Here is a 144,179-nt window from a genome sequence, read left to right as displayed (position 1 = left end):
CGCGACAACGCTAATTTCATATGTTTGTTTCGTCAAGATCACACCAACCTCAAGCACGCGTACGATGACTACGTAGGCGGAGACATGAACTACAATCAATTTTCGGAAGGCTGCTCTTCTTGCTGGAACGGTGACGATTTCGGATTCGCGACGATCGACATGACGAGGAAACCCAACGACGGAAAATACAGAAACAAAATCAACGACTTTCTGAACGTTGCAACGTTGTGAGAAACGACGTATATAAATAAACGTTTGAGCTAGGTAAAAGCAATCCATTTCTTTGTGACGACCTTGCGTGAAAAAGTTGCGAATTTCATTTTGATTTTCCAGGATGGCGTCGTCGAACACAACGACTGAATTTTCACGACAATCGTCGAGTGGTTTTATTTCCGAGGCAAACGTTGCAATGTCCAGACAAGTTACCTTTTGAGATGCATTTACCTGGCTACCAGTACTGCGGACCGGGTACCAAACTCGAGAAAAAATTGGAGAGAGGGGACAAGGGTGTGAATCCGTTGGACGCCGCATGCAAAAATCACGGCATCGCTTACAACACCACGCAGACGGATCTGGATGCACGTCACGAAGCAGACAGAAAGTTAGAGCACGCAGCTTTCGAAAGGTTCGTGAGCAGAGACGCATCGCTGGGTGAACGGGTCGCCGCACTGGGTACCACCATCGCCATGAACACGAAACAAAAATTGGGGTAGGGTATATAAATAACATAGAGTGAAAAATAATAATAATAACAACATGTCTCGTATAACTGATTTGCCGCCCGAGCTACTATGTAAAATATTTAAACATGCAGTAAACGAAGATTGTGAGGATGTAGGGAAACTTGTAATCATAGCAAGAACGACGCCGGAATTTCGCATCCCTTGTGAAATGGTTCTCAAGGACCATCTTCGGGAGATCAGCGGCCTGAGGTGCGGTGATCCCAACATTCTGCTTTCGGCTGCAGGGGAAAAATTGAACAAGAGGTTGGACGAACTGGACGAGGCGATGCAGGGAAGAAGACGGTACACAGTAGATTGGTACAAGTCTGAGCAGAAGAAAAATATCATTACGCACATCATCGCGTTTTCCGAAGCACGGACTTTCTTCCTCTGTTAAAAAAATAATAATATATATACGTGTCAAAAAAAAAACAACAACTTGAAGTTGGCAATAGAAATATTTTTTTCCACACTTAGAGCACATTTGGTCGCACATATTTGCTTTCCCGGCACACAAGTACGACAGTGCTTTTGAAAATGTTTACTTGACACAGCAGTTTGGCACGTAGGGCAATTTTTTTTTCAGAACGCATAATGCAGAGATTTTTTGGGGGTATGTTATTTAATACCTAATACTGTGCAATGCAAAATATAATTGTTCACTTTTTTTTTAACTATTTTCTATGACCTTACTTGGGTTTTTTTTTTTCGCCAAATTATATGCTTCTAGTCTCCTATACAATACAATATACGTACAATATTGTCAACAGTATCATATTTGAGCAGGTCGCTTGTCACCTAAACACTACAGCTCACAGGTCGGCAAAATCTGACATGAAAGCAGATAATACGCCTAAGTTTTATTTATATATAATTTTCATGGGCGTACAATATTGTCAACAGTATCATAATTGAGCAGGTCGCTTGTCACCTAAACACTACAGCTCACAGGTTGGCAAAATCTAACATGAAAGCAGATAATACGCTTAAGTCTTTTTTATATATAATTTTCACGGGCGTACAATATTGTCAACAGTATCATAATTGAGCAGGTCGCTTGTCACCTAAACACTACAGCTCACAGGTTGGGAAAATCTGACATGAAAGCAGATAATACGCTTAAGTCTTATTTATATATAATTTTCACGGACGTACAATATTGTCAACAGTATCATATTTGAGCAGGTCGTTTGTCACCTTGTAACGAGTGCACTCACGGTCCCCGAAATGACGTGTCAATCATACCCCGGCACGGGGCCAAACGTCGTTATGTGTACGGGAAACCGGTCGTGACTCACGGTCCAGTTATCAAGTTCGGTACTGAGACGGTCGTTTATTGTCATACTATTGCGAGGCGGAGATTAATACCTTGAAAAGTTACACTGTTTTGTTTACCTTTGATATGTAGATTCGAACATTCATAACACACTAATAGCATAATATCCGGTACCTGAAAAACGTCAAATAACAACACTGACGAACGGTAAAAAAGTGAATATATATTGTAAGAACACAAAAATATTGCAATCAACAACTGTTTACAAAGCCTCCTCACTCTCACAACATTCACTCTATCTCTCTTTCACACACCTGAGGTATTTTTACATGTGAAGTATGGATACAAATCATGGATCTCATTAACATATCATTCCTTTTAATTTTTAAACCTTTATGTGAATTTAGGGCATTTGTCTGCCAGCTCCTGTGCTCTTTTAAATTAACTTAAGTGCCAGCCCTCGGAAAGCGGTTAACTAAGACAATTTGGTCGGCGTGGTTAAATCTTTCGTTCGAATGAACGTTTGCACCCAGTCGTAAGGACGACATTATACAAGTTTCTCGGACGGGGGTATTACACACAAGCCTCTCTCGTCCAATGAGAACAACTACTCAATTACATAGTGATGTAAAAAACTTAATTGGCTCCAGCTGCCGGAATACACTAATCAATCGTCGGCGCGAGCAAAAATTACCTTAAAAAACCACTATGCAACAAATAATACTATTTCACGCACACGACCTTGCAATAAAAACAACTACGCTTTCCATAATTAAAAAAAAACTCATCAGTCAACTATTGACGAATTAAATGGCGCGACGGGGCGGTCGGTTACACAAAAAATGGAGCACACTTTGACAATTTATACTAAATATTAAAGAAATAAAATAGAGCTTCTAACCCTGAATACAGACAATTAAATTAGAACATCTGAACATGAAATTACCCTTTTTTTTTTTAACAATACCAAAACAATTTTTAGACGCGGAAGTTAGGTTTGGGTTTTCCTGAGTAACTTTGCAAATAAGTGAGACGTCGGCGTTAACTGTACGGTGTTGATACTAACGGCGCACGTTTACATGTACATGAGACCCTCTGAAGTATACTGTACCAGACTCTGCTACATGGCGTGGTCCTTCATCTCTCCTGGACACGGGACTTGCACACGGTTCCTTTGTGGCGAAATTGTCCTCCGAGGTCGATCGCGACGAAGAATAATTGCGACGATATGGTGTACTTGCACCTCCTCAGAACTTCGGGCGTTCCTCTTGCCACTAGCGTCGGGTGTACGTGGTCACGCGTCGGTTCAGAATCTCTCTGGTGGCGGACTTCGATTCGGCGTCGTTCTGGAAGCGTCGTTCTGGAGTCGTCCTTCAATCTCTCCCTCTGGCTTCGATCGCCGTCGTTCTGGAGTCGTCCTTCGGGCTTTGGGCAGTGTTTGGCTTTGATGTCGTCTTTGGCGTTGGCTGACTGGCTTCATCGGAAGATGGCGATGCATCGTTGCGGGCGTCAGGGAAGTCGACAGACTCCCTTCTCAATTTCCTTTAGCCGCCCATGATTATGTAGTTAACGCTTGGCAAAAAAAACAAATCACCGCGTAATCTTCACCAAAATAAGGCGCACACTGGTAACCCTCTATCTGCGATTCGCTCACGGTACGTAAGGAAACAAAGTCCACGGACACAAAACAATGATCACGTGAGAGTGTAGCGCGGAGATGCTCTCTCTGTGAAATCCGGGTAAAAACTGTGTCTGGAATCATAGTACTGCCTATATATAAGAGATTCAAATTCTTCCGTTGAACGGGACGCTCTAGTGGCTTGGCTTCTGTTTCAGAGGGATGGAAATGACCCCTCTCCATTGTCTTGAAACGCGGTCAAGTGCGCGTCGTCGATCCTTGCCGGCTTGAGCTCCAGCTGATCTCTCTGGTCATCCGTGAACATGGGTTCGAACGCCTGCTGCGACTCAGGCCTGGTAGCGACGAAAATAATCTTTCCTTATCTTCGCGTTGGTGCAAATATGCCATGTTCTAAGCGGCGGCTGTCACTCAAGAAAAACCCGTCCCCAGCTTCCGACGTCTGGCTCGGATACAAGTTTATTCACAAAATAAGATCAAACCTCACACTTTCATGTTTGTGCATAAAATGAATCAATAAACAAAAAATAATTTATATCGAACTGCGTTTCACATACTAACACTCCTTCTGTCTATTGAAAGCGAATGTTGCGTGCATGCGGAAATAACACAGAAAAAAAAAAAGCGGATGGAAGCAATTTAAAATCAGTGGAGCAAGGTTAGTATTACGAGAGCGTAAAAACATGTGCTTTCATTCAACTTCGAAAAATAAGAATAAATGTGTGCATACAGAACACATATGCTTTCTTTTCACAGTTGTAAAATCATATAAATTGTACATGAAGTAAGTTACGGGAAGGCTCTCTCTTTTATGTCTGTGTATATGTTGTACAATTAAGTACAAGTTGTTGTACAATTATTTTTCCCAATTATCCAATTGGAGTTGGAGGCATAACACTGGTACTATTTGTAATCACAGTGCTTACTCATGTATTTTGTTTAATATTTTATTTCAAATTCACTGTCAGAAACTAGTGTTGCCAGTTCCTGGATGTAGGTTTACCTACTCTGTTGGTTGTCACTGTCAAGCTTCCAGTATTCGTACAGCATAAAAAGCTATAACCCCCCTCTCAAAATATATACATTGTATACGCCAAGATGATCAATAGCCTACCAACACATCATGAAAAAACATGCCAAGAGAACCCAATGGGTTTATAAATCAGTGCTGCCAACTCCTATTTGTAGGTTAGCTTAACCTGTGAAAAATCATATAGTGGAATTTTCTTCGGATGGGTTGGTAAAACCCAAGCCTCAAACAAAACATCCAATAGAGTTGCTAAATATAAAAAGGGGACAATAGGCCCCCCTCATAAAAGGCTACAGTAAAAACCCACAGTGTTGCCAACACTAGGCCCCCAACAGTATTGCCAGACATAAAAAATACATGGACCCCTCAGACCCTTTGATGAAAATTTACAGTGAAAAACCCAGTAGGTTAACAACACTGTCAAAAAATCTACGGTAGTGTTGCCAGATGTAAACAGAGGGCAATAGACCCCCTACATTTCAGTCATATCATTTTGCGAGTTCGAAAATTCTCAAGTTAATGCATCGCATCGCATCATTGTTACCTATGCTGTTAACTGGCGTCACTAAAAAAACAGAAAGTATAACTTCCGTCGTCCCAAAGCCTACGGCAGATGGCAATCTGTGACGCACGCGATGACTATCAGAGCTATGAAATAAATAACCAGAAAATTCATTGTATTTTTTCTCTGCCACCAAGCATACGTATTTGTTGAATTTGTGTCATTGTGTCAACGTTGATAGTATATGCAGAGAGAGGGAACGAAATTGTCGTTTTTCTAGATATCCACAGGCAAAAGTGTAATATTTTTTTCAAATACAATATGACAGTTGCTTTTCGATACCGAAAAACTAAATACAATAAGTATATATATATATATTTACAATATTAATATTTATTTAACAATATCTACCTACGAATTTGCCTCGAACGAAAACATGTCATAGAAAAACATTTTTCCAGCCGTAAATTCAAAAATTTTGGCCCCCGCGCGCGCGCGCGCGTGTGTGTGTGTGTGTGTGTGTGTGTGTGGCACATCGTTCCCCCCGAGAGAGAAAAAGGTTTACAAAGGTCGCGATATACAAACATTGCCGGAGTTGGAAAATTACGATATGGCGCATTCGCTCATTACTGTTCCCAGCTATAAGTTTTTCTCTCTCTCTAGCCCTTGCCAACTAAAAAAAAGGTGTAGGTAGGAGTTGGTAACACTGCGAGAAAATAGAAATCATGCCTTACAAGAAAAAAAACCATTAAGGCGATTTTTACTTGATGACATTGAACCCGTGCAGTGTTCCCACCCACCCATCTCTCTCTCTTTTACGGCAGTGCCGGCTCTCCCTGTTTAGTATATGTAGGTTGGTAAAAATTGCTTTATGCACTGTAAGGCAAGCCTCAAGCAAAATTGCCAGCTCCTTGCTTTAGGCTAGGTTAGACCAAGGGAAAAAAAAAAGCTGTAGGTGGGCTGTCGGTTGTTTAACTCTTCCCTCTCTCTCTCCTCTCTCTTTTTTTGTAAAAGATTATGGCAAAAATACCAGTAGGTTGGCAACCTTGCTTTATGCACTGTAAGGCAAGTCTTAAGTAAGGTTGCCAGCTCCTTGCTTTAGGCTAGGTTAGACCTGGGAGCTTATTATTGAAACTCGTTACGGTAGCTAGCTGACGAGTTGGTGGCTGAAGTCGGTTGCAAGACAAACGACATCGAATATACCGTATTATTGAAACTCACTCGTTCGCTGGCTCTCGAGTCGTTCCGTTCGCTAGCACTCGGCAGCTCATACCCAACCGAGATCAGTCGTTCGGTCGAGTCGTTTGCCATAATTGTCGAAGATGGATGTATATTTATGTTTGCTTTTGGTACTTTAGACAAGGATAATGTGAGATGCAAGAGAATACTTACATTCCGGGCCATCTTAGGGTGAGTATGTTACGATTTGTATTATTATTATTATAAATTTGCACATTAAAATAACAGTAATCAGCGATGTAAATATGCCGTTGTTAGTCAATGCATTTTTTTCGATTTCTTAAGGAAATATTGGTTTCCGCGTACGCGTGCTTGACTTTGTTGAAGACATATTTGTCAATGTATATTGTATTGCAGTAGTACAAGGTGTAAATAAAAATATATTTAAAAAAATACAATAGGTTTTTCCAATGTTCTTCTAAGTTGCCTTCATGACACGGTGCTATATCCACGGAAAATATTACCTTTGCCCTTTTCTTGTGTAAAAAATAATATAAAAGCACTTTAATGCTCATGGGGTAAGGCGTTAATATATGATTGTCTCATCATATATATGTCATAAGTTCGCAGTTATTGTCGCGATTGATCCATATGATAGAAAAGTGGCGCAACAAAAATTAAATTGAAAATACAGAAGCACCTGAATTATGTTTAACTACAAGAACACGTTTCGTATTATATGTATAGAGGAATGTATAGAGAAATTTTGAAATAATGGAATGGATATAAAATGCAAATGTATACACACTTACTACTGAGTACTGATAATGTAGAACTAAATTCGAACATTTTTAGCATGTTTAGTGATGTTTATATTTCCATTTCCCAGGCCAGAGTCAGGAATTGCATCAAGCAAGACTTTCTCCCAAGAAGGGCAGAATACAGTGGAGAGGGTGAGTGTCTTTTTTAACACATTTATTCATGATTTCCAAAATTTAAGAAATGTTATTTTTGCAAAAGAAATGTAGAAAAAACTTATTTACCACACATGGAAGCGAATGTAGGCATTCTATTTTTCATTGATATGTGGTAAAATTTACATTTAGAGGTGTTCCACTAATTTATAACAATTGGTCCAATACTGACAATTTCAGAGGCCAACAAAATTAAAAATTAATATATACACATCAGTAATGTAAGTACTAATATAATCTGCATTTTAAAAACTATGTAGCAAACAAAACATTGGAACGTCAACTTATTCCTCTGTGTCTGACACATATACCTTGTATTAACAAAACCTTCCATGTCATCATCACTAAAACCCATAGCAGCCTCCCCGATGGCATAGCGGTAATGCAGTCACCTTGTAATGAAAGCATCCCAGGCTCGATACCTGGTTGGAGGCATATAGTGTTCCAGATTCCACTTTAAACTGTAGGTCCAGTCCCAATTAGTCTATCTGTGCATAAAAGTGGACTTAAAACAAAACTCAATCTCAAACTAAAGACCTCTAGCAGTTACAATTGAATGTATTACATAAATCATGACACCAGTATTCACTAGACTTTAAAAACTGAAACAAAATAAACAAGAGATAAGGTAACGTCAATGTCTGAACTTATTCTAAGCAGTTAAGAACATGGTTGACTGGAAGATACTGAGAATCCTCTCTTCTATGACTATGAGACTGAACTAACTAGTGTTGTCCGCGGGACAAGACGGGACAGGCTTTTAAAAATTCGAGACGAGACAGGCCAAAGTCTTGTCTCGTGGGCAACACTAGAACTAACATGAAAGTTGGATGGTTAATGTAGCTACATAACAAGTTAGTGAATAACCACTGATCGAGATTTGCTGTGTTTATAACTGACAATACTCACAATACTTTGCTGCTAAAAAAAAATCTGCTTCTAAATAACAAATTTCTTGCTGATTTACAATATCGGAGATGAAATGCAGGACATTATTTTAGAAAGTATTTAGAATATGGCTCTGTGGAAGTAACTTCCCTTTTGAGGTCCTTAAGTTATATTCAATCTTAAGATTTTATGTTCATATGAACTTGATGCACACATAAATTCCCCTTGCCTTAACAATATCATCCAATTTGTATTTACTGCGCATGTAGCCACAGTTAATATATATTTTATAAAAGTTTCATGGATTTAGAAGGCCACAATTCTTGTTCTAGTACATAATGACACACTTATGCCATAAATGATTCCAGTAAATGTTTGAAAAAATCAATTTTTTAACACGGTTGTGGGGATTACGGTAGTGATCCACTCATTTATTTTCACATGCTTCTGTAGTTTGGCAACACTAATCACTTTGATTCCCAGTGTACAGTGGGATCCATGAGTATTACCGTGAAAATTGCCATGACTATTTTAATTAATTTTTCTCTTACATCCTAAGTGTTTTTAAGCGATGGATTTTCATGTATGCTGGTGCAGAAGTTGTCAACAGCTTGTTTTGACTTTTCTTTTAATTCTTGAAGCTCTCATTGGGTCAAAGAAAGTGAACGAACATGGCGATGGACAATTTGCACGGTAATACTCATGGATCCCACTGTACCTTCGTGGAAGAGTGCAGAAAGTCTGTTCATTCATTATGTGAAATATATCCATTGTTGACTTGTTATAAAGCTCACATTTCAGTGGAGCACAATAGGGATCCATGCAACCATTAACGGGAGTGTTTTCAGACACACAGTATTTCTACATATACTAGTATTAGTTTCTAATATCCGTTATAAATGTATGAAATCCAAACTACGAAAAGCATGTATGAATTTTGTAGGGAAAAGTAACAATAAATGTAACAAACTAAGTTGTTATTTTCATCATATTGAAATGTAATTCATTAGATTTAGAATTTCCTTATTTCTGTAATGTATTGAGTGAAATGACTTTTTTTACTAACGAAACCAGAATACTATTCATAGGACATTATTGCTGTAAAACCATGCTAGCATTTCACATGCTGCTGTTATCAAGCTGGTGTGTGTGTTTCTTTTTTTTAATAATCCTGTGTAAACAAAAATGAAAAATCCAGAGATCAGTGGGAAAGTTTCTTTTTCCCATGACATGACTGGTCGTGACGAACCCCTGATCATTGTCGTGGGTTTCCATGACCAGCTTACGCTACTCTTTCTTAGCTCCCAATTTCCTCACGATGGCTGGTGGCCATGGGTTCCATACACAGGCTGAAATCTTGGGAAAATTTGTTATGCTTCCCCCAGGAGACCCAAACCTATGCATATCCCATAGTCAGAGCCAAATGCATGACACAGTGCAGATTAAACTTTTTTCCATTTATGTGTACGATATATATTTTTATAATCACAGTTTGTTACGAATGGGACAGCCCTAATGGTTAAGCATTAGTAGCAACCAACGTGAGCATATCACATTGGTCCACCCCAACCATATATATATATTTTTTCCATTTTTCTCTTTGTGATACATGTACTATTTATACTCTTTTATTTTTTAGGATTTGAATACACTGCATGGCAGACAGACATGACCCTGGAACATATTGACACTGTGATGTCAGATTACAGGAACTTGCGAAGTATTTCAAGTGTCAAAAAGCAAATTTTACTGAAGACTTTCAATGAGAGTGCAGTTTTATAGTGGTCCTAGCAAGTTAACCATTTTAATGGTGGTTTCCCTGTGTTGAGTGTACATGGGAGTTGTTCAGCATCCTGAATAGTAGACAAGTGGTCAAATGTCGTGTATATACGACTTTCTATCTGCAATACACTAGGAAACTGGCAAATTTCAGAAAACAAGTTGAGCAGGTGATTGGATATGTTTGTTTGATTACAGAAAATATAGTATCCTGATAACAATACCTGCCCAATTTGTCAGTGTTAAACCAGGTGATGTACGTAACACAAACAAAATTTTTCAAGTGTGTTGTGCTTTAACAATTTTTTGTTTGTCAATGAATAGCTATGAATGTTGTTTTGACAACAGTGGAATTGCTAAACCCGTGCAATGAATTCAAACTAATCTATTCTCTAAATATACTATTGTGTATGGTGCAGTTTGGTTATTCACAGATCAACGCATATGCATAAATATTTCTAATAATTGTAATTTTTTTTCTCTGGAAAGTGTGTATGTCTCTCCATATGAAATAATTTTGGATACAAATAAAGTAATATTATAGAAAAGTAGGATTTATTAATTTATATAAAAATTATAATCCTGTGCGTAACAGCCCATGAAGGGGCTTGGCAGTGAGGTTGGCAGTGTGATTGGTATCTTCTGCACACTAATGTAAGTTATTTTTTTCTGTAAAATATATTTAAATATGCCCCCAGCATGGCAGTCAATGTCAAGGTTTAGTTGTGTGTGACCAAGAGCGGCTCTGCTGTAGTGCTTGTTAAAATATTGACCAAAGTGCTGCCTACAATGAAAAAAAGGTACAGCAGGTTTAACTTAATTGCTTGTCAGTTTTGATTTGGTGAATCCTGCAATAACTGAACCGGTTACACGAATGCTCCCTTCATCAGACATTTATTTTTGAATAAATGTAAATAAAACTAAAAATAACAGTCTGATTAAGGGAGCATATGATCTGCTGAAACGTCACAATGAAAAACTGTGTTTTTATGCTTGTAATGACTGTAGACTACAAGAGAAATAATTCTACAATGCAAGCAATGCGTACATACAAGAAAAATTATTTTCCAGAATATAGTAGTGGCACATTTTATGAACAGATGGAAAAGTTTTCGGAACCATGGAACTTCCTGTTTGAGGTAAAATGTATAACATAAAACAGCATGGGTGATAATTGGTTTTCTTGGGATATCAACATGGGTGATTGTTGTGCTGTTTCTGTGGCATTGGGTTTTTGCTGAATACAGCATTCATTGTGTGACCAATTCACCTCATGCAATTAAATTTCAAGTACATATACTCAAGAACCTTCATTTCCTCTCAGTAGACCAAATGAATATGTTACGTTTAGTTGTTCACAACCAAATAAGAGCCCTTCAGCTTCTATGGTGCTTTCCACAACCATTAAGACTGAAGGGTGGCTGTGTAAACAACGCTAACTGATAAAGTATCAGGGGGAGGGAAATTGTGACAGAATTAACTTTTGCTAGCCAAGTTAGGTTCACCAAGTAAAATTTTAAGCAAAAAATACAGGCACGACCAGGACTCATTCAGAGCTACCGAAAGAAAGGTTCACCATGTATGTCAACCTCTTCTATGATAAATGTCAGCACCTTAATTGTAAAGTACATTTCCTTCCTTTTGATGCACACAACATTCACCACCAGAGATCTTTCAGAAAAGCCATTCACGAATGTCTCGCTTCTCATGCCAGCAGATTTTCATCCGCACCCATAGGATGTCAGCCAAAGGTGTTGCAGGAAGCTTTGAAATATATTTTGCTTGTGAATTATTGTATGTTTGAAAAGAAATTGAGAACACTTTCAAGCACAAATAGAAACATTTCTTATAATTGAAAGGAACAGTCCACATAATTTGTCCTTTCAAGTTCCAACAAATGAATGAAGGTAGCTTTGTTACAGAAACCACTGTCACCAGAAAATAAGAAGAAATGTACTTTTAACCATTGTACCCCTTCGAGAGTTAATGTTTTCCTTTTTAATCAACCAATTTTGATGCTTTACGAAATATATAATTGATTATTGCATGCAGAAAACACAAATAACAGATATTTGAACCCAAATTATGGCCAGCACAAGTAGAAACCTGCCATCTCCGAATACTTTTGCTGCTTTTTATTAGTAAAAAATGCTTGTATGCACACTAAAATAATGAAAAACATGGAACTTTCTATAAGCTCCAAACCTAAGGCCCCCAACATAGTTGTGGAATGTCTTGTTGGGTGCTATATTCACTGCCGGGGAGTCTTTGGGCTGTGCTCCTTTACAGTAAAGTAACACGTTAAGGTATCAAATGTACTTTACTTCACAAAAACATGTTTCCGAGAGCTAAAAACAACTGAAAATGTTCACAGCAAAACATTTCACAGGTACAGAGGGTTAAGGGTACCAAACATACTTCAAATGAAGGATGAAAATACCCAAACAAAATTTCTACTTTAGCAAACACTTTTATTGTACGTAATAAACTAAGTAGAAAAGAAATTTTTTTGAAAAATTTACTGTTTTAGTTATGCACGTTTCTGCACTTTAGTTTATTTTTGTGGGTAGACAGGTATCAATTGTATTTATTTTATTTTGTTTCAATGAATGTGATGGTGACATAAAAAACCTTATGTATCAATAGCACTGTTGAAAATTTGATTGAATGGTTGCAGCAACAAACTTAATTTTAAAACCAGTTTTCATTTTTAAAACATCATCAGCTAAAGTGAACATGTTAACAGCTCAAGAACATTCTTGTGATAAACAAAGCAACTGAATAAATTCACATCATTCCACTTGAAATCCCAGATCAAAACTGGAGCACTGGCTGCATTAAGTAGATGCTCTAATTTTCTACATTACCGAAAACAATGTAAACTCACATGTATAACAGCCAGTCTCAGTGGCGGAGTGGTTAGCACAGCATGCTACAATGCTAGGGTTGTCAGGTTTGAATCCCAGTCAAGGCATTGGTGCTCTTTTTTGAAAGTCCCTTCATCAATTTAATCTCATTACCATTCATCCTCACCTTTGCAATTAGCCAAAAGTGACAGAAAAGCAAAGTAATATAAACCAAACCAATCAATCACATATATAACGAAAACGAGCACTATACTTATTAATGGTAGTGTCACAGCACCCTTGCTGACAAGACAATATCCATGCATGTTTGATTTGGAATGCCTGGTCTTTTAGTACAGTACACATTTCAACATCCCCCAGAATCCTACATATGAACATTTTCTTCTCTGTAAATTTGCGTTTGTACCTGAAAGTAATAGGGATAGTCTAGTTTCAACTTCATGAGATCATTGTCTTTAGTTCAGCAAGATGATTTCACAGAGCAAATCTCATTCACAGTAAAGTTTCTCAAACTATGGGCACTTTATTCCATATACTCCCTTCCCACAGCATCAGCAAATACTATTAACCATTCCATCTAGTATTGCGCCCATGCAAGGACAATTTTTGTTTAGGAATAACAGACATGTAGACATTAGTAGTAAGACCTTTGATTGTGTTCATACTCTCTCATGGGTTATACCTTAGTTACAAACTTCAGGAGAAAGGAAGAACTTGGTCTCAGTAGCTTAAAAAAATAGCGAAACAAATGGTGAAACTACCAGTTGTTTGATACAGTGTTCATCCCTGATTTGTACTGAAATCACTTTGAACTTCCTGCTTGACCACAAAATATAACTACATTTATTTTCCAAGTCTGAGCACAAATACAGGTAGTTTGAGTGCAACCTGGCATATTAAAGCACTTTTGATCACTAAATGTTGGCCAGGTGCCTAAATTGAATAACATAATTTTGAAGAAATACATCTCACTAGTCTTTTGTAGGTTTCGGAATGTTTACAAGAGACTGATATTTCATCGGTGATTTCGGTATCACTTGTCATGTCCAACCTTCTTTTCTTCTGCACGGAAGCAACGAAGTCCATGATACTTATTGAAATGGTTAGTAGTGTTTACATATGAGGAAGCAGCCATGCATTTTCTTTTTCAATGCATGATAAATTATCCCTTTATTGTACATCAGGTTCAAGCATGAAGATGATTGCAGCAAGATGAGACCTCTCCAATACCAGCCATACACAAACACAAGACATATGTTACTTCCCCATCCTCTTTCAATTGGAGTTCTGGGAATGCTTAATCTGAAACGCTGAAAGAAAAATGAAACAAATTAGAATGAAAAATATATACATAACTATCTGAAGTAATACACTAGACAACATGGTAATGATTCAGATTGTGTAATGAAATTTGCAAGTTGTACAGAAAGATAAGAAATACATTTAGAATACTGAAAGTAAATTTAGAGAAACTGGTAACAGTTTAGTATATCGGAGACACATTTCTTCAATTTTACAGAAGAAACTACTTACGGAAATAAGTTTTTCCAAGGTTTACAATGTTCGTCAAGGTATTTTCTTTCATCGTGGAATATATTTGAGCAAGAAATCATGTATTTTTTAAGAGAAATATCTCACCGACGCACAATTGCCATTGCTTTCATTTGCTTGCCCTACGACAACCGGATGCTGCGTACGTTTGATAACGTAAGCCCCTGTCAGTGTTTCCAATCCCTTTTTTTTAAATATGCTTGCCTAACCTAACCAAACCTAACCTTATAGGAAATGGTTCGTGGGGCTATCCGTCAGCTACCCGTGCATAATGTACAATTTGCACAAGTGACAAACATGACAGTAGGTATTTTTGGTGAAGAAGGTTGGAAACACTGTATACCCACTACGGTAGTCAACCTCAGCCCGCCATATTGTGTGTTACGAAAGCGAAGAAATGAATCAAAACAAGTACTCTGTATGTGAAAATATTTTTTTTTTCGTGTAAAAAGCATAATGGCACCTTGAACTATGTACCGCAATACACAATTGTTAAGTACGAACCATTCGAAACAAAATATTAGATTTAAATGTGTCTCCGATATACTAAACTCTTACCGAGAAACTAATTTGTACATTTTAAATATGAAGAATGCATTAATTCATGAGGAATTGTTGTGAAAAGTAGCTTGTGCAGGCTACTCTGCCACAAATCACTGATGTATGAAAAATGTTCTATATTTGTGTAGCACATCAAGGAACATGTGGAAATGTTAAAGTATCCAAACCCACTTAAAATGTAAACTTAGTAATACTGTATGTGTATGCACATAGGAGTATAATTATAACGCTAAGGGCACCAACCCTAACCTACTGATGTAAGCCTACAGAAACATGTTGAAAAATCGATCTGCACATAAAAACGAGTTAAATAATAATGAAACATGTTCAACATGTGCTTATAGTGATGTACGGAATTCGATTCAAGTAGAAAATAATGTGTATCATTATAACAATGGAATTGGAAAATTGGAAAAGCACAGTAACAATAATGAAAATCATTCTTAAATACAGGTGGAGATTCAAAGCACGTAATACAAGCTTTCACAGTAGAATAACAAAATTAGGCTAAAAATGAAGAAAAGTGGCTTAAAATAGAAAAGAAGCAAAATACAGACACACATAAGCACAAGTTGTATTTTTTTGTGGTTACTTTCTGCTCGGAGTATTTTTGTGTCGAGCAATAATAGAAATGAGGTCTGTGAGTAACACAACATCCAGACCTGATTAACTTTTGTGTACCAAACTAAACTTTTTCACCACTAGGCACCGTTTTATTCGATTGTGCGTCTTCGCACAATGTCACATGTTCGCAACAATTTAAATTAGATTAGATCGAAGACATCCTTGCTTATGAATGGTGCATACGGTTTTAATAAACTCATAACTGTGATTTCCATTCAACAAATACAATAATTATTTTTATATTAAAAATAGAATGGATACTTGCCTTTACGCAGCAACAGAACTTCACTTATTCTTCATATCTTTGTCAACCATGGAAGAGTTTTACTGCTATTTCCAGATGGCACAGCACGGTCATTAATTGTATGCGATGTCACCCACATTTTACACTTAACACATCCGTGCATTAAGATCATACGTGAAAAAGAGTATCGATACATCTCATTCTGTATTTCATTGCAGACGAAACAAAATTGTCCGCGATCAGCTGTGCATGACCGGGATGGAAAAAGTCGCAACGCCATTGGCTGATGATACAGTAGCCTCTCTTGCCAGCCAACATTTCACTCGCATGCAACTCGAGACCCCGAATCCGTTAGCTGCTCAACTCGTTTAGTTTCAATAATTCGCTTTTCGGCTGGCGACCGACTTGGCTACCGAACGAGAAAACTCACTCGTGAGCTAGGTGTTGACTTTCAATAATAAGCTCCCCGGTTAGGTTAGGTTAGGTTAGGTTAGGTTAGGGTGGGTTAGGTTAGGTTAGGGTAGGTTAGGTTAGGTTAGGTTAGGTTAGGGTAGGTTAGGTTAGGTTAGGTTAGGTTAGGGTGTTGGCAGCTGTCGGTTGTTTAACTCTTCCCTCTCTCTCTCTCTCCTCTCTCTCTCTCCTCTCTCTTTTTTGTAAAAGGCTATGGCAAAAGTACCAGTAGGTTGGCAACTTTGCTTTATGCACTGTAAGGCAAGCCTCTAGCAAGGTTTCCAGCTCCTTGCTTTATGCACTGTAACGCAAGTCTCAAGCAAGGTTGCCAGCTCCTTGCTTTAGGCTAGGTTAGACCCAAAAAAAAAACCTTGGTGATTTTTTCGAGTAAAATATTGGCAACACTGCAAGAAAATAAGGCTCATGCCTTACAAAAACAAACCATTAAGGCAAACCTCAAGCAAGGTTGCCAGCTCCTTGCTTTAGGCTACGTTAGACCCAAAAAAAACCTTGGTGATTTTTTCGAGTAAGCAGCTGGCAACACTGCGAGAAAATGAGGCTCATGCCTTACGAGAGAAATCCATTAAGGCGAGCCTCACCGAGCCTCATTTTCGGTTCCAGAACCGGCTTAATTGGACTACTTACCAGGTAACCAAAAGGGTTTTTACGAAGCTGTTACACATGCACGGGATGGACAATCAATCCACTCGACAACACGAGATTCAAACTGTGTGTTGCGAACTGGACGCAGACAGTTCACGAATATTTCTCTGATTCGAGCCTGAACACCACTCGTGTGTCTTGTCCTCCCATGTTTGCAGCTCTTTTAAAAGCCGAAACTCACCAATTGTTCATATTCAGGCCTAAGCACTCGCAAGAGTTCAAAATTGTCTGTCACAGCTTCCGCAGTCTTGTCATATCTCGGCACGAAACAAAGGAAGTTTTCCATAGAATACAGGTGGATCGCGAAACAATTATTGCACAGTGAAAACCCTTCCGTTCCCAACACATCTAATGTTTCTTCTCCCAATATGATCAAATGCTTACTCATTTAGGTATCTCCAGGGACGTGCCCAAGGGAGGGTTGGTGGGGTCATAACCCCATTTGACACAGTCCTTAAAAAAGAACGTCAAAAACAGGAAAATATGGCAAAATGAGGACTGACCACCAAAAATAGTATGCGTAACCCCTCTCCCTGCCGAAAATCGTTGGCACGCCACTCTTTATCTCGGACACATTTTTAAAAATCAACTCACCAGAAGTTTTTATAATTTCGTATTACAGACTGAAGTAAAGCACCTTTAACACGATCAAATGAATCATGAACAAGTCCTTGAATTGAACGCTTAAAAGAAAATGATGTCAGAGACAACGCCATTTTTCTCATTGGATTCAAGGTTCGGTCAAAGAATTTCTATTTAGGAATGGTTCTAATTAACGCGTATTTATATCCTCAGTATATTCTAGAACGTTGCGCAGATAAACGATTTATAAATATTGCCAGTAGTTCGACTCCACTTATTCAAAAACATTCCCTCTCGCGCCTTCCAGAGATTAAAAATTACAACGAATCACTCTACGTGTGGCGATACCTTTGCTGTGCAGCTTCCAAATGCTGACAAGTCTCTACATAGTGCTCAAGTTTGCTGCGATAATACTGAAAGCTCAAGAAAAGTTTACGTGCAATATTATCAACAACAGGGTCATAGAACATTCTCCGTCTTGCCTTGATAAGTATTTCTCCCCTTAAATTATCGTCACATTATTCAAAAAGCAAAAATCCTAATTTTATCTAATGTAAACAGAAATATTTCCTGAAGGTGGGTGTGTGGTGTGGGGGCTTGAGCTATTAACAATAACAGAGTTATAGAACATTCTTCGTCTTGCCTCGATAATTGTATCTCCTTAAATTATCATCACATTATTCAAGAAGACAAGAACCTAATTTTATCAAGCGTAAACTGAAAAATTTCCTTTCCTAGTGAGGGGGGCTCGAGCTACCTGATTCCCACCTTGGATACGTGCTAGGGTTATAGAACATTCTCCGTCTTTTCTTGATAATTATTTCTCTCAAATTATCATCACATTATTCAAGAAGCCAAAATCCTAATTTTATTTAATGTAAACAGAAAAATTTCCTGAAGGTGGGGGGGGGGGCTCGAGCCCCCTGATTCCCACCTTGGATAAGCGCTATTAATAATTAGAGGGTTATTCTCCGTCTTTTCTCGATAATTATTTCTCTCAAATTATCATCACATTATTCAAGAAGCCTAAATCCTAATTTTATGTAGTGTAAACAGAAAAAAACCCTAAAGGGGGGTCTCGAGCCCTCTGATTTCCACCTTGGACACGCACTATTAACAATAACAAGGATACAGAACATTCTCCGTATTGCCTCGATAATTATTTCTCTCCTTAAATTATCGTCACATTATCTTATTTCACACCACAAGAAACCAAAAACCTCATTTTATCTAGTGTAAACCGAAAACTTTCGGGGGGGCTCGAGCCCCCTAAGCCCCCTCCTTGGATACATACCTGTCAGTGGAATTTAGCAACATGTATTCTCGCGCTTCATCATCATCCTGGGCGAATTCCATAGGTAAAGGTAATGTAATTTGTCCCTTGCATATAGCACCGTGCCATGAAGGCACACGTAGTGGTGTGGTGGGCCCCAAAGATTCTCGATCTCGAACTATTTTGCAGGTGATGTGATCAGCACCATGCTCCGGCAGCCTTCATCCCCCAGGGTTGCTCTCGGGTACCCATTGCTATGAGGCTGGGTGCGGAGACAAGGCTGGATAAATTCCAACCACTTCCGGGAATCGAACCCGGATATCCCACGAAGTTGTCAGACTAGACCAGCGCGGCTCCTTGAATGAGTTTCATATTTCGATTATTTCAAGAAATTTAATATATTTGCTTGTTTTTATGGATTTTCTTCACACTTAAAATGTCTCACTTATCATATACAAATAACCATTGACTAGACAATTATTTTGTAACAAAGAAACAAAAGAAATGTAATTTTGTTCTATATCTTTCATAAATAGCAGCTGCATTAGTAGTAATTAAACTAATTAATTAATTATAAGAATTATTAATTAATTTATTATTATTAATTAATTAATTAATTAAAGTATAATAAAACAATGGTAATGTGAATTTGTAGAAAGTTTTTGAAATAACACCCCCCTTGATTAAATCCTGCGTACGCTACTGACATAAATATAGTATTTATGAAAGCAATAGAAGGAAATTACTTTCTAGTCATTCGATTTTAATCAAATTCTGGGAGCATTTTCTTGTTTCTTTTACGAAATAACTGTCTGGTCAACGAGGTGAGACATTTTAAGTGTGAAGAAAATCCATAAAAACAAGAAAATATATTAAAATAAATTGAAATAATCAAAGTATGGAGCTCATCCAAGAAGCCGCGGTGGAGGGCGTCTCACAACCATGCGGGAGATCCAGGTTCGATTCCCGGAATTGGTTGGATTATTTCCGGCTTTTTTCCCGCATAAATGTCCCCGATAATTCACATCTGGATTGTCTCGCTTTTCTTACCAACAAAACATTTTACAATAGTTAAGCTTATTGTCGTTTGAATAATTGTCTAGTCAACAAGGTGAGACATTTTAAAGAGAGACATTCAAACGTGCTGCGGTATTCTTGTCCGCCTAGCCTTTGTCTATACATTAGGCGCTTACAACGAACCAAGAACTTTATTTTACTTAATTCTCATTGTTCACACACAAAAATTACATGTTCATTGAACACTGGCGTACGTAGAGGGGTGACTGATGGGGTTACAGATCCTACCGAAACTTTAAGAAAATCAGAATTTTCAAATAAAAATCCGTTAAGAACTTTAAAAAATAAAAATGTGTAAATGCGAAACCTCTTTTAAAGTGAATCCCGATTACCATTTTTGTCTTTGAATACAATTTTAATAGACTGAAAAGCTCCAAAAATACGAAATATTTTATTATGCATCGTGCCCTCCAAAACGAAGCCATGTGATATCCACATTTACTATTCCAGCCCCTCAAAAAAAAAAAAAAAAATCTGCGTACGCCGGTGTATTGAACATTGTTGCAATTGCAACTGAGATACAAAACAACTTTTCTCTCTTTTAAATCATAGTTGCCCTCATATCTTATTTTTAAGAATTCGTGTTAAATTTCAAGGCATTCACTCTGAAAGACGCGTGTGTTTGGAATGCTGTGCTTTTCTCCGTGCTGCATGGATATAATAATTCAAATTATTATCATTATTAGTAGTAGTAGTAGTAGTAGTAGTGGTGGTGGTAATAGTAGTAGTAATAGTAATAGTATTCTCCCAGATCTTTGACTGTGATAAATTGGCCATTTAATTTTTTCCACAGCATTTTTCATAACATTTCACAAGCTCAAGGGGGGGTTAAACTCCGTAACCCCCCCTTGCATACGCCACTGGTTCAAACACAAATACTTTCCCTTTTTGCATAATTTACGAGGATAATAACGTATTTGATACTACTACTACTATTAATAATAATGCCACTATTATTATTATTATTAATATTATTATTATTGGCACGTTCATCCTGGTACTTGCCCCCACCCAGACAAAAATTCGTGGTTGTGCCTCTGGTCAGCACGTCAGATCCTCAGCCATTATAGGAGATTTCCGAGACCGGATTACGACTCACTCATAGCTCCCCAATTTTCTCACGATGGTGGGTTGCCACCCATCCTATACACAAGACGAAAACCCAGACTGAATCCAGGTAGACTCGAACCCATGCCATCCCGCAGTCAGACCCGTAGCCAGAATAGATCTCCAGGGGGGCTCACGGGTCATCAGGGGGGCTTTGTAAATCAAGTCCATTTTTAAAAAGTTTAACCGTGTTAAATGAAGGTAAATTAGGTGTGGGGGGAGGGGGTCATTAAGTTAGAAATATCACACAAATACTACATTTTTATATATCTTTTAAAATATCGCTTGAAGTGTTAATTGGCTGCTACTAAAATCATCCCTTACTACACACTCCATACTACGTTCGATGATACAGATATTTTTATCACCCAAGAAAAGATGGACAATATTCAATCATAGTGCCTAGCGTACATTCCACTCTCCGGCTTAAACAATAAAACTCCCCTTCGTTTCCAAAACTTGAGAGATGTTCACTTTTGACGCAGATGCGGAGGAAATTTGCATAATGACACCGAAGTAGCAGACGCCCCGCAACACCCGGAATGCAAGGGGTTCCGAGCTGTAGGGGCCCCGCTATGTTCTCTTCCTGTGATCCTGAAATTTTATATAATCCCAGAAATTCAGCAGTTACTGTTGCTAATTTTAAAAATGGATTTACGAAACAGAATGTTGGTTCCCAGTAACATATATGAGGACGTCTGCGATTAAAAGCAGTGGTGTGTTGTCTCAGCCATAGGGGCTCACACAACTTGACATTATGGGTCTCCTCCGAAATTCAGAATTAAGTTACTTGCTCATAGATGGCAATCGATAGGAAGCTTCCCTCATCTCATACCTTTATACCTACTAGGTTTTTGTAATAGTAGTGTAGTGTGCCAATCGTCTACAGTTACGAATCCAGTAGAAAGGTTCAGTTGCTCTACCAGTCGATGCCTCATTGTTACACAATACCTAAACAAACAAACTTGATAATTTATGACCTTTTTTATTACCAGTAATATTACGTGATATTTAATATGTAACTTCCCCTAAAATATTTTCAAGGGGGCCCCCAAGCCTCAGTATTAGATTGGAATAAGATCTGAGATATTTCCCACTTCAAGGGGCCCAAAAACTCAGGATATTGAGTCCAGAGGAAATTTTTCCTTTGCCCTTAGGTCCAGTAGCCCCAATTCTGCCACGCAGGGTATACAATGCTCCAATCTGCATTTTATTGAGTGACACATTTTCAGTGTATATAGTCCAGTTGCTGCTTCATTTTCTATCTCTCAAGACTTGAGTCCACCTCTATTTCTTTGCAGCAGATTGTAATTTACCCTTTGATATTCGGTCACCATTGAGAATGTAGAAGTCCAGTTCAACCCCCATAACTGAAATGATAAGTATATAACTCACTATTAGTATTAGAAGCGTAATGTGAGCGACTCTTACGTTGAATCTTGGCCTGGCATAGCCAGAGGATGGCTTTGTGTGCTGAAGGTGCAACCACCTCTAAGTCCAAAAAAAGGAGTGTTTACTATCCTTTAAACAATTTCCCCAAACAGTGTTTTTTAAATATATGTCTATTATATGTAACCTACATAAAAAAAACGTTTCAAACAAAAAATACAAAGGATCACATATAAAGAAGCTCCCCTGTGAAGAAACTTTCTAAAATCTAGGGAAGAAAATTTGCTTACAAATTTATCCTTCACCAAAGTTGTGAGCAAAATAATATCTGCTGTCTACATTTTCACTCTTCACTGCAAACAAATTACACAAAATAGTTTTACCTAATGTCAAGGGGGCTGACCTCAGTGCCAGGGGGGCTGACCTCAGTGCCAGGGGGGCTGACCTCAGTGCCAGGGGGCTGAGCTCCCCCTGGCCCCTGCCTGGCTACGAGCCTGCCCGCAGTCGGAGCCCAAAACACAGCTTCTTAGACCGCACAGCTATGATAGACAATACTACTACTACTAATTATTATTATTCAAGTTTTATCATTGGGCTGAACTTCGATAAAAATTTCTGGAAATGCCAAACCAATGGATCTCAATACTTAAACCACCTCCCAGACAAAAATTTGTGGTTGCGTCTCTGACTCCTTGTATTGTATCCCCCTACCCTTCATATATCTATACATATATACAGCGTGTCTTAAAAGTCCTGCAGGATTCTAAAAATCTAAACATAATGTTAATTTTCTTAATGGTTTGATAGAGAAAATTCTGACATTGAAGTTATGCCATAATTATATTTGGAATGCATTTATCGTGCATTTTCTGGTTTTCAAAAATATAGTTTGTGTTCTTGTTTTCCATTATTAGCTAATGTCAAATTGAACGTTTTGAAAAAATGTATCAAAAGTCCTGCAGGATTCTAAAAATCTAAACATAATGTTGTTATTTTTCTTAATGGTTTGATAGAGAAAATTATGACATTAGCCCCCCCCCCCTTTCCCCCAAGTGATCAACCTAGCTACATCCCTGGGAAATTGACATTTTATTGTTAAATTCAAAACAAGTTTGTTTGTTTTGCGATGAAAGCTAAAACTACTGTGGGATTTGGGGTAGCTCTTACAAGTTAGGAAGCTGAAAGTCGATCTGGAAATGGGGCTACAGCTCCCTAGAAATTTTGAGAAAACTAAATTTTCAAATTAAGGCAGTAAAGAACTCAGATAAAACCAAAGTGGTAACTGCAACCCCCCTCCCCCATACATAATACACATATACATATTAAAAAGGTAATAACAGAATTTGGGGAACTTTGTGATTCATATTATTACACACTAACAGACCTGAATATTGACACTGTGATATTGTGCTGTTTTCTTCAATTTTGGTTCCTAGGGTGTCTTCTTTTCTAAAACTTTGTTAATAACATGAATCTGAGAATAGTTATACATAAGCAGTTCCTTAGCAATTAAACAACATGAATCTAGTTCAATCTCTGTAGAATATTACTTGAGTTTCATATATGACCAGTTTCCAAAGTCTAATGATGTAAGTAAGTAAAATTATAGAAATGTCAAAATATAAAGAGAAGAAACAAGGCAGATGGTATTTTGGTGGGATTGCAGCTAGCCTTGCTGCATGTGTGACTCATCCACTTGATCTGCTGAAGGTAAATAATGTTTTTTCAGAGCTTTGCAACCTAAGTTTGAGGTTTCTACTTCACAATATTGAGTCAAGTTCAAAGATGCATGAATGCATATTGAAACTATACAATATAAAACCTGCCCGACACTGGGGAATCAACCAATAGCCAATTGTGGATGGATTAGCGAGAAAACTGGTTTTAATTGCAGCAAAGCCTTCTTTCTACATTCAAAAGTACTACTACTTTGCTCCATTATAAGTGTACATGCACATATATGAAAACAATATTCAATTAAGTGATGTACCCAGTGTTTTTTTCTGTTGGTACACTGTCAAACACCTGGTAACACTTTACTATACCGGAGACGGATTTCTTCAAATTTACAGGAGAAAGTACTTACGCAAATCATTTTCTGTAGCGTTGTTGATGTTTGGGAATGTAGTTTTGATCCATTTTAATGCGAATGCATGTGGTTTTCTACGAAAATCTCTTTCCGACTCACTATTGCTGCTGCCGCCATTTGCTTTCTGCACAAGAGCACAATATGCACTATTGCTACTGCTACAAGATGACGTGTCGAGGATGTGTCGTGAAGTTGTTGCCGCTGTGGAAGATGCCGTGGAATTTGTAATTCAACACGGAATCTTGAAGAAAAAAGTGGAATGCAGGACGTGGAAGGTTAAAATTAAAATAATTCCATGTATTTTCTTTCATCGAGAAAAACCGATATTGTCCGTATATGCTAAATTGAACAAAAGGAGTGCTAATGGAACCTAACCTAGTAGGCATACCTCGTCCCCGTGATGGTTCGTGGGGCTATCATGAATTTTTGGGCTAACGTCAATGGTTTTTGGAGCTACCGGTGGATGATTTGTGGGAAATAAAGAACAACAGTAAGTACTCGTTAATGTAAGAAATAGACATTATTTTCGTTAGGAATTCATTATTTCACCTAAAGAAATGTTCCGCAATGCAGAATAGTATGTTAGCAATGTAAAAAATTGCGAAATAAATCATTGATAGGTGTCTCCGGTATAGTAAAGTAGTACCAAACACCTTGTTGTAGATGTTCACTTACAAACATATAACATTCTTATAATGAACACAATAACAAACGAATTTCAAGAGTACCAGAAACTTTCTTCCCAGAAAAAAAGCAATGGGTGTACCCATATAGCTGTCATCTTGTACATCATCATTCATTTTTTTAAAAAATCTTGAACTTTTACCTTTTACATAATGTTTTATTTTTCTTGAAGAAGACCTGGATGAAATATGTTCCTTGTGAATATATTATTATTATTATTATTATTATATTATCGATGGTTCAAGCCTAGTTTTTATTTTCTAAATATTATAATGGTATATGGAAAACTTACATTAAGTAATTTTGTAAGCAGTTATTGAATATTATGTTTTACATTGGAAGATACCTTACGTAGAAAAATATACATATTATTCATCAACGTCATTGACGAAAATACCTAAGAAGCCTTCATTTTTCATAACGTTTTTATGATAAAATATGTCCTTTTGCACGAACATATAAAATCAGGTGTAGGTTTGCAATGATAATAATTGCATATTCATTATAGGTCCATCTTCAAACACAAGAAAAAGGTATTTCAATTATTCAGCATACTGTGGATATCATCCGATCTGAAGGCATCCTTTCTTTGTATTCTGGGATATCTGGTTCTATACTTCGCCAACTTACATACTCTACTACAAGGTTTGGGGTCTATGAGGTAAGTGCATGGAGTATCAAATTATCATGAGTAAGTTTAGATTTTTTTTTATATTATCAATATTCTACAGAGATCAATTTTGATATGATGAATTATACAGAGGACTCAAGGAAAATGCCGCTATGCTACATGCATTTTAACCTGATAAAAATCCTCGAGTTCTGAACAAGCCTCAATAACACAAGCAAGTCGATGGTTATACTGTTTCTTCTCTGATTGATTGTAAAAGGGGGAATCATAACTACTTAGGTTCATATAAGCATTCTTGGGTTACTTGCCAGGTTAAATCAACATTAGCATCCAACATTTCAAGCACCCTGAAGATTTGAGCAATGTATGCCCTTGAAATGCTGGGCTCTAATGCTGGCTTAACCTGGCTGGTAACCTGAGAACACTTGTTGCCAGGAAAGCTAAAATTCGGGCAGAGTGGATTGATTTAAAAAATCACCGATTTAAATCACTCTAAATAATAATTTATACAATAACATACATAAGGATTTTGTAGATATCAGAAACACTTTTGGTGAAAGTACATTACTCTTGGTCTCGTAATCATTTAATGGTTATTATTAGGTTCTAAGATAGGAAAATAAAGGAAATAAAATACAGGGTTATTCAAAATGATGGATACACTTTCATTCATGTATATTTTGTTGAATATACATTACATATTAATAATATACATACAAGAGAGAGAGGAAAGTCTAAAGTTTACAATCTTACAATAGAGGTTACAGATGTTCAATATGGCTGCCACCTGCTGCTCGGCAAACATCTAAGCGGTAGCCGAACTCATTCCACACACGAAGAAGCATCTCTTGTGTAACCGAGTTCACTGCAGCTGTGATACGGTTCTGCAGGTTGGCCAGAGTTTGACATACCCCCACAGGAAAAACTCACATAGTGTGACATCAGGAGATCTCGGGGACCACGACAGAAGAGTCAGGTCTTCATTTCCTATGCGACCTATCCATCGGTGAGGAAGGGCTTCATTGAGAAACGGCGTCTCAAAACTCGCCATACAGTTGCTTGAGGTATTCCAAGTTCTCAGCTAGCTGCATTAGTTGACTTTCTAGGACTGTGCACAAAACTGCCTTCAATTCGTCTTACATTATCCTCTGACACACGAGGTCGGCTCGTTCTTTTTCCTTTGCCGAGACATCCAGTTTGATGAAATTGGTTAAACCAACGGTATATGCTCCTCCTAAATAGTGGTTCTATGCCGAATCGAAGACGGAATGCTCGCTGCACTGCTGTTGCCGATTCAGGTTTGCCGACTCAAGCTCGCAGAAAACCTTGTGCTGCATGGTGGCCATCTTACTTGGAACTGAACTGAAGGGTCCTTGGTGGCACGAGCATGCGCACTCGAGTATTAGGTTATGCAACTGCGCTCTAGCGGTAATATTAGAAACTTTAGACCTTCCCCTCTCTCTTGTATGTATATTATTCATATTCAATGTATATTCAAGGAAATATACATGAATGAAAGTGTATCCATCATTTTGAATAACCCGGTATATGTACTGATGGTGCGAAGCTCATACGAAAGGAAATGTAAACACATGATTTCTCTTAACTTAAAATTCAACAATTTTAAGGGCAAAAATAGCAAACATTTTGTGTAGAAAATATACAAAATACTAATCATGTTAAACCATAAATAGTGTCAATATCATTAGACTGTAAATAAACATGGCAGCTGATATTATTCAAACTATCATTAAAAAACAAAATTCAGGTACAAACACTATAAAAATATTTAAGTTAATATTTTAAGGTACAATTATAGAGTACATCCAGAATGTTTTAGTTTCACTGGAAGAAAAGTTACTGAAATTATTATTAGTTTAATTAATAAACTCCATAGTACGTAGTTACAGTATCAGAAACAGAAAAATGTTATGTTTATGTACATTTCTTATTTGCTTTAATCAAACTGTTCAAATACTTTACAGGGCCATTTATTAGAAAAAGCCTTTCCATAAAAAAACATGCCAAAAACCATGCAAGTAATTTTAAGCATGATTTAAAAAAAAAAATCGGATTTAAATTTAAAAATCAACAAAAATGTTTGTTTTTTTAAAATAAAAAATCATGATTTTTATCCACCCTGCTATCGGTCATTGCACATGAAATGTCGGATTTCAAGAAAACATAAGTTGAAGGCGTGCCATGCGATCATATAGATACAATATGGATGTTAGCCAATACGCATACTTCTCTCCTCTCCTCTACATCCACCATACTCACCAGATCTCTCACCAACCGACTGCCACTTTCTTACACATTTGGACCATTATTTGGTGGCGAAAAGGTTCACCAATGAAGCAGCTTTCAAAATCGCCTATGAGGAGTTGCTAGAGTACAGAACGCCAACTTCAACGAAAGAGGCATTAATGCAGTAGTATCTCATTGGGAGAAATGTATAGCATAGAACGGTCTAGCCTAGTTCCTTGCCACTGAGTTACTGTTGTTTGAAGTTTCACTATCAAATCTGAAATTTCATGTGTAACGACCTGATACTTAGATTATTTGCACCATCATGTTCTATGAGGACAAGTTCTTCAACAAAATATAGAATAAATCTTACAAATCAAAGAATGCCTTGGTTAAAAATCATATTTTGGAGAAATTATGACCAAAACTGAAGTCCCCATATCCAAGGTAACAGCAGAGGTGGTATAGGGGCACCAGAATCTCATTAGCCCACAAACAATGTCTTTCACTCATCCCTAAAACTCCTGTTTGCTCTTAATGATGATTCATCTCTTGTTGATGTTAGATGCTGCATATAATTCAATAGTTTAACCTAAATTAAGAAAAACCATGATGAAATAATGACAATGAATAATTTATTCTTTACTTCTAGGCTGGAAAGAAGTCTTTTACAAAGAAAGGAGAAAACCTATCTTTCCCCATAGCAGTGGGTCTGGCTGGTTTTGCTGGTGCTCTTGGAGGTCTTGTTGGAACTCCTGGAGATTTGGTGAACGTTCGCATGCAAAATGACATCAAACTTCCCCTGGAGCAACGAAGACAGTGAGTGAGAATTCTACTTACAGGAAAATATCATTATCCAGTAATCCTACAAGTGTAGTTTTTGAAAAAAATCCTGTAGGGGAAATTCCTAGGGCTCTGCGGAACAGAGACTAACTGACACTGTGAAAATCTCGAATTCTACATGCCATTTTTCCTTTGAGTGATTGCTTCTGCATTTATGAAATAGGAACTAACAATTTCCATGAAGTTTCATGCACTTACAATGCAGAAAACATAGATAATTAACCACTTTTAAAAATGACCATTGGGAATTTCCCGACTGTTTGGGATCCTGAAAAGTCTGGTAATCATTTCCCAAAGTTGGTATCAGGATGGGCAACTTGTTTCTCGTTCCTGGTACCAACTTTTCGAGATCCTGCACACCCCAAGAAATTCCTGCAGCATCTTCATTTGGATATTGTTTGAAATGTAATTCCCGCTGAAACTACCAAACATTAACAGCTAGACTAGGGAGGATGCCCTTCAACTACCACTGCTGCATCCTACTATAACCAGATACAGATGGTAGAAAATGCTTCATCAGGGTGGCTACATGCAGAAATAAAATTCCCTGACTTTTCCAGGTTTTCCAGGACAAAATTTACATTTTTTCCTGACAAATATAAACCAAATCCATGTCCTTGCAAATGGAAATAAGAAAGTCATACAGATCCAGGTATGTATTGTATTAAGTACCCATACTGGCTTCCAAGAAATTTACATTTCCCTATGATTTGTATTCAAACTGAAAATTGAAAATTTGAAAATTATTACAATTCACAAGCTAGGAAGGGATTATGGGATTTTTTGATATGCAGCCAGTTTTCAATAATTTAATTGATTATTTTTAAAATTACGACTAAATGAGATTAGAGTGAAGTGTGATTGATGAAAAAAGAAGTTTTGTAATTTTTCAATATCCTTAGCCTTTCTCGTTATTATATGTTGATATTTCCACTGAGGTTTGGAACCCTCTGCTTGCAAGAACCGTGAGTGCAGACTTATTTTTTGATGCATATACTTACCTACTTCTCTTTATCTATGAAGCAAACAACTTAACTCTTGCACATAAGTGAAACAATTGATTCGTACAAAACAAAGTGTCATATTTCCTTCATTATCAATGGGATGTTTCCTTCAGTACAAACATTCACAGTATATCCACATGAAATACTGTGAAACTGACTACATGCAGTTATACCATTATTGCTGGCAAAAAGGGTATATAGGGATGTATGAAAAAAAAAATTTAATGCAAGCAATTTATAGAAGGAGAATCTACTTCTTTGTACAGGTGCCTGATTTAGATAATCAAATATTAAAACAGGAACATGTTATTGATAACAGCTTCCAAAAGTTTATACACGAGGAGCATCCAGAAAAAGTTCCAATGGCGTCTGTACGCGACGCTAGTGGTTGGAGCATGACACACATATGTAGGCAGAAAAAAGTGGATGCAATCTGGTGGAGTCGCAGCGCAACCATTTTAGGTTACAGATGACAACTCTCATACACTCTCTCCCGTCGACTGCGAGGTACGTGTGGTAATCAGATTGTTGCATGCTCAGAATCCGGCATATAGCCACCAGTAATTGTGTGAGATGTACAGGCCCGACGTCGTGAGCGATAGTATGGTCAGACGATGGTGCAGACAATTCATGGAAGGCCAATCCAGTGCACAACCCCATACAGCTGAGAACATGTGGGCTCTTTTGCATCACATCATGAGAGATCTTGGACCACAGTTCCGGCTTTGCATGTACCGACTTTCATATTTTTGTTCAGCTGAAGAAGTTTCTGGCAGGACAAGGTTTTGACAGTTACACTGTAGTACAAATAGTTCCAGTCTTTGCTGAGAGACACATATGGCATGGCATACAAAATTTAATGCCATGCTACAACAACTGCCAGAACAACGGTAGTGATTCCACCGAAAATTAGGTTAGGAGTCACTCTAACTAATGCAATAAATTACTACTCACATTCTTCTTTATTTATGCCTAACCGGTAGGGACTTTGATTTTTCATTATCTTTGGTGTTATTCTTTTATATTATTTTTAATATTCGATGTTATTTTTCCCAAAATTCACATTTTCATTTAAGCACATTTCGTGGAAAATATACATAAAATTATACCTTCATGGTATTTATAAACTACTGTCTTCAATTGTAGGTCACATGGCCTACTTATGTTCGTGCGAGTTTGATACCTTGGAAGTTATGTTCCATACCCCTTTTTAATACAGGGTGACAATTAATGAACTATAAGAAATAAAACAGTCACAATTTCTGAATGGTTCGCGTGATGATGTCCAAACTGCGTGGCTGGACACAGGGCATGATCAGAATTTGTATGCGTATGCGCACGCAACGTGTTGATGTCGGCCATTTGCAAGTGAAAATGTCACGGTACAGTGTGCAGGATCATATATCACTTGTGAAGGCCTATTATGCTAGCAATAACAGTCCAATTTAGGCGCAAAGGAAGTGTTTGACATCCTGGAGGAGTATTTTGGGGACCGCATTCTGGCTCTGGGTTACGCAGAGGCAACTGGAAGGGGTCTCGCTTGGCTGCCATATTCCCCAGATCTGAACACATGTGACTCATTTTTGTGGGGCTATGTTAAGGACAAGGTGTACAGAAATAACCCCAAAACCATTGCCGAGCTGAAAACTGCCATTCAGGAGGTCATCGACAGCATCGATGTTTCAACACTTCAGCGGGTCATGCAGAATTTTGCTGTTCGTCTGCCCCACATCATCGCCAGAGATGGCAGACATACCGAACATGTCATAACCTAAATCCGAATGTCTGTAGTGCCGTTTACATGTGCAGTACAGTTTGTGTACTGCGTGGTTTGTCACTAATTTCTGTTTTACTTCATATAGTTCATTAATTGTCACCCTGTATAAAGGTAATGGGATTTTTTCCCGTATATACTCAAAGGTGCAAAATGGCGACACACCCAAAAGTTTTAAATCAATTTCACGTAACAGCTACCGATATATTATGGCACCAAAAATTGGCATTATATACAGTGTGGCAATTTGAAATCGAGACTGGTGCTGTAAAAAATAAACTAGTCTTCATAAAAAGTTATTTACCTTGGATCATTCAAAGTAGGACCCTCCTGCATCCACACATCGTAGCGCAATGCCTACCAGTGCATGGAAGGATTGCTGAAATTCGTTTTGTGTAATGCTTTTTAAAATCCATGTAGTAGCCTTCTTGATTGTTGGTACATCATAAAAGTAGGAACCTTTCAGTGCAGATTTTGGTATAGGGAATAAAAAATAATCACACGAAGCCATATCTGGTGAGTAGGCAGAGTGTGACAACACACAGAGTCAATTTAGGGTCAAAAAGTTCTTCGCAATCACAGTCTTGTGACTTGGGGTACTGCCATGGAGCAGACGCCACCTGCCATCATCCCGATACTCGGGCCTCACAGTGTTATTTTTTGCACCAAACGTTTCAGTACCTCAAGATAAAATGCAGCAGTAACAGTCTGTCTGAAATTTCAGTCTTCAGTAATGATTATCCTCACTTTCTCAACCAGTTTGGTGTTCTCACCGTCCCTGCTACACCTGGATGCTTGTCATGTGCAATTGGCTCCCGTCCTTTACTGAAACGCCTGAACCATTCAAATACACGCATACAGGATAAACAATTGTCCCCATAGACTTGATACAACATGTCAAACGTTTCTGCAGCAGTTTTACCCAAGAGCTCCCTTGATGTTTGCTCTTTGTTCCATGTTGAAATCACGACGGATGCACTTTCACGACACATGCCCACATTCAACAATGCCACAAGCAGCAATGTCGCTCAAGGTCAACAAGCTCTGCGTCGATTGTTCGTGAGATACCCGTTACTTGTTCGCACCACAGCAAGCTTGCACCAAATTGCCGCATTGTGTATTTTTCTTTACTTTTTCATTGATAAGTTTCTCAAAATTCACGTTTTTAGTTTAGAACATTTTTTCTGCCAAATATACCAAAACATATACTTTCAGTGTGCTTTTCAAACTATTATTTTAAATTGTAGGTCACATCGTCTACGTATTTTCGTGATAGTTTAATATGTTGGAACCGATTTTTGAGGAATTTATTTTCCATTATTTCTAGCTCAATAAATGCTGATGTTATGACTCCCCTGTGGCGGTAGGTCAGCACTCTATCTCCGCTAAAATTGCACCACTTCTCACTACAAATACTGATGATGCGGCTCAGTGTTACAGTAGATACACACTCAATCTCCTGTCAGAAACCTGCCACTTTGCTCTGTGATGCCAATTGTTCTGATAGAAGTTGAAAAAATCATGGGAAATACGTGATTTAATGTGGCTGTTGGAATTATTTCACATATAACATGCATTTTACTTTTCTCTTGGATAAAATGTTGGAAAACTTAACATGCACAAATATGACATATTTTATTTTTTAAGCCTAAAAAAGACAAGAATGTTGAATATCACTGTATTTTTCGTTGTTAAAGCACATTTTTTTAAAAAATTCGTGAGAAATGCCAACAATTCACATTTATGCCAAATTTGCATTATTTCGCTATTTTGAACGGGTGAAAAATGTGTCCAGAGATCACTGCACATTCATAAACACTACTTCGTAGCAATTAACATTTTTCACTGTTATCGCGTTTGAGAAATATCAAGGTCCCTATTAATTGGAACTTACTTTCTGGATGCCACTCGTATAAATCAGTATATGAAAAGTGAACATTTAGCAGGACTGGCAGAGAAATTATTCAAGTAATTATATTAAAGTAATTATTATTTGTATTTTATTTCATAACATTGGACATTAACTTCACTCAGTGACCGATTAATAACCATCTCTCACTAGTTTAAACAGACAGGACAGAGAGGGTTGTGAATTGCAATGGGAGTGTTGAGGTTGGGTGTATGCACTTGTCAAATTTGTATAACATTTACCAATACAGCTTTCTGTTTCACTTTTTCGTGATATTATTCTTCAACTACTACGTCCCGATTTGCTGGTTTCTTCTTGATATCGAAGTGCAATGTCATTGTAAATGTACGTTAACTTATGCAAAACCAATATTACATCTGGATGATGAAAGAAAACCTTCGTATGCATTGCTACATTAAATAAGGTTAAATGAGCCAGAAGAGTAATAAAATTCTAGCAGCATATTTGCAGTGATGCAACAACAACAGACTAATAAGGAGACTCAGTTTATGCATGCAAATTTTGTTGGATGTTCCATCCGACAAACATCGTAAAAGACAAAAAATGTCACACTGGAACATCCAAGAAACATTTGATTCACAAGAGAGCAATGCATGCCATTTTTGTCGGATGTAGCAGAATGACAAATATCGAACTGTAACGTTTGACAAAAATCGCATGCACAAACAAACCCAAAAAGTTTGTTGAATGAAATGTGGTACAACACCAGAGAAACTTGGATATACAAGGCTCTGTTTATGCATGCGATTTTTTGTCAGATGTTGCACTCTGAAGACATTCAACAAAAATCAATTCCACAAGACTGCCATGCATGCGATTTTTGATGCATGTTGTAGTGAGACATTTTGTCAAAGTTCAACATTAATTCGACTATGATATCCAACAAAAATCATATGCATCAATGGAGCCTACAATGTTCATGCTGTAGCATGATATTCTACAAATTACAGGGTTGCATAGCGGCCTTATTTGTTTCAATGTTCCTTCAGAATGTCCGACAAAATGCCGTAGTACGACAACTATCAGATGGTGCCTCCCCCCCAATCCACTCCATCTGTTGACAGTTCTGTCCCTTTACTACTCCCATGCAGACAAGAACAAATGATAAATCAATGAATTTTCCACGTAATACAGGGTGTTCGGAATGGGACTGACGGTTTTTAAAAGTGTGTGGTTTTAATATGGGCAGAGATAGGGAAGAAAGAAAACATACATTTTGAAAGAAAACTCAAAAAGTTTTGTTCAGCAAATTTTGATAGTTGTATGACTACCGGTGATGGCGCTAGTATCGCTGAAACGAAAAATGGCGGCGCAATGCGTGTGGTGGTTTGCAGAGACAAAAAGTGTTGTTCAAGTGCAACGAAACTTCCGACGTGTTTACCACAAAGATCCTCCATCACGCAACAGTATCCAGGCATGGAAGGAACAATTTTTATTGACAGGGAGTGTAGTGAAACCTCACAGTGGTGGTAAATCACGTGTGTCAGACGAACGGGTGGAGTCAATAAGAGAGTGTTTCACACATAGCCCGAGAAAGTAATTCGTGCAGCGAGCAGGCAGCTGGGAATTCCAAGGTCAACTGTGCACAATGTGGTACATAAACGATTACGTTTGTGTATAAGTTGCAATTGTTGCAAGAAATTAAGCCTAACGACAAGCCAAAAAGATTAGCATTTGCCAATGAAATTCTACACAAGATTGATAATCAGCATAATTTTCTATCGAACATTGTTTCCTCAGATAAAGCAACTTTTCACTTGTTTGGCTGTGTTAACAGACACAATGTTAGGATATGGGGATCAGAATCCACATGCGTATGTGGAACATTCCACAGACGGTCCAAAATTGAATGTTTGGTGCGTTTTAACAGAAAATGTGTTCCTAGACATGCTACAAAACTTTGCAGTTCCCCAATTACAACATTTCCAACCTCAAGTGATTTTCCAATTGGATGGTGCCCTGCCACATTGGAGCCTACAAGTGAGGGAGTATCTTGATACAGAATTTCCGGAAAGTTGGATAGGCAGTGATGGGCCAATTAGGTGGCCACCATGCTCCCCTGATGTAACCCCTCTGGACTTTTTCCTGTGGGGGTATGTGAAAGACATTGTGTATTCCGGTGAAAAGGTTCGTAACCTTGAACTGATAACCCACATTCGGAACATCATTGCTTCTGTCACACCTCAGATGTTACAGAATACGTGGAAAGATATTGAATTCAGGCTGGATATTTTGACTCACAAATGGAGCTCATGTGGAGTTATACTGAGTTACAATGACTTGTAAGTAATACCAATAAAACTTTTTGAGTTTTCCTTCAAAATGCATGTTTTCTTTCTTCCCTATCTCTAACCATATTGAAACCACACACTTTTAAAAGAGAGAGAGAGAGAGAGAGAAAGAGAGGAGAGAGAGGATCTCTCTGTCTCTCTCGCTCTCTCTCTAAAACAGTCAGTCCCATTCCGGACACCCTGTATTTAGAAGCTTATCAATTTTTTCTGCCCCTCTGGAAATTCCCCTCCCTCTGCCATCACTGGTTTCTGGCGCCATGGTTGTGTTCTGCATAAAAGGGGCCTAAAAGTCGAGGGCGAGATATAGCAACAAGATGTCCTGTTTCCATGCAGCACTTCATAACGACATCTTTCAAAGCAAACGCCTGGCACATTCATTCCATCACATAAAAAAAAACTAAAGACAAAATTCCCTGACTTCTTTTGACCTCTCAAATTTCCTGATTTTTCCCGGTTTTCCAGGTCCTTTGCCACTCTGTTCATGTTTTCCTTAATTTCTCTATCTTGAAACTTCAGGTGACTACTGAAGCAGGCAATCAAGATGAAAAAAATAAAATGAAAATGGAGGTCAAGTTTCATGGCTTTATTGAAACCATGAACGTTAAATGTATCACATGGGTAATCCAGTGCTGACCTCCATGGCAGACTGGTTCACACACCATGCTATGATGCCAGGGGTGCCAGGTTTGAATCCCAGATTGGCGATGGGTGTTTTTAGCAAGTGTCCCTTCATTAATTTTATCATATCACTCATCCTCATCTTTGCTATTAGCCAAAATGGCAGAAAAGCAAAGTAAAATAAACCAAATCAATCCAGTTTTCGCTGGAACTTGTTCATCCTTTTGAATTTGGAACAGAAAAAGAAACATAATTTACTATTATTATTGTTTTGTAGTTTTAAAACAAAATAACTTGGATGGACATCACAAAACAAATCACATAAACTCCACCTAAGCTAACCAAAGAATTTTGTTTGCTTATATTTTCAAGGTACAGACACGCCATTCACGGCCTGCAAGTGGTGTACCAAGAAAGTGGTTTTGCTGGATTGTTCTCTGGAGCATCAAGTGCAACTGTACGTGCTGTAGTAATGACAATTGGCCAATTATCCTTTTATGATCTCCTGAAGGCAAATCTTATTCAGATTGTTCACCTCAAAGATAACATTTCTACTCACCTTCTCGCTAGCACCGGAGCAGTGAGTATTCTTCCTTGTTGTACACTTGAAGTTGGTCTTATCTCTTCTTACCTTTCTTGCAAAGTAATGTTGCTAAATACAAGAGTGAAAATTGCCCAATATTATTTTTGTTCACTTTTATGTTGTTTTTTTCCAATCAGAATGAAAGATGAAATGAACGAGATGAAAACTCCTCCTCCAAAGTAGTAGTCGCACTGCTTTTTTTTTTATTTACTATTAACTTACCTTGGATAGTTTTATACTGGTGGCACAGTGGAATGCATAAATATTGCAAATTGCTTCCCACTCTACAAAATGAAGTGAACAAATGTGGTGATGGGTGATGAGTGTAATTGTACAAGTACACGTTCTTACACCGACTGCAAAATTCGTAATAAAGTGTACTGCGTGCATGATTATTCCTTCCAGATTTATTAAATCATCAAAGAATAACAATAGAGTAGAAACAGGGAGTGTGCAATTAATTTTCTTTCTACTCAGTGGAATATGTACTGTATTTAATTCGCAACTACGAAACCTGTAATATTTATTGCTACTTTAATTCTGCTGTGCCTACGGTTATACAGACCTCATAATTTAAGGTTTACACACCCATCCGTATGGTTCAATATGATGAAACAATAAAAAAATTCAAAGATGTAATGAACAAGAGAAAACAAAAATGAAAAGTGGACATGTGGAAAATATGAGCGAAATTATTTTTTGGAGACTTCATTTTTACTTTTATCTTATCCATCAAAAGCTAGGGTTTCAGTTTGTTAATGTATAGATAATTGCAGGAACGTGTAAGCATTTCCTTTCCATTTTTCTCATTAGAACTTACATGTGTATTTTGAAGTACTTTGAAATTTTTATTGTATATTTTTTTTTTGTTGCGAGTAATTTCTTCAGCATATTCTATTTCCAGGGAATTATAGCGACAACCCTCACCCAGCCATTAGATGTGATAAAAACAAGAGCAATGAATGCCAAACCAGGTGAAAATAAGGTATAGTTATGCATTCATTTACTTTGCACAAGAAAATACTAAAGCTAAAATAAAAAAAAAAAAGGTAAAGTGTTCCCCTGTGCATAGCACCATGCCATGAAGGCGTATAGGGGGTGTGGGGGTAACGCTTGATCTGGTCGTGAGTGGGGGTGATGTGATCAGCATCACGCCCCTGACTGCCTTTACCCCCCAGGGTTTCCCCCAGGTACCCATGTTATTCGATGCTGGGTAGGCGCCGGGACCGCTTCCACCGTTAGAAAAGTTCCCGGATTTGAACCGGCCGGGGATCGAACCCGGGACCTTTAGCATGGTAGTCAGACGCGTTACCGACTGAGCCACCGCGATAAAATCTTAAACATAAAACTTGAAGTGTGTGGTGAAAATGATTTTTTCCTCCTCTTAATGTAACACGTGACCCTAAAATACATCAAATTTCTTGCAACTTTACATAGAAATTCAGAAAGAAAAAGGTTTCAGTACTTTATTTGCCAAAACCAGGATGAAACTTACATGCTTGGAAAGCATTTACTTGCGAAGATTTTCAGAAGTTAGCAGCATAAACAATTCTTTTCTGTTCCCGAGTAACAAAGCATCTTATGAGTTTCCTTCAAGTCTACTTAATGCACAGATAGGCTAATTGGTACTGGACTTAGTAGGATCCAATTTTGCCATCAAAGTACTTGGGTTCAAATCCCAGCTTTGATATGAGCATTCTTTGCAAGTGTCACTTCATCATCCTCATTGTTGCAATCAGCCAAAGTGGCAGAAAATCAACTCAAGTTACAAAACTGCAAATGATGATCCACTATATGCCTCCACCAAGTATCAACTGGAGACCTCTTGATTACAAGCTTCACGATGATACCACTATCATTGAGGAAGTGAAAGTAACAAAAGGATTGAACTTCAATCCTTGAATAAGACCTTTACAGTGTTTCACCTAAAGTCAGAGGCGTGGTGTGGATGTATCTGGTGTTACCGCAGGTAACAGAAAAATGTAAAGAAATCAAAGTTTTTTTCAATAAAATAACAACATTGTTAAATACGTTAACCGACAGCGTTGCAGTCGAGTGTATATTGCAGACGACATTTTTTTCTGCAGCCGACAAAAGCGAAGAGGCAGGCCATTCTGCTACCCTCAAGAGGTAACAAGAGGAAAGGGTGCCAATGCAAGGGAAGAGCGGGGAAATATTTGTAGAGGCAAGTGTGCTAGGGGATTATTCATATGCCTGTTTAGGGGCCCAGTTGCCACTCCAGCCTATCAGATCAGCAAGTGTTGTCACATTGGATTTCCAGATAAGAGCTAAATCCTGCCTAAAACCGGGATACTATTTCTCTGAAGCAACTAGAGCTAGACTGCAAAGTCAAAGCTGGATTTAACTACAACCGAGACGGTTTACGTAATAGACGAAAATATAAGTACTTGATGTGATTCGTGATTTGGACAAACCTTGCTCCAAAAACTAAGTTGGCAACAGTAGTACGTACATCTGGACTTCCCTTCCACCACTGGAGGAGGGGAATTCTGTCGTCTGTCGTCTGTTGCACAAACGTCCAACTGACTCGAGAAATGTGTGGCTCTTCTTCCCCTTTCCACATCTTTGCAAAGAAACAGAGATGGTTGACAAGCCTCGACTACTATTCACTGGATTTTCACGGTAACTCTCTCATAAGTGGTAGTTCTTTCTAGGAGTGATTGTGGCTAAATCATTGAGCGGATTGCAAAAACAAAAAGAACAAAATGAATAAAAATCTAGATCAAAGGCATGTTGTTCTTTTGTGTGTGTGTGTGGGGGGGGGGGGGGTAATGTGGAGATGATAACGTCTGATGGCCGGTAATACTTTTCAAAAAGTCACGCCAAGCCACTGCCTAAAATAGTTTCTCATCGAAATCAGACTCCTATTCCCCAAGAAGACTATAGTCTTCATAAAACAATTTATCTACTTATGAGTCATAGCAGCTGATCATTGGCATTTGCTGATTGTAATACAAATTTTATATAATACAAGACACATTTTGGCAATGCATTTAACATTCATCCAGCACCTTTTCCATGAAGAGTTGGCAACACTGAATCATTGTTCCACAATGCATTTGAATTGCCTTGGCCAGTTCAACAAAGAAGGGTACCACACAAGGTCCACAACTTACAAGGCTACTTTGATTTTGGATTTGAAAGTAACAGGAATAGGTGTGTGTTTATTGCACATTTATGGTAATCTATAACTGCAAAAAAGAAGGTAGATCTCATATACTTGTACTGAATATAGCTGCAAAAAAAAAGAAGGTAGTTCTAATATACTTGTACTGAAAAGGGAACGCAATTTTTTTTACATTAGGTTATTTGAAAGGTGAAAATGAAAAACTTATAATAGTCTACCTCGTTGTCCACCCAGTTCTCAGGACTTTGCTGCCTGCCATCTAACATGACTGGAGAAATAATTCACGATTGAGAACAAATAATTGGTTCCCACTACTGTTAGATGTCATTAGTGTCACTAACCAAATGAAGGAGAGAGAGAATATAACAGAGAAACGAATCTGGTTTGATGGTTTATCAATGACTAAAACATGGCAATGTTACATTACGCACCAAATTTGAGCCTTATTTGTAACTAGTTTGTCCACAAAAATGTACAGCTATATTATTAAGTACTATTTTTTTTCCTTCCATTGCAGAACATTGTTGGCCTGACTATCCAGATCGCTAAGTTGGGACCATTAGCATTCTACAAGGTTAGTAAAAAAAAAAACAGCTTATTTTTTTGCAATAATGAAATCGACAAGTTTTTATTTATCATGATTTTTTTTTCATTTTTGGTAAATTCATTTTTTACATTAAAAACAATTACAATTATGCAAGTGCTTGAAAAGTTCCCATCCGGGGAATGTTTCCAAGCAGGAGGCGCTCCCATATGCTAACAGTTAAAAAGTGTCAAATTGTTGAGACCAGTGTGTATATGTGGAAGGGTGCTACTTCGATGGTGATGGTAGCCAATAGTAACAGGTTGTAGCACTAGCTCTGAAAATTTTGGATACTACCTCATGTGTGCATGTCGTTCTCTCGCAGCAAACCTCTAATATAGAGTTTTCCAATAAGAACAATATGATTTTACAATGAAATAAAATAAAAACTATTTCAGATACAACCGAACTTTTTATATTATTTTGAAGCATAGTTTATTACATTATATTTTGAATAACACATCATTTAAGTGTCCACCTCAACTTCGTGCACACGAGTGAATTCGATGAACCCAATTTTCGATGACTTTGTGCAATAACTCGGGCCTAATGTCACAAATGCAGCATTCGATGTTCAATCTTAATGCATCAAGGGTCCATGGTCTGTTTGCATAGACTATAGATTTCAAATAACCCCACAAAAAGCAATCTAAAGGAGTTAAATCACAACAGTTGCATTTCTTGAAATTAGCCTTTCACCAAACTGTTCTTGCAATACGTCGATAGTGGCATTAGCAGTGCGACATGTGGCACCATCTTGTTGGAACCACATGTCCTCCAAATGAATTTCATCTAAATTTGGCCACAAAAAAAATCTGTTAACATCAATCGGTACAAGTCACTGTAAATGCATCTCCTACCTAGTTTTGGAAACAAAATGGTCCGATGATGCTACCATGCCATAAACCACACCATACAGTGACCTTTTACGGATGCAAAGGCTTCTCGTGAATCTCTTGTGGATTGTTTTCACACCAAAAATGACAATTTTGTTTGTTAACATATCCACTTAACCAGAAATGAGCTTCATCTGAGAAGATAATTTTTTGCCCAAAATTATTCACAAAAGAACGTTTATTTCCATAAATTTTTTGGATAATAACCAAACGTTCTCGAGGCGGGAATTTAGCCATGATGAATTGTCACAGTATACTAAACACAAATGACAACTATAGATCGACCACAAGGAAAAAAACTTTGGGACGAAAAGCCCGCGCAGCTTTCCCTTCAGCTCGGGCCATAAGGAAGCATGACCCACTACACTCTCTCCCTCCCCTACTCGCAGGGGTACGGTGCACAGGAGCTGCGGGTCTGCACAGGTTGTTTTGCTCGTGGTTCCACTATAGTGAAACATTTGAAGCATAGTTGCCAGTTAATTTCAAAATCATATCATTCTTATTGGAAAACCCTTTATTTCTAAATGCTGCATTATATCCTTTACTACATCATTGAGAGCAAACGTCTACCAATTGTTAAACCAGTCTCACACGGTGGTTAAGTAGGTCCTCACTTCCCGACCATAAACTACCATAAGATTTTTTCCTTCTTTAGTTCGCGAAGGCAGCAAAAGGGATCTCGCACAATCCTTAAAATCGCATCTTTCAAAATGGTGACTACACAAACACTGTATACCACTTCATACCACTTCACAAGTTTAGATGCTAATAACTGAAGATGTGGTAAAATAATGTTTTCTATTAAAATAATAAGGGAATAACATTGACACTGTTGAAAAATGAAGCACATGTAAACCGTGGCAGTGAATGTGAGTATATAACGTATGTTATTTCAAGTTGATATACCACTTTACGGACATATTATCATAAAGTTGCATTACCTGTATATTACGATAGAAGTTGCATTTTGTAATGAAACTCTTCTCGTACGGTTTTGAAATATATTCTCCAATATGAACTGGTCAAATGAAGTACATAAACTTCACAACATTCAAAGTGTGAAAATTGTGGTGCTTATAATAAGTATATTTAATTATATATTTAATTGACACTTCTTTGCTCCTAGAACACTTATTGTGAAAATTTACTTTGAAGTCCATGAAGAACTAATTACAATACACAATTCAACAGAGCCAGAAATGAACCAAGAATAAAGATGGACGCGGAAGAGTTGAGGGTAGTGGAGAGCTTCAAATATCTAGGAAGCATAATTGAGAGAAGTGGAAGAATAGATGAGGAAGTAAACAGAAGAGGACAAATGGATGGTGGACTATATATCAAAGCATTGTATCTAAAGACATCATTTTTAAGGAAGACTAGAAGGGATAGAATAAGGAATGAGGAGATCCGACAGACAGTGGGTGTCATGAAGCTTGAGGACAGGATAGATCAGGCACAGATGAGATGGTTCGGACACATGAAGAGGATGATGCAGAAAGACTACCAGTTAGAGCTTACCATGCACAAGGAGTGGGAATAAGGCCAAGGGGGGACCAATATGTTGGTGGAAAGAGCAGATAGCGGAGTGTGTTAGGAGAAGAGGACGAGATTGGAACACCGTGGAAAGTGAGGAGTGGTGGAAGACCAGGAAAAAATGGAGAGGCTTGACTTCTATGCTGACCCAGCCAGAGGCAGGAAACTACAAAGGAGGAGGATGATGAATTTATATATCATTACAACACTAGCATATATTTACTGCGGTGCTACACACAGCACAGTCTATTTGTTACAGCCAACATACCAGAGAGTAGAAGTACATCTGTATACATATGTGGCAGTTCAGTGTTTACTTCAAAATAGTATTCGCGTTGGTTGTGGAAGTAAAATAACAGTATAACAGTAGGAAATTTAGACATATGAAGTATTTATTTAAAACAATAATAATTAGTAGACCCTTCACTCAACAAATAAAATGTTCCCCTCAATCATTTACATAGCTGTATTAGTCGAATGTTTTTATTCGCCTTTAATAAACAGTCAAACATCTATTACCTTTCTTCTATTTCCTACTTCATCTGGCCAGTGTGCAATTCTGATTGGTAGTTCTATGGTATTAACGATGGATTTAAAGACCGTTTCTAATTCTGTCGAGAACTGAATAAAAGGAAGCTCTCACACGATCGTTAAGTAAGGAAGCTAGAAGCCGATCGAGAAGTGAGACTGGCTTTACTAAAATGACTGGTTTCTAACATTCTCTTTCTAGGGCTATATTCCTGCACTGCTTCGTCTGTGTCCTCATACAATCCTGACCTTCGTATTTTTTGAGCAATTACGGGAACATTTTGGATATGTGGATAAAAAATTAAGATTTGTAAACTAATGAATAAGTAAAAGTGTCGTGTATTTTATTTCTGTACTATAAAAAATATAAAATCTATGGGTGGAAGAGTTTTAGATACTTCTTATTCAAGAAATGGTTTATAAAGTTACTTTTGTCTCTTCTCTTGCACCTTTCAATACTTTAACCAATACAACTACAAAAATTAAGAGAAAATATTCATAGAAAAGTGTCAAAATTACAAACATTAGAAACGTTCAATGTGTAAGGCATGCATTATAATAGGAATCAAATACTTTCCAAACCCTTTCGTAGTCTTTCTTTTTCGTCAGCTTTTAATGGTTTGGCAGAAATTTGAATTTAAAAAAATTGAATCCTGGACAATCTTCTTGACTTACAATGTTACAGGAGTAGCTGATGTCTACCTTTAAAAGTAGAGTATTAAATGTCAATGAACATTCTGCAATCATTGACATGAAATGCCAGCAATAGACCAGAAAGACAAAAGCATATAAAAACAAGAAACCTTTGTTAGTATTTGAGCTTGCAGAGGATGGAGATACGAACTAAAAATAAATGTGTAATAAAATATGTAAAATCTGGATTGATACTCAACTGACGATTGATACTCTATGTGAGCCATATACACTACAATAAAACAATGATAGTCTGGAGGCTAAGTTGCAATTTTAAACATGGGCATTGGCGGAATGCACCCTGAGCTGCCATATTAGAAAAATGGAAATCGAATCATCCATTTAAAAGTTACATGCTCTTTAGAGTCATTTTCCAATATGACGACTCAAAATGCAGTATACTGATGCCTACAATGCTAAAAATTACTATTTAGCTACAAATAATTAACTTGCCAAGTTTCATGCTTTTACATATAAAACGCACAATTTTGACTAACCTCTAATTATTAGAAATCATGCTTGCACAAGGCCCGAGTCATACTTTAATAATTGCTGCTTTGGCCAATGTGGTATCATTAGGTTTCATTCTTTAAAAAACTTAAAAAAGTTTGTTGTAAGCCAACTTTTTTGGCTACTCTGACTGGATCTAGAAGAAACTCGGAAAGCATGGTGGTATCACCTCATATAAAGATTTTCTTATGTGCATAGGGAAGCAAATGAATAGGTTGTAAGGATAAGTTCATTTGTGCGATATGGATAAACATGGCTAAAACTAGGGCGGATCCAATGCCGATGTATCTGTATTGGCTGATACCAGTGGTATCAGTATCAGAAAGTATTGGTTGCAATTAATTTATTTACCGATTCTGGCCGATACGTTTCTGACATTTTGGTCTTTCACGGGCTCTGCAAAAATGCCACACAATAATTTCTCAGACTAATTATCATGGAAATTTTGCAAAATTTGAAGTTTATTTTCATTTTGCACCATTTTTGTGTGAAAAAATGAATTTTGTAATTGCATAACATGTAATTTAATACGTAGAATTTTTTCAGAGAAAAATGCAGGCTCGAAACTGGGTCTCTGGCATACCGTGCCCTTGCTCTCCCACTAAGCTACCGAGCCAGCCTGGCCTTGACTGATTCTTTGCTGTCGCTGTTTTACCTGAGTGGAATAGTCTCTACCAGTGCTACTGCAATGGGATCTGTTGCCTACGTAGTACATCTCCTGTGTGTGCCTAATCTTCAATAATTAACATCTCTACGCTGGGAGAAACCAGGCAACGTTGAAGTCTACTGTGTTTCAAAGGCAACAGATCCTGTTGCGGTAGCACTGGCAGAGGTGATTCCACGCAGGTAAAACAGCGACAACGAAGAATCAGGCAAGGCCAGGCCGGCTCGGTAGCTCAGTGGTAGAGCAATGGCATGGTATGCCAGATACCCGCGTTCGAGTCCTTGTCGAGCCTGCATTTTTATGTTAAAAATTTCTATGTAGTACATCTCCTGTGTGTGCCTAATCTTCAATGTAATTTAATATTCTGATATAATTCTTCAATATTTTAAAGTTTGAAAAATATGGTAAACTAATGCATATAATTAGTGGAATATTTACACACTAATATTAATCAATATTTTGAATGACTTAATTATTACAATTTTCAAGAATTGGTATCGTTATGGTGGGAGTATCGGTATTGGTTCAGCCCTACTAAAAACTTGTCCTCAATGGCAGACAAAATACAGGATCCAAAATAATGCCTTCACCTAAAAAAATTTATTATTTTTTCCTTCATATTCTGTATGGTACATGATAGCATTTACCATAATACATACCAAACTTTATACAATTCGGGCACAAATTATTACAAAAAAATAAGATTACTACCAAAATTATATTACATTGTAATACAATTAAAATGTAATGATATTCCATTTTTCTTCTTGTCGCATCTACCAAATATAGAAAGTCCCACTTGTTAAAAAAAGCAACTAGTGGAACTCCTTTCAAGTCTCGTCCAGATGAATTTTTTTAAGCTGGCAGGAAGTGGACAGTACCAAAACCTCAATTAAGTGCACCAGTTGAGTTTTATATTTCTGTTTTCCAATGCGTGGTTCTCACTGGGAATCGTATTCCACGTGACAAGGTTTCCAAGATTGGCTGTGGCAACGCTAAAGGCTTCTTCAATTACTCACCATCCATGACAAATTCCTCCTCCTTAATGAAGAACTCAACAATTTCCTCCTCAACGTTCGCGTGATCAGAATCCAGTTCATCAGTAGGGACGTCTGAAAGTAGATAATTTAATAATAATGTATAAATTGATGCAATTAGTGAGTTACACGCATAGTGCAAATCGTCAAGTTGCTGCTTCCGACTGGAATCCATTTCTTTGGTTCTGTTGTCTGAAAGTGTACAACGTAACAAATCTTCTTTTTTAAAATCTATATCTGGTAGGGATGGGACATATTAATCAGTATTGGCCGATATAGGCATATTGGTGTAAAGGTAAAATTACTAATCCCATATATCTATAAATACCTTATAATTTAGTGCAAAACTCTGCCATTTTGTTATTTTTATGGATTATAACACCATTAAGCCTTGTTTCCATGATTATGAAAAAATATAAATATGCTGACCAAGGCAGTAATTTATTTTATTAAAAACATAAAGTAAACGTAACGTTTCAACCTTCTAGCAAGGTCTTCATCAGACTCTGTATCAAGTACAAAAGTAACAAGATACACAAAAAGGGCATTATATATACACAAACTTTACTCCCTCCAGACTATTAGAAAGTTGTTAGGAACTTTCTAGCAGGTGGCTTTCACTTTCCAACTGTACTTTCACCTAAAAGGCTAAACATAATTACTTTCATATAGAATGTGAAGAGATATTCATATTGAATATCTCACGCTCTTTTTCCTTAATTTTTCTCCCTTCTCCTCTCCTCTTTCTCTCTTGTCCTTTCCACTCTTTCTAACACTTTCTTCCATTCTTTGTTTAACTTCAGTCCCCCATTCCAGTTCATTGTGTCTTCTTCACCTTTCTTCTCTATTTCCTTGGCTTCCTTCCATTTTCTCACTAGCATTCTCTTCTCCCTTCCTATCTGCTTAGCCTCATTCCACTCTATGTCATGTCCTGTTTCTCTCGTGTGTTTAAATATCGCATTTCTCTCTCTCTTAAGTCGTACATCATCCCTATGTTGTTTCAACCTATCTTTTAGTCTCTTTTTTATTATCTCCATAACCTACTTTTTAAAAAGTAAATGTCTGAATATGCAACTTCTTTTTCACTGCAATCACCTAGAAACAAGCATTTATTAAGGTTGTCAATGAACCATTCAGATTCTTCAAGAACCATTGGATCGATAGAATAAACTGGTCAAAAATGATTTTGTTAAATGAATAATTTTCACTGATTCTTATGCTTTTTGGTGTGCTGATTCTGAATATGAAGTCAGAATTTCTCTATCTGGCTCCAATTTTTTGTAACACGTTTACATTTTTTGTCCTCGTAGCCCACTTTTACCCGTGGCGCTTATGCAGTTTTTACCTCTATCCCAGGCCATTTAAACGAGTTTTGTAAGGTTTAGCAAAACTCGTTATAGCTTCCTACCTATGCCAGATAATTTAGTGAAACAAGAAACATTTTATTAAGAATAAAATGTACTTTGACATAGAAAAGACGAAGTGTTGCTATCTGTATGTATTTGTTATTATTCGTGGCTTCAAATGTGATTTTTAAAAAAAGAAGAAGAAGACAAAATTTGGCCCTCCCCATTCCCTGTTGAGACATGAGACAGGAAGAAATTCTATGTCCTATTTGCAACCACATGTCTACATTATAATTCAATATTTATTTTGTTTCTAATGCCTTTTGCCATCCGAAGGGAAAAAAAATGAAAAAGAAACTAAGTGCATGAGTTATTTTCGACAAGGGTTGGCAACATGCACAATGAAGTGCGTGAGTTATTTTCGACAAGGGTTGGAAACACGTCACTGTCGATGCATATCGACTCTTGGTTTCAAGTTCGATGCACTTAAGAGTCATGAGCATAGAAAATAAACAGGGTTGCAAGGTGACAAAAAAAGGTTCTGTTCCATCAGTCAAGGTATGACCGACCGGGACTGTGGCCAAAAATGCCAGCGGGCAGCACATGACCGATTGGGACTTAAAAGGTTAAGCTCTATTATAGTAGCAAAAGTACAAGCATTATGAATAAAAGTGACTTGCTTTGCTCAAAATGTTCTGCGGAAGGCAATCATTGATGATAACAATGGCATACAACAATGATAAAATACTGGTTTATTACCATCAGGATAAACAGCAATGGTAACATTTCAGTTAAAATCCAGTTGTCTTACATAAATAAGTTTGTTGGCTCTAATTTGTGCATATTTTCTGTTACAGCCCCTGGCCAAATTATTAGACGAACCTCCAAATTGTATGCAAAATTTTAAAGATGTTATTATCTCGTCTAATTTTTTTTGTTATTCTCAATTTCTTTTATTTATATTTTATTACATGAAATATTACATTGATTACATGTGAACCTTAACAAAAAACAACAATTACTTGATACATTAATAGTTACAAATACAATTTCTTACTGTGTTTCTTGAATATTAGCTATATAATATGTACATATGACTGGAAGTCAATTTTAATATTTGGTTGAGCCGTCTTTAGTCTTTATCAGTGCTTGGATTCGTCTTGGCATACTATCAATGCACGCTTGTACTGTCTCTTTCATATGAGGATGGTGATTCCACACTTCAATTATTTTTTCAATTAGGCCAATACTCGTCTTAATTGTTTGCTTTGCCACTTCTTTTCTCACTAGGTACAAAACATTTTCAATTGGGTTCATATCTGGAGAGCCAGGGCAAGAGAGGAACATTTTCACTCTGTAGAAACTATTTTATTGATCTTGCGGTAAGGTGGAAACTTTTCAGATAACTAATGGTGAACTTTGTATAATTTTCTCCTTCAAAACTATTATTTTCAAAAAAAAACTGTAGTGCATCTAATAATATGGCCAGGGGCTGTATATACAGTGCGTATATATTTTTAAAAAATGCCTCATAGGTGTGTTAACCACCCAACCAATTGCTGTTATAATTCTAGTGAGTCAGTGGCGGTCCAGAAGTAACAGTTGGGAGGGGTGAATTTCAGTCGAGTGCCTCACCTCACCCAGTTTTTCTAACCTATACTTGGATTGTTTTATGTAAACAATTTATTGTACTGTAAAAAGGAAACAAGCTGACTTCCATGTTCTAGAGATTAGAGTATTGTTTCACAAAAATAGGTGTCCAGGGCTGGAATAGATGGTTATTATTGTGTGAAAAGAAAAAAAGTGTGAGTAAAAACTAGATTAGGTCCATACCGATTTATTGAACATGCATATTTTTCTGGAGTGTAAATATTTATTTCTTGAACTTGTTTGGATGAGCAAATCAGTGGGATAGAGCTATTCTCTCAAGGAAACATTATAAAATTCCCTTGCCAACTGTTGTTCTGAGGAGGAAAGTATATGTTATGGCCAATTTAAATCATTAAATGCTATGCATTGGGGAAAATTGCAAAAGGGAATTTATCCTGCAGTGTAACATTGATGGTAATTTATTAAGAGATCTCTGGTTTGATCCCATTTTGAGGCATATTGCATCATTGTTCGGATCCAAATTTAAACTGTAGGTCCAGTTGTGATTGACCTATCTGAGGATAAAGTTAATCAAACTTTGAAAAATATTCTCAACATTAAACGTGGTGATAAGAGAACATTTGGGTCTTTAAAAACATTATGCATAATAATATATCCACAAACCTGCCAATTGGGAGGGAATAATACCTATCACCTTCCCCGTAGATCCGCACCTGGTGTACGTCAACTTCGAAATCTCAAAAAAAAACTCCGGTGACTAGGAAATCATATGAACTGTACGTTACCAGGATAAATCTTTCGCCGCTCATACCTGCTGTGTTTCATGTGAGACACTGGTACGTGATATGCCATTCGGAGTGTCCATGGTTTGGAGAAAATCTTTGAACTACTCAATGGATTGCTATTTTTGCATTATAAAAAATCTCCAGAATAACTGAGAAGATAAGGCATATCATGAAATACAGGAAAACCAAGGGACCAAAAAATGTCAACTTCGAGTTATCCAAACTTTTCAAGATGGCGCCTGTTTTCAGGTGTAAATAAAGTAGAGTATAAATTACCCCCACAAAGGATGTTCTATACTTGGTGGTAGCTCAGAAAATAAGCTTTATATGTACTATATAATAATATTGTACGTTTTAAAGAAAGTGTAAAAAATGTTACACAAAATGAGAACACGGAGCTTAACGCGGACACAAAGATTCCAAGGAGACGGTTAACACCATTTATCCTGCCTAGTTATACAACCGGTTATGCATGGGATGCATGTCATGGCAAAAAGTCTTATAAAAAACGTTTTTTTTTAATTGTGCAAAGTCGTTGCTCTTCCACGAAATTTTTACAATTTTAGTTCATAATAAGAAACCCATTTGCACGGAGACCTACGGAAAGGAAAACAATCTCGTTTATTGCAAGAAGTGAAACCCGGAAGATAATCGGACAGAATGAATATTGGATTTTATGTGCGTTCACTAGAACATTGTCCCTTACAGGATTAACTGGTAAGAGAAGATTCTCTTGGGAGAGAACACAACCTTCCCCTGGCACAAAACAAAACAAAAAAATCGGGGCTGTAAATTTTGTTTTGGTTCGGCTGTCTAAAACACATCGTAAAAAAGTCATGTATTCTTTGCTTCAGTTAACTTCATATTTGGACCCCCCCCTCCCCCTTTGCAGGGATCAGTTCAAACTCTTCCTCAACTTGCATTGTAATCCACTCTGAAAAAGTAAACACACAACTTGCGATCTGTTTGCACCGAATGTGTATCCTAGGACACATTAAACAGTGCCGCACTCGATAATCACTCTGGTTTGGATCCCACTTTAAACTGTATATTTAGTCCCGCTTAGCTCATCAGCATAAAATGAACTAAAAAGAAGCTTTGCGTATTTTCAGATTAATTGACAATTTATTGTAGGTTTCAGGAGTATTCTGGAGGTCAAACACTCACTCCACCAACACTTTTCCTCTCGTATTCCTACATTGAGCATTGCGGTTTTACTTTTTTTTATTTTTTTTTTAACAGCAGCATGCTAATGGTTCTGAAGAAAAGCGGGGATTATATGGTTTCGCGAGATTCAAAACAATGAAGCTTATTCCTTCGCACTGTATGAGTCATTGCAGTTATCGGCAAGGGAGAACTTTCCAGACGCTAGACTAAACACTGCACCAGCTGCAGCGGAAACACAATGAGACCAGCTGGAAGTTAGAGCAGCAGGTGGCAGAAGGGAAATCATCGGCATTTTAAAGATAACCAAACTTTTAACAGCATTGTGAAGAAAAAAAAATGATCCTTGCATTACTTTTACCATGCAACAGACAATAATATGGGCAATATTTCCTATCCAGACAGCTGCATTCAAACAAGAAAGAGGGACCTGAATTCTGCAATTATCACATTACCATGCACACCAGTAGCAGATAATGAGCTGTTGTAGGAGAAGGAAGGGGGTCACTTTTCTTTTACTTATCATGCGGTTTTTGTTTGTTTTAAAGAAGGTATTCAGAACTGTTTGCTTTTTTTTAGATGCCAAAGGAAAGGAGCCCGTGTGCGCATACGAGCAAGAAAATCGTGGCCGAAACAATTAGCAACTGACTCCCTCCTGTTTGCTGATAGATTTATTTATTTATTTATTTATTTATTTGAAAAGTCCTGAATACAGAAAAATCCATTTTACATCAGGATATCAACCGGAAAAGAAATAAACAAAATAATAAGATGGACACATACACACACATATACATACGCGTATATAACAAGAATAATAACAACTAGGGCAAAAATAATATTATTTATACTTCAGCTGCTTTATGCACGCCGTTCTGTAAGTCTGCTTTGATAAATGGAAGCCCGGAGCGTCTCTTAGTGAGTTATAAGTGGTTTGTAGCCTGTAGAGAAGTGACCTTTGTTCTAAGGATAGCCTTGAAGATTGAATGTAAAAGAAGTTGTTGCATTTACTGTTGGGACGTGGGATTCTGATATTAAGAAGTGGCAAGAGTTCGCTGGTGAAAAGTTGTCCGTTAATGATTCTGAAGAGTAGTGTTAAATCTGAGAGTTGACGGCGAAGAGAAAGGTCATGAATTTGTAGAGTGGATAGAATTTCTTGTTTGGAGAAGTTTGCAAGGGCTGGGCATCTGTGTTTGACTATTCTGACGAAGAAACTTACTACTTTGTTTGTTTTCTTTAAATTGCTTTCACATGCCATTGACCAAATACAGGAGCCATATTCAAGAATAGGAACAACACACATTGTAAAGTATGTTTTGAGGGCAGAAACGTTTGTTATGTCTGTAAATCTGTAAATAAGTCCAAGTGTCTTCATCGCTTTCGAAGTTATGTAGTCTATGTGATGGTTGAAAGTCAGTTTGCTATCAAAAATGACACCAAGATACTTGTGCTGTCGTACGAACGGAATAACCTGGTTGCATAACTTGTAGGATAGCACTGTGTTATTGGATTTTAGAGTAAACCTCATGACAACAGATTTATCCGGATTTAATTTGAGATTTCAGTCTTGACACCAGCGTTCGATGTGTTTGAGATTGTCTTGGATATAGCATGTGTCCTGAAGTGAGGTAATGTTTCGGAATAATTTGCAGCCATCAGCATACAATAATACTGAACATTCGGAAGAAATATATTCGTGAATGTTATCCATGAAGAGAGAGAAACACAGGGGCCCCAGAGAACTTCCTTGGGGCACACCGGAAACTACAGGGAGCCACGACGAAGAGCAACCAGATACGATAACCTTTTGCTTTTGCTTTTTGGGAGAAGTCACTCGGACAACAAAACACTGTTCTGGCAAAATTTATGAGCGGCACAGTTGGGAAACTTATGAAGCGGGAAACTGGAGTTGCAACATACGTAAGATCGACGTCAACTTTTGCTGGAAACCTACGTAGATGACAACGCATTAAGCGGGTTGACGATCTTTAGTTGGCCTATGCGGCTTTGATTATCTGTAACAGTTTCCCTTTTTTTATGAAGTTCTACAGGGCACAAAGAACATGCTTTTAATGAAAGTGGTTACCGGAAGTTGTCTGCTACCAGGCCAAAAGTTGCTCGCTCACGGGAAATTGCTGTATCTCGAGCTCAGATCTAGACAGATGGGTGAGACTTCCAGGTGCCACGCATCTTGTAGTTTGGAACATTCGTGCGATCTTATCTTGCATTTCTCATCTAGCACTGGTGAATATTTCCAAGGTGGCGCATTCAGCGGGGAAAGAGCTTGACCTGCCATGCACATTGACAAAGAATGTCAATGTCCAGAGGGCATTTCGGGCTGCTTCCCTCGAGTTGTCAGCAGCTCTTAGGACAAGGAAACACGTCGAGGTCAAGTTAAAATAACGTCCAAGCTCTCTCCACATTCGATCTTTTCTTGTCGACTTACGCAGGTGTCTACTTCAAATTAAGCGAAACCAGTTTTGCGGAAGGGTCTATCTTATCGGCTGGGGAATGGGAAGAACTTCGGATTAAAGGGTACTTCGTATTAACGAGGTTTTCCTGTACCCATTTCTCCACTCTTCCCTTCTGTCTTACATATGGTTTCTTTTCTCACCATCTTAAAACCTTTCTCTCAGTGACTCATATGAACATGAAATCAACATATAAACCACTACAAGAGACAATTTTCTAATTATGAGCTCCCCTCCCCTGCTTAGAAAATTTTCTGCAATGGTAAAATTGTGGATGATTCTAAAGACCTAATATTTCAATAAACAATCTCTTATTTAGTGTAAAAATCTACCAGTTCCTTATTTCTTTAATGAATACAGTGGAACCTCAATTACACGGGAGAAAAACTAGGGATGGGCCAATATGAAATTTTGTCCGATTCCGATAAAATACCGATATTCTACCGATCCGATATAAAATTAGAAGTGGTCATTGAAGAATCTGAAAGGTTCATTGACCTCCTTAATAAATGTGTGTTTCAAGGTGACTGCAGTGCAAAATAAATTGCATATTTAGACATTTACTTTTTTAGAAAGTAGGGCATGGAGATTATCCATAAAAATTACAACAAAATGGTAGAATTTTGCACTAAATTATCAGATATTTATCGATATATCGGATCGGTAAAATAATCGATAATTTTACCAAAAAAGAGTACCAATTAATTGCTTCCATCCCTAGTAAAAACTCAAAATGTCAGAAAATGATCTGTAGTGTAAATGCCTAACTACACAGCACATACATTACATTGAGGTTAATGAACCATTCAGTTATCCTGAAACATTTGTAATTTTATATTTGTAATTCAAACCTCCAAAGGACTCCCCTTGTCACTCTGTGTTACAAAAAAAGGTTGTCTTTTCTAGAGTTAAATGGCTTTTTTTTATAATCCCTTTAAGAATATACTCACTATTCCTCAGCTGAAGACGACGTTCCTTTTGACCCATCCATGTCTCCACCCTTTTCTTCCTGTATTCCTCAAAGTCATCCATCAGCTTCCTGCGTTTCTCCACCAATTCCTGCAAACAGATAGAATTCAATAAATATCTACAAAAAGCACAATCTTATTATGAAATTAGCATTATTACGGTGCTGGTCCATGGTGTGGGCTCTGACTACATGTTGCACACAGGTTCGAAGCGTAACAACTTTTCTCCTGAGATTTCGGCCTGTGTATGGGACTGGTGTCAAACCACCATAGTGAGGAAATTGGGGAGCTATAAATGAGTAGCGCAACCAGGTTATGGGGAATCGTCATGCTGACCACACTTCACCCCATAACTAGTTGGATGATCGCCCGCCCACCTCTGCTGAGGCATGCGAGAGTGAGGCCGGCAGTCTGTAGGTAGGTGCCACGGGTTATTATTATTACGGTGCTACTGGACCTTTTATATTACGTCCAGAAGAACATGAAATCTCTCCCCTTTTGAAAAACTGCCAAGATTATCCAAATCTGAAAAATTACATATGATTTAGTTTTGCTGTTGTCTAGATCTCTGTAATAGTTTCATGGTACACCTATTTTCTAACAACAAAAGTAATACACACAACAATTCACTGAAATGCTCTAGAAAGAATTCTAAACAGATATCATTTTTCTAATAAAGACTATTACAGGTTTTTTGTCAGATAAATTTTTTGAAATAAATTCTTTGCTGATGCAGGCCAGAGGTCAGGTGCTACCCTAACAAAAGAACTTTGTGGGTTACAAACCTACAGATAAACCTAAGACTAAACTAAACCCCTAAAACTCCCATTACCAGACTTGCAGACAAAAGTGTGATACTACTTATTTCAAGAAGTTACAAAATTGTCCTCATGATGCTGCGTCAGCACTGAAATTTTGTTCTCAATGAAATTCCTTTTATTTCTATTTTGGTTATTTTATAATGCTTTTCTATAACTATGAGCTGATACCACTTTGAATCGCTACCAAAACTCTTACCAATTCCCACAGATACTGATACCAATGTTTGAAAAACTTTCATACTTAAAAGTTGTTCAAAATATTTAATAATATTAGTGGGCAAGTATTACACTAATTACAGGCTAGCTAGGCTATCTGCGAAGCCTAGAAAGTAAAACACGGAAGAAAAATCTATTAGAAACTGTGAATAAACCTAATTTTCAATAAGTAGATAATGGCGATTCTGATGTTGACAACCTGAATTCTTAAGAGTTGGCAACCTGAATTCTTAAGAGTTGGCAACCTGAATTCTTAGGAGTTCGCAAGCTGCTTTTTATAAGTTTGCAACCTGACTACCGTTGGGATGGCAATGTGGCTTTCTTGATGAGTCTAGTCTCCTCCCTATTCCATAGCCTAGGACCAGGTGTCATAGTGAGCTAGTGCAGGTCTTAGGCTCAGCCACTGACTAATTATATGCATCAATTTACCAGATTTTTACTTCAAAATATTCAAGAATTACATCAGAACTTGTTATGCACTCACAAAATACGGTTTTTCACAAATCTTAGTGCAAAATAAATGGATACTTTGAATTTTGAATAATTTCCAAGATAATTAGACCCAGTAAAAGTGTTGCATGGCTTTTTTGCAGACCCTGCGAAATGTTGGACAAGTTTCAATCTGTATTGGTAAATAAAATCCAACCACAACTATTCGATAACAATACTGCTGGTATTGGCTGATACCGATGGATCGTTATAGCCTCAGCCCTACTTTACGTTCTAAACCAGGATTGAACCTGGGACTTATGGCTTTGTAGCATTACGCTGACCACTCTGCCTGAGGGTGATTTTGCACTAGGATTCAAACCTAAAAATGCCAACATCACTAGACCAGGTTGGCCACTCTGGGACCATGATACAATTCAAGTATAATTCCCGGTATTCAAGGAAAACTTTCCAAAAATGCAAGGGTACAAGCAGATGTTTTCTCTATTACATATTACTCTCATCACCCACAAACATACACACAAAAATATATTAACAATATAAAGGATCTGTAGTAATTCCAATGTATCCAAAAATTACAATTCAATTAAATGGCACATGATATACTTAAAAACATTTAATTTAACGTGCGGAGTTTACATTTGCCATTTCACATACTCATACACTAAATACATTCACGATATACTAATGTACAAAGAAAAAAAAAACTTAATTGTATAAGAATTTCAAACTCAAATTTACCTAATCAACTTCAAGATATCTTATATTTCAATACATTTCCATCTTGTCAGATTGTTCTGCAAAGGACACTAACAAAGCAAATGGATTGAGAAAATTTGGTCTTATTTTCCAGGCAACTTTCTTTTCCTTCCTCGAAAAAATAAAAGTTAAACTGAGAGAAACTTGCCTCAGGGCATTTATAAACATGTATAAATTCAATAGGATTTGGATTAATAAAAGTTGCAATTGTTCACGCCTATGAACAAAAATTCACACAAGAGTTCACGCAGAATTTCCGGTGAGTATTCCCCTGTATACCCAATTTTCAATCGATGGCTGTTATAAGAACAAGCTATAGATGTTCTTGTTCGCCAACTACGCTGATGCATTAGAATGAAGATAAAAAAAATATTGCATGTGAACTACAATATCAATGAGCACCTGATGTGTTGGGCTAGAGTTTTATATTTACTTTTTATTCTAATATAATGACAGCACATTCTTATTTTCAGACACTTGAGCAAGTCTAGTCCGTACCTTGGAAGCCTTGGTCAATCTCATACGATCCTTGCTTTCAAATTGAGCACTGTATTTCTTCAAATTCTTCCTAATTTCCTTCAGATGTGCTGGAGTGAGAAGCGTTGGGCACCGAGGTCTCCACAACAGCTGACAGAAGTTCTCAGGGTTGAAGCGCTTCAGGAGCTTTCCTTGGAAGGACCACAACCAGTAGCCAGTATCCACCTACAGACCAAAAGGAACAATGACAATAAGAGCATACTATATTATCGCATTCTCTTTCCTTGGAGTACAAATTAAACATATGGAATGTAAAGACTAAAGAAAAAGATGAAATTGTCAAATTCAAGGTGAACGAGACAAAGACTATATCAAATTAAAAAAACAAACAAAAAACAAACAACACCACTTTCACTGTACAGAATAAGCAACGGAAAATATGAAGAGGTGAAAGGAAAACAACATAAAAAACTATACAGGGTGTCTACCAAAATAAATCCAAAATTCATGACTTTCCTTGACCTTTCTTTAATATTTCCTTTCCTTTTTCTTAACATTTATTTAACCAACCTCTACTTGGGTATAGTTGCATGAAAAACCTCTACACACAAGACCGGTTAAGATGAAAACTGAAGCTGTACTTTAACAACAGATTTAGACTTTATTTCATTATTAATGCATGTAAAATTTATGCTTCAGATTTCATCCTGGATGGGGAATTGTCACATTACTTTATTTAATAGTTTTACAAAACTTTACGCATACAAGAATGTTAATTCTTAAGAAACAGCGAAGTAACAACAGGAACCGGAAGTTAACCCAACAGTGAAGCATCGAGTTTCCAAAGTGGATGGTGGCAGAGGCCACTGAAATTAATAGAACATTTACAAGTAAGTTTTGCGGAAATTATTTTAGTAACTCACTTATGTCTTCTTATTATCAACCACATCTTTTACTCCCCCTAACATGAATAACTTTTAAGTTAGTTAATACAAAAGGAACTTGATGTATGGTGAGCATACCTTATGCTTCCAAAATGAAACAGCTGTAACAACGTATCTCCCAGTGGGATCCCACTCCACATCAGTTGCCATGTAATGTTCATTGGAGTTCATTATCACAAAGTCATTTGTGTCAACGAAATCAAGAACACCACTCATGTTGTGAAGGCCTGCTAGTACGATGAATTGTCCGTTTGGTGCCCAGAATAGATGGTTGCATTGGCGTTTCTCAAACTTCTCTGTAAAAAAATAATAATAATAATACATATTTCATAGTAAGAATTTCAGCATTTTTATTGCTTATACATGGGGAATGCATATTTCGTTTTTGATGAAAATATGAATATGAAAAACTAAATATGCTGACCAAGGCAGTAATTTATTTTATTAAAAACATAAACTAAACGTAACGTTTCAACCTTCTAGCAAGGTCTTCTTCAGACACTGTATCAAGTACAAATGTCAAATGAAATGAACGTGAAATTGCAAAATAAACTCTTGAAAGACAAAATTTAGGGTTATTTACAGACAACACCTCCTGGGGTCTGAATTACGAGGGTGGTTTGAAAAGTGCTCGGAATGCAGTAGAAAGAAACGACTTACAACAGTAATTTTTTTTTATTTTTCAATGTAGTCTCCCTGTACACTAATGCACTTGGTCCAGCGATGTTCCAATGCCTTGATCCCATCTCGAAAATTAGATTCCTCCAGGCCTGTGAAATACGTGTCAACTTCAGCTATTAGTTCTTTCTTTGAAGAGAATCTCCGTCCACCGAGGAAACTTTTGAGTTTGGGGAAAAGATGAAAGTCTGAGGGAGCCAAATCAGGCGGATGTGGCAACAATTCGTAACCAATTTGCCATGGCAACGACACTTGTGTGAGGGCGCGCATTGTCCTGATGCAAGATGATTTTCTTTCTTGTCAAACCTGGCCTCTTTTCCCGTATCTTATGCTTTAGTTGGTCGAGGAGATTAGCGTAGTATTGTCCCGTAATTGTTTGACCAGTGGGAAGATAATCGATCAACAGAATCCCTTTCCCATCCCAAAACACTGACGCCATTACCCTTCCGGCCGACCGTATTGCCTTTGCTTTCTTTGGTGGTGGTGAATCAACATGTTTCCACTGCTTTGACTGTTGTTTCGTCTCTGGGGTATAGTAGTGGACCCACGTTTCATCTGTCGTCACAAACCGGCGCAAAAAATCTGTTTGGTTTCTCTTAAAATGAGTCAAACATTGTTCGGAAATGTCCACTCTGATGCGTTTATGGTCCTGTGTTAAAAGTCGCGGCACCCATCTTGCAGATAATTTTCTCATATCCAATTCAACTGTTAAAATGTGATGCGCCCGTTCGGATGACATTCCTATAGCTTCAGCAATTTCACGCACTTTCAGTCGGCGATCCTCCATGACCAATTTATGAACTTTTTCAATAATTTCTGGGGTAGTAGCACATTTTGGGCGACCACTATGTGGATCATCTTCTAAGCTGTCCCGACCAAATTTAAACTCGTTTGTCCACTTTGCAACAGTTGAATATGAAGGAGCAGAGTCCCCCAGTGTGTTCAGAAAATCGGCATGAATTTCCTTTGCTTTCATACCTTTCTTTACGAAGTACTTAATCACCGCTCGAATCTAGATTTTTTCCATCTTCACAAAGCACTGCACAGGAACAACTACAAAGTGACGTCCGCACCACAGATCTCTACCCAGAACACTGACGCACCATGTGTTTATTAATAAAGGATGGCCTATTACTATGCGGGAACCTCGTTGTCCTAGCACTGACATCTGGTGGTGATTCCGAGAACTTTTCAAACCACCCTCGTATATTGGGAGTTATGCAAATCACTGGAAATTTATTAACCAATCGACTTATCTAGTTGTCGAATGGACAATCTTACAAGATATACGCTTAACTTATCTAGCCGTCGAATCAGCAGCCTGCTATATTTGTAATTGTAGTTCTTCTTTTTGTCAACAGATGGCAGAAGCTGCCAGTTACGTTATGCTAGACTTCTTGTTGAATGTATTGCTAACTTTTTCATACTACTGAGGTGCTTTGTTTCTCATATAAACAAAAGGTTGATTGTCCTTTATTGGAAACATGTCGCGCAAGAGGCTTGTGGATGATAAAGTTATTGAAAACCTGCTTTTGGAGAGTGATGAAGATAATTTGGAATTACTTAGTGAAAGTGATGATGGTGGATCTTCTAGTGCTATCAAAAGTGCAAGTTCAGGCAGTGAAAGTGGAGATGAAAGTTCTGAAAGTGTTGCTTGTAAAGGGGGCGGACCACCTGTTGCTAAGTAGAGCAAGGAAGAATCATGGAAGTGGAGTTCTTCATGTTCCTAGAATGATTTACCTAGGAAAATAGCATTTTCAGGTACTCCTGGGTTTGATAGTATTGATTTACGATCATTAGGGGTTAGTCCTACAGCTTGTGAGGTTTTCACCAAATTTCTAAAACATGATTTCTGGGAAAATATTTCAAACGAGACAAATTCGTATGCAAAATAGAAACTCAAGTAGACACAGAAACTCAGTCAGGTAACAGTAATGAAACAAAATTGTTTGACAACTCCCGATGAAATTAAAGCTTTTATTTGTCTGTGTGTCCTCCAGTCATAAGTGAAAAAATGAAGTTTGCAGAGTTATTGGAGCACACAGAAAATAACAAACTCCTTTCTTTGCAACTATTATGCCCTACATGAGATTTCTTCTCATTATGTGATATCTGCATTTTGTAAACAATGAGGACATTGACCCCCAACATAAATTAGGCAACCTTTAGATTACATGAACACAAAATTTCACAACATGTACACTCCAGAGCAAGATATTGCCATTGATGAGAGCCTTGTAAAATGCAGAGGAAGACTTTCATTTGTGCAGTTCAACCCAATGAAAAGAGCAAGGTTTAGAATAAAGTATTATAAATTATGCGAATCTTCTCGTGGATACTGTTACAAATTCAGAATTTATACAGGGGCAAAGGTTACTGCAGAACAAGTGCCTGAACATGAGCGTGTTGTGCTTGAACTGATTCTCTTCTCGACAAAGGATATACATTATATATAGACAATTGGTATACATCCCCAACACTGTGAAATAACTTCTAAATGCCAACACTGATGATTTAGGCAGTCAGAATGTCCAGAAAACAAATGCCTGTTGAACTGAAAGATGTGAAATTGAAGAAAGGTGAGGCATCAGCTGTGTACAGTCACCGCATGCTAGCTCTCAAATGAATAGACAGAAAACATGTTTGCACGTTATCTGCTATGCATAATGGTGTACACATGACAAACACCGGAAAATTGAACAGAAGTCAAGACAACCTATTCTAAAGCCCAGAACAGTAATAGAATACAAGAAGGGAATGGGTGGGGTTGTCAAAATGGACCAACAGTTAGCTTCATTTTCCATCATGCATCGGTATCTCAAAGCATATAAAAAATATAGCTTTCTTCAATTCATATGTGATGTGCAAGAAGGTAAAGCCTACACTACAACAAGTTTAGATTGTTGGTAGTGGAGCAATTGCTTGCTGAACTTGTGTTACCAAAGTATGTGAGAAGAGGACGCTCTTGAGATTGCAATGTGCCAACTGGCGACATTTTCTAAGACAGATCCCCCATCCAGTAAAAAACCAACCCTTCAAGATAGTGCAAGGTGTGTTCTGCTCACAATAAGAAATCCAGCAGCAGGTGGGAATGCGAAAAGTGCAAGGTGGCACTCCATATGCCCGAGTGCTTCAAGGTGTACCACACAAAGCATACATATTAGGTAAGTTTCTTGTTTTCATAACGATATAGTTCATATATTTGTTAGTAGACACCATTATCTGTAATTGGTGAAAGTTTCATGCAGACATGACTTAAAGTGTCCAAGATATTCAATTGTGAAATGCCGCTCTTCAGATTTAAATCATAATTCACAATCATGGCATGGCCATTTAAATGGTAAGCGGATGGGTTACTCCTTTATACAGGAATAAACTTAATACACCGATAACTATATAAATGTGCTTTTAAAAGTTAATTTTTTGTAATAAGTGGTTAATTTAGGGTTTCACTCCCCATCTTAACACAGATATGACATTTTATACACCGCTTTTGATCCCGAAATATGCCCAGTTTTTGTACAGATATCTTGATCTTTTATTCACCATAAATATGTGACTACTTATACAAATGTGAAACTAAGTACTTAAAAAATCTGTTACTCTTGTGTGTGAACAATATTCTGTGAACTTCAATACAAATCCTGTAGAATATGAAGATGTAAGAGGGAACTCTGTGAAACTGATTGCTTTCAATTGTGTTCTATTTCTAATGATGTGCATTTTCAGGGTTGCTACAATTTTCTGATTATGAAATTCCCTGATATTTCCAGGTTTTCCAGTCCAAAAATTATTTTCTTCCAGACATGTTTATTATCATGATTTCCAACCCTGTGTTTGTCAATTAAATATACAAATATACAGGTCCATTAATTATTATGAATATTCACTTTCGCCAGTTTTTTTAAAAGCAAATTCAATTCTAAATGCACAAAAACATGAAAATTCTAAGAATAACGTCAAATTACAATCAGCATCAAACATGCCAGGTGTTATAATCACTACAGGGCTGTAGCCGAGGGTATATGGTGATATATATGCTGTATACCCCCTCTGCTTAACCATAATCACTAGAATATACCATCTGCTACAATGCAAATACCTTCTATTTTCATTTTGTTTACATATATTTATTCATATAATTTGGCCAGTAGTCCAGTGAGCTTATTACTGTCAAGTACTTCTGGTTTCCCAGGGTGAGCCTCAGCTACTGGGTGGGTCGCAGGTGGCGGATAGCAAACAACCATCAGATATGGTGGTCAGCTGCAAATAAGGCAAGGCCAAATAAGCAGTCCTGGACCGAAGCGGCAGTGTTACCAGGGTCGGGGGCATTGGCAGGACCATCCTCATTAAAACCCATAAAATCCCACTGAGAGCACTGTGACATGGCAAGGAAGTGCCACCACTAAATAAGCACTGCCCCTGCTGCCTTGCAGGGGAGGGATCCCAAAAGGCTAAGGGAAGGATACCCTGACAGAAAATCAAAGGTAGGGAGGACTCTTAGGTATAGCGAAGCCAGCCTCCCTAGGGGAGTAAACCCCAATGAAAAATCCTGGTCCCCCAAGTTTTGGGGGTTTGGCGTGGGAACTGACCATTCCTCCCACTAAAAACACCAACACTTGAGAAGCCTTCAAATCAGAGAGCCAGACTGAACATGTAAGACGAGCAGGCAAGGAAAAAGTTACGAGAATAGGAACATGGAACATATTATCCCTCCTATACAGAACTGGGACCCTAAGAAACCTTATCGAAGAGTTCAATAAATACAATCTTGATATTTTTGCATTACAGGAAGTAAGGTGGACTGGGAAGGATGTGTTGGAGCAAAGAGACACAGTAATATACTATAGTTGTGGAGAAAGACATGAATTTGGGACAGGGTTTTTAATAAAGAAGAAGTTGAAAAATCTTGTAATGGATTTCAAGGTAATAGATGACAGAACCTGTATTTTAAAAGAGTTACAGGAAAATTTCATAACTACAGCTTCATAACAACTCACGCACCAAAGGAGGATAAACCTGAGGATGAAAAGAATGCCTACTATGATACATTGGAGGCGGCCTATGATTCCTGCTCTCAATATATTAAAATAATCCTTGGAGATCTTAATGCAAAGGTAGTCCAGGAAACCTGGGTTACACCAGTAATTGAAACACAAAGCCTGCACCATGAGAGTAATGATAACGGAATAAACCTGGTTGATTTCGCAAATAGACATCAAATGATCATAGCAGGCACCTTTCATCCTCATTAAAAGATATACATAAAGCAACATGGAGAACTCCAGATAGGAGATCAAGTATTCAGATAGACCATGTAATTTTAGATAGTAAACACAAATCTAACATTTTATATGTATATAGTTTTAGAGGAGCTAGTGTGGATACAGACCACTACCTGGTTATTGCTAAGATTAAGAACCAAATATCTTGCACAAAAGGGAGACAACCAAGTGAAATTACAAGATACGTATAACCTAAATAAATTGAAGGTAAAAGACAGAAGGAAAAGATATGAGCAAAAGATTGCTGACAGGCTGAGGAAATTGGAAGGTGGTATGAATAGTAGTAGTAGTGAGGGGTGGACCAACATAAGAGATAATAATAAAAGTAGCTGATGAAGAAATACAACCATAGTGAATGGTTTGATGAGTGTAAGATGACCAGGCAGAAAAATGAAGCTTATCGAAATATGATACACTGGAACTATATAGGGAATTGAGGTAGAAAGAGAAGAAAATACATAAAAGCGAGAAGAGGGAGTATGGGGAAAATAAGACGACGAAACTGGAAGGATTTAATGAAAAACGAGAAAGTAGACTATTCTATAGAAATGTCAATGCAATGAAGAGTAAGATTCCAAAAAGGATGGACGACTGCTAAGCAATGACCAGGATATTTTAACCAGATGGCAGGAACATTTTAATGGAAGTTTTGAATGACCAGAACCAGAATGAAAGGGAGCAAGGACAGAAACGGGATACGGAAGAAAATCAAAATACCACGAAGTTCCACATGAATGAACGGGAAAAAGATGGGCCTAGCCTTGAGGAAGTTAGCAGTGCCATTGCAAAGCTGAAAAACAACAGAGCGCCAGGATCTGACAAAATAATAGCTGAAAATTTATGAAAGGGATTTCATGGGAAGGATGCAAAAGCTACTAGATAGAATATGGAAAGATGAAGAAATCCCGTCACAATGGGAGGAAGGTATCATATATCCCATATACCAGGTGTGCCGGTTAATAACAGTTGGGCTGAAGAGTTCGTAGGCTGACTTATAGATGGCGTTACTAGAATTAAATCCATGTGATTTTTACTTAGTACTAACCTTCAAAAGATACATGTATAAATTTCACAGCTGCCGGATAATTAGTTCGTGAGATATAGCATTGTGAGTGAAGCAGCTTTTGTTATTGTGAAAAAATGGATAAAAACAGAATTTCGTGTGTTAATAAAGCATTGCTTTTTGGAAAAAAAAAATACTGTTGAAGCCAAGGCTTGGCTTGATAAACATTATTCGGACTCTGCACCAGGAAAATCAACCGTTGAGAAGTGGTTTGCTAAATTTAAACGAGGCGAAATGAGCATCGAAGACGATGCACGCAGTGGACGCCCCAAAGAGGCTGTTACCGACGAAAACATAAAAAAAGTCCACAAAATAATTTTAAATGATCGTAAAGTGAAGTTGATCGAGATAGCTGAGATTATTACATAGCGTTGTTGGAGCGTTTAAAGGATGAAATCACGAAAAAACTGCCCCATTTGAAGAAGAAAAAAGTGCTGTTTCATCAAGACAATGCACCGTGTCACAAATCAATGAAAACGATGGCAAAATTATATGAATTAGACTACGAATTGCTTCCCCATCCACCATATTTTCCAGATCTGGCTCCTAGTGACTTTTTCCTGTTTGCAGACCTTAAAAGAATGCTCGCTGGAAAGAAATTTAGCACTGATGAAGAGGTAATCACCGAAACTGAGGCCTATTTTGAGGCTAAAGAGAAATCGTACTATAAAAATGGCATCGAAAAATTGGTTGACCGCTATAATCGTTGTATCGCCCTCGAAGGCAACTATATTGAATAATAAAATCGAATTTTGTCAAAAAAATACTTTTTACTATGTTAGCCTACGAACTTTTCAGCCCAACTGTTAGTTCTTAATTGATCCGAAAAAAAAAAAGACAAGTGTATCTGGGGAGAAAGGTAACAAATGCTTTATTCAAAGTATGCGCCATCCCTAGCTGTACATTGTGCCCAACTGTCCGTCAAATTGTAGATGCCCTTCCAGAAAAATCGTTCACATTTTGAGGTGATCCAGTCAGCAAGCCATTGTTCGACATCTTCGTAATTGTTGAAGTGTTGCTGGGAAAGTGAGCGAGACATCGATGAAAACAAGTGGTAGTCCGAAGGGGGTTAAGTCTGGTGAGTATGGTGGATGGGGCAAAGAATTCCCAGCCATTTGCAGAAATGGTGTCTCTGATGCCTTTCGCTGTGTGTGATGAGGTGGTGTCGTGCTGCAAAATCACTTTTCCGTGTTTTGTTGCCCAATCTGGGCACTTTTCGATCAATGCATGGTTCAAATTGATGAGTTGTTGACGGTAGCGAACGGCATTCACTGTTTCACCTGGTTTCAGAAGCTCATGGTACACCACACCCTTCTGATCCTACCAAATGCAAAGTATTGTTTTCCTTCCGAAGCGATTCAGTTTTGCAGTCGATGTTGAAAGTTATCCTGGGTCAACCCATGACTTTTGCATTTTGGGTTCTCGAAGTAGATCCATTTTTCATCCCCAGTCACTATCCGCTGCAAGAAAGACTTTTTTTCATGCCAACAAAGCAACACTTCACACACCATTTTCACTTTTCCATTTGTCTGTCATTCAAATGATGTGGGACCCATTTTCCTGCCTTCTGGATCTTTCCCATGGCATGAAGACGATCGATCAGATATGATTTGGCGACCAACATTTATCTTCTCTGCCAGTTGTTGTTGCACTTGCATATCGTCTTCATCTAACAGTGCTTCCAATTTGGCATCTTGGAATTTTTTCGGCTGGACCGGGCAATCTTTGTCTTTCAAGTCAAAATCACCACTTTTGAATCGTCGAAACCAACGCACACACGTGTCTTGCATTAGGACATTGTCACCGTATGTTTACACAAGGATACGATGGCTTTCACTCGCATTTTTCTTTTGATTGAACAAGAAAAGCAGGATGTGCTGCACATGCTCCTTATTTGGTTTGAAGGTCGACATGTTTCCCACACAAACCCAATATCACAATCACTTGCACTCGGTTGCACATCCACGGTGTTTTGACAGGTACTGTCCTGGCAACAAACTGACATAACAGTTGAGACTGTGCACCAACCCTCGCTTCCAGCGCCATCCAGCGACAAAATTAAGAATTATTAACCAGCACAGCTGGTATAGAAAGGAGATCGTCTACAAACAGGAAACTTAACACTGGATACAATATTTTTCTAATGTGCTGTTCCGAAGACTTTCCCCATATGTAAATGAAATAATAGGTAACTACCAATGTGGCTTTAGAGAGGAAAAATCAACCTCAGATCACATATACAATCTGACAAATATGCACAAATACAAAGGAATTTGGAATATACACATAACACCTTTACATACACTTTAAATCTGCGTACCATACCATACCATAAAAAGGAGAGAGCTAATCAAAGCCATGAGGGAATTTGACATCCCACAGAAGCTAACCATCTTAGAAGAGACCCTAAAAAAAAATACAAATAAGAACCCAGACAGAAGAATTTGAAACCAAACAAGGATTACGTCAAGGGGATGCCTGTCAAGCATGCCATTCAATGTTGCATTAGAAAAAGCTGTCAGGGAAGCAAGCATAGAAACTAGTGGAACCATAATAAACAAATCAGTGCAAATTATGGCATATGCAGATGATGTAGTAATAATAGCCAGAACAAGAGCATTGCGTGAAGCAGTAGCTAACCTTCTCACTGCAGTACAAAAAATGGGGCTCAAAGTAAATGCAGCTAAAACAAAATACAGGAAAACCTCGTTAATACGATATTGGTTAATACGAAGTACCCTTTAATCCGAAGTTCTTCCCATTCCCCAGCCGATAAGATAGGATTTATAATGTATTTCAGTACGGATAAATCGAAATACGGATAATTTTTAATACGAAGTTGTTTACAAGACCCTTCCGCAAAACTGGTTTCGCTTAATTCGAAGTAGACACCTGCGTAAGTCAACAAGAGAAGATCGAATGTGGAGAGAGCTTGGACGTTATTTTAACTTGACCTTGACATGTTTCCTTGTAATAAGAGGTGCTGACAACTCGAGGGAAGCAGCCCGAAATGCCCGTTGGACATTGACATTCTTTGTCATTGTGCATGGCAGGTCAAGCTCTTTCCCCGTTGAATGCGTCACCTTGGAAATATTCACCATTGCTAGATGAGAAATGCGAGATAAGATCGCACGAATGCTCCAAAATACAAGACGCGTGACGCCTGGAAGTCACACCCATCTGTCTAGCTCTGAGCTCGAGATGCAGCAACTTCCCGTGAGCGAGCAACGTTTGGCCTGGTAGCCGACAACTTTAAGTGAAAGCGTGTTCTTTGTGCCCTGTAGAACTTCATAAAAAAAAGGGAAAATGTTAAAGATAATCAAAGCCGCATAGGCCAACTAAAGATCGTCAACCCGCTTAATGCGTTGTCATCTAGGTTTCCCGCAAAAGTTGACGTCGATCTTACGTATGTTGCAACTCCAGTTTCCCGCTTCATACGTTTCCCAACTGTGCCGGTCATAAAATTTGCCAAAACCGTGTTTTGTTGTCTGAGTGACTTCTCCCCTTTATCTATCAGCAAATGGGAGGGGGGGGGTCCGTTGCTATATTCTTGCTCCTGTGCGCACACGGGCTCCTTTCCTTTGGCGTCTAAAAAAAATCGAACAGTTCTGAATACCATCTTGAAAACGAACAAAACCCGCATGATAAGTAAAAGAAAAGTGACCCCCTTCCTTCTCCTACAACAGCTCATTATCCGCCACTGGTGTGCATGGTAATGTGATAATTGCAGAATTCAGGTCCCTCTTTCTTGTTTGAATGCAGCTGTCTGGATAGGAAATATTGCCCGTATTATTGTCTGTTGCATGGTAAAAGGTAATGAAAGGATCTTTTTTTTTCACACTGCTGATAAAAAGTTGGGTCTTCGACAACTGCGTTATCTTTAAAATGCCGATGATTTCCCTTCTGCCACCTGCTGCTCTAACTTCCAGCCTGTCTTACGCTGCAGCTGGCGCCAGTGTTTAGTCTAGCGTCTGGAAAGCTCTCGCTTGCCGATAACTGCAATGACTCATCCAGTGGGAAGGAATAAGCTTCATTGTTTTGAACCTAGCAAAGCCATATAATCCCCCTTTGCTTGAGAACCATTAGCGTGCTGCTGTTAAAAAAAAACACGCAATGTTCAATGTAGGAATACGAGAGGAAAAGTTTTGGCGGAGCGAGTGTTTGACCTCCAGAATACTCCTGAAACCTACAATAACAACAAATTGTCGATTAATCTGAAAATAGGCAAGTTTCGTAAAGCTTGTTTTTAGTTCATTTTATGCTGATGAGCTAAGCGGGACTAAATATAGTTTAAAGTGGGATCCAAACCAGAGTCATTATCGAGTGCGGCACTGTTTGTGTCCAGATCGCAAGTTGTGTGTTTACTTTTTTAGAGTGGATTACAATGCAAGTTGAGGAAGAGTTTGAACTGATCCCTGCAGAGGGGGGGGGGGGGGGGGGCGAATATGAAGTTAACTGAAGCAAAGAATACGTGACTTTTTTTTACGATGTGTTTTAGACAGCCGGACCAGAACGAAATTTGCAGCCCCGATTTTTTTGTTTTGTGCCAGGGAAAGGTTGTGTTCTCCCCCAAAAGAATCTTCTCTTACCAGTTAATCCCTGTCCGATTATCTCCCGTCTCTTGCTCGCGCCAATGTGACTACTGTCAAGATTCTTCCGAGTTTCACTTCTTGCAATAAACGAGATTGTTTTCCTTTCCGTAGGTCTCCGTGCAAACGGGTTTCTTATGAACTAAAATTGTAAGAATTTCGTGGAAGAGCAACGACTTTGCACAATTAAAAGAAAATACCGTTTCTTATAAGACTTTTTGCCACGACATGCATCCCGTGCATAACCGGTTGTATAACTAGGCAGGATAAATGGTGTTAACAGTCTCCTTGGAATCTTTGTGTCCGCGTTAAGCTCCGTGTTCTCATTTTGTGTAACATTTTTTACACTTTCTTTAAAACGTACAATATTATTATATAGTACATATAAAGCTTATTTTCTGAGCTACCACCAAGTATAAAACATCCTTTATGGGGGTAATTTATACTCTACTTTATTTACACTTGAAAACAGGCGCCATCTTGAAAAGTTTGGATAACTCGAAGTCGTTTTATACGAAGTTGACATTTTTTGGTCCCTTGAACTTCGTATTAACGAGGTTTTCCTGTACATGGAAATAACTAAAGTGCCTACTAATACTGCAACTTTTGAAGTTAACAGGCTCTCTTTTGAGAGAGTTCAGGAATTTAAATATCTTGGCCCATATATAACGGAGAAGGAAGATTCTCTGACAGAGATTAAACACAGCATAAGTATGGCAAATAGAAGTTATTTTGGACTTGGAAAACATATGAAGTCTCAGTACATCAGAAGGAAAACAAAAGTTGAACTATACAAAATGTTAATATGACCCATTTTAATGTATGGATTTGAATCATGGATAATAACCAAGGAGGGTGAGTTAATGATCGGAAGCTTTGAAAGGAAGATTCTGAGGATCTATGGGCAGATATATGAGATGTATTATGGAGAAGATATAATATGGAACTAAATCAGCTTTAGGTAATTAAACTAACACGGATAAGGCCGTTGGGGCATATATACCGAATGCCAGATAGCATGGTAACAAGATCACATTTACAAATATGGATGGGAGAAGAAAAGTAGGAAGACCACCTTTAAGGTGAGTTGATTCGGTGGAAGAGGACCTGAGTGTGCTGGGAATTAGGAGCTGGAGAAGGAAGGCTGTGAATAGAGATGGATGGCGGAAGATTCTGAAGGAGGCAGGGTCTGTGCAAGGAAAGAAGAATTATGTTCCTGGTTTCTCGTGACCAGGAACATAATATCGAGAAAGCCCACCACTTGATCATTTCAAGCCTCAGAAATGTGTGTTCCCATACACCGGATAAAATCTCAGGAGAAAAGTGGTTTCCTCCAGGAGCAAACCAGTGTGCATCCTCTAGCCCAAACCAAACCAATGGTGTGGGATGCATTTTAAGAGTATATGCAATAAAATGTGTTTTATAGAACATAAGATCAACATATATATATTAGGGCTGAGCTATTACCAATAATTAAATTTCTTTTAAAATCAGGGTATCTAATATAAAACAACAACTTTATTTAATTTGAAAGCAATGGAATCAATATGCCGCAAGGGCCACACAAACGTGAGGTTTCCAAGTTCCTAATTGCACAACACAAAATTCACCATGTACTTCATTTGAAATTTTCAAATTCCATTTAGAAATTAAATTTAACATTTTTTTCTCTACATAAAATCCTTCACAAATGATGCACTAATAAAAAAAAATACTGGTATCTAACTATACATGCCAATACTTGCAATTAAAATAAAACTAACATAAAAAACACCACTACACTGGGAAGAATATACTTTATTAAATACAGATCTATATTCATGAATTTTACATTTTATTTACATTGTCTTTCCTGGTCAAAGTAAGGTAACGCAACATTTTCAACCAGTGTTCCTGTTTGATGAAATTCTCATTAAATACATATCCTATTTGACTACCCTTGTGTAACCAATGCCTACATTCAAGAGAATGAAACAATTTTATGGAGAACATTCTTCATAAAATAACATGAAAAATTTTCATCAAATACTTACTTAAAAGAGATGGAGTCTGGCCAGTCTTGACACCATAGAAGCTGACGCTAATGTTGGGAGCTTCTCCATGGATAATGGCAAACTTCGAACCAACAGGTTCCCATGCAAAAGCCTGGATGGGTTCCTTCACTTCCACGCTATCCACTGGGATCTGCTTTTCTCTCATGTGAAATATTTCGAAGTTGTAATACATACCCTGAAAGAAATACCAGATATTAATCTCTTCAGATAAAAACCTGATAACTTCAGAAAAGTGTGTGTGTACGGGATATGATCAAATTGATGAAGGGGGACACAAAAAAAGAATGAACACCCTTGCCAAGGCTGGGATTTGAACCCTGTACCTCTAGTCTCGTAGTATGCTGTGCTAACCAATCTGCCACGGGGATCAGCATACAATTTATCGGATTCTATGTACACAATCTGTGTTGAAAGGCACAAATATATTTGTCCTCTAGATGGGATTGTTTTCAGTCATCATTCCTTACTGAACTTATTTTTTAATTATGCAACAGTCTTCTAAAATTTGTGATTTTCAAAAATGTCTGGTAGATTACTCTATTAGCTGGGCAGTCTGTTGAACAGGGAACACTACATGAGGAATACTCTTGGCTTCGAACAAGTGAAAAGTTAGTGCTTCAGATAGTGCAATGGAAATAGTCCTTGATGAGACTATTATTTATGATGTTACCATTGGCTATTTTAGGCCAGTTCTCTCTCTCTTGGGGAGGATGGATACTTACATTTTCAGAACGATGACGTGTCTTGTAGATGAAACTCTTTGACAAACAATGGCTAAGTAGGAATTGTAGCTACCCTGGTGATGGATTTGAACAAGTGTTCTCAAGTTACCAATCACACAATCCACACTCAAAAAACTGGATACTAACGTCATATTAGCCTCGTTGGTAACATTAGATACTAACGTCACATTAGCTTGGCTGGTAACATTGGGTACTAACGCCATATTAGCTTGGCTGGTAACCCGATAACACTTGTTTGAATGGCTAAGAAGAAATTAGAATGGATGTAGTCCAGCTAATTGGACCGACATGCCATGGACCAGATCAGAGAACAGGATTCAATTTTAGGTTAAATGAAAAATTGGTAAAAGGTGTTGAGAAGATAGAATTATACACTTAATAGTCCTATGTCTATCACTTCGAAGCACAGATTTTCTGCAGACTTTTGCACTGTCTACTAAAGAGAGAGAAAATTATTATGTTGTTACTTCCATGCATTTCACGCAAGTATGGTGAAAGATATCTATTCAGAATAAAGCTTTTTAAATTTAAAAAAAATTTACATTTAGATCTCCATAGTAACACCAAAATGATGTTTTATATTCTCAACTTCAACCTCAAACCAATTTACCACATTTAGCTCCCACTCGGTCTTTTTCTCTTCAATTTGAGTGTGTGTGCTTCCCGGGGAGGGGGAGGAACTTTCCTTCCTCCTCTTTTCCACATTGAATGAAAGGGATCATCGAACGAGAGCGCGCGAGAGAGAGAGAGAGAGAGAGAGAGAGAGAGAGAGAGAGAGAGAGAGATAGAGAGATATGTCCTTGTTCATCAAGGTGTCCCGAACAATGCAAAAAAGAGACAAACATTTGTATCAACGATTCTTGTATTCCATTAAAATAGAAGCAAGCTGAATCTGCATTATATGAAATTAACAAGCATAAAATTCGAAAAATAAAATTACTTACACTGTATTTCACTTCATTCTTCTCTTTCTTCACTTTGCTGTACCTATCTACCTTCACACATAGATAATCTCCTGATTTCTGCCAGTGCATCTTGCAATCTGCTACATTGAAGAGATTTTTCGCTCTAATCTCAGACCGACTGTTATAAAACAAAGGGGAAACAATATGAAAACAAAAAAATCAACATCTAGGTATTTCTAATGCATTTATAATATTTTCAATAAGGAAACAGTAATATTCACCAGGGGTAAACAAAACTAAAAATAATTCAGGTGGCAGCCTATTTTTCTCAGGAGACAGATTTATTTGTTTGTTTGTTTTTTTGCAAATGTGGGCCAAGAAAGGCATGAATCCAACTAAGCTATAAAATGTGATCTTAACACATTTAATTTATTAATTAATACAATATTGGAGTAAAAGTAATTAATTCTTGTGCTGGAGTGGCGTTCACTCAACTGGTAACAACATGAATAACTATTCAATATATTATAATATATATGGCCAACTGTACCATATCGATGAGTATTTTAAAATTCAGCTGGCAACAGTGCAAAAATTTAAAATGACATGTTTATTATTCTGATTTAATGATACACGTGACAGAAAACACAAATTCTGAAAACATACTGTGCTATTATTATTAAAAAAAAAAAAAGATAATGGAAATTTCCATAAGCAAGCTCGAAACAAAATAAAATTAAAATGAATATAAAAATTTCAGGTGTCCGGAGAATTTTTTCTGGTGCCACACTGTATTTTTCTACCCCTGATATTCATTACATATTAAAAATGTTTAAGCTCAATTACAAATTCTGAAATTAACTACAAAAATCAAGAGGATGCTTATTAATTGGGTACACTTCCAAAATTAAATTCCTTCTAAAATTTCAAGTGACTTATTACAACTTGAGGAATAGTACATAATCAAGTGGAATGCCAATAATTGTGTGCAGAGTATATTGGTAACATTACCTTGTAATCAAGCGGTCCCATGTTCGATACCCGGTGGAGGCATATAGCAGTTTGGATCCCACTTTAAACTGTAAGCCAGTTCCAATTAGCCTATCTGTGCATAAAGGAATTTTTCTTAAAAATCTAAAAATTATAGTAATCAGAGGACTTGAATTGTTTTGAGTCCACTTTATGCACAGAAAGGCTAATCAGGACTGAACCTACAGTTTAAAGTGGGATCCGAACAACTGCCATGAGCCTCCACCAGTACAAGGGTTCAATGGATTGCAAGGCAATGACACACTGGGAGGCCTCAGAAGACTTGAAACAAGTGGGGTACATTAACATGGAATTTCTACCTCTCAAGGTTCACATTACTGGAGGTATTCAATACAATAAGTTGTAAAAGGTCATGGTACTTTTGTACAGTACTTTTCCTACAATTTGACATTTTGGTCCTTCATCCTCCCTCCTTCATCAGTAACTTCATAACTGCATGGTACAGTGGGATCCATGAGTATTACCGTGCAAATTGTCCATAACTACTTTCATTAATTTTTCTCTTACATCCTGTGTGTTTTTAAGTGGTGGATTTTTATGTATTCTGGTGCAGAAGTTGTCAACAGCTTGTTTTGAGTTTTCTTTCAATTCTTGAAGCTCTTATTGGGTCAAATAAAGTGCATGAACATGGTGATGGACAATTTGCATGGTAATACTCATGGATCCCACTACAAGATCAGGAAAAATTAAAGAAAAATGTGAAATAGGAAATTCTGATATCCAACATATATATCCAGCATTTCAAAATTTCATATTTTACACTGTTTAATCTGTTTTTACCCTTTCCCCTATTTAACCTGCTGTTTTACCATGCAAATATGAAGTTCCTGATGAAGGTGAAAGTGTGAGGGACCAAAACATCTAATTGAAAGCAACAAATAATAGTACATGTGGACATGAATTTCTAAAAATTGAAATACGAAATGTGAGAATACAACTCTGTCAACAATCTGAAATATCCTGAGAGTTATGCTAAACCCTAGAACGTTTATTAATTCTGTAGTAAAAAGTGGGATAAAATATGGGCTTCTCTCATGCTTAATAAAACTTCAACTGCATAAATCTAAAAATTGATGTCCAGACTGGGATTTGAATCTGGAAATAATCAGTGGCAAGATCCCATCAGTCAACACACTCCGGCACTGAGGGAAAATACTTTCATGTGTAAAGAAAAAAATGTCCATTAACATACCTTGGGATTTCTAATAATGTTACTCTCGCTGGAACATCTTTCTCCTCTGCTACCCAATATGCTAGTACATTGTCTGTAGGAGACCAACTAAAATCTCTAATTCCTGGTAATTTTACACTTTTCTTATCGACGAGGAAAAAGGACTGAAAAAAACAGTTTAAAATCAGGAAAATACCTAGATAAATATTTAAATAATATACACTTCCTCAAAAAAGGTTTGGAATATTATTATATTAGACAATAAGTGATAGGCACGGCCTTGGAAAACAACAACACATGGTATCGGTCTGGTGCTTTCTCATCTTTTCGCCGACATATGCCACCGTATCTATCACCTATTACCAAATATAATAATATTCCAAACTTGTGCCTAATGTAAGAATATTCCGAACTTTTTGTGAGGAGTGTATATAAAGATCACTAGCAAACAGTGCATATTTTATCTCTGGCTAAAATAGATGGAAACATACTAACATCCAGCACAAAAGAGAACTTGTGGCATGTCAAGGAAAACATCTGTACAAAAGTGTGTTTTATTTTCCTATATTTCTATGCATCTGACATTTGTTAAGTCTGTGGCAACTAGTAACTGTGGCAAACTTTGTCATGAGGTGACTAAGTATGATGGCAGTACCAATTAGGAGCAGATATAAAATTTACTTCATGGTGTGGTGTGGTAAACACAAAGTATTGTGTAGGTAAACTTCCATATTTCCACATTGCTGTTTCCTTGTCAGACACTGAACAAGCACACCCCACTGGAAACCAGTACTTTGAAAGATCACTGACAAGAAGAAAAGTAGCTCTGCAGCGCAACCAATAAGCATAAACATCATCACATCACCCAGGTCCACCAAATGGTTGACATCAGCACTGCCACCGACAGAGTAATCAAAGCAGTGTTGCACTATCATCTCTATCCTAGATGGTACAACCAGTGTTCATGAAGGCAGTAATCTTTTGAAATTAATCGAATGACAAAAGAACAGCAAGACACAAATACAGAAGTTTACCTACAAAATTTAATTGTTCAGGCATTGTCAAGGATAAAAAGTTAAAACAGGCGAGGGCAGTAGGAAGAACAGGTGTATAATGGTTATCAGCAGAAGAGCACCTCGCAACTGATGTCAAAATTGTGACAAATTGTTGCCCGAATTACCTCCCATCTTTAAATTTTCACTCACTGTCATGTGTCATGATGTTATATTCAGCACGTTGTGATAGAATCTATCTGCATGAAAAATTTACAGAAAAGTAGGGATGGGCCGATGTGAAATTTTAACTCATGTCACTCAAGTACAGATATAAAATTTACCGATATCTGATATTCTACCAATCCAATATAAAATTCCAAATGGTCCCTGAAAAACATGAATTGTTCGTTAACCTCCTAAACAAATGTTGGTTTCCAGGTGACTGCAGTGCAAAAGAAGCTGCATATTTAGACATTTACTTTTTTAAAAAGTAGGGCATGGAGATTAGCCATTAAAATTATAACAAAATGGCAGAATTTTGCACTAAATAAAAAGATATTTATGGATCTATCAGATTGGTAAAATAATCAGTAATTTTACCAATAAGCCTATGTTGGTTGATACTGATACAGTACAGATTAATCTGCCCCATCCTTACTGAAAACCAATTAATAATATTCTACAGATCCCACATAAAATTATAAATGTTCATTGCAGAATAGTTCATTAACCTCTTTATGTATGTAGACAGGTGACTCCAATGAGTTTTTAACTTTGCACACAATATTTGATGCAATGTTTCAGGAGAACATACACTCCCATTTACTCTGATGAAGGGAGCATCCAAAACATTATATCAAATATTGTGTTTATATGCTTGCAAGCTACAAGAGAAATAATTCTACAATGCAAGCAATACGTACAAACCTACCTTTGTTTCATATACACTAAGAACATCATTTCCCATCCGTGCAAAATACTTGTCATCCTGAGACCACCTAAATATAGGCCAGATTGGTGGGGTGTCGGCATCAAACGATCTTTTTTCAAGGCCCGTTCTTATATCCCAAATGATTAATCTCTTAGGCTCTTCTGGATTTAAGTCACAGATTGGCGTGTATGTTACCATGTATCTACCGAGGAAGAAAGAAACAATTTAAAGCATGTAGCACAAACTTCAGCAATAAAACAATACTACAACAAGATCATCTCTGATGCTGGATGATGAAGTCAGAAAGAATGGTGCAAGTAACACTTTAAGAAAATGTATAGACTAGCGGTTCCCAAACACTCGTCTCATAGTATCCTTTAGTTGCAACTAAACCCCCCTTCCCCCATAGGTTTTCTCTGAATAGTGAGTTTTAGGGATTTTCTTTTGTCTGCTTGATTGGTGCGGAATTCTTTATATGTTGGAGGCATGTGTGTCTGCAACAGAGAAAAACTTTAATTTTTTAATTGGGTGTTCCTACTTTTACAATCTATATGCTTAGTTACAGAAATTAAAATATTGAACATGCATGTTAAGAAATATATAAAAAACTTTAATTTTCCTGTATTTTTTTCAGTTATTGAAAAAATGTAAGAACAAAAATAAGTTTGTAAACAAACTGTCAAGCACAATTTTGGAGTTTTGTTGTTAAGTCCTCAGAGTTTCTAGCGAGAAGGATGTGCCTCCATAGCTTGGTGTTATTGTGCACTTGAAAATTTCAAGTGGAGATTCATGTCCAAATTTAATCTATTTCAGTACTGATCCCAGTCGTACTCGTGACGTTTTTACACTTTAACAAATGTTTCTGGGTTGTTGAGTTGAAGAATGAAATGTTGAATGAGTATTTTGTTTCAAAACACATGAAATGGAAGAGTGTCAGTGACAAAAAACAGCCTTATTTTCCTGTTGAGCTATGAAATCTGCTCTACACACTTGCAGCAAAAAGTGTTGTCTTGTGGGTACTCTCCACATTTCTCTTCCAAGCTGATTACGTACCCCTTTTAAATCGTTCATGTACCCACAGTTTGAGAACAACTGGTATCATTAGAGTAAAGTTCAGCAAAATTTAAGTCCACTTCATGAACAAACATAATTTTTAAGTGGAACTCGAACCACCATACTGTGCCTCAAGGAATCAAACTCTGGACAGCTTGATTACAATGCAAGTGTTAACCTACTTAAACGGACGGTCATGAAATTAGGAAGATGGCAGAAGTGCCTGTTGTCACATCGGAGCACAACCCCGAGTATTCGGAGGTTTAAGAGAATGAAAGATATTTTTGTAGAATTGTAGAGTTGGTCTCTGAAATCAATGTGATACAAACTGACAGTATTTGCTTGACCGGAGACTAGTCTGTCTGATGCTTGAACTAGGTGCACGGGAACCAGCAACTATTGTCCTGCTCTCGCTTTGCTTTTCTCATTTGTGGCACCAACCCAATTCTGTCCAGACACCTATTGTCATGGCTGTGCATTTAGCTTAGAAGCTATCTGAAACTATTATGAACTTAAGGTATAAAAAAGAAAGGAAAGAATTATACCGTAAACAAAATTTAAGTTACTGAAGATTTAATATAGACAACTCAGTGGAAAGCATTCAAGTTAATTTACCAGGTTAAGTTTTTCATAACCCGTATGTCATTCATTTACACCACAATGTAACTATTGCTATGACAACATTGTAAAAATTTCCAGCTGCTCCTAAGGAGTATAGCAGGTTTTTAAAGTATATCCAGTGCAATTATTTAATGACTGCAAAAACTGTACTTACTTTTCCCTCGGTGAAAAATCTATAAACTGAACTCCATTGTGCATAAACCTCATAATTTGTCCAAAAGTTTGTCCTCCCCATAGCGCAACACCTTTCTTGTGAAATGTGGATAGGTATGTTCCTAGCGGAGACCATTTCACATAGGTCTCGGACCATCGCTGGAGAGAGAGTTAATAAACATTTGTAAGATCACATCTCTAGAAAAGAATAATTTTAGTAGTCAAGCAATTTAGTGCAGCTTCACATATAAAAAAAAAAAGGGGGGATAAATCTCCCGTGTATTGCATATCATAAAGGCCAATAAGTAGAGGACATGCACATCCTTGATGTGGTGATGTGATGAGCACCATGCTCTGGCCACCTTCATCCCTCCAGGACTAACCTCAGGTACCCATTCATTACTGGAAACAAAACCTGGGTCTTGGAGGTGGTGTCCTACTTGAGTGAATCAAAAATCCATTTTCAGTGAAACTGTACAAGATTTATCACAATATGTAGGGTTCACCACTTGCCAAACACTTTAGACATGCAAAAAGATATTCCCAGCAACCTGCCTGTGCAGAAATCTGAACTATTGTGCTTCAGACTATATGAAAAAAAAATCATTCTTTCACATAAAAGATCTTGCCTATTAATATACAGTAGCTAACTAACTCAGTCATTACTAGGGATGGGCGATATCGGAAGTTTGATATTGCGATATATCGTCAGACAATACGATATTTTTTTCCGTATTGTGATATCAGTAATATATCATCTCCATGATATATATCGCCAAATATCGTGATGATAAATATTGCTGACACGACATATACTGCTAAAAAAATGTGACAATATATATCACCAAATATCATGATGATATACTGCCGACACGATATATACCGCTAAAATATCATGACGATATATTGCCGACAAGATATATATTGCCAAAATATCAGGACAATATATCGTCTAGTTGATATCATTTGGATGATATTCTTTTCAATATCGTGATATATCATCTGGACGATATGTCACCCAACACTAGTTAATACTTACCTCTCTCACACACAAAGGGAGAGAGAGAGAGAGAGGGGGCAACACAAGAGAGGATGACAAAAGGAATGGTAAATACCATTGGTATGAACTCTGACAATTATATGAATGAGCTATTAGAAAGGAAAAGTTTATTTTGTGAAGTAAGTATAGTTATATCTAGAGGCACATATTTTTGGTAAATAAAAAAGCAAAATTTCGGTATAAAAAGGGAGTCAATTTCGGGTTCAAAACCGGTAAATAAAATAAAATATCGGTGTTATAGCGGTGAATGATCACATAAAAAATGCTACATAAAATGACATTTTGGTTTTAAAATTGTGAATATAATCCTGAATTTGATTTAAAAACTACACTTCTTCCACAGAATTAACATTTCACTTCTAATAGCCCATTTATGTAGTTATCCGAGTATTAAGTTTATTTCTGTGTTAAGGAATCAATTTTTGTTTCTCCAATATTAACAGCAGAATTAATCAATTTTCCAGGAATTGCATAACTCTCAGGATAATTCAGACCTCAGAAGGTGTCGCGTCGGTGAATAAACCCTAAATTTCGTGTTGAAGAGTTAATTTCACTTTTTGCAGTTCATTTCGCATTATTTCGTGACAAAACATGGTCACAAAATGCATCTCACACCTTTCAAAAACATGAAAAATTAACACTACAATGTGTTTTTCAAATTTCGTTTTTTCGCCAAAAACGAAATATGCATGCCCCTAGTTATATCTATCATTTTAGCACCGAAATGTGCTTTTGATCCTGAAATGTGCCTAGTTTTTGCATCAAAATCTCGATTTTAAATTCAGCATAAACATGTGGCTGTTACTATAGCATAATGTATAAACTTAGAACATCACTTCACATTACTTGTTGTGCACTCCAATCATATTACCAATGTATATAGTATTGAAGCACATTATATGAATTTTATTATATGCAGTGAGGAAGTGTTGCATACTCAGAAAAGCCTAAGTATCAAACCATCATGGTAAAATTATGGTCAAGATTTCTCATCATTGCAGAGGCAACAATGCCAATATGAGACTGGCTGCTATGGCAAGAATCCTAAAACCGCATCTAGTACGATTGTTTTTTCCAAATAAATTATCAATATACGTAGTATTCTTTTTTTATTTTCTTTAATTTTGTTAAGAGTCGCTTTTCTGCCACTTTGGGCAACAATTGAGGATGATATGATGAAATCGATGAAGGCAACATGATCAAGCCTTGTTTCCATGACAGAAAGAACACTATACATGCTGACCAAAGTAGTCTGCATTTCAGTAAAAAAAAAAAAAAAAAAAAAAAACTTAATTAGATGCTTCAACTCTCTAACTGGGTCTTCCTCAGCCAATAGAAATATTGACTGTCTTGGTCATCATTTGTAGTGATTTTTCGATGAAGGAACTCTCACAAAGAAGACCCATGCCGGAATTCAAACCAGGGACACCTGGCATGCTGTGATTTCCACTCTGCCATGAAAGTCAGCAATATATGAATTTTATTACATGCATTGAGGAAGTGTTGCATACTCAGAAAAGCCTAAGTATCAAACCATCATGGTAAATTTATGGTCAACATTTCTCATCATTGCAGGGGCAACACTACATTTCTCATCATTGCAGGGGCAACACTACAGCAAGCTTTATAAAATCACAGAGTACAATTGTGTATTCCAATTACGTTACCAAAATATGCAGTATCAGAGTTTGAGTTTTTGTTTTAAGGCCACTTTGTGCACAGACAGGTTAATCAGGACTGGACCTACAGTTTAAAGTGGAATCCAAAGTACTATGTGCCTCCACAGGGTATCGAACCCAGGACCTCTTGATTACAAGGCAACGGCATTATCACTAATGTAGTATTTTAGCATATTATGTGAATTTTACTATGATTATATACGCATAAATATGGTATATGAGGGGTTGGGATAAGAGATGAGAATGAATGCTCCTTGCACATAGTAAGGCAGGCCTACAAGATCAGGGTCTCGGCTACTAGCGTACCTCAACAAAGAAATATTACTTATATGCTCGAAATTTAATTTTTATTGGCTATGTTCCACTTATAAGTATAACAAAGGTTGGGAAGCTCCGTTTACAAACTCGCACATAAAAACAAAAACAGCATAACATTGGAACATCACTTAGACCTTTCAATTTTCTGTAAAAGAAGAAAACAAACACTACTTTACATGTTGATTATTTCAATTAAATTATCAATATATGTAGTGTTTGAACAATTAATGTTGATTATATTACATGCAATGAGGAAGTGTTGCATACTCAGAAAAGCCTAAGTATTAAACCAACATTGTAAAATTATGGTCTCAAGATTTCTCATCATTGCAGAGGCAACACTGCAAACATAAAAGCCACAAGCATTAAAAAATCACATCTATTACCTTACCACATTTTGTAGTATTAGGGAGTTCTTGTTTTCTAAGTTCAATCTGTGCACAGATAGGGTAATCATGACTGGGCCTACAGTTTGAAGTGGAATCTGAACTACTATGTTCCTCCACCAGTCATCAAACCCGTGATTATAAGGCGATGATGTTACCATTAATATAGTATTCAAGCATATTACCGTATTTACACGTGTATAGTGTACGTGCGTGTATAATGTGCACTCTGGTTTTGGATGGGTAAACGTGACAAAAAATTATCTCTCTTATATAATACGCAGTACAATCCAGTTTCAAGAAATGGCTTTCTTAGTTGTAGGTTGTAAAACTGTTGCTATGCTAATCAAGAGTGAATGACATCATACCTATTCAATTGCTCATTCCTTCTTTTTCAAAATACATACTTTTTCTTCCCGTGACTAATGTAACATTTATACGAGGCACATTCAGGACTTTCCAAATAGCAGTTAGCAGCACAAGATTTCTTCCATTAAGGAATTTACACAATCCATGTATGTATTTGGCCAGTAATACACTTTAATTTTTATCTTTTTCCTTGTGTTTTCTCTCATCCAAAGTACCATAAATATCTGAATGTTTCTTCATTTTTTGATGAACTTATTTTGACCGCATTTCACATTAGTGTCGTTATCTTGTATGGAATACTGTTTCCATATTCAGAAACTGCAGGATTCAAGCTTTACAACGATATATAACATGATAGGTTCCGTAAACATGAAATATCAATGCAAGTGTCCCAAAATCATGGAATGACCCTGTACGGTTTCATGTTGGCTGTCTGAATTATTCCGTGCATAGCACGCACCACAGTTTTTGGGGGCAAAAATTTTGGAAAAAGTGCACATTATACATGAGTAAATATGGTATGTATATGGATTTTATTACATGCAGTGAGGTAGTGTTGCATACTCAGAAAAGCCTAAGTAATACACCATCATTATGAAGTCATGCTCAAGATTTCTCATCATTGCAGAGGCAACACTACCGACACAAAACCAGCCACTCTGTGTTACAGATGTCACGCATCATAAAATTACATCTAGTAGAAGCAGTTTCATTGGTTTCTACAAAAAAGGACTACATACACATTTCGTTTCAAACCAGCAGTTCTGAAAAGTCACTTTTTCAGCTCAGGGAACTGTTGATACTATTTCTATTTTTCCCAGTCAAACCTGGAAATGGGCTATTAGGTGAAGATGAGGTTAAGAAAATTTACCCCATTTTTATTCACCAATCTCTACATCTACTCACCGGTCTATCCTCAACTAATGAAGGTTCTGGTGCAGAATTCAGCCATATTTGTACAACACTGCCACCGTTGCACATGATGCAGAACTGGTCATACGCATCTGGCTCTAGAAGGTAATAGTGTAGATTTCCTTGTTCTTTGTACGGCTGTGGTTTCGGTGGTTCCCAATCATCTGGAATATCTTCATACCTAGAACATTTAGGTACAATGAGAATCTGGTATTAAGGAAGTCCTCAATAATTAAACAAGCAATGTAACCTATGAGAATGACATATGTCTGGAGAAATAAATTGATAGCAAAAGGTCCTTAGTAATTATTATAAAATATACTTGCTTAAGTTAATATACTTGCTCGTGTATCAGTTGCAATTTGGTCATAATCACTGATAACAGCTGATACTGTATCCATGTCTTCAAAATGGAATACAGGAAAATCTCGTTAATATGATAATGGTTAATACGAAGTACCCTTTAATCCGAAGTTCTTCCCATTCCCCAGCCAATAAGATAGGATTTATAATGTATTTCAGTACAGATAAATCGAAATACGGATAATTTTTAATACAAAGTTGTTTACAAGACCCTTCGGCAAAACTGGTTTCGCTTAATTCAAAGTAGACACCTGCATTAAGTCGACAAGAGAAGATCGAATGTGGAGAGAGCTTGGACATTATTTTAACTTGACCTTGACATGTTTCCTAGTCCTAAGAGCTGCTGATAACTAGAGGGAAGCAGCCCGAAATGCCCACTGGACATTGACATTCTTTGTCAATGTGCATGGGAGGTCAAGCTCTTAACCCTGCTGAAGCGCCACCTTGGAAATATTCACCAGTGCCAGATGAGAAATGCGAGATAAGATCGAAGGAATGTTCCAAAACAAGACGCGTGGTGCCTGGAAGTCTCACCCATCTGTCTAGCTCTGAGCTCGAGATCCAGCAGTTTCCCGTGCGTGAGCAACTTTTGGCCTGGTAGCCAACAACTTCCGGTAACCACTTTAATTAAAAGTGTGTTCTTTGTGCCCTGTAGAACTTTATAAAAAAAGGGAAACTGTTACAGATAATCAAAGCCACATAGGCCAACTAAAGATGGTCAACCTGCTTAATGCGTTGTCATCTAGGTTTCCCGCAAAAGTTGACTTTGATCTTACGTATGTTGCAACTCCCGTTTCCCGCTTCTTACGATTCCCAACTGTGCTGGCCATAAAATTTGCCAAAAAAGTGTTCTGTTGGCTGAGTGACTTCTCCCTTTTTCCTATCAGCAAACGGGGGAGGGGGGGATCCGTTGTTAATTGTTTCGTCCATGCGCGCACACGGGCTTCTTTCCTATGGAGTCTAAAATAAAGCTTCCAATTCTGAATACCTTCTTCAAAACGAACAAAAACAACAGGATAAGAAAAAGAAAAGTGACCCCTTCCCTTCTACAACAGCTCATTATCTGCTACTGGTGTGCATGGCAATGTGATAATTGCAGAATTCAGGTCCCTCTTTCTTGTTTGAATGCAGCTGTCTGGATAGGAAATATTGCCCGTATCATTGTCTATTGCATGGTAAAAGTAATGCAAGGATCATTTTTCTTTTTCACACTGCTGATAAAAGTTCGTCTTCGACAATTGTGTTATCTTTAAAATGCTGAGGATTTCCCTTCTGCCACCTGCTGCTCTAACTTCCAGCTGGTTTCATTGTGTTTACGCTGCAGCTGGCACCAGTGTTTATTCTAGCATCTGGAAAGTTGTCTCTTGCCAATAACAGCAATGACTCATCCAGCGCAACGAAGCGAAATTTGATCTCCAGAACGAAAAACAAAGAGCCGAAACAACTTCATGATGCACATAAAGTTTGTATAATCGCCGCTTTTCTCCAGAACCATTAGAGTGCTGCTGAAAATAATAATAATAATAATAAGTATTCAATGCTTTATGTAGGAATACGAGAGGAAAAGTTTTGGCGGAGCGAGTGTTGACCTCCAGAATACTCCTGAATCCAATAATAAATTGTAGATTAATCTGAAAATATGCAAGTTTCGTAAAGCTTGTTTTGAGCTCATTTTATGCTGATGAGCTAAGCGGGACTAATATACAGTTTAAAAGTGGGATCCAAACCAGAGTGATTATAGAGTGCGGTGCTGTTTAATGTGTCCTAGGATATACATTCGGTGTAAACAGATCACAAGTTGCATGTTACCTTTTTCAGAGTGGATTACAATGCAAGTTGAGGAAGAGTTTGGACTGATCCCTGCAAAGGGCGAGGGGGCAAATATGAAGGTAACTGAAGCAAAGAAAACTTGATTTTCTTTAGGATGTGTTTTAGACAGCCGAACCAGAACGAAATTTACAGCCGCGATTTATTTTTATTTTGTGCCAGGAGAAGGTTGTGCTCTCTCCCAAGAGAATCTTCTCTTACCAGTTAATCCTGTAACGGACAATGTTCTCATGAATGAACATAAAATCCAATATTCATTCTGCCGAATTATCTCATGTCTCTTGCTCGTGCCAGTGTGACTACTGTCAAGATTCTTCAGAGTTTCACTTCTTGCAATAAACGAGATTGTTTTCCTTTCCGTAGGTCTCCGTGCAAACGGGTTTCTTATGAACTAAAATTGTAAGAATTTCGTGGAAGAGCAACGACTTTGCAGAATTGAAAGAAAATACCATTTTTTAAAATACTTTTTGCAGCAACATGCATCCTGTGCATAACCGGTTGTATAACTATGCAGGATAAATGGTGTTACAGTCTCCTTGGAATCTTTGCGTCCGCGTAAGCTCCATGTTCTCATTTTGTGTAACAGTTTTTACACTTTCTTTAAAACGTACAGTATTATTATATAGCACATATAAAGCTTATTTTCTGAGCTACCACCAAGTATAAAAAAACCGTTGTGGGGGTAATTTATACTGTACTTTATTTACACCTGAAAAACAGGTGCCATCTTGAAAAGTTTGGATAACTCGAAGTCGTGTAATTCGAAGTTGACATTTTTGGTCCCTTGAACTTCGTATTAACGAGGTTTCCTGTACAACATTTGAAGACTAAACATCTATATTATGCAAAATGCACAATTTTCACCACTTTTTTGCACCATACTGTGCAGAAAAATTATTTTCTTAGATCTGCCAAAATGATTGATGTGGTAATTATGGAACCCCATATGTAATAAATATTCTGAACCACTTTAGATTTTTACAAAGCCTTGTTGTCACAGCTCAGCCTTACAGTGGGGATGGTGCAAAATTAGGTTGATATATGCCTAGTAGGCAAAGACTGTCAAACCTACTACTGTTGCCCACCTTTAGAATGTAACCCTCATTATTAGAGCCTGGAAGTTCAGGCATTTATTTTCGTTAAAATAGGCTACAAAAAGGCATTTATAATGTGGAAAATAGGCACTAAAAATGAAAAAAGGCAAAATAAAGCGAAGAAAGGCACATTTGGAAGTCACTTACTTTTATCTATAATCTCTGGCAAAATGTTAAAATCTACATTGGGAAGAGCATTTCAATTTTCTCCGTCTTGATTACACATAACTACAAGCTGTTTTTTTAAGTTCTCAACATTCATTGTTTTTCATAATAGAAAATGATCTTTCTACTTCGACAGAAGTTATTGGAGCATACATAAAACAAGCTAATGTAGCTGGACTCATTTTGGTAAAAGCACATTTTCACCTTTTAGAATATCACAAATTGTTTTCAATTGTTTCAAGCCCTCATTTGCACTCACTACACGTTTGCACTTTTCCGCAACAGCTGACCCCTTTTCTAATGGCACTTCCATCATCTGCTGCATAGATTCCTCGAAGAATTTCATGGATGCTAGAAGAGTCTCACCTCTTTTTTCTAGCTTTGTAATTGTCTCTGGCAATGCACAATAATGTGCAAAAATAAACGACAGTTCATTCTTCAGTTCTGAATAGCATAGGAGTTTTTCACTTCACGAATTGAAGCCGCTTCATTTTCTGGAAGAGCATCGATCACCTCACTGATTTTTTCAAGGTTGTTAGCATAATAGCTGCTGATATCCAGGTTCCCCATCTTGTCAAGACTGGTTGCGGAGGTAAACTAAGCTCAGGCGCAACTTCCTGAAATTTTCGGGTTCGAGAGGGAGATTTCAGAAATATCTTCTTTGTGTTCGAAATCAACCTGTCCACTTCAGCAGTCAATGATGCACAAGGAAATGGTAACCGAAAGGCAATATCCTAACTGAGCATGTAATACTTTTTTCTCACACTTTTCTCCTTCAGCAATGTTGAAACATGCGTGAGTTCAATATTACTTAAATAAAGTGAAAATTATTCACATAATAAACGGAAGAAAAATAAATGCCAACATATTTTTTTAAAAAAAATGGTCAAATTTCATTGAAAAAGGTAAAAAACAGGCAGTGGGGTCCCAAATAGGCAAAATGAAAAGGCTTCTAAAACATTCGAAACATAAAAAACGTATATCCGGAAAAATTTTATCAATATATGCAGTAGATAAAAAGAGGCATTTTGCCAAACTTCCGGGCTCTACTCATTATACATTCAATCTTCATGATAACAATAGAGCAACATGTTATAAAATTTTCCCATGCAATAACTTTTAACTAACTACATTAAGATATTATGCTATCCAATCATGCAGAAAATATGCATCTATAGACAAGAATTCTTTCAATTCTTGTACATATGGACAATTGTGTGTCCAAGGGTATTGGTTGGGTTAGAAAGCATTACTATAGACCATAAAATACAATTTTTAGGATAAGTGTAAAATGTTATTACGTATTGTGGCACTTTTTAGTGCACATAAATCCACTCATAGTCAGGGCTGAAGAACACTATGAACCTGCTCAGGTCTTCTTAGAGGACCTTAAAATCACAAAGCATCACAATTGAGACTTTCATCATGGCAGGCTATGAAGCTAATGTGCAAACAGACCTTTTACTAAGGGGGCAGATTTTTATTATTTTAACTTCCTTATGATGTGTCAAATGATACTTGGGTGAAGTTTTATTGTGTAAATAGAGTGTACATTTTGCCTTTCCAGTAGGCATGCATATTTAGTTTTTGACAAACACAAAATTAAAATAATATGCAGTAATGGTAATGTATTAGGTTCTTGAAAGGTGAAAGGTACATTTTCCTACCATATGTTGTCACAAAATGAACTGTAAAATAAGCTCTTAAACGTGAAATTTACAGTTTTTTACAGATACAGCACTTTCTGAAGTCAAAATTATCCTGAGTGTTATGAAAAAACAGAATAAAATATTAATTTTGATGCAAAAATTTAAGAAGCAAAAATGGACTACTTTACACAGAAAAAAACTTAACACACTATTATTTGTTCAGCTCTTATACAGAAATCTAGATATTCTTTTCACCATAAATATGTGGCTTACTTACTCTTTATGCTTTTTAGCCACAACTTAAAAACATGCAGTTGAGGTTCCACTGTAAATGCATATTTGAAGAGTTGGAGCATATATCTCTCCAACATGGATATACTAACATGAATTAAGAAAATTAACATCACAAACATGAATATACTTACTTTTTGAAATCTGTAAACAGATTGACAACAAATGTATGAAGTTTATCTAGTTTGTAGTTGTTTGTCACTTTCACAGCCTCTGCTGCATTCGCTGGACTACTATACTCTAGGAAAATATAGCTGCAAAAGAAAGATAATATTCAAATAAAATTCGAACTGAGGCAGGCAAACATTCCATTCTCCTAGTCATCAAATCAAAACTTTGCTTCTGCAACTAGGAGCGAAACATTCATACAATGTAAACAGGAACATTTATACTGAAAAGATAATCTGATCTGGGATTACTTTCAAAGAACTATAAGGAAATAATTATATATCTCTAAGCAGTGATGTTTACCCTGAAAGAACACAATAGGACATGGTACTTCTGTTTAGTTTGGTGCACTTTTTAATTCTCTTTTTACACACAGGTGTAGTTGGCTGCAAGCATTATGTTCTGAAGTGATTTAGTGTTGTTATGGTCATGTAGAATGTGTTAACCAATCAAGTGCACAGGCACTTGTTGAATCTTCTGAACTTGAACACTGCTATTCTTGCCTAGTCTACTTGGTTGAACACAATTTCCTTGCACCAGGGCACTGTACCACACTTAGCGTCAAAAAGTTCAGTGAAGTAGAGACTGGGCTAGTATATTAATGCCTAGATTATCTAATGTTCCATATAATCAGAAGAAAACCTTTAAAAAATAACTAAAACTCAGAATATTTAATGATTTTTCAGTTTCATAGCATTGTAGAAATGATTGTTACAATGAATTTGAACCTTAATGGAAGTCATTACCACTGTCTGGAGTTCCAAAAAATGCAATTTATAATCAAAAAAAGACAAAAAAAGTACCTTACAAAAGCATCGGTTGTTCCAATGACAAGACATTCTTCGTTCATAGAAGAGAAAATATCGCAGAATAGTGGAAAAGATTGTGAAAGCAAATTTGAAGCTTTCAGAAAGTAATTAGCACTGTTTGCAATTCTCAAAAGTCCTAGTTATCGGTGAAAAGAAGTTGTAAAAGTACCTTATGCAAATATCCCCGCTTTCCACAGACTGCTGCCAACACAACACTCGAAGGGGTGTTGTGCTTGAGACCAACATGATATAAAGCATTTAGGGAAATTACCGTAACATGGCCCAACTAACCTAACCATGAAAGCATTAAGACTACTTGAATACTAAGAGCCCTAAACCTGACTCACCTAATCTAACTACGAAGCCACATTCCACCACACACGTGATCAAGATGGCAACAGCAGTCCGTAACCAAGACAACAGCAAACAAATGGCTAAATGCAAGGGAAGACAGGGAAGAATTGTATTGGAGTATACGGAAATGTAAAACCATTCCGAAGCAAACACGAAGTAAGTAATCACTAAAACTCCAAAGTATGTGTCACCAGACAAATAGAAATCTAACCATGAAAAAATGGCTGTGTACCATGATGAAATTCGAATTAAGCAATTAGAACTTGGGCCAGCAGAAGTAAGTATAATGCTAATAGCCCTAAATCTGAAACAAGCTCACAAGCTATCTTCACCACCTGGTGAAGATATCACCCTAATATATTTAATTTCACCTTCACTCCAACTCATTTAAAAATCTATTTTTGATCAACTAAAATGATATTAGGAATGAAACAAAAAGTTGCATTGTGTGAATGATTCTATCTACATCTAGATGAAATCAAGTAAAAAACAATTAACTCACCCTTTTGTTTGGCCATTTTCATTTCTAGGATAATACTCGTTAATTATATTTCCAAATTTTGAAAATATTTTTCCTATAACAGACTGTAGTTTCTCTAGACGATCAGGTCCAACCTGAGGGACACCATCTACTACTATAACAGACTCTACCCCATCTGTTTCATGGGGCTTCTGCTTTATCAAGTCTCCGAGGAGTTCTGAAATTCAAGGAAAAACATAAATGCACCACAATCACTCAAACTGCAATGTCCACCAAAAATTATCACACCACATATGCGAGTAAAATTAAAATTTAGGAGTGAATCGCATATATAGTTATTTACACCTGTCAGAAGATTTGGGGAAATTCTCATATGTAAAAACACATCTAATTACTACTTTCATCTTGTCAAAACACCTATAACTTATTTAGTCCTTTTTAACATTGCTTCTTACTTATTCTGCATTGCGGAACATTGTACTATAAGGTGTAATTATGGATTTCTTACGAAAATAATTCCAATTTTTCATATTACAAGTAATTATTGTTACTTTTTTAAAAAATAAAAACTCCTATAGTGAAGATTTTTTCGGTCTATCAACATTTATTATAAAGCATATAATTGACATAATAGCACTTCCAATTACATATCATATAAATGGGACATTAAATGATGGTATTTTTCCTCATAACCTAAAAATATCTATAACAGTCCCTATCCACAAAAAGGGTGATAGAGATAGCCCTGGTAACTACCAGCCTATATCCCTTGTTCCAGTGTTTTCTAAAATTATAGAGTACTGTGTAAAAAAGCAATTGACCCCTTATTTTGAACAGAATTCAATTATTAATGTAGCCCACTTTGGATTCAGATCGGGGCTATCTACTATTAATGAGGTATAATTAATGGTTTCGAGTCTGGCTCATATACATGTACTACTTTGATAGATTTAAGTAAGGCCTTTGATACAGTTGCGCATGAAATCTTGCTTAAAAACTACAGTATTATGAAATAAAGGGTATCGAACTATCCCTTCTTAAGTCTTATCTCACTAATTGGCGACAGATAGTAAAATTTAATAATAAGAAATCTTATGAGCTAGACATTTTGTCTGGTGTCCCCCAAGGATCAGTATTAGGTCCATTTTTGTTTTTAGTTTATATGAATCCTAATTGCCTACTGTATAAAACAGCTACCTATGCTGATGACACTGCGATCTAACGTACATGACTATAATACAAGGCACAATCTGAATATAGAAATGCCATACGCTAGACTATGCAAGACTCAACCAAATTTTAAACGTAATGGAATGAGATTATTCAATTCGCTACCAGCTTCTATACGTAATTTGGAAAACAAGCAGTTTGCTAAACACATTAATAATATATTAGTACAATATTGTATATATAGTGTCACGGAATTTGAAGAACACTTCCATCAGGGCCTGTAAAATGTAAATGTCTACTCATAATGCATCACAGAGCTGTACAATGGGTTTTTGTACATGGCTTGTATTGTAATCAAAATAGAGTACTATTTTTCAATTGCATTCGCTGTAATAAAACATGTAGTTTAATTTGCAAACTGTATTGTTGAATGTGTAATATTTTTATATTTTTAATTTTCTTTTGTTTTGTAATTTTTTATATTAACATTTATATACTTATTATGACGAAGTCTATTGCAATCTTGTCGTCTAGTGACTAATAAAGTATTCTATTCTATTCAATATGGCGCGAGAGTTCTGGATCATCGCACGTCGTGTTTTATCAATTTGGAGTGGGTATGCAGTGTTTCCAACCTTCTAAACCAAACAATACCTACTTCCATGTTATTTATTTTTCCCAGGTTTGAAATTATGCTACTACCAAAAATTTGGGGTCGTATAACCATGCATGGGTTGCCCTACAAAGCATTCACGGATAGCCCCACAAACCATTCACGGTAAGGTTAGGTTAGGTTAGGCAAGCTTAGCTAAAATTTGAGGTCTTATAACATGGGCATAGTTCAATTATGCAAAAAAAAAAATGTAACAATAAGTTAGGTCGTTGGGTTAAGTTAACAAATTTCAAAATACTTGAGGACTAGGTAACATATATTTTCTTTTCTTTTACATTGCATTCTGTACTTAATCATAGCGATCGTTCGGTTTCATTACTGGTACTTAAATGTACTGCATTGTACCCGCTTGTTTAAAAAATTCATGCATTCTTCTTTCCAGAGGAAATTTATTCTTGTATAGGTACTCCGATAAGTAGCCTGTAAAGTGATGTTTCTTCTATATTTTGAGAGTGGATTGGAATTTCGTCGCAGGTTCTGCTCATGAACATGTCCACTTGCAGGTGTGTCGACGAACTCTAAACTGTGGTTCACTCGGTAAAAATTTACTATCCTTCGGACACATCTAATTTTTTCGTTTCGTCAATTTTTGACATTTGTACTTACGTATCTGCTTCGCGGAACATTCCTGAAGGTGTATCAACGTTGTTTTGATGAAATTAATTGTAATTTTTCACATTACCAGTATGTCTTTCTGGTAGGCCTTTTCACTTGCCTGAGACACAATATGGCGAGTACACCTTCCTACATAATCGCACGTCGTGCTTGTCTTTTGTCAAATTTTTGACATTCATACTTACGTATCTGCTTCGCGGAACATTCCTGAAGGTGTATTGACGTTGTTTTGATGAAAGTAAGGGCAATTTTTCACATTACCAGTACTTCTTTCTCCTAGCCTTTCCGCTTGCCTCACACACAATATGGCACGTACACCTTCCTACATAATAACGCGTCGGGCTTGTCTTTTTTCGATTTTCAATTGTTATGCAGTGTTTCAACCTTCGGAACCCAAGAAATTTTTCTTTCGCGTTGTTTTACGAAGAAAATTGTAATCTTTCGTGGCGCTATCCGTGAATGGTTTTTGGGGCTATCCATCCTGGAATAAGTGGGAAACATCTAGAAATTGCAAAATAAGCGAAAATAAGGAGTTACTTTTCGGAATTGAAACTGACAATTTTCGCGATTTTTTTTGGTTCACAACCAAATATATATATTCCTGATACTACCAGGACACCAAATTTTAACTATGTTTGCCTAACCTAACCACGTGCCAATGGTTCATGGGGCTAGTACCAATGGTTCGTGGGGCTAGCGTCAATGGTTCGCAATTATTTCCAATTTCTAGATCCTGATACTAACACGACACCAAATTTTAACTGTTTGCCTAACCTAACCGAACTAACCTAACCACGCGCCAATGGTTCGTGGGGCTAGCGACCAGCCATCCTTCTAACTCTCGTTGCAAACGCAGACAGTTTGAAACACTGGATACCCAATGAACATGAACAAAACACAATCACGACGGGTCATGTTACAGTCAAGATGCGTGCCAAACGCTATTCTCCGTCGGAGAATTAATTTTCAACGAACAACATGAATTTCAGCTATGAAACATTCCCACATCTCACAAAACACCTTCCCAATGTTCGACAATGCTACAGGAACTTATCACTATAAAAGATGAAACGATGACAGGAAATACATTCGGGAGGTAAAGGGTGAATATGAACCAGTACAGAACAGAAAACAATGAAAAAAATATGGAAATACTAAAAACATATCTTCAGAAGCCTACTATATAATATCGAGGCAACAAGATGGTTTTCATTTCATACATAGAGAAAGCTTTCAAATATCGAAGTTTTTGATATATTTTCTTCTGTTCTTTGGATCTCATTGCAAAGTAATTACTCAATGTGTGTATGTGGCATTTCAGTGCATATGAAGTAGCCAACTTCTGATCTTGCCACTGTTCAAGTCCCACACTGGGCACGGGTGTTTTTTTTGACAGTGTATTAATTGCATAAAAATCAACCTTCTGATCAGTGAAGTAAATTCATTTCCACAAAAAGTTTTTAAGAAAGTAAAAACTTACTGCATTACAAGATACTAATGACAAAAGGAGAGGAAGATACTCTAACCCTACTATTCATTATTGCATACATGATATAAACCTAGGAGGCTAATAGAGAAGATAATGTGTCTAGTTGTTGCCAATATCATCAAAATCCTGCCAGAGCAGGTAAAATTGCATACAAAACCCTCTTTATAGTACTAAGCTACTGCTACATATCTACAGAGTTGCTAAACAAATCATGTTTCACTCATCTAGGCTTGCCAGCCCTCCAGGAATGGTGAGATTCAGTATTTACTATTATTTTCTTCTGGTATGCATTTGTGTCTATGTAGCTGTACACTAATTTTGGAGCGAATTGACAATACTGGAAGCCTCTCCGATTTTGTTAATATTTTGTGTACACACTAAATGACACCTTCTAATCATGAATATGAAGTTAAAATGTGGGGCTCACGTCTGGAAATTGCGAAATAAGTGAAATTTAGCTCTCCCTGATCCGAACACAAACTCTGGAACAATGTTTATCACAATATTTTACATTTCAGAACCAAAAAGATACGTTCTTGATATTACCACGACATAACATAACCTAAACTAACCTATTTGCGATCACTTACCGATTGAAAAATCTTGATTTAGTAGTACTATATCTTCAAGGTTTCTACACAGAAGACGCCATTTTTGTAACTAGCAAATTTGTATGTTCGATGCACTGTTGCCAAACCTACTTTTAATCAAAGATATAAGAATGTCGAATCGATTCCTCTTAAAATAGGTTTGATACATCGTTGGAAAGTTTATGAATCAAGGATTCCATAAATTTAAAATTTAAGGTAAGGAAAGAATCGGGATTGGAATAATAGTAGTATTAATTGGCCCCCGTAAGGAAAGAATCTGAATTGGAAAAAAGTAGTATTAATTGGTCCCAGACTCTGTGTTCCGCCCGTGGCGTAATTGACCTACCGCTACCGCAGCCCCTTTTTTTTCCTATAGTCCCTTTTACTGAAAACATTGAAAAATACGAATGAAAACAGGATTTTAAAAAAGTTGAATTCTAATTGAAATTCACATATATATTTATGTTGAATCATAATTACTCCTCCTCCATACTCCATTTCATGGTAACTGACTGAGATCATCAATTGTTTATGTCAACAAACATGGTTTACATACTTCCATATGGAGAATGAATGTCAAAATGAAGAAGTTTATTATACAACTACTACAGCTCAAAAATTAATTTCTTCACTTCACCCCCAACATGTGAACATCAGATAAACCACCACAACTAATTATTTCGTGAGTATAAAAAGTAGGATACAAATTATGGATGCTTCCGGTATTGTCAATTCTAGCCCTAATTTTATTTTATTTACTTACAAACTGTGGTTGCTATGTTCTTTTGGTCAACTTGTATTCATAGTGGGAAGACCACAAACAGATAACAGCTAATATTCAGGACATTAGTCTTCCAAAACATTTTAATACCAAGTGTTTGAAGGTTGTACAGAAATCTCCTGGAATGTTTTTCTCTAAATTTGGCAAGTCTACACTCATCGTGTTTGTGTAGAATTATAAACAAAAATACTGTGCTACTCCCAAAAGAACAATTTCAGCAGTTTGCATTTCATTCTAAACTGCAAATTCTACCCTAACTAGCTTATCTGTGCATCATAAATTAGATCTAAAACAGGAATCATACTTCTGCAAGGCAACTACGTGTGCAAATCATAGGTAAAATGCACTATTGCCCGCCAAAGGGATCAGTAGCTGAAGTAACCGAAAAACCGGGAAATTCTGATTACTCCAATAGTACAACCTCATTCATAATAAGTAAACTTGGTTGAAATAATATTTCGGTAGCATGAACTGCACATCTGTTTCCTACATGAAAAACAGCCCGCCAAGTTCCCATATGGATACGCGGAGTACACGAACATTTTCACTCTTAGATTATAGTAAGCATTTAACATATACGTACACATAAATTTGAATTTATGGGTAAAAGAAACTTCATTCTTTCACTGTAAAACAGTAGAGACAATTTTTCGGCAAATTAACATTGTAAGAAAAACAGACATCTGTTATGTTACAAACAATAAAGCAGCCTACAAACAACGCCTTCTAAAAAAAAACCTTTTCCATAGTTTTATATGCACCTTCATCAGAGATGTTGTCCACATAACCTTCTGGGTCGCTGAAGTCTGGTTCTTCTTCCTCTGGTTCTTCTTTTCCATTTTTATTCGAATCGTCTACGTTCTGGCTCGATTTCTCTGCTTCCTTCTTTTTCGCCATCTTGGAAACCTCGTGGACTGGACATGGACAAATGGCGAACGAGGAAGCGACCCACGTTGCCGCAGTGGAGAGTAGCAGTAGAGAGTAGGGAGTAACATGTATGACATTTTATTCATTCCTGTCGGACATCTCTGTATACACTGCAATGCAAAATTCAAACCAAAATCAAATATGCGCATATAAGTTATCTACGCTTAGGCTATATTTGCTTCTAAACAGCTTGAAATATGAAATTTGAAACCAAGTCCGCTTCCGGTAGCAGGCAGCAGGGGCGTGTTGGCAGCGAGGTGCAGGTAGAGGCCGTACCCGCAATGCAGAGGGACTCAGAAATCCCATAATGTTCTCTCTGTGATGAAATTTTGAATAATCCAGGATATTCAACAGGTATCAATACAAAGGAAAATGAATTAGTCATATATTCTCTGATCAGTAGCGGCGATTGAATTCCAAAACAGTGGGGGCAAGGACATTTTAATTTACTTGTTAAGGTTTACCATAGTGCGGGGGCAAAAGTGCCAAAAAGTGGGGGCCCACTTACGCTCTCCTTGGTCACCGCCTTTGTCTTTGATATCAACAATGACAATTTGAAGTGGAAATTCTTTGATATAAACCACTGAATAGAAAAACCCGTTTTTTTATGCCAATTAATTTAGATTTTGTATCAAGAATCAGAATTAACTGTATTTTACAAGTCAGCAGACACCACAAATAAATTCACGACTCAGTGTTGTTTATAATTATACTGCAATATATTATTTCAATATGTGCGAGGTCAGTGGCGCAGGAACGTTTTTCATTTGGGGGATACAAAATTCAGCCTCCCATATACAAAACACACATACTGCACACATTCGGCGTACAGGACTCCTATATTGCTTGCTGCCTTTATGGAGGGAAAGCTTCCATGTCTACAGCACGCGCGTAAATAGGCTCTCTTACGCCAGCGTACGAGAGGTCTACCGTGATTGGTTCATGTGACCCTTCCTGCCTTCTGAAGCAGACGACAGCGGCAGAATTCCTACCCGGTTCTTCGCTCTTCGCGCTCATGCAACTCGTGCTGTGTGATGCTACAATACGCAATATTGACTGACGTAACTTTACCAATCTCAAATATACTGCTTCTTAATGGCCACTGCATTGTATAATTTATCGCACAAACAGCGATGTGTATTAGAAACTAAAAGATCAACACAGTTTTTGTCAAATAAGTTGGTGAAGTCCTCGTGATAGAAATTCAGCCTGTGGCTGCTCTACCACTTAACCCGCAAAACAATTATTTTCTTATTGTATTTTTTCGTTATTATCTAACTACTTAACATTGTGTGAATGGAAATGTTTAGCATTCATTTGAAAACTCTTAACATCGAATGGTCTCTGGAGAAAATTATTTTAAAATGTTTATCAGCATTCTCAAGATGTAATAAACAGTGGTCTGAATTACTAATCGGCACTGTTACGTCAGTAGAGTGTACGATATTTGGATCATCCACTCTGCTTTTCACAGTGCGCCAAGACGACAGAGGTCCCTGGTTCGAATCCCGGCGTGAGCACGGGTGTTCTTTGTCAGTGTCCCTTCATCAATATCATCACTCATATTCATATTCGCAATTAACCAAAAGTGGTAGAAAAGCGAAGTAAAATAAACCAAATCAATCAGTAGTTGGATCGCTCACAACAATGACGTCTACTGTTGTGCAGAGGCGCTTGTGATTCAGGTAGGTTTTTAATGACTTGCGTCATGCAGAAAGATATAAAAAAAGGTATAGAACACCAGAGTTCAAAACATCTGTGGCAAAGAAAGACAAAGAATTTTATTTCCTAAACAGTATTCAAGATATGGTTACATAGAACGATTATTATTTTATGTATACGGATAAAAGTAGTCAAGCTACTTTCGGAGGTATGTGCTTATGCCCTGGTACCTGAAAATTAACCCAGGGCGTCAGTTCCGTGAATTTTTTACGGATTCCCCCGCTTTTCTTTGATTCATCCTTGATTTCCATTATTTTTTTTTAATTACAATAATTCACTGTGACATTGGCAAGAATGTCCCAGTGTGAAGAACCAAATTTGTTCTGTTTTCCTGAACAAAGTTGCTTTCACATCATTCTACAAGGTAAGAAGATTAAGATAAAGGTTAGAAATAGTAGGAAGTAAATAAGTGTTAGTGTTTAACATTAATATTATTTATGATCACAGATACGAAATTACATAAATGTGTAATTGGGTGGGTAATGTTTTCTTAGGATAAGTTTTATTGTGTGTCGTGTGCATTAGTGTTGATGGATGAAATGAGGAATGGACATTACGATTCTATGAATGTTAAGCAGGGTCTATGTTCTAGTATGTTATGTTTGAGATAGTGAGAGTATTATTGGCTTTGAGATGTACGTATTAATAGTAGGAAGAGATATGAAAGAACGAGTGGTACCTGATGCAAGGAGACTTGCGGGAGACCAGCAAGAGTTGGTCGGACTGGGATGAACATCGGTACGACGGTTGGTACCCGGGACATCATCAGGAAGGGAAGAAGTAGGGAGGGATTTCCTGGGAAGTATCGGGTACATTAGTACGTTCGGTAGTGGAAATTTAGAGAATTGTCGAGAATCAGTGAGGGAAGTTTGCAGTGTGTTTAGTAACGAGAATAAAGAAGGGGGTGTAAGATTACAATTTAAGAAAGAAACGAAAAAGAAAAATCTGGGTTAAATTCTGTTGGTTCCTAGGTCGAGTCCTTGCAGTGTTATCCTTTGCCTTTCTCCGAGGAGGCGTAACCTTTTTTCGTTTTGGCGTATCACTGTCTTGTGTATTAGTGTCTCCTTCTTGATGTTCCTGTGGGAGGTTCTGCTTCATTATCCTCTTGGTGATCTTAGTCCTAAGGAGGGATGTCCTGTTGTTGAGTTTGTCGAAGGTGGATTCTTTGTGATCTTCTGGGGGGTATATTACATTCCGGAGGTAGGGGTTGAATGGGGAGGTGAGTGATGCCGGATTTGAAGAGGGAATGTTCCTCTTTCGACACCAGGTTTGTTAAGTCGTTTAGTGACGTAAAGTGCTCGGGATTTCTTATTAACTGGTACGTGTTGAAGTTTGGTAGCTTTTGTCTTAAATCTTCGATTTGTTTGTTTGATGTCTGGCAAAAGAAGGCTTTATGTTCCGGTGTGTCCGTCTCGGTTTTACATTTCAGGCATTTATCAGTCTGTCTGAGGTTGTGCTTATTTAGGTGTTGACCGTAGGGACCGTGTCCCGTTAGGAAATGTATGAGACCTCTCGTGGGATGGAAATGGTCCATCGAAAGTCGTTCTTTTATGTTTGGAAGGAAACTGTGAAGTCTCCTTCCTTGCGTAGCTTGTGTCCATTTCTGTTGCCAGACGCTAAACAAGTGGTTGTAAATTTCTGGTACCGTGGCAGGGCGTATTCCAATTAGTTTATAGATTTCGTCCTCTTGTCCATTTCTAAAGTAATACTTTGATGCTCTAGTTTTAATAACGATTTCAATAGGCTGTAGGCCCGCAATCATGAGAAGAGCCAGGGTTGAGGTTGTTCTGAATGCACCCGTTAGGCGAAGTATCTGTGGCATAGTGAGGCATCTAATTTTCTAGCTAAAACATGCAATGATGATGTTTTATTGAAAACCCAGCTTACTTCAGGCAAATAATACCTGTGGCGACTAATACCATAAGTAAATTATTAAGCAAGAAAGGGCCGACTCTTCCTTCAGTCTTGGCGTTCCCACCCGAAATGTCCATGCTACGCCACTGCTAATCATTTCCCACCCACTGGATATAGAAACCACATTATTGAATATATCATACTTATAGAGTTCCACTTCAGTTAATTCTAATTTTAAATTCCCATACGCATAAAAATATCTTTAAACAATTTATGGAAGATGTGTACCACATCCAATGTCGTTTAGAAGCCATGTATTTGGTATTTACTGAGACATCTGTAGGGCGTTAAAGAAAACAGTTGAGATAGTTCCCGATCAACTCGTAAAAAGTCCAACTTTAAAATATTTGTGAAACATTTGACGAAGCATTTATTTGTTATATAATTAGCTGTACCTAATGACTAGGGACATTGAATTTTCGCGATGAGCGAAATCGCGAAATGTGAAAAGAAGATGCAATTTTGAACATTCTGCACGTAACTACACCCCCAATGATGAAATATGCATGAGTTTCACTCGCGAAGTAATGCGAAATGTGTGCTTTTCCACGAAATGAACTCTTTTTCGCGAAATAATCGTGAAATATCATCAAATTAAGTAGAAAACACGCAAAAACCGGCAATCGAGGCTGTGCGCGCAAACTGTCGATTGGTAACGAAACGTTTGCTTAAAGTTTCCTACCACTTGCCGCTGAAGAACGTTTTATCTTCGATCACATCAGGAAAACGCTGCAAATTGTAATTTCCCATGCACATAATCTCAGTTCCAAAACTTCGCCCCTGTCAAGCTGCATTCCTTTCTTCCCCCGAATGTCTACTCAACTTCCAGTTTCATTGGACTTGCTAGCTGTAGCAGCGATAAGATAAGTCTGTTCCCTCACGTCAAGGGAAACAATGGTGTCATTTGTGTTCAGTCATGAATGAATTTAGTTTATTATCATGTGATTTTCAACATGTGCTTGTGTATGTGCAGTAGTGATTATTTTATTTGTTGGACAGCAAGGATATCCTTTAAATACATACAATGAATATATCACTTGAGATATGCAAATTAGAAATGAAGTGATTTTGTATTGATGTTTTCTTTTTGGTTGGACAGCTAAGTACTTGTGTATGTGCACAGTATATAAAAATGAAGTAGTTTATCAATTTATAGCTCTTTTGTATGTTGTTTTCTCTCATAATGAAAAAGTGTGTGCCATTTTTTTTTCACCGCTGGTATATACCGCTGATCTAACATTTTATTTACCGCTCTCCTCAGTTTTTATTTACCATAATTGTGTCCCTACTAATGACACTCTTCAAGCACTGAAAGTACTATCATTACATATACAAAACCGAAATCCGTCAGATGTCAGAGGAAGCAAGGAAAGGCATACACTCAAAAGGTTTTTTTTTTTCGTTTCAATCTTTGGTGAACAATATGAAGAACCGCCCAAGGTTTCTTTTCGTATTGAGTAGCATTAAATGCAGATAAGTAGAATGACAGCACTATGTTCCTACGCGTCAGCAAAAATTTGATGCGCCTGGTGTTATGTTACATCCGGTGTAGCGGGGTACGAGCGATTTTATTGTTGAGTCAGCAGAACGTGTCTGATCACGTTGAAGGCATCCGAAGCGGTGGGGGAGGGGGTCAATGGATTTGTCACGTTGTTTCTTGATGTATGCTAACCTAACACGTGCGTATGTTTGTGTGTGTGTGGAGGAAATGCGCGCGCAACCATTGCGTATGATTCAAAGACATGAAGAAATGATTTAAAGATGGCGCCGAAGGTGCTTTACCCCGAAAGCTTAGCGGCTAAGGTTATTGCTCTGTAAAACAAGAGGCATCGGGGGTTCGATTCCTGGTAGAGTCAATATTGATTGATTGATAGATTGAGTTAGTTTTTTAAGTCCGTTTTATGCACGGTAAAACTAATCAGGATTGGAGCTACAGTTGAAAACTGGTGATTCGGACCACTATGTGCCTCCACCGAGTATCGAACCTGGGACCCTTTGATTACAAGGCGACGATGTCAATATTGAATGGTCTCGATTAGCCTGTGTGTAAATAAAAGCAACAAAATGGTTGAGTTCGAAAATCGAGTTGGGTTAGTGGTTAATGTTGTCACCTGGCAATGAAGAGGTCGCGGGTTCGATTCTCTAGGTAGTTAAATTAGACCAATTGTTTAGTCCCGCCATTATAGGTCGCGATTAGTCCATCTGTGCATAAATAGTGATTGAATAAAATCAATATGGCGGCCTTGGGATAGTGGTTAATGTTGTCGCCTGGTAATGAAGAGGTCGCGGGTTCGATTCTCTAGGTAGTTAAATGAGGCCAATTGTTTTGTCCCGCCATTATAGGTCCCGATTAGTCCATCTGTGCATAAATAGTATTTGAATAAAATCAATATGGCGGCCGCGTTTTGTGTTTAGCGGCGGCGGCGGCGGCGCGGCGCGGCGCGGGCGCGGTGGGTGTTTTTTTATTCCGCGAGATGTTTCAACCAAGTGGTTGAGGGTTCGATTCCCAATGTTGGTGAAAATTGGATATTCAATTGTATTTGTTTAAAAGTTCCGATTAGCTTTTTGTGCACAAAGAGAAAATGAACTAATTGGAAATAGGATGTTTATGCTGTAATGAAAAGGTCCCGGGTTCGATTCACAATGTCAAATTGGCTGATAATGATGTTGTTTTTTTTTTTTAAAAAAAAAAAGAAGTGTGTTGAGTCCGCATTAGTATTTAGGCAGGAACAGATATTAAAAATCAAAACAAAATGCCTTTTGATTACAACGCAAAGACTTTACCGCTAATGTATAAAGATAAATTAGAATCTGTTGTTTTGCCGTGTGGGGCCCCAGTACCGATTAGCTTAAATGCATAAAGAGTAGAAAAAATAAGCAAGATGGCCGTCACTATTGTTTTGTGATCAAAGAGGAGTCACAGGTTCGATTCAATCAAAGGAGGCAAGATTCTATGTTTCAATTCCATGTAAAAGTCTAAAGTTATGTTTCGATTAACCTCAATGCATAAAGAGGAATTAAACAAAAACAAGCAAAATGGCGACAGATGTGATAAAAGAAAAATTGAATTAGTTTTTTATAGTGACAAGAAAAAATAGCGAATCATTGTTAGAAATAGAATGAAAATAAAGATACTTGCCTTTGCGTGTCCAGCGCTGTGCAGAAAAGCTCTTATGCTTTATCTCCGACAAGTCCACAATACACATTTTTTTTTATTGTATAGTTAATTATTAATGTTGTTATTAACACAGATTCTTACCAGTGTGAAGAAAAGCTCTCATGCTTTATCTCCGACAAATCCACAATACACACTTTTTCATTATATAGTTAATTATTAATGTTGTTATTAACACCGAGTTTTACCAGTGTGAAGAAAAGCTCTCATGCTTTATCTTCGACAAGTCCACAATACACACTTTTTCATTATATAGTTAATTATTAATGTTGTTATTAACGATTGTTACCAGTAAAAATATAAACCATGAGGATTTTTAAAGGGGGTGATAAGTGAAAAAAAGCCAAGACATATATTTTATCCCTGTTTATTACCAATATTTACAAAATTCAAAAGAGCCGCACACACACACACACACACACACACACACATATGTAAAATGTTTATATTGTGTCACCAGTTTATCAGCATGTTATTTAACAAGTTTTTATTCTTCAAGTTTGTTCACTCACCCACATAAGGAATTGTGTCACTATCATATCCATTTTCTGCTGCAACCACTGAATTAAAATGTTTCACTATTTTTTCCACAAGCATGTTCTCGCAAAAAACAAACACTTCTTTGGAAAGTCTTTTTCCGTCGATGTTTTGTATAGACAAAGGCTCAGGTTTTGTACATCCATGTAGATGGGAAAGCACAAACTTCTCCTTATTACATGCATGGACAGGGGAAATATCTGTGCAACCGAAACATTGTTCGCGAAGGTCGAGAATACAAGATTCCACACAGTTTCCAAAATATGATTTCAGATACGGCGACACTGTTTCACACATAACTTTCGCATGCTCGATGCACACAAATATCTTCATAAAGTTCCGCCACGAACTTTCTGCGATGAACACTATCTCCAGGGAACCGTAAGCTGGTTTCTTCCTTATAATGATCTGACGGCGATTGTACAGTGTGGTTATCAGCAATTCATGTTGCTCACTTAGTGGGTAGGAAACACGAGGCTGCTCACCTGGAATAGCGATGTAATTGTCGATTACTGGAAACAATTCCTGAAGAGCGTGCCACTCCTGCAACTGTAGTTCAACACCGGCCGCCCCGCTTCTGTGTAGCCTGACCACAGGTTGGAAATCCAGATGAGAGGAAAGTCCGATTGAGATAACTTTTGTTTTCGAAGCATTCAAATAGTAGACGTGATCAAATAATATCGACTGGCGTATAAGACTAGTTACTTGTTTTTGTTCTTCAGGTAAATGCTGATCGCTCTCTTTCTGAAGAACCCCCTTGAAATTAGTGTACGGTTGAAATATTTTTTTCAGCGGCATCGAAATAGAGGATTCCATGACTAAGAACTGCGAGATACTGCATGTCGCAGCGTGCAGGTATACATTTCAAGAAATGCGTGGGTGTGTTTTTGAGACGCATGCGCGCGTAGCAAACCAAGCATGTGCTGGACAAAAAAGGTGGAGGGGGGCGGGGCATTACAAAGATCAATGGTGAGAGAAAAATCAGCAGAATATCATAAACGTCATATTGAGGAAATATTGGATAACAAATATTAATTAATTTAATTAAAGCATCAACCGCATTGTCGATCTGAAATTAGGTTTATAGACAGGGGGCAAAATGGAAAATATCGACGATGTTCTAGTATTGGATTGTTTCTGTGTTTCCATCGGTATAATCCTCCACCACATTTGAAGCATACTGTTTTATCCTCTTTTTGAATGTAAAATAATCCTGCTTCGGACAGAGCTTCTACAAACGGGAATTCTTTTGATTGCCAGTTTCTGAAAGAGGACAATCTAGCATTGAAAGATCCCATCTCTGGATATTGCGTCATTGTTCTGTAAAGACACAAAACAAGATAAATATTATAAGTAAGCTGTTGTAAACTGTAACGCTACAAAATTATTAATATACTATTAGGACTATATGTAACTTGTATAAAATTTCAAACAGTATTTACTGTCAATATTTTCTAGTATACGTACCGAGTATTATAAATTTAATTTACGAGTCAGCAAATAAGTTGTTATAATATTGTCGTTTTTTATCGGTACTGGGAATAAAATTTGAAATTTATGCATGGGTTTACCAGAGGCTCTATGGAATAAATACAGAAAACAGTAATGCCCACAGTACACAGACCCGTAACTTTGTATCTGATGAGTGTTGTACGTATAGAATTTAGAGTTATTTTCCAAAAATCGCAAATGGTTATGCACATGTGGAGGTTTTCCGTAACTATCAAAAAATTCCCCCCGGGAGTTACTGTCTATGTAAATTGCTACCCAGTGCTTCCCGGGGCTATCTTTGGGATCTGTATTTACAATCAACGCTGCTGGTAGTTCCACATGTACAGGTAATTCATTAGCTGCAAAAACCCCAACATGATGATTGTCAAAGGCTCTATTTGATATTAACCCGTGAAGCAAATTTAAAGTCGACAGCATTGCTGGACACTAAATAGTAATATTGTGCAACTCACCTTTTTATACTTCAAAGTAGACGGTACACGTCACAGTAGATTCCAGAACCAATTTGATCTGGGCCACCAAGCTGTTTATCGTTGTTGAAACAATGGAGAGCTATCTAACACAACGCTGATGCTCGGAATATGTAGGCGGGGTTTACAAACGCGCATGCGTACAATGCTATCTGGCATTTGTTGTGCTGTTGTAAAATGAATTTTGTACTATAAGAAAATTGTCCGTATGTGTGTGTGTGTGTGTATATATATATATATATATATATATATATATATACAGACACACACGCATATTTATTTATTGATGAAGTGTATATATATATATAATATGCAACGTCCACCCACGCAGTGCCCAGCACCAAGGCGCAGGAGTACTGGTACTGGCTGCGTTCAACACGCTAAACACTGCAGTTGAAGGGTCGGCAAAAGTTACCCATATGTGCTAACTGATTCAGTCGTAGTACAAGGACTCAGAAATATCGCAGGGCTAGCTAGGTGCAAAGAAAGACTAAACCAGGTTTATACATATATATGTAACAGTTTATTATAATCGTATCACAAAGATGTCCTTTAGCACACTTACTCAAGTGTCTTTACTTTTACCCTTAGCACTCACTTGCATCAACAAATTGAACAGTATAAATGACAATCAAAATGGCTAACAATCTCATGTCATAAACCTTCACACTGTACTCAGAATTTGAACTCCAGGCCTTTCTGCCTAGTACTTACTGATTTCAAAGAGTGCATCTCGCTGAGCTAATTTTCAATTTTTTTTTCATTTCACATTCCACTTTTCAGGTTTTTAACCTTTAATTCTCATGTCACAATATTTGATAACATTTACCAAAAAAAACAACGACCACGCAAGGTCTCAAGGTTATTAGAAGTATCAAGGTCTAATAATCAGCCAAGTTCCTCCACGTAGAGGTGGACCCGTTAACATTCACACAATACAGCCACCACGTAGGGTCAAATAAAAATAAGCGAAAGTAATAACCGTAGAGGTGGATCCGTTAACACATTTTAATCATTTAGCATGCATTATTCATCCATACCTTCCCAACAAACACAATACTGCGACTTCGCAGGGCTGTTAAATGTGGCGACCTCGCAGGGTCGTTACATACGCCCCTTCCTCGGGCCAAAAATTTTTGGTAGAAATTTAAAACTTACAATTTCTGAAAAAAATTTTACTGGAAATATTAAAGATCAACCAGGTAAGAGTCTCTGTCTCTTCTACACTAAAGTCACTTGGTCCTCTTCTTCCCCTACTACTTCTCTTCTTCGCTCCGGAGAACATCTGTAAAGGCGAAGGTTGTCGAAGTTTCACCTTGAGTCCAACTTCTTCTAATCTATGGAGCACCTCTTCTATATGTTGGATATGGCTATCGAAATCCACATCAAAAATCAGAATATCGTCTATGTACACTGTCAGATAACTTTCAGTTTCAGGTCCAAAAACTGTATGCATAACTGACACAAAGGTAGACACAGCATTAGATAAGCCGTAAGGCATCTTCAAGAATTCGTACTGGCGACCTTTGTACGAAAAAGCAGTGTATTTTCGGCATTCTGGTTTCAAAGGAATCTGTAAATAGCCTGAAGCTAGATCTAAACTCGAAAAATACTGGGCTTGTTTAAATTTCTGCAATGACTCATCAATAGGTGGCACTGAGCTTTTAGGAACAATCATAATAGCATTTAATAGTCGAAAATCCAGGCACGGTCTTACACTACCATCGAGCTTATCCACCACTAGTAATGGATTGAGATAGGGTGATACCGATGGTTGAATAATGTTCCAGCTTTTCCACAAGCTAAGTTCTTTTTCTAGAGCGGCCCTTTTCGAGAGCGGCACTGGATATGGAGGGCGATGAACTGGTTCGGTACTTTTTAAAAGGATCTCACATTCTGCACTTTCCATGGTACCGGGCTTCTCTGAGAACACTGCTATATATTGATTCAGCACTTGCAGCAACTCCTGTTTCTGGGAATCATTAAGAATGTCTATAGTTTCGACCTTCTCCTTGAGGTCTGTCGGTTTATACATCCACTCTTCGTCTCTTTCTTGGACCTTTTGGATGTACCGCACAATTTCAACATCCAGTGGATTCCCTACATCTTGATCCGGAGTTTTTCCAAAATACAATTTTACCGAGTTTCTTCTGAAATTTATCTCGGCCTCGTGCTGCTTCAAGAATGGCATGCCCAAAAGAAGATCTGTAACAAACCCTCTTAATATAAAAACTTCAGTACTGAACACCATACCTTCAATCTCCAGTTCCACACGTCTGCTGCCAAAGACACGCTTCCTATGGCTCCCAGAAGAATCCATCAATCTTATCTCTGGAACCTTCTGCACTTGAATACCTGGAATTTGTTCCTTTAACTTAGTCCAAACTTCATAACTTAAAATAGAGCATTCGCTCCCAGTATCTATTACACAAGTCACTGGTATATCTATTAACTTTGCAGCCACTGCTGGTGATTTATATCTAATCCTCGATTCCCTTGCGGATTTCAGTTCACTCTGTAATTTTACTTCTTCTGTTTCAGTTAGTTTAAAGTTAACCTTTAGTTCTTGGATAGTTGTATCAGGTCGCTCCTCCGAGGCCCCTTGCCTAAATGGGAACGAAGCACCTAGACAAGGATTTAGTTTGTTTGGCAGGATTGAGACCTTTGATTATGCAAGAAGTCCCGGGTTGTTTCTAGGGCTCCCTCCTGCTCAGAGGTCATAACTTCTCTGGAGGGTGACTGTCTTCCCCTTGGTCCCGATTCTCTAGGTGAGGATCGCCTAGGAGAATTAGGACTACTGCGTCCCTGATTGTTCCTCCTCCAATCGGGAAATCTGCGATCTGGCCCTCGATTAGGTCGATAAGGTTCCCATAGACCATTCTGGTTACTGTTCAGTCCTCTGTTACCTCCAAATCTATTAAAATTCCGAGTGCTCCAAGAGTTTTCAGGTTTAGTGTCACCCTTGGTCTCAATGCTTCGCACTTTGAAATTCTTATGGGGAAGTTCTTTACCTTTGAAGTCCTCTTTATTTCTCCAGTAGTCGGGATCATCATATATTTCAAAGTCCTTGAGGAAACTGGTCAATTCGTCAACTGTTCGGGGAGAGTGCGCAAGGCAGAGATTTCGAGTTCTATAAGGTAACTGACCTATGATTAAATTCAGCACCTCGCTCTCGCTGAAGTTGTCACTTAGATTCCTATAGGCGGCGTAAATGCTCCAAGCGAAGCTCTCCATATTTTCATGTACTGGACGGGAATATCTTCTATTTCTTACAGCTGTTAATTGTCTCTGCTTAGCCTTCTCGGAGGCAAACTCTTCTTTAAACTTTATGCAGAAATCAGCATAGCTAACAAAACTGTCTATGTTACCTGCCAGCCAATGTTCAGCTTTACCTGTGAATACTCTAGGTAGCAATTCGAGTCTGTAATTGTCAGGCACTTGCATGAGCTCGAAGCTTACATTGAGCTCACGAAGATATTTCTCAGCTGACTGAGCTTCGATATCACCCTTGAACTTGGGGATGTGTGCGATGTCAGACATTCTAGGCATCTTAAATTCGGTTCTTCGCCGAGGAGATGTCCCGTCGGAACTATCTGCTTCTCTAGGCCGCTTACGCTTATCCGATTGAATGGTTCCCATATAGAAAGGATTCTGCACCACTCTAGGAGGTTCATAAGAGGCTGCTTCAGGATTCAGACTTCTATTTCGTTCAATGGAATCTGGGAGAACATCAGAAGGCAAGTAGTAGGAGTGGGGGAGTTGACCAACATCAAATGAGGATTGCCTTAATGGATTTCTCTCGTAAGGCATGATCTTCACTTGATGGCGCAGTGTTGCCAGCTCCTCACTCGAAAAAATCACCAAGGTTTTTGGTCTAACCTAACCTAAAGCATGGAGCTGGCAACCTTTTTCTCGCAGTGTTGCCAACACTACACCCGAAAGTAAAGCTCGGTGGGGCTCGCCTTAATGGTTTGCTCTTGTAAGGCATAAGCCCTATTTTCTCGCAGTGTTGCCAACATCTTACTCGAAAAAATCACCAAGGTTTTTTTTTGTCTAACGTAACCTAAAGCAAGAAGCTGGCAACCTTGCTTGAGGCTTGCCTTACAGTGCATAAAGCAAGGTTGCCAACCTACTGGTACTTTTGCCATAGTTTTTTACAACAAAAAAAAAAGAGAGAGGGGAGAGAGAGAGAGGGAAGAGTTAAACAACCGACAGCCTACCTACAGCTTTTTTTCCTTGGTCTAACCTAACCTAAAGCAAGGAGCTGGCAACTTTGCTTGAGGCTTGCTTTACAGTGCATAAAGCAATTTTTGCCAACCTACACACACTAAACAAGGAAAACCGACACTACCATAAAAGAGAGAGAGATGGATGGATGGCAACACTGCACGGGTTCAACGTCATCAAGTGAAGATCGTCTTAATGGTTTTCTCTTGTAAGGCATGAGCTCCATTTTCTCGCAGTGTTACCAACTCCTACCTACACCTTTTTTTTTTACTTGGCAAGGGCTAGAGAGAGAGAAAAACCTATAGCTGGCAACAGTAATGAGCGAATGCGCCATATCGTAATTTTCCAACTCCGGCAATGTTTGTATATCGTGACCTTTGTAAACCTCTCTCTCGGGGGAACGATGTGCCACACACACACACACACACACATACACACGCGCGGGCGCGGGGGCCAAAATTTTTGAATTTACGGCTGGAAAAATGTTTTTCTATGACATGTTTTTGTTCGAGGCAAATTCGTAGGTGGATATTGTTAAATAAACTTTAATATTGTAAATATATATATACTTATTGTATTTAGTTTTTCGGTATCGAAAAGCGACTGTCATATTGTATTTGAAAAAAATATTACGCTTTTGCCTGTGGATATCTAGAAAAACGACAATTTCGTTCCCTCTCTCTGAATATGCTATCAACGTTGATACAATGACACAAATTCAACAAATACGTATGCTTGGTGGCAGAGAAAAAATACAATGAATTTTCCGGTTATTTATTTCATAGCCCTGATAGTCATCGCGTGCGTCACAGATTGTCATCTGCCGTAGGTTTTGGGACGACGGAAGTTATACTTCCTGTTTTTTTTTTGTGGACGCTAGTTAACAGCATAGGTAACAATGATGCGATGCGATGCATTAACTTGTGAATTTTCGAACACAACACGCAAAATGATGTGGCTGAAATGTAGGGGGGGGGAATGTTCTAGAGAATTTGGTTCTTGGATTTCTATTGGTCCACGTTGCGTTGGCTAACATATCATTTTTGACGTTATTAGAAAACCGTATAAAACTTAAAGCGCTGGTGTAGAAAGTTCTGTTTTATTTTCAACGTCAGTGAAGAGCATTTCCGCAGAATTTCTAAAAGTAAGTAACTTTGTTTCTTAGCTCGCATGAGTTGGCTTTGATTTATAAGTATGGCACTGCTTTTGTGGAAGAAAATATACTCACAAAACATGCAAAAAGAGAGAGAATATAGAAGGTGTTTCATGTCTCTCTCTGCTTTTATATATTTGAAGCATGCATCTTGGTAGCTGGAATATTTTTTTTCTTCCGTGTGCCGTTGTTGGTAGGTAGGAAATATGTGTGCGGGGCATATTTCAAAAAAATAAATGTGTTAAATTGTTAGAGGAAGACAGGAAAAATAGAGGAGAGTTGCGTGTTTTTGATATCTAGTGGAAGTACTGATTGATTGATTGAGTTGGTGTTTTTTTAAGTCTATTTTATGCACAGTAAGGCTAATCTGGACTGGACCTACAGTTTCAAGAACCACTTATGCCCCCCACCGGGTATCGAACCCTTGATTACAAGACAACGACGTTATCGCTACGTCATCGCAGAGGCTAGTGGAAGTACTGATTGATTTGATGTTTTAAGTCCACTTTATGCACAGTAAGGCTAATCGGGACTGGACCTACAGTTTCAAGAACCACTTATGCGGGTATCGAACCCTTGATTACAAGGCTATCGCTGTGCTAACGCAGAGGCTAGTGGAAGTACTGATTGATTTGATGTTTTAAGTCTATTTTATGCACAGTAAGGCTAATCGGGACTGGACCTACAGTTTCAAGAACCACTTGTGCGGGTATCGAACCCTTGAATACAAGCCTACCGCAGCGCCATCGCAAAGGCTAGTGGAAGTACATAGTTATTCGAATCTTATTTATTTAAAATATTTAGTTTTTTTTTTATGCACGCTTATTGATTTTAAACCTAAAATTAAATAAAATCCGGCAATTATATCCAATTATACTTATGGCTACAACGAGCATTTGCAAAAAAAAATGGCTTGAGATTTTTTTTGCCACGTAAACAAAATGGCTGACATGCCAAATATGAACAGGCTATATAGATTTGAGAGAGAGATGGATAAAAAAAAAGTTAATTAAAATTTAATTTCATGATTGCAACACGGAACTTAATGATTGATTTAGTTTATTTTACTTTACGTTTTGTACCTCTTGGCTAATTTGCAAAGATTGGGGATGAGTGATGAAATGGACATTCACAAACAACCAAGCCCGACCAGGATTCGAACCCGGGACCCTTGGCGTCGCAGCGCGATGTGCTAACCACTCGGCCACAGGGTCGGGCAAGTGCTGGTATATACATAGACCAAAGTTACATGGTTCTAGGCCTAATAGGAGCCGAGAAAATCAATGTCTTGGAAAACGTCTTAAGACAAATATCTCAATCTTTAAGAAAGTCGACTTCCGGTATCTCAAGATGTTACTTCCGGTCTGTCAAGAAAATTTTCTTAAGACAAAAATCTTAAGGCGTTTTCCAAGACATTGATTTTCTCGGCTCCTAATTGAGCTAGGATGATGATTTTAGGTTTGCTGGATAGGATTCGACGAGAACTATTCGACTAGCAAATAAAATCGATTCCACCCCCTCAAGTTTCGGAAATACAGACAATTTTTTATTTTTTTGAGAAACTTGATTTGCCGGCTTAGTTTTTACTCTAATTTGAAAATTTTAATAGCATTCGATACAAAATTAGAAGTAGCTACTCTACAACTTATTGGAGAGGTGATGACTACTGCCTGCTGTTTTCGAGTTATTTTGGATTAAAATTTCAAGATGTAATTTCTAAGATGTTTTGTAATTCATCAACTATGGGTTGTAGGAAAACGATTCTTGCTCTATCTGCTATTGCTCGACGAATACTATAAACATAAATAATGCTTATGGTTTGATTTTTAAAATGGCGACCAGAAAATAACTATGTTTTCCGAAATTATAATTTATACTTTATACGCCAAGAGGGCTGAGGGTTAGAAAAAAAGTTTGTTTGGTAGAATTATGTACACATAATATTTTTGTGTTTTCTATACACAAGCCTAATTATTTTTTTTCCAATTATTTACAGGATTTATTAAAAAGCAAGAAGTAACATATACATAAATAACACACTCCCACCAAACCCAACACCATTGTGAATTATTGCACAGTATTTATTTTGTGGCACTCCACTATATATATATAAAATAACATACCCCACAAATATTTTATTATAGTGAATTAGCCTTCCAAGATTTTTTTTATTGTAAAGCATTTATTTTGTAACACTCCTCCACTATATATATAAAATAACATACCCCACAAATATTTTCACTATTGCAAATTAGAAACATACCCACAAATATTTTCAACAAGATGCAATCTGAGAAAAGTTGCCCTGTGTGCAAAAGAAGCATATCAAGCCAAAATTTTGCAAGACATTGTCGCACCTGCGTGCCGGGCAAGCATTTGGCTGCCACCGAACCATGTCCCAGGTGCGGTAAACATATTACCATTAATAATTTGAAGAGGCATATAACATCATGCAAAGTTGTCGTCGGAGCACCTGTTCCACAACCGTCGACCAGCTCGACCAAGAGGAAAACGGAAGCCGACTCGCCACCATCCGCCAAACGCGTCAAGCCTGTGGCGAAAGCGAACCAGTCTGCTTTCCAGCGTTTGTTAGAGGACTTTGTCATCACTTCGGAGGGCTCATGCGACGTGCGTAGTTTTTTGGAGAACGTGCAAGCCAAAATCATTTCCATCCTCGGCGATGCGCTTGCAACGCACTCCACCAAATTCTACGCATCGCTACGTTGCCAGTACAAGAAGCCGTCTGATGAAATTTACAGCTTCTGCCACAACACCAAGGCGAAGACGCTGCATCTGGCGGATGTCGACAACCTCGAGGTTATCTACAACAAGTTTGCAGAGGAGCTGGTGACCAAACAAGAGGAACATCAAGCTAAGGGCTCGGGGGGTTCGCTGTGCGGTGAACCCCACGAACTGTGCGTCAAACTTTGCAAGTTCATACCTCTCTCCGCCTCCAGCTACGTCCCCTTACCACCTACTATTGCGGCAAAGAAGGCCGTCCTGAACATTCAGAACAGTGACGCCAAGTGCTTCGTATGGTGTGTTCTGGCAGCATTACACCCTGTCCACTGGAAAAACCAACCACACCGAGTTAACCACTACCTACCCTACGAGTCAGAGCTGGAAGATGCGATGGTTGGGATCGACTATCCCGTGGAGGTCCCGGACATTCAAAAGTTCGAGGCCCGTACACACAACCCTCGGTTGGCCATCAACGTTTATGGCCTCACTGACAAAAATATGGTGTACCCCATCCAGGTGAGCGACGTAGAGGACGATGGTGCGCAGGAAATTCACCTTCTGCTCATCAAGGACGAGACCCATCACCATTACACCCTTATCCGTTCCCTCTCCCGGTTGGTGTCGAGCCAAAAAAGCAAGCATCATGGTAGCATAGAAGTTTGTCGAAGGTGTCTGATCACTTTTGACAATCGAGAACAGCAGGATTATCAGCGCATCAGAGGTCCCAACATCGCTGCCGAGAAGCTCGCTCGCCACAAGCCCTACTGTAGTAATAACGAGCCGGGTGTGGCAGTCTTGCCCAAACCTGGCACCGTGGAGCGTTTCCACATGCACGGTGCTATGGTGGAGCACCCCGCTATCATCATCGCAGATTTCGAGGCCTTCCTCAAACCCCTGTCCACTTGCGATCCCGATCCCGAAGTTTCCTCTACCACCCCTTACCAACTCCACGAGGCATTCAGTTTCGCATACGTTGTGGTGCGACGTGACCAGCACATCGCCCCCGAGCCCTACGTGTACCGTGGTCCCGACGCAGCCAAACACTTCCTCGAGAGGATGGTTGTCGAGGCCATTGAGATAGGGAAGGTACTGTTGGCCCCCAAGTCTATGCTCCCACTGTCCCCCGACGATCAACGTAGACACGACGAGGCTATCGCTTGCCCTGTCTGCGACAAGGAGTACACCGCCAACAACCGTAAAGTCCAACACCACGATCACTTTAACGGTAGGTACGTTGGTCCTTGGTGCAACGGATGCAACCTCATGGCCCGGGACCCGCACTTCATCCCTGTGTTTTTTCACAATGGCTCGGGATACGACTTCCACCACCTCGTCAAGCATCTTGGGTACGACAACGAGGGAATCAGCGTCCTGGCGCAGAACGAGGAGCGTTACATTAGCTTGAGCAAGTGGGTTCGAATCCCAGAATTATGCTCTACCGTCGAGCTTCGCTTCCTCGACTCCCTGAGGTTCCTCCCGGCCAGCCTCGATGCTCTCGCAGGGAAGCTTAGCGACGAGCAAATACTCATCACCTCCAAAAACTTTCCGAACTTGGACGCCGGCCTCTTCAAGCGTAAGGGGGTCTATCCCTACGAATACGTCACAGACGCTACCAAGTTCGCGGAGACGTCGCTACCTCCCCAGGCGAAGTTCTACAGTCAGCTACGAGGCTCGAACATCACCGACGAAGAATATCACCATGCCCAGTCCATGTGGCGCGAGCTGGGCTGTCGAACTCTCGGTGACTACCACGACGCCTACCTCAGACTTGATGTGACGCTCCTCGCCGACGTGTTCCAGACGTTCCGTGCGACCGCAATGAAGATCTACCAGCTGGACCCCGCCTACTTCTATAGTCTCCCCGGACTGGCGTGGTCAGCCATGTTTCTGGTGACGAAGATCGAGCTGGAGCTTCTTTCGGACGTGGACATGGTGCTGTTTTGGAACGTGCCGTGCGGGGTGGAATGGTCCAGGTGTCGCAGCGACACTCGCGCGCCAACAATCACCACATGGCCACCGGCTACGACCCCTCACAACCGTCCAGCTACATCATGTACACGGACGTCAATAACCTCTACGGACACTCCATGATGCAGCCACTCCCCTTTAGAGACTTCGAGTGGGCTAACCCCTCCAACTTCGACATCGAAAGCTTCGACGATTCAGAACATGGGTTCTTCGCCGAGGTTGATCTGCAATTCTCCGAGAAGCTGCAGGATTTGTTCAGCGATCTTCCCCCTGCACCCGAGTTCAAGTGTCCACCCGATTCCAACCAGAAGAAGCTCGTCATGGATTTCGAGCCCAAGAAGAATTACGTCCTGCACTACCAGAATCTCCGGTGGTTGATGCAGCGAGGGGTCGCGGTCCACGCAGTTCACCGCATCCTCAAGTTCGAGCATTCTCCGTGGTTGCGTCCATATATTGAAGTCAACACCAAACACCGCACCGCAGCCACGTCCGAGCTTGATAAGGATTTCTTCAAGCTTATGAACAATGCGGTGTTCGGGAAAACCATGGAGAATGTACGGAATCGTGTAGATGTGAGGCTAATATCAAACAAAGCACAATGTCGCAGGCTCGTAGCGAACCCGTTATTCAAATCGAGGACCATTTATAATGAACAGCTTGCTCTGGTGCATATGAGGAAAAGCGAGGTGAAACTCAACAAGCCAATTTATGTTGGCGCCTCAGTATTAGACCTGAGCAAGCTGCACATGTTTCAAATATATTATGGGAAACTACGCCAGCACTATAACGATAATATCAGCCTACTCTACACGGACACGGACAGCTTGGTGTACCACGTTCGCACGGACGACACGTACGGGGACATAGCCGCAGTTCCATCTTTGGTTAACCTCTTCGACACCTCGGGCTATCCCCAGCAAAACAAGTACGGTATCCTGGCCCGCAACAAGAAGGTGCCTGGCAAACTCAAAGACGAGAAGGACGGTGATGTAATTCTCGAGTTTGCAGGTCCTCGCGCCAAGGCCTATGCCATCAAAGCCGAGGGCAGCGTTACCAAGAAGGCCAAGGGTGTCGGCAGACAGGTGGTTCGGGAGCATCTCACATTCGAGGACTTTGTCGATTGCCTCAAGACCAGGTCGTCGGTTCTAAGAGCAGAACAGCGCATCCAGAGCGTCGACCATATCATCACCACAAACAAAGTTAGAAAAATTGCGCTGGATCCTGATGACGATAAGAGGTGCGTCCTCGAGTGTGGTATTCACACATTGCCGTGGGGGCTCTATCGCTTAGCAGAAAGCAAAACCTGCAACATATGTCCATCTTCAACAGAAGATTCATAAAAACAAAACAAAACAAAAAAAAAACCTTTGACTGTCATTACAAAAAAAACTTTGACCGTATTCTTAAATAACCAGCATGCCTATGAATTTGTTCGGTTTCAAAAAACAGATCATTATGGAAACCATACCAGATCATGAAGTCTTACTTTCCGTGTTACCTAAACTCAACGGTCTGTTGATCATTCACCTCAATAGTATTTGGACGAAACTGAATGACGATGTGGGCAAGATGTTTTATGTTTTTAATAACAATTTACATTTCTACGAAATTCCGATCGACGGGAAACTTCAAATCACCGTGAATCCGGAAAACGCAGGCGAAATCAAAATTTCTACCGGCAAGAACATTTTTCGAATTAAGCACGACAAGATGCTTTCTAACATTACGTACGATGTGTCTGCAGGAGATTATCTTTACATGGAACTCCTCGGAGATTACGACAAACTTATTCCTCTCTTCGTAGAATTACGAATCTTCTATCCTATTATAAATAACCGTTAACCAAAAATGCCTAACGACATTTTCGGCAACACCAAGCGTGTAGACCACGCAGAAGAGATTCTCATGTTGGACATTCGAGTTAAGAAGTTGAGGACCGATTTGATCGCTTTGCAGGAAACCTTAAACAAAAGTTTAGAGTCGGAAATCGCTACGCTCCAAACGCAATGTCTCGACCCCATTCTGAAAATCGATTCCGAACTGAAGACGCTGATAAAAAATTATGTCGACGTACCTTCTTACGACAACGTTCAAAATATACAGTTGAGCGTGGATTCGCTTCAAAATGATTTGGCCAAATTACAGCAATTTCAATCGAAAAATGAAGATTTGGAAAAATTGAAACTCGAAATCGAAGAACGAACTTCCGCAATCGAAAAGAATTTCTCCGAACTTCAAACCGTGGTGAACGATATAGACGCAGAACGCTTGCATGTCGTCGTTTCCAAATTACAAGAAGAATTCACCAGCACGTTGGAAGAAATTAAATCCAAGTTACAGACTTTGGAAGATACCATGACGAACCTACCATCGTCGGACGAACTGCAGGTCATCGGTAAAAGCGTCGCGAACATAAAAATTCAATTGGAGGCCTATCAAGATTTCGAACACATTCAAACCACCATCGCTACGCTTCAGGCGTCCTTGGAATTGATCAACGAAGAAATTAAAAATATTCACGCTGAAGCGAGAGCGTTGACGAGCATTCAAGACACGTTGAGCACGGTTCAGCATAAAATAGAATATTTAGAAAATTTAAACGTCGAATCCAATCTTGCTCATTTTCATCACGTACTCGACAACATACAGGGTGACTTGGAATCGTTACGGACGAGCGTGCCTTCGAGCGAAGATTTGGAAAAATTGAAAACGGCGGTGACGGCACTATCCGAATCGAGCGACATCAAAAGTTCATTGAGCGATCTCGAGAGTAGGGTGGCCAATCTCCCCACCTCCAAAGAATTGCACGCTTTGAAAAGAAACATATCTCGAATGCTGAAACGACTAGAAACGGAAACGGCGAACGTGGAACAGATTCGAGACGAAATTAGTTCGCTGGTGTCGACGCTGCCCACTTCGCAGAGCGTCGCCGACCTTCACACGCAGTTTACAGAGATGCGAAGCATCGTGAACGATCTTACCGAGAAGAGCTCGAAATTGAATCAAGTCGAGAACCTTCAGAACATCGTCGTCAACATCAGAGATCAAGTCGGAGTGCTGGAATCCACGCAGGAATCGACGCTGGCTTCTTTCGGTGCCAAGTTGCAAGAACTCAACGAAAACTACAAGCAGTTGAACGTGGAAGTGAAAATCAAACCGTCGTTTTCTGCCGTAACGGATACCATAGTCGAGCATTTGCTGCCCATCGAAAATAAACTCGGACAAGTTCACAGTAATCTGCTCGGCGTCGACACTAAATTCGCTAAACTGCATTCTCTGCAAGCCATCGAAATCAACAGCGTACCCAATCAACAGAGAATCTCCACGTTCGTCGAAGGTAACAAACTGTACATGTTACATCCTTATCATCCGTACTACAAGTTTCTCCTCGATGGCACGATTCAGATAAACGAATTTTCGTACTGGTCTCACGGTAGAAAAGCTAGCGTTCCCACCATGACTTTGATATCGAATCGTGGTGTCCAGAAAGCAGGAAACATTCCTCTGGCACGTTGGAACGAAACGCGCAACATATATGAAATACACGAAGACGAAGATCTTACCGTTTTCGACGTGAGTGCCGGCGATAAGCTGATCATTCAAAACACGAGCGAGGTGCCACCCTCTTTGAATCCCATCACGCTGGTGCTTCTCTTCAAACGTAATCTCTAAAAAAATGTCTAGGCAAGCCATCGTCGAAGAATTGCATAAACCTGCACGCCGCAACTACGAACGTTTGGCTGTGGTAACCAAGGGCATCGACGACCTCTGGCAAAGTGACCTCGTGGAGATGAGCAGTGGCAATTTGAAAAATGTATATAAATTGAACAAGGGCAACAAGTACCTCCTCACCGTCATAGACACGTTTTCGAAATTCGCATGGGCTCTACCTTTGAAAGCCAAAACGGGAACATGCGTCACGGAAGCATTCAAGACAATTTTTCGCGAAAGCGGTGGCAGACGACCACGGTTTCTGCAAACGGACAACGGTAAAGAATTTTACAACGCCGTATTCCAAAAGTTTATTCAAAAACACAAGATTCAACATTATTCGACCTTCAGTCACATCAAAGCCAGCATCGTGGAAAGATTTAATCGAACCTTGAAAACACACATGTGGAAACGATTCACGCTTCGGGGAAATTACAAATGGGTCGACATCCTGCCGGAACTCGTCGACACCTATAATGATACGGTACACAGAACGATAGGCATGAAGCCAGCTGACGTTACGAAATCTGACGAGCAGCGTTTAATTTCTACCGTTTACTGTCCAAAGTACCCACGACAAAAAAAGCTAAATAGAAAATTGGAGACCAGGTGAGGATCAGCAAATTCAAACGCACCTTCGAGAAGGGATTCACAAAAAATTGGAGCATGGAACTTTTTACGGTGGTTCGAGTTTTACCTGGAAACCGACACACGTATATAATAAAAGATAGTGAGTAGTGTAATTGGATTGTTTCAAAGTCATACTTAGTAGGTATTGTTTTTTTTTATCAATTGAATATTATTTTTTGACATATTTTGACAATTTTTTGTCGATGTTTTAGCGTTTGACGATTTTTCAGTGCAATTTTCACCGCATCTCATTTTTTTCCCACTCATACTTGGTAGGTATGCATTTGTAGCTTTTTTTTTATCAATTGAAAATTAGTTTTTGACATATTTTGACAAATTTTTGTCGATGTTTTAGCGTTTAGCGATGTTTTTGTAAAATTTCCTATTTTTTTTTCCCACTCGTACTTGGTACGAATGCCACGATCTTACGTGATATAACTTAACCTATTTATTTTTTTTGTGCTAAACTACACGAGAGCCTCTATGTGCTTTGACCTATTTTAGAGTAGAACCATAAAGACAGAGCTGCAACCGAAAGTGAGGCTCGAAGTGAGGCTCGGTGAGGCTTGACTTAATAGTTTGCTCTTGTAAGACATAAGTCTTATTTTCTCGCAGTGTTGCCAACATTTTACTCGAAATAAAATCACCAAGGTTTTTTTCTTGGTCTAACCTATGTTATTGAACTGCGTCGTCACGTCCAAACCTGCATGACTTCCGAACACTATTGGTTTTATTCATATTTTTTCTTACGTATAGGTGTATATGATGAATCCCCAAACAGATTTTTCCTAAGTCTTACCGTTTCCAAGATAACGCCACTTCCGGTCGCTATTTTGGATTTCCGATCATAGCTTCTATTCATACATTTTCTCACGTATAGGTGTACCTGATGAATCACCAAACAGATTTTTCCTAAGTCTTACAGTTTCCAAGATAACCCCACTTCCGGTCGCTATTTTGGATTTCCGAACATAGGTTCTATTCATATTTTACTTACATATAGGCGTACGTGACGAATCCGCAAACAGATTTTTTCTAAGTCTTACCGTTTCAAAGATAACCCCACTTCCGGTCGCCATTTTGGATTTCCGAGCATAGGTTCTATTCATATTTTACTTACATATAGGCGTACATGACGAATCCGCAAACAGATTTTTCCTAAGTCTCACTGTTTCCAAGATAACTAGTAGTCCAGTTTAGACAGTTGAACGTCCTCTTGTGAGGAGCTGAAGTGAGGAGCTCGGTGGAGCTCGCCAAACCTCAAAAACTCACTTTCTCTCCACGTTCCGCGCCTTATTTATTGCGCTGACGATGTTTCACAGCGTAGGAAACAGCACCAAAACATCAAAAACTTATTTTGATTATTTGGAGCTCACCAAAACCTTAAAAACTTATTTTTATTAATTGAGGTTCACCAAACCTCAAAAACTCTCATTTTCTCTCTATGTTCAGCGCCTCATTTATTGCGCTGACACAACGTGATGAGTAAATAATGCAGTCTCTTATTCTTGAAGGATGAATGCACCTTATCGTAATTTTCCAAGCCCCGGTCAAATGTTTGTATATCGTGACCTTTGTAAACCTCTCTCTCGGGAACGATGTGCCACACACACACGCGCGTGCACGCCTATATTGTGACGCAAACAAACAAACAAATAATATTTTTTTTAAGATTCCTGGCCCCTAACCCCACTTCCGGTCGCCATTTTGGATTTCCGAGCATAGGTTCTATTCATATTTTACTTACATATAGGCGTACGTGATGAATCAGCAAACAGATTTGTCCTAAGTCTTACCGCTTCCAAGATAACCCCACTTCCGGTTGCCATTTTGGATTTCCGAACATAGGTTCTATTCATATTTTTTCTCACATATAGGTGTACGTGATGAATCACCAAACAGATTCTTCCTAAGTCTTACTGTTTCCAAGATAATCCTACTTCTGGTTGCTATTTTGGATTTCCGAGCATAGGTTCTATTCATACTTTTTCTCACATGTAGGCGTACGTGATGAATCCGCAAACAGATTTTTCCTAAGTCATGAATTGGAGGGTTCTATGGTAACCTATATTAATTCTCGTAAGAGAACAGAAAACACAAAAAAAAAACAAAAAAAAGAATACTGTGGTCACTACAACAAATAGTCTAACAAACCAAAAAAATCATCATCCTAACTAGAACCATGTAACTAACATTGTGATGACTCATATTAAGTACCTTTTAATTGTATTACTTATAAGGGTATACTTATAAGCATATATACTCTATAAAAGTATATGAAACAGGTGGTTTCAATACGGTCCGCGCTTTTATTATATAAGACGGCATACACTGCAGATCAGTCAGTCTCGTGAGAGCAGCCGAAGAGTACGGACGTTCTGTTGCAGTGCTTCTTGGTTTTTGTAAAAATAATAGGTATTTAACTTTCTTTGAAGCCACATACCATCTATTATTTCAAGTTCAAAGGTGTTTCACGTGGTTTTTCATAGTAATTTCGACCAGATTGAATTTTGACGTGATCGTGCATTTTCTATTTCACCTCAAGAAATTCTATATAAATAACATACCTGAAAATTGTATCGCTATATACTAGATTTTTTGATTTCTGTGATTTTCGAAAAAGCAATGGCATCCACCACCAGTTTCCATTGTAAAAATGATAAAACTGAATGTGTTACTTGTGGGAAGCTAATCTCAAGGAACAATTTATCGGTACACAGGGCAAGATGTGGCGAAACAGGTTCGAGAATTAATCGTTCGTTACCTTCTAAGCCTTGTGCTCGATGCGGAAAGATGATTAGCATTGCAAATTTAAGTAAACACCTCAAAATTTGCAAACCATCGACCGGACAAGCATCGAAAAGAAAAATCGATAATGCAGATACGGAAGCTTCTACTTCCAAGCAAATTAAATTATCCAATGAAGGCAAACCAATTAGATCTGCATTCAACGACCAACTCCAGGATTTTTCAATTAAGTCAGAACCAGGCCGTGACATTCTTAGTTTTTTGGACGAAACGAAAACACCTGTACTAAATATTTTGAAAGATAAACTTGAAAACAACTCTATAAAAGTATATGTTGTTCTGTTTTCCGAATACGAGAAAGTCGATGGCACAACGAGTATTTTTTATCATTGTACAAAAAATCAGACTCTTTATTTTGCTGACGTTGAAAATTTGGACAACTTTTATTATAAAGTTTCCAACGAGCTGGTTAAGAAACACGACGATTTCGAGGCTAAAGGGTCGGGATGGTCTCTGTGTGGAAGTCCTCACACGTTAACTGTTTACGTGAATCGATTCTTGCCTCTTCGAGCTTCCAGCTACGTTCCTCTTCCACCGAACATTCAACACAAGAGGGCTGTGTTAAATATACAGAACAGCGATAACAAGTGTTTTCTCTGGTGTGTGTTGGCTGCACTGCATCCTGTTTATTGCAAAAATAATCCAGAACGGATTTATCATTACAAGCAATACGAGTCCGAATTTGAAAGTGTAATGTCTGACATCGAATACCCGGTGACATTGTCGGATATAACAAAGTTCGAAAATCGTACAGGAAAACGCATCGCTATTAATGTGTATTCCTTCACGTCAGATAAATATCTCGTGCACCCTGTCAGGATAAGCGATATCGACGATGACGATGCTTGTGTAATAAATCTCCTTCTTATTTCCAACGAGGATGATCATCACTACACGCTAATTCGTTCTCTATCACGTTTGGTCAGAAGTCAAACTACCAAGTATGCAAACAACATCGAAGTTTGCCCGAGATGCCTAACCACGTTCGACGATCGAAAACAACTCAATTATCGAAATTACACCGGACGTCAAATTGCTATCGAGAAACTTGCCGAACATAAAATTTATTGCGGTGACAACAGACCGGCTAGAATGTTGATGCCCGAAACGAACGAAGTCGAAGAATTCAAAATGCACAAGGCATTGTTGGAACATCCCGCAATCATCGTCGCAGATTTCGAGGCGTTCCTCAAACCACTCTCCTACTGCGAACCGGATCCTGAAATTTCCTCCACAACGCCGTACCAGCTTCATCAACCTAATAGTTTCGGCTATGTTGTTGTGCGACGTGATAAAATGAATGAAGCATATATATACCGCGGGCCAAATGCAATCGAACACTTCCTGGAAAAAATGGTGGAGGAGGTTGAGGTAATTGGTAGCGTACTGCTTACATCAAAACCGATGGCACCTTTAACTGAAAATGAACTTCAAAATTACAATTCCACTGAGGTGTGTCCGGTATGTGATCAAAGTTTCACTGATGAGAACAAAAAAATATTCCACCACGATCATTTCAGCGGAAACTACATAGGTGGAATTTGCAATACGTGCAATCTTAAAATCCAGAAACCTAAATTCATCCCCATATTCTTTCACAACGGAAGCGGATATGATTTTCACCACCTGGTGAGACATCTTGGCTACGATCCGAAACGTATAGGTGTCTTGGCCGAGAATGAAGAACGCTATATTAGTCTCAGCAAGCAAGTGTCGATTCCGGGAACGAAAAATACAATCGAGATGCGCTTCCTGGATTCGTATAGATTTCTCTCTGCAAGTTTGGATGCTTTAGCGAACAAACTCACCGACGATCAATTTAAAATAACTGGAGCTAGTTTTCCTAACGTAGACATAGAACTCGTTAGACGTAAAGGGATTTATCCTTACGAATACGTTAGTGATAATTCTAAATTTAACGACGACGCTCTTCCACTTCCAAGAGAATTTTACAGCAGACTCAGAGAGAAAGGAATCACGGACGAAGAATACCAACATGCGCAACTCATGTGGGAGAAATTAGGATGTAGGACACTCGGAGACTACCACGATGCCTATTTAAAATTAGACGTGACGATACTCGCGGATGTTATTCAAGCGTTCAGGAAAACGGCAACGAATATTTATAAATTAGATCCAGCGTATTTCTACAGTCTACCGGGATTAGCGTGGTCGGCAATGTTATTCCAGACAAAGGTCAAGCTGGAACTGATATCGGACGTTGACATGTTGCTATTTATCGAAAGAGGGATACGAGGTGGAATGGTGCAATGCGTACAGAGACATGCAAAAGCTAATAACGTACACATGAAAGAAGATTACGATTCAAATCGAGCATCGAATTACATCTTCTACTCTGACGTTAATAATCTCTACGGACATGCCATGGTACAGAAACTTCCTTACGGGGGATTCGAATGGTTAGATCCCACTTCGATAGACATTATTCATTTCGACGATAGCGAGTGTGGTTTCTTCGCAGAGGTAGATCTCCAATTCTCCGACCACCTGCACGACACGTTTTCGGATTTGCCTCCGACTCCCGAAATCAAATGTCCACCCGACTCGGTTCAAGACAAGCTTTTGTTAACATTGGACCCTAAACAGAGATACGTCGTCCACTACAAGAATCTCCGGTTTTTGATTGCGAAGGGTGTTCAGATAGTGAATGTTAGACGAATACTAAAGTTTAAACATTCCACGTGGTTAAGACCTTACATAGAAATTAACACACAACATAGAACAGCTGCCACTTCTGATTTAGACAAGGACTTCTTTAAATTAATGAACAATGCGGTGTACGGAAAGACCATGGAGAATGTTAGAAAGCACGTAGACGTGAAATTAATTTCCGATAAGAATAAATGTCGGAAGTGGATAGCCGATCCTAGATTCAAGTCGAGAAAAATTTACAACGAGAATTTGGTACTTTTCAACCTAGATATAAAATTGATGAAATTTAGAAAACCAATTTACGTTGGTGCAACGGTTCTCGACTTGTCGAAACTTTACATGTTCGAATTTCATTACGACGTGATGAAACCCTTCTACAATGATAAGATATCACTTTTGTACACGGACACCGACAGCTTCATTTACAGCATACAAACACCTAACCTATACGAAGACATAAAAAATCCTTCCATGCTCGAGTATTTCGATACTTCTGCGTATCCTCAACCCAACAGATTTGGAATTCCATCTCGTAACAAAAAAGTCCTAGGTAAACTGAAAGATGAATGTAACGGTGATATTATTGTCGAGTTCGCGGGTTTGCGTTCGAAGATGTATGCCATGAGAACAGAGAGTAGCGTCACGAAGAAAGCAAAAGGTGTGGGCAAGAATACGGTGGAGAACAAACTCACCTTCTACGATTACATCGATTGCCTTTACTCACAATCGACGATACTAAGTATAGAACAAAGAATCCAAAGTGTAGACCATGTGATTACAACAAACGAAGTTAGGAAAGTAGCATTAGATCCGCATGACGATAAAAGATGTATTTTGTCTTGTGGAATCCACACGTTGCCTTGGGGACACTATCGTTTAGAAAATAGTAAAAATTGTAGACAATGCAATTGAAAAAAATAAACTTAAATAACTATAACTAAAATAAAAAAAACTTTGACTGTCTCAAATTATCACATACACAATAAAGAACTAGCAAGGACAATGAATCTCTTTGGTTTCCGAAAGCAAACAATGGAGACTGTACACCGCAAGGCAGATCATGAATTTCTACCTTCCATGTTATCTAAACTCAACGGCCTGTTGATCAATCAATTTTCGGAACGCTGCTCTTCTTGCTGGAACAGTGACGATTTCGGATTCGCGTCGATCGACATGACGAGGAAACCCAACGACGGAAAATACAGAAACAAAATCAACGACTTTCTAAACGTTGCAACGTTGTGAGAAACGTTTCTCACAACGTTGCAACGTTTAGAAAGTCGTTGATTTTGTTTCTGTATTTTCCGTCGTTGGGTTTCCTCGTCATGTCGATCGACGCGAATCCGAAATCGTCACTGTTCCAGCAAGAAGAGCAGCGTTCCGAAAATTGATTGATCAACAGGCCGTTGAGTTTAGATAACATGGAAGGTAGAAATTCATGATCTGCCTTGCGGTGTACAGTCTCCATTGTTTGCTTTCGGAAACCAAAGAGATTCATTGTCCTTGCTAGTTCTTTATTGTGTATGTGATAATTTGAGACAGTCAAAGTTTTTTTTATTTTAGTTATAGTTATTTAAGTTTATTTTTTTCAATTGCATTGTCTACAATTTTTACTATTTTCTAAACGATAGTGTCCCCAAGGCAACGTGTGGATTCCACAAGACAAAATACATCTTTTATCGTCGTGCGGATCTAATGCTACTTTCCTAACTTCGTTTGTTGTAATCACGTGGTCTACACTTTGGATTCTTTGTTCTATACTTAGTATCGTCGATTGTGAGTAAAGGCAATCGATGTAATCGTGGAAGGTGAGTTTGTTCTCCACCGTATTCTTGCCCACACCTTTTGCTTTCTTCGTGACGCTACTTTCTGTTCTCATGGCATACATCTTCGAACGCAAACCCGCGAACTCGACAATAACATCACCGTTACATTCATCTTTCAGTTTACCTAGGACTTTTTTGTTACGAGATGGAATTCCAAATCTGTTGGGTTGAGGATACGCAGAAGTATCGAAATACTCAAGCATGGAAGGACTTTTTATGTCTTCGTATAGGTTAGGTGTTTGTATGCTGTAAATGAAGCTGTCGGTGTCCGTGTACAAAAGTGATATTTTATCATTGTAGAAGGGTTTCATCACGTCGTAATGAAATTCGAACATGTAAAGTTTCGACAAGTCGAGAACCGTTGCGCCAACGTAAATTGGTTTTCTGAATTTCATCAATTTTATATCTAGATTGAAAAGTGCCAAATTCTCGTTGTAAATTTTTCTCGACTTGAATCTAGGATCGGCTATCCACTTCCGACATTTATTCTTATCGGAAATTAATTTCACGTCTACGTGCTTTCTAACATTCTCCATGGTCTTTCCGTACACCGCATTGTTCATTAATTTAAAAAAGTCCTTGTCTAAATCGGAAGTGGCAGCTGTTCTATGTTGTGTGTTAGTTTCTATGTAAGGTCTTAACCACGTGGAATGTTTAAACTTTAGTATTCGTCTAACATTTACTATCTGAACACCCTTCCCAATCAAAAACCGGAGATTCTTGTAGTGGACGACGTATCTCTGTTTAGGCTCCAATGTTAACAAAAGCTTGTCTTGAACCGAGTCGGGTGGACATTTGATTTCGGGAGTCGGAGGCAAATCCGAAAACGTCTCGTGCAGGTGGTCGGAGAATTGGAGATCTACCTCTGCGAAGAAACCACACTCGCTATCGTCGAAATGAATAATGTCTATCGAAGTGGGATCTAACCATTCGAATCCCCCGTAAGGAAGTTTTTGAACCATGGCATGTCCGTAGAGATTATTAACGTCGGCGTAGAAGATGTAATTCGATGCTCGATTTGAATCGTAATCTTCTTTCATGTGTACGTTATTAGCTTTTGCATGTCTCTGTACGCATTGCACCATTCCACCTCGTATCCCTCTTTCGATAAATAGCAACATGTCAACGTCCGATATCAGTTCCAGCTTGACCTTTGTCTGGAATAACATTGCCGACCACGCTAATCCCGGTAGGCTGTAGAAATACGCTGGATCTAATTGATAAATATTCGTTGCCGTTTTCCTGAACGCTTGAAAAACATCCGCGAGTATCGTCACGTCTAATTTTAAATAGGCATCGTGGTAGTCTCCGAGTGTCCTACATCCTAATTTCTCCCACATGAGTTGCGCGTGTTGGTATTCTTCGTCCGTGATTCCTTTCTCTCTGAGTCTGCTGTAAAATTCTCTTGGAAGTGGGAGAGCGTCGTCGTTAAATTTAGAACCATCACTAACGTATTCGTAAGGATAAATCCCTTTACGTCTAACGAGTTCTATGTCTACGTTAGGAAAACTAGCTCCAGTTATTTTAAATTGATCGTCGGTGAGTTTGTTCGCTAAAGCATCCAGACTTGCAGAGAGAAATCTATACGAATCCAGGAAGCGCATCTCGATTGTATTTTTCGTTCCCGGAATCGACACTTGCTTGCTGAGACTAATGTAGCGTTCTTCATTCTCGGCCAAGACACCTATACGTTTCGGATCGTAGCCAAGATGTCTCACCAGGTGGTGAAAATCATATCCGCTTCCGTTGTGAAAGAATATGGGGATGAATTTAGGTTTCTGGATTTTAAGATTGCACGTGTTGCAAATTCCACCTATGTAGTTTCCGCTGAAATGATCGTGGTGGAATATTTTTTTGTTCTCATCAGTGAAACTTTGATCACATACCGGACACACCTCAGTGGAATTGTAATTTTGAAGTTCATTTTCAGTTAAAGGTGCCATCGGTTTTGATGTAAGCAGTACGCTACCAATTACCTCAACTTCCTCCACCATTTTTTCCAGGAAGTGTTCGATTGCATTTGGCCCGCGGTATATATATGCTTCATTTATTTTATCACGTCGCACAACAACATAGCCGAAACTATTAGGTTGATGAAGCTGGTACGGCGTTGTGGAGGAAATTTCAGGATCCGGTTCGCAGTAGGAGAGTGGTTTGAGGAACGCCTCGAAATCTGCGACGATGATTGCGGGATGTTCCAACAATGCCTTGTGCATTTTGAATTCTTCGACTTCGTTCGTTTCGGGCATCAACATTCTAGCCGGTCTGTTGTCACCGCAATAAATTTTATGTTCGGCAAGTTTCTCCAGAGCAATTTGACGACTATGAAGATTTTGATGATCACGTCGGTCACGATCGTCGAACGTGGTTAGGCATCTCGGGCAAACTTCGATGTTGTTTGCATACTTGGTAGTTTGACTTCTGACCAAACGTGATAGAGAACGAATTAGCGTGTAGTGATGATCATCCTCGTTGGAAATAAGAAGGAGATTTATTACACAAGCATCGTCATCGTCGATATCGCTTATCCTGACAGGGTGCACGAGATATTTATCTGACGTGAAGGAATACACATTAATAGCGATGCGTTTTCCTGTACGATTTTCGAACTTTGTTATATCCGACAATGTCACCGGGTATTCGATGTCAGACATTACACTTTCAAATTCGGACTCGTATTGCTTGTAATGATAAATCCGTTCTGGATTATTTTTGCAATAAACAGGATGCAGTGCAGCCAACACACACCAGAGAAAACACTTGTTATCGCTGTTCTGTATATTTAACACAGCCCTCTTGTGTTGAATGTTCGGTGGAAGAGGAACGTAGCTGGAAGCTCGAAGAGGCGAGAATCGATTCACGTAAACAGTTAACGTGTGAGGACTTCCACACAGAGACCATCCCGACCCTTTAGCCTCGAAATCGTCGTGTTTCTTAACCAGCTCGTTGGAAACTTTATAATAGAAGTTGTCCAAATTTTCAACGTCAGCAAAATGAAGAGTCTGATTTTTTGTACAATGATAAAAAATACTCGTTGTGCCATCGACTTTCTCGTATTCGGAAAACAGAACAACATATACTTTTATAGAGTTGTTTTCAAGTTTATCTTTCAAAATATTTAGTACAGGTGTTTTCGTTTCGTCCAAGAAACTAAGGATGTCACGGCCTGGTTCTGACTTAATTGAAAAATCCTGGAGTTGGTCGTTGAATGCAGATCTAATTGGTTTGCCTTCATTGGATAATTTAATTTGCTTGGAAGTAGAAGCTTCCGTATCTGCATTATCGATTTTTCTTTTCGATGCTTGTCCGGTCGATGGTTTGCAAATTTTGAGGTGTTTACTTAAATTTGCAATGCTAATCATCTTTCCGCATCGAGCACAAGGCTTAGAAGGTAACGAACGATTAATTCTCGAACCTGTTTCGCCACATCTTGCCCTGTGTACCGATAAATTGTTCCTTGAGATTAGCTTCCCACAAGTAACACATTCAGTTTTATCATTTTTACAATTGAAACTGGTGGTGGATGCCATTGCTTTTTCGAAAATCACAGAAATCAAAAAGTCTAGTATATAGCGATACAATTTTCAGGTATGTTATTTATATAGAATTTCTTGAGGTGAAATAGAAAATGCACGATCACGTCAAAATTCAATCTGGTCGAAATTACTATGAAAAACCACGTGAAACACCTTTGAACTTGAAATAATAGATGGTATGTGGCTTCAAAGAAAGTTAAATACCTATTATTTTTACAAAAACCAAGAAGCACTGCAACAGAACGTCCGTACTCTTCGGCTGCTCTCACGAGACTGACTGATCTGCAGTGTATGCCGTCTTATATAATAAAAGCGCGGACCGTATTGAAACCACCTGTTTCATATACTTTTATAGAGTATATATGCTTATAAGTATACCCTTATAAGTAATACAATTAAAAGGTACTTAATATGAGTCATCACAATGTTAGTTACATGGTTCTAGTTAGGATGATGATTTTTTTGGTTTGTTAGACTATTTGTTGTAGTGACCACAGTATTCTTTTTTTTGTTTTTTTTTTGTGTTTTCTGTTCTCTTACGAGAATTAATATAGGTTACCATAGAACCCTCCAATTCATGACTTAGGAAAAATCTGTTTGCGGATTCATCACGTACGCCTACATGTGAGAAAAAGTATGAATAGAACCTATGCTCGGAAATCCAAAATAGCAACCAGAAGTAGGATTATCTTGGAAACAGTAAGACTTAGGAAGAATCTGTTTGGTGATTCATCACGTACACCTATATGTGAGAAAAAATATGAATAGAACCTATGTTCGGAAATCCAAAATGGCAACCGGAAGTGGGGTTATCTTGGAAGCGGTAAGACTTAGGACAAATCTGTTTGCTGATTCATCACGTACGCCTATATGTAAGTAAAATATGAATAGAACCTATGCTCGGAAATCCAAAATGGCGACCGGAAGTGGGGTTAGGGGCCAGGAATCTTAAAAAAAATATTATTTGTTTGTTTGTTTGCGTCACAATATAGGCGTGCACGCGCGTGTGTGTGTGGCACATCGTTCCCGAGAGAGAGGTTTACAAAGGTCACGATATACAAACATTTGACCGGGGCTTGGAAAATTACGATAAGGTGCATTCATCCTTCAAGAATAAGAGACTGCATTATTTACTCATCACGTTGTGTCAGCGCAATAAATGAGGCGCTGAACATAGAGAGAAAATGAGAGTTTTTGAGGTTTGGTGAACCTCAATTAATAAAAATAAGTTTTTAAGGTTTTGGTGAGCTCCAAATAATCAAAATAAGTTTTTGATGTTTTGGTGCTGTTTCCTACGCTGTGAAACATCGTCAGCGCAATAAATAAGGCGCGGAACGTGGAGAGAAAGTGAGTTTTTGAGGTTTGGCGAGCTCCACCGAGCTCCTCACTTCAGCTCCTCACAAGAGGACGTTCAACTGTCTAAACTGGACTACTAGTTATCTTGGAAACAGTGAGACTTAGGAAAAATCTGTTTGCGGATTCGTCATGTACGCCTATATGTAAGTAAAATATGAATAGAACCTATGCTCGGAAATCCAAAATGGCGACCGGAAGTGGGGTTATCTTTGAAACGGTAAGACTTAGAAAAAATCTGTTTGCGGATTCGTCACGTACGCCTATATGTAAGTAAAATATGAATAGAACCTATGTTCGGAAATCCAAAATAGCGACCGGAAGTGGGGTTATCTTGGAAACTGTAAGACTTAGGAAAAATCTGTTTGGTGATTCATCAGGTACACCTATACGTGAGAAAATGTATGAATAGAAGCTATGATCGGAAATCCAAAATAGCGACCGGAAGTGGCGTTATCTTGGAAACGGTAAGACTTAGGAAAAATCTGTTTGGGGATTCATCATATACACCTATACGTAAGAAAAAATATGAATAAAACCAATAGTGTTCGGAAGTCATGCAGGTTTGGACGTGACGACGCAGTTCAATAACATAGGTTAGACCAAGAAAAAAACCTTGGTGATTTTATTTCGAGTAAAATGTTGGCAACACTGCGAGAAAATAAGACTTATGTCTTACAAGAGCAAACTATTAAGTCAAGCCTCACCGAGCCTCACTTCGAGCCTCACTTTCGGTTGCAGCTCTGTCTTTATGGTTCTACTCTAAAATAGGTCAAAGCACATAGAGGCTCTCGTGTAGTTTAGCACAAAAAAAATAAATAGGTTAAGTTATATCACGTAAGATCGTGGCATTCGTACCAAGTACGAGTGGGAAAAAAAAATAGGAAATTTTACAAAAACATCGCTAAACGCTAAAACATCGACAAAAATTTGTCAAAATATGTCAAAAACTAATTTTCAATTGATAAAAAAAAAGCTACAAATGCATACCTACCAAGTATGAGTGGGAAAAAAATGAGATGCGGTGAAAATTGCACTGAAAAATCGTCAAACGCTAAAACATCGACAAAAAATTGTCAAAATATGTCAAAAAATAATATTCAATTGATAAAAAAAAACAATACCTACTAAGTATGACTTTGAAACAATCCAATTACACTACTATAGTGGCGGCGAGATTTTGAAAGGAAGATTTTACGAAGAGGAACTCTCTAAAACGAAACACCCCGACACGTACCTCATCGAGAAAGTATTGCGTAGGAAAGGTGACAAACTGTTTGTCAAATGGCTGGGACTTCCGGAAAAGAGTTGGATCGACGCGGACGAAGTGATCTTGTGAGTACGTGGAATGTGGTGAAGCGTCTACCGGATCCGGAAAGTCAAACAAGAAAAAAAAAGAACGGTGAGTTGCTTCCCGACAGCATCCGCTGTCTGATCGTAGGTCCTTCGGGGTGTGGGAAAACGACACTGCTCGTGGACAATTTTCTCCTCGCACCGAATTGGTTAGATTGGAAGAACAGGCACCTGTACGTGTTCTCGAAAAGTTTGGAGCAATCCAAATACCAGCAACTGATGAAACTGTACGATGGTCTGGATATTGCAACGTTCGCCTCGGAAATAAAACCACTCGACGATTGTCGTGAAAATTCAGTTGTTGTGTTCGACGACGCCATCCTGGAAAATCAAAATGAAATTCGCAACTTTTTCACGCAAGGTCGTCACAAAGGAATGGATTGTTTTTACCTAGCTCAAACGTTTTCCAAAATTCCAAAACAGTTAGTGCGCGACAACGCTAATTTCATATGTTTGTTTCGTCAAGATCACACCAACCTCAAGCATGCGTACGATGACTACGTAGGCGGAGACATGAACTACAATCAATTTTCGGAAGGCTGCTGTTCTACTTGCTGGAACGGTGACGATTTCGGATTCGCGACGATCGACATGACGAGGAAACCCAACGACGGAAAATACAGAAACAAAATCAACGACTTTCTAAACGTTGCAACGTTGTGAGAAACGACGTGTATAAATAACGTCATGACGAAACGAAAAATCGAAGACGAAAATCTCAAGCTTCGCGATTACCTCGCGAAACGCTTCAAAGGTTGGAAATCCGAGAATCGTGGATTCTACGAAGAGAAGAAACGTCAGGATCAACCCGTGATCGATGCCATCAGCGGTCTAGGTAAAGAAATTAAAAGTGTCACGGAACAAAATAAAAATTTGATCAACGAACTCGTACCGCTCGCAGCTAAAAGTTACGCTGTACCCACGCCCATTTCGAGCATTCCTTCGACGCCGTTCGAACTGAAGGATGCACCGGCACGACGTCGAGCCATTGGTAGCACATCTTCGGATAAAATCGAGTTGGGGCCTTTGGCACGAGACTACCTGAGTACGGGGAAATTCGACAAGGATGAAGTGTTCGGATTGTATCCTAGCATGGAAACCAACGAAGGCGGTGGTGTGGTGTGGAAGATTGGGAAATCGAAGGTGACCTTCGAAGGCAACGACATTAAAGTCAATTTAGGCGACAAGGATAGTTGGAACAGGTATCCGGGTACGGTGGGACTGTGGGAACTCGTCGCCAAAAAGCAGCCGAAAGATTACACCGACGAAGATTACCAAAGTTACAAGGAAATTCTGATCATGACGGATGCCTTGTACCAGAACAACGACGCCTCGCAGAATAGGGTGAAATCGAGCAGCGGCGAGAAGTACAGGAATCTCATCAAACCGATTTGGAACCAGGTCAAAACAGGCAGCGGCGTCAAACGCTACAACACGTTACCCAAAGAATTCGTTTGGGTGGACGACGTGAGGAAGCTCGTGGACCGATTGTTGGTGATAGCCGGCGAAGAGAATGCAGGCAACCGTAATTTCTACAACGAGAAGGTTGGCATCGTGCACATGATCAGCACGAAACTTTCCAACTTCATCGTGAACGACGACAAGGGCATAGGTTATCTGATCAAAATCATCAACACGCTGCCTCCGAAATTTTGGAACGTGGCCGAAGGAAAGGGACTCGTGAACGACATCATCAACAAGTTACCTTTTGAGATGCATTTACCTGGCTACCAGTACTGCGGACCGGGTACCAAACTCGAGAAAAGATTGGAGAGAGGAGACAAGGGTGTGAATCCGTTGGATGCGGCATGCAAAGATCACGACATTGCCTACAACACCACGCAGACGGATCTGGATGCACGTCACGAAGCAGACAAGAAATTGGAACATGCGGCTTTCGAAAGGTTCGTGAGCAGAGACGCATCGTTGGGTGAACGGGTCGCCGCACTGGGTACCACCATCGCCATGAACACAAAACAAAAATTGGGGTGGGGTATATAAATAACATACAGTAAAAAAAACAACATGGCTTGCATAACTGATTTGCCGCACGAACTACTATCTAAAATATTCAAAAAGGTAGTTAACGGAGATGTTAATAAACTTGTGATCATAGCTAGAACGACGCCGGCATTTCGCATGGGATGCGAAATAGTTCTCAAGGACCATCTTCGGGAGATCAGCGGCCTGAGGTGCGGTGATCTCAACATTCTGCTTTTGGCTGCAGGGGAAAAATTAAACGATAGGTTAGATGAATTGCACGAGGCGAGGCAGGGAAGAAGACGATATACTGATGATTGGCGTAAGTCCAAACAGGAAACTGAAGAAATCATCACGCACATCATCGCGTTCTCCGAAGCACGAACTTTCTTCCTCTGTTAAAAAAATCTTCGATACAAATCGTGAAAAAAAAATATATATAAATAACACACATCGTGAAAAAAAAATAATCTTCGGTATATATAAATAACACACATCGTGAAAAAAAATTAAATTTCTCTAACACACACACTGAAAATTTCTCTTCTTCGATATGACAACTGAAAAAATAAGTGACCTCCAAGCATTAAAACAAATGCTAAATTTGTCAGTCGAGTATGTAAAAATTCAGGAATTGGAAGTCGACAAACCTTACACGATAACTTCCGGTTCAATCGTTTCTACCCAGTATGGTCCCAAGGTGTGTCTGTTGCTCAACGGACAATACAGTCTATTTTTACCAGATCGATATGCTATCATGTTATCCGACGAGAAGCTAGCTATCTTAATCGAGAACAAAACTCGAATCGTGTACAAGAGGACAAAGGAACTTCTTGGTAAGAAAACAAAGCATGTATTAGAATTTGTGTAACGGGGCTACGCGGAGTATATATAAAATAACATCTATTGAAAAAAAATCTCAGAACATTTATATATAAATAACATACCGTGAAAAAATAACACATAGAGCATCAACATGAAACCCAAGGGTGTCGTGTACCAGATACCATACTCCAATCTTAAAAATCTAGGTGCCCTCGATGGGTTACTTACCAAGAAACAACGCGAGAAGAAACGTTCTTGCTTGAGCAAAGGACACGGAATGAAATTGCTGCTCAGCACACCTCAATTGAAAAGATTGCAGCGTTCGCGGAAACAGCAAAAAATCGGAGGTTTCATATTCAGCATCCCGGCCATCCTAGCAGCATTGGGGGCCGTTGGAAGTTTGGCTGGCGGAAGTGCCGCCATCGCGAAAACCGTCATCGACTCGAAGAAGAACAAAGCGGAATTGGAAGAACAGAAACGTCACAACCTGGCCATGGAGAAGAAAGGGGGCAAGGGCATGATGAAAAAGTTTAAAAAAAAGAAACAACAGTACTTACCAACCGAGACATTGAATCTCTGATCGGACCGTTACAAATCAAACACTTCAGAGGAGTTTTCATGTCCGACTCGTTACCTTCAAGCGTTAAAAGAAGAGAATGCGGAGTAGTCAACTTGGACGGTCAAGAAAATCCAGGCACGCATTGGATATGTTACCACAAAAATGATGATAAAGCATTCGTTTTCGATTCTTTCGGAGGTGTTCCACCTACAAATTTAATTCATTATCTGAAAACGAGCAAAACCTCTATATACTACAACGACGAACGCATTCAAAATTTCGGAGACGTGAACTGTGGTCATCTCTGCCTCTCCGTGCTCGCGTTTCTCTCTAAAATAAATAACCCTACGATCGAGGATTTCCAGAAAGCATTGTGGAACCTCAAACAGCATCACTAGGATGGGCGTGTTCCATCTCACGAGCGAATCATCGATCTTGAAACTCACGCTGCACGACGACATCGTCTATCCTAAATCCGTGGCTCTGCGTGCATTCTACAGCATGTACCTCATACCTAATGTTACGCATCACAACAACAAAATTAGCGTCGGAAGCGAACACATCGTCGTCACGCCAGGCCAATACAATCTTTCCACTTTGCAAGCTCAGTTACCCAAAGGCACGTACCTTTCTCAAAATTCGGTCACTCACAGAGTGGAAATCCTATCCGCGACGGAGACCGTGGACCTGGGCACCATGGGAGAACTTTTAGGTTTCGAGATGGACACCAAACTCGAAGCTGTCATCAAGCACGTAGCAACCAACATTCCTAAATTCTTGGCCATAGAGACTCTGAACGTACACTGTAACGTGGCCGAAGGTATGATCACGAAATCTTCGGACGGATTGTTAGGAAGTCACAAGCAGACGGGAATCATAGCCACTTTCAAACCAAGTTCCGAGTTCATGGAACCGATCATCTACACGCCCTCTTCGCCGATCTATTTTCCAGTATGTCGCAACCGCATAGACGACATAGAGTTGGTGGTGACGAACGAGAAAGGAGAGGTGGTGGATTTCGCAGGTGCCACTACGACGGCCATCGTGGAGATCAACATATAATAAATAACCATACATGTAAAATGGAGCAAATCGAAAGTTACGAATTGCAATCTTTCCCTCCCAACCGTCGCACGTTCGCCAATCTGAACGAAGCGAACAGGGAGATCGAATACGACGTGGACGTAGGCGACGGGTTCATTCATCCTCACAGAGCGGACCTCTACCTTCAATTCGACGTGGTGAAGAAGGAAAGCGGAGACGCGTTTCCCGCAGCAGCAAACTTGATACTCGTGGACAACTTCGTGCCTCACCTGTTCTCGCAGGTGGAGGTGAGGAAACACAACACCGTCATCGACAGAATAGATTATCCAGGCATCACGTCGACGGCAGTGGGAACGTTGAAATTATCCAAAACGGACGCAGCGTACTACCAGGCCGGGGGATTCGAAGCCGGGACCAAAATATCGACGAGAAGTCACACGGTGCTCTTTCCCATGCGTCTGCTGCCTGGTTTCTTCTCGGACTACAAGGAGATCATGTGGAAGGGAGGACTGAGGATCACGTTTCGAAGAGCGGCCAACGACAACAACGCACTGATGCGATACGCTACTTTGGGTCCGGACGGCACCACGCCGATAGCCAACACTTTACCCGAAGCAGCAAAATGCGTCATCCGGAGCATGGAATTGAGAATGCCGGTGGTGGAATACGAAACGAATTACGCCCTCAAGTACAAAGCGGAGATCTTGAAAAGTCCGCAGGTGCCGATTCACTTTCACGGTTACCAGTGCGTACAGAAGGTGGCATCGGGAAGTCACATGGAATTCGACGTGACGACGCAGTTCAACAACATACAGTTCGATATGCCAGATTTCGTCGTAGTGCTCTTTCAGACCGGGAGGGACAAGAATCAGGAAAAAGATTCCAGCAAGTTCGACGACTGCAAGATCAAGAACATTTATCTCAAGAATGGACGCAACGAAGTGTTCCCGCGCGAGAATTACAACCTCGACATGACAAAAAACGATTACCTCAAACTTTACGAAGCGTTCTCGGCTTACAAACGCGTGACCGAGGGAAGCGTGGACATGTACTACACGCCCAGCGAATTCAAAGCACGGAGACCCATGACCGTCATCAACACATCTAAGAGAAAGAAGGTTGTGGTCAACGATCGAACCAACATCAAGGTCGTCTGCGAGTTCCACGATGCCTTGCCCGAGGATACCCTATGCAGTGTCATCCTGATTGCAGAGAAGTCCTTCGCCTACGACGTGAAGAACGAGAGGGTCACAGAGCAGTTTTAACAAGTTTTTAACATCTTTTCTTGCACAATAAGAAATTTTTTGTACTAGCACAATCAGTTACAATGGCACAATACGAATTTCACTAGTTCAGATCAGTTACAAATGTCAATTTTATTAGTTATCAGTTACAATATCTTTTTTTGCACTATAGCACGAGACAATCAGAATTTGCACAAAATTTGTTGTTGTTTTTACACGTGAAAATTAACAATAAAATTCTTTCTTTTTTTATCGTTTCAGATGCTGTCGAAACATCAAAAACACATACACACACTAGAAAAAAAAAAGCATGCAACTTTATTTGTAACACACACATATTCTCCATCTTCACCAAGAAAATATTATAATAAACATAATTATTTTTATCTATATCTCACAATAAAACTCTATATCCAAAAATATCACAACATCAAATAACACTAGAGTCGTTAGTACACGTTGCATGCATTACGGAGGTCCTCTGTAGAGTTTCATGGAAGTTTGAGAAAAAAAAAACACGTGAAACTCTACAGAGGTGCGGTTGTAGATAACCGCAGCCATTAGAAAACTTTTACTTTTTTGGCTGGGCACCACGCACCCTGGCGAGGTTATAGGGGCCAGGTATCCTAAAAAACAACAATTATTATTTTGTTTGTTTGTTTGCGTCACAATACACGCGCGCGCGTGTGTATGTGTGTGTGTGTGTGTGTGTGTGTGTGTGTGTGTGTGTGTGTGTGTGTGGCACATCGTTCCCCCGAGAGAGAGGTTTACAAAGGTCACGATATACAAACATTGCCGGAGTTGGAAAATTACGATATGGCGCATTCGCTCATTACTGTTGCCAGCTATAGGTTTTTCTCTCTCTCTAGCCCTTGCCAAGTAAAAAAAAAAGGTGTAGGTAGGAGTTGGTAACACTGCGAGAAAATGGAGCTCATGCCTTACAAGAGAAAACCATTAAGACGATCTTCACTTGATGACGTTGAACCCGTGCAGTGTTGCCATCCATCCATCTCTCTCTCTTTTATGGTAGTGTCGGTTTTCCTTGTTTAGTGTGTGTAGGTTGGCAAAAATTGCTTTATGCACTGTAAAGCAAGCCTCAAGCAAAGTTACCAGCTCCTTGCTTTAGGTTAGGTTAGACCAAGGAAAAAAAGCTGTAGGTAGGCTGTCGGTTGTTTAACTCTTCCCTCTCTCTCTCCCCTCTCTCTTTTTTTTTTTGTTGTAAAAAACTATGGCAAAAGTACCAGTAGGTTGGCAACCTTGCTTTATGCACTGTAAGGCAAGCCTCAAGCAAGGTTGCCAGCTTCTTGCTTTAGGTTACGTTAGACAAAAAAAAACCTTGGTGATTTTTTCGAGTAAGATGTTGGCAACACTGCGAGAAAATAGGGCTTATGCCTTACAAGAGCAAACCATTAAGGCGAGCCCCACCGAGCTTTACTTTCGGGTGTAGTGTTGGCAACACTGCGAGAAAAAGGTTGCCAGCTCCATGCTTTAGGTTAGGTTAGACCAAAAACCTTGGTGATTTTTTCGAGTGAGGAGCTGGCAACACTGCGCCATCAAGTGAAGATCATGCCTTACGAGAGAAATCCATTAAGGCAATCCTCATTTGATGTTGGTCAACTCCCCCACTCCTACTACTAAGGCACTCCCGGTTGTAGCTGCAACCGTTCAATTTTATCTTGCAGTTCGCCTACTCTTCTGACCATAGACCCAGTCTGCTCCTGTATTTCTTGCCGAAGAGATACCTCCAATTTCTGTGTCTCTCCGCGAAGAGAGTTCACCTTTTCGCCGGTTGCTTTAGCCATCGTTTCTGCAGCTACTTTTTGTTCTTGGACAGCCTTCTCCATAACTACAGTCTGCTCACTCAGAGTCTTTACTGCTGAACTTATGGTTTCTATAGATGCTTCTATCTGCTTAACTCTCTCTGGTTCTTCACTTCCATTTTTCGTCGTAGACTGAGCTACCAATTGCAGACAGACCTCTAAATTTTTCTTCATTTGTTCCTGCTTTTGCTCCATTTCACCACGCCAGACAGCTAAAGGTTCTAATTGTTCTTCCACTACTTTCACTACTTCCAGCTGACAAGAGATTCTAATTTTATCTAATTCCTCCCTAAGACTTTCTAACTGGTCTGTCTTATGTTGGGAGAACAGGGTTCGCATCTCTGTTCGGCTTCTTTCAGCTTCTTGCTGTCTCCTCTCTTCTTGACCTTGAACTAAGGCATGGAGAGTCTCTAATTCTCTTTCTCTCTTCTCTTCTGCTTCTCGTTTTTCCATTTCTCTCTTCTCTTCTAGAGACTCTATTAGTGACCTAAATTCTTGTGTCTCTAGTTTTCTTTTAGCTTCTTCTTCTGCTTTCTCTTTCTTTCTAGCTTTCTCTAATTGAGCCATATCTTTCTTTCTCTGCTTCTCCTCCTCCGCTTTTTCTTTCTTTCTCTCTTCTTTATCTCTCATCAGCCATTCTAATAACCAATGGTCTGATGGGGTCGTACTAGGAGCACTTGGTTCTTGTCCTAAAACCATCAAGGGTACCGATAAGCAAGTCTTGCATCTGGACTCTGCAGTGGAGACTGAGGTCTCTTCTTGCCCCTCACATTTCCAATGAAACTTCTGTAGACATTGGCAACACTGGAAAGACTCACTCTCTCCTCCGGTATCCTCACAGCATCCGAACCCAGTTTCTTCATCTACGGTTTTCCTCCCTCTGCTTCTTAAGCTCATACTTGACGCATCCCTTTCCATTTTGGCACACCGTCTATGGTTTCTTCCACTACCGACACTATATCTTCACCTTCGTGAATTCTTTGGAAGAACACCAACACTGACACTTATGAGCCCTTTCTAGTCCTTGTAGCTAAAAGGCTCCCACTGGCTTGCTGGTTTCAGTCTTTACAATCTCTCGGGCCCCACGTTAAGACGCCAAAACTTTATGCAACGTCCACCCACGCAGTGCCCAGCACCAAGGCGCAGGAGTACTGGTACTGGCTGCGTTCAACACGCTAAACACTGCAGTTGGAGGGTCGGCAAAAGTTACCCATATGTGCTAACTGATTCAGTCGTAGTACAAGGACTCAGAAATATCGCAGGG

The 144,179-nt window shown here is 38.6% G+C and overlaps 2 protein-coding genes across 2 annotated transcripts; one reads left to right on the top strand and one right to left on the bottom strand.

Annotated features, from left to right (window-relative positions):
• The first annotated feature begins 23,985 nt into the window (after positions 1-23,985).
• On the top strand, positions 23,986-44,075 carry LOC145982830 (mitochondrial dicarboxylate carrier-like). The gene is made up of 7 exons (XM_083116190.1): positions 23,986-24,084; positions 25,656-25,808; positions 28,678-28,844; positions 36,858-37,065; positions 37,973-38,053; positions 40,734-40,790; positions 43,959-44,075. Exons 1-7 carry the CDS (start codon positions 23,986-23,988, stop codon positions 44,073-44,075), a joined length of 882 nt encoding a protein of 293 aa, XP_082972316.1.
• A 2,128-nt stretch (positions 44,076-46,203) lies between these two features.
• On the bottom strand, positions 46,204-98,145 carry LOC145982828 (eukaryotic translation initiation factor 3 subunit B-like). Its single transcript, XM_083116188.1, has 13 exons — positions 97,968-98,145; positions 91,910-92,105; positions 90,211-90,330; positions 84,682-84,868; positions 79,965-80,122; positions 78,137-78,338; positions 76,232-76,374; positions 74,029-74,167; positions 72,321-72,516; positions 58,751-58,968; positions 57,750-57,953; positions 54,988-55,096; positions 46,204-46,735 (listed from the first exon to the last, which is right to left on the bottom strand). The coding sequence occupies exons 1-13, from the start codon at positions 98,101-98,103 to the stop codon at positions 46,635-46,637; spliced, it is 2,109 nt and encodes a 702-aa protein (XP_082972314.1). The 5' UTR covers positions 98,104-98,145; the 3' UTR covers positions 46,204-46,634.
• Positions 98,146-144,179: the final 46,034 nt, after the last annotated feature.

This window comes from Lepisma saccharinum, unplaced genomic scaffold (assembly GCF_977018435.1).
Source record: "Lepisma saccharinum unplaced genomic scaffold, izLepSacc3.1 HAP1_SCAFFOLD_443, whole genome shotgun sequence".
In the NCBI taxonomy this organism is placed as follows: Eukaryota; Metazoa; Arthropoda; class Insecta; order Zygentoma; family Lepismatidae; genus Lepisma; species Lepisma saccharinum.
This window is presented reverse-complemented; position numbering and strand designations above follow the sequence as displayed.

Coding starts and splice junctions, on each gene's coding strand:
- LOC145982830 (XM_083116190.1), top strand. CDS start 23,986: ATGTCAAAATATAAAGAGAAGAAACAAGGCAGATGGTATTTTGGTGGG. Junction 24,085..25,655: donor ATCCACTTGATCTGCTGAAG/GTAAATAATGTT, acceptor TATTCATTATAG/GTCCATCTTCAAACACAAGA. Junction 25,809..28,677: donor CAAGGTTTGGGGTCTATGAG/GTAAGTGCATGG, acceptor CTTTACTTCTAG/GCTGGAAAGAAGTCTTTTAC.
- LOC145982828 (XM_083116188.1), bottom strand. CDS start 98,103: ATGGCGAAAAAGAAGGAAGCAGAGAAATCGAGCCAGAACGTAGACGAT. Junction 92,106..97,967: donor GGACAACATCTCTGATGAAG/GTGCATATAAAA, acceptor CTTGAATTTCAG/AACTCCTCGGAGACTTGATA. Junction 76,375..78,136: donor TTAGTGTATATGAAACAAAG/GTAGGTTTGTAC, acceptor TGTTTTTTTCAG/TCCTTTTTCCTCGTCGATAA.